At 45.9% G+C, this 143,242-nt stretch overlaps 2 protein-coding genes across 6 annotated transcripts; one reads left to right on the top strand and one right to left on the bottom strand.

The window, feature by feature from the left end:
- The first annotated feature begins 52,335 nt into the window (after window positions 1-52,335).
- On the top strand, window positions 52,336-101,689 carry PKNOX2 (PBX/knotted 1 homeobox 2). Of its 5 annotated transcripts, XM_039721989.1 has the most exons (15): window positions 52,378-52,426; window positions 53,800-53,884; window positions 57,037-57,108; window positions 62,610-62,731; window positions 63,070-63,145; window positions 73,548-73,656; window positions 79,684-79,823; window positions 84,140-84,311; window positions 87,564-87,752; window positions 94,155-94,287; window positions 94,361-94,458; window positions 96,375-96,494; window positions 98,213-98,289; window positions 98,790-98,968; window positions 100,130-101,689. In XM_039721989.1, the coding sequence occupies exons 6-15, from the start codon at window positions 73,573-73,575 to the stop codon at window positions 100,375-100,377; spliced, it is 1,440 nt and encodes a 479-aa protein (XP_039577923.1). In that variant the 5' UTR covers window positions 52,378-52,426; window positions 53,800-53,884; window positions 57,037-57,108; window positions 62,610-62,731; window positions 63,070-63,145; window positions 73,548-73,572; the 3' UTR covers window positions 100,378-101,689. The 5 variants fall into 5 exon arrangements, with proteins under 5 accessions (XP_039577920.1, XP_039577921.1, XP_039577922.1 ...); XM_039721988.1 differs by lacking the exon at window positions 57,037-57,108 and having other exon boundaries at window positions 52,367-52,426; XM_039721990.1 differs by lacking the exon at window positions 57,037-57,108 and having other exon boundaries at window positions 52,388-52,430.
- Window positions 101,690-102,717: 1,028 nt separating this feature from the next.
- FEZ1 (fasciculation and elongation protein zeta 1) lies at window positions 102,718-117,790 on the bottom strand. The gene is made up of 10 exons (XM_039722144.1): window positions 117,653-117,790; window positions 114,311-114,613; window positions 111,268-111,364; window positions 110,333-110,434; window positions 107,527-107,740; window positions 106,106-106,377; window positions 105,479-105,559; window positions 105,011-105,086; window positions 104,453-104,518; window positions 102,718-102,881 (listed from the first exon to the last, which is right to left on the bottom strand). The coding sequence occupies exons 2-10, from the start codon at window positions 114,583-114,585 to the stop codon at window positions 102,865-102,867; spliced, it is 1,200 nt and encodes a 399-aa protein (XP_039578078.1). The 5' UTR covers window positions 114,586-114,613; window positions 117,653-117,790; the 3' UTR covers window positions 102,718-102,864.
- Between the last annotated feature and the right edge of the window lie 25,452 nt (window positions 117,791-143,242).

Here is a 143,242-nt window from a genome sequence, read left to right as displayed (position 1 = left end):
CAAACCCACCACGGCCAGCTCATCCTGGTGGCCAAAATAACCAACGTGGCCTCGGATCAAATGACAATAAATGATCAAAGTCTTGGTGGTGGGGTTGGAAGCGCCGAGGGAGCTGATTTAAAACTGCTTGCACAGTCGTGAGACCTCCAGTGTTACGGCTGGAGCTCCCCGGCGCTCCAATATTAGAATTAAAAAGAAACAGGCGTTGATGCAGGGAAGAAAATATTCTGCTCCTGATTTAAAGACTAGCGAATTGCTAAATATTTTTATTAGTGGCAAATTTGCAGCTTGCTGGAACTAATTTCACGCCCGGCAGATATGGAGCTTAAGCTGGGAATGGCGTTAAATTACTCTCTTGTAAGGGTGCTTGAGCCTTGGGATGGGACCTGTTGGATGGTGGGGACCCCTTTTTTGGGGGGATTCCTCGTGCTTGGGAGTCTGGAGATGGTGGTTGGGGAAAAGGCTCTCAGTACCTGTGTGTCATTTTGTCCTTTGTATGATAGGAACCACCAGTTCCCTCTCATTTGCATAAATTTGATTATGGGGTTTTGCTGCAAACCAGCGTGGTCATGAGGCCCCAAGATCCTTCAGCCTGGAAAGATGCTATTTATATTTTAGGGATATTTTGGAGATTATTCAGGATACCCAGTGTTTAGTTGATTCTGTTAATTTTAAAATTTATTTGATCAAATATAAAAATGTACTGAATTGATTTAAAAATTCATTTTAATAGATTTTTTTATTTAGAATATTCCAGGTTTAGTTGATTTAAGAGGTGGGTAAAGGTTTGAACCGCTGTATCCCTGAGTGCCACTTGCCCTCTGGACTCATTTTTTCCATGTTTTCTTTGTTGGCCAGATGTTTTACAGCTTGCCAACCCAAATTTGGGCTGGTTTTCCAGCCCAAATCCCTCCTTCCTCCTCCTGCAAAGTCTCTGAGTGCACCAGGAGCCCCCCAGCTTAATGCTGGGGAAAAACCCATCCCATTTCAGCTCGCCCAGATACAAACTGGGACAGGTGCAGGTGTGGGGTCAGAGGATGTGGAGCTCGAGACAGCAAAGCAAAGGCACCAGGGGGATCCAATTACCTCTCTAAAAATACTGCCAGGAGGGTGGCAGTGGTAAACAAGAGCTATTTAAATCCCTCAGTCCACTCTCTGTGATGGGAAAAAGGAGGTTAAATTGTTCTTCCCAACTTACCTGGGGGACACACACGGCTGAGAAGCACTGAGCTGTCCTTTTCCAAAGAGACACCCCCCCAAAAAAGAAAGTTAGAATAATAGGAGAGGGTTAGTAATGTCTCCAGTGGGGATAGAGCTCTCTCTCACAGGAACCCACTTCAGATTATCTTTTTCTAGCTGATGGCGGAAATCAATTTTAATCATCCTGACAGGAAATGAGGATGTAAGACTTCAAACAGAATAAATCCTGCAACATTAAAAAAATGATAAAATGGAATATGAAGTCACTTTTCAAAAGGAAAAAAAAAATAAAATCCCATCCCAGCAAGTGGAAATGCCTCTAAAAGGCCCTGGTTGGTGGGAGGAGAGAAAATATTTCCCACTGGGGACGAGGCTGACCTCAATCCAGAAGCATTTGGAGAAGGTGGATGGAGGAGAAGAGGCTGTCCCTGTCATCACACCTCTTGTGGTTCCTCTTATGGCTCACATCACTCCCAAGTGGGAGGAAGTTGGTAATTCTTTGGGTTTGGTGACTTGTTATAGTAAATGCAACTTTATTTCAGTCCAGTAAATGTATAGATTGGTGCAAATAAGGGTTTTGATACTTGGTTCTCGGAAGTTCAAGCAACTGCTGCAATGTCCCTAAAAACCCTACAAAGAGAAAGCTCCTGTAGTTGTCTCCTGGGGATGTTTTAGTGTCATTGTGCCCACATGGGATGACATGTCCCCATGGAGCCAACATGGGATGATATTGTGGCAAAATCTGTTCCAGCCAAGGAGAGGAAGGAGGAGAGAACCTGCCTGAGAGGTGGAATTTGGCTGTGGAGACCTCTGTGAGTGCTGCAAGGGATGGAGGAGGCAACGCTAAAGGAAGGAGGTAAAGATTCTCAATAAGAAAATTGAGGGGAGAAAGAAAGACAAGAACAGGCTCTGGGGAGATGGTAACAATTAAAATTTGCTTTTCTAATGGCATTCCCAAAGGCTCTAAAGCCCACAGTCAAATGTTTTTCCAACAAACTTCTATTTCCCACCCATTTCCCCAAGAAATGCTATTTCCCACCAATCTTACCTCTATAGAGTATCTGTGTGCTCCTCCTTGCATCATCTCTTTGGAATCCTTGCTCCTTTACCTGTGCCAACCTCCTCTTCCTTCCCACCCAAGAGTTCCAGGTGAGAAACCAAGGAGCCATTGGTAAGGAAACCCACACCACTTCATTTTAAGTGGCTCATCATCGTTAGTTCTTTTGGTTTTCTTCGCAGTGACATCAATCACTGGCCACTCATGAGGCTTTAATGTCCCATAATAACCATCCATTTTCATTCCACTGCAATTGAGCAGCCAATAATGTCTCAGACCTGGAGAGGGTCGAGCAATGGCAACGTCTGCCCAGGCTGGGATGCTGGGTGACTGAAAGTGGCCAAAACTGCTGAAATGGCCCAAATTTATGGCTGAGACCCCCAGGACTTTCAGGCAGGTGGATTTTTGGCAGTAAAGCCTGTTTGCAGTTTTCATTTGGGTTTTATTGGCTCCTTGCAACACCTCTGTTCTCATCTTTTTTCATTTGACACATATCGATTTTTTTTTTCTGCTGTTTCCTGGGCTGCAGCTTGGAAATCATGTGAGTTTTTTGTTGTTATTTATTTATTTTTTAAAAAATTTCATTTCCTCCCCTATTTGTGTGTGATGGTGGGGAAGTGAGTCGTGATGGGACCCGGCTGGGCTGAGCTCTGCTAGGCTGAAGCAGTTAACTTCAAAAGTCACAGTGCTAGCCTTAACTTCACCTCTCCCCGACTCCTGAGCACAGGGGATGTTTTTTTACACCCCCAGATTAAATTTTGACTTTTCACACAGCTCAGGGTTGTCGGTAAAAAGGATGTTCCTACCTCTCATTTCTCCTCATCTCCAACCTGATTGTTGCATTGCTGGTGGATGGCAAAAAAAAAAAAAAAAAAAAAAAAAAAAAGGAAAAAAAAAAAAAAAAAAAAAAGAGAGGAATCCTGGAATCCTTCCTCTGCACTGTGACTTTGTGGTCCTCCCAAAACCCCACCCAGCTGCCCTGTGCTCTGCAAGGGCACCCTTTTATCTCAGCCCAGGGGTTTCGGGCTCAGATCTCAGAAGTTTTCCGTCCCAAAGGATGCATAAAACTTATTTTGCTTTCCTTCGCCTGCAGAGGAGATATTATGCAGTGCTTTGGTTTTCTCAGGTCCACTGGCAACTCCCTGAGACAGCTCTGGCAGCCAAGGATATGAATCACCGAGATGGTATTTAAGATCCTTCAGGTAACCTGTACAAGAAAAAAAAATTAAAAGGAGGCTAATCAAATAGCTTTGAGGGCTGTAAAAAAGCAGAATTCAATCCCTGCAAACTTTCCAAGATGTAATTTCAGAAGACATCAAAGATTACATGAACCTAAGAAAGTAAAACTACTCAAAATTCAAAGTTTATAGTCCATCTGTCTCTTTGCTTCAGGGAGCTGGTATTAAATTTATTGCTAAATAAAACAAATAAGCCTAGGAAAAGTCAGCATCGAAATCTGCATACTTGTAAGAGAATTAGCAGAGCTCTCTTGTTATGATGGCTGCTTCTCAATTTGCATCTTTAAAGAGTTGTGACCATCTCTCTGCTTCTCCCTTCGCCAGCTCCTGGGAAGCCAGGCTGGGCTGGCACGGCTCGCTGAGGATGCTGCAGGTGAAGCTGGAACTCCCTCCGTGGGCTGAGCCCAAGAGAGGATGGGAACGAGCACCAGAGCCCAGCCAAGGTGCAGAAACAACTCAGGTGGAGTCAAAAATCTCAACGGGCAGGATCAGCACCTCCACGTCGTGCTTGCCAATTGTCAGGTGCTGCAGGTATCCAGGGGGAACATCAACTGGAGGGGGCTCAGCCTATTGACCAGCCCTGGTTCTGTTTGTGCAGTATTTGCACGGGGTTTAGTTCTACAGTTATTTATAATTTTATCTCTTTTATATTTAAAAGAACATTTATGGTTTTAATACTTTAATATTTTATGTTTATAGTAGATATTTTGATATTGTAAATATTTTAATATTTCTGTAATTGTATCAATTTTTATAATTGTAACAATTTTAATATTTTAAATTTTTACTATTTTTATATTTTTTACCATTTTTACCATTATTTCTAATTTTTGTTTCCCCCCATGGGTATCCCTCCAGGCCATCTCCATCTCAATCAGCTGATATTGCCTCTGGAACACAGACTCCAAAGCTTGCCCAAGTGCTGGAGGTAAGTCACTTGAAACATCCAGAGCCTTCTCTTTTTTATTTATCCCTGGGAATGCTTGGGAAAGGATCAGTCAGTCAGCTGCTTTCAGTAACTTTGCACAGGAGAGCCTGAAGGAGCAGCAAAAACCAGCCGAGGACTTATTATGCCTTGAAATTAAACATTTAAGAGCAGTAAGTTGGCAGCAGGGATTTTCTAATCAAAATATATATAACCTGCCATTTATCCACCACTTGTCCTCTGGAAGGACCCCAAAATGCTTTCCTGGCTCAACAAACCAGCACCAAACCCCTTCAGCCAGTGTGGGGAAGGGAAAAATCCCATTTTTTAAGATGTTTTCCCACTCAATCCAGGCTGCCTGGTAGATTTCCCCCCACTGATGGGGAAAAATCCTTTGTTTTGGCTTCAGCTTTCTTTATTATCGATGCATCAATCTCTCACAAGAAATAAACCTAATCTTATTTAATCTTGCATAGGAAAACCTCTGGGAATATGGAGCCATGCTGGCACTGATCACTAATTCTTAATACATCCTGCTTGTCCCTATGGATTATTGATAAACCCCTTAATTACATTCTCCCATGTATTTATCTATTAGTTCTTGTGAAATTACATGCTTGTTTGTGTGTCTGAGATTGTTTAAAATGCACGCTGGCTTCAAAAATAACACTGTTTTCTTGGTGTTGTAAATCTTATTATTCCCAGGAAAACCATGTGCACAGGTAAAAGGAGGAGTTGTCCTCTGAGTGAAGTTCCAAAAATTGAGGGAAAATCAAGTTATGCAGAAATCTTCCATGAGCTAAACAGTTAAAATGTGGGGAATTCTTTAATTTCATCCCAGTTTTGGCACAAGCATTGGTGGGTTTGGACAGACAACTGTCTGTGTGGATGGTCCCCACGTGGCTTTTAAGGCTGCACTGGTTGATGCCGAATTTTCTTCTCACTCCTTGAAACTTTCTGCTGGAGAGGGCTTGGAAAGGTGTAGGAAAATATGCACGTCCTTAAAATATCTCCTAAAAAATCCAGCACAAATCTTAATGAGTGATTTGCTTTGCACATCACGGCCAGACCCAAGGGTGGTGCCTGAGCCAGGGGGATGAGGGGCTGGTGGGCACCACGGGGACAGTTTGGAGAAAAACCCTGCCTGCAAAAGTCCTAAATTGTCTTTAAGGATTTCTTTGCAGCATCTTTTAACTCCTGAGGGGTTGGACACCCTCCCTGTAATTTGGAAGGGACACTGAGCCCCTCCAGCCTGCTGCAGTGCTGAAGCCAGGCTCAGCCTCAAGGAGATGTCCCAAAACCCTGCCTTGTTTTGAACATCCATCGCTGAATAATTTACTCAGTTTTGCTCTTCTGCATCTTGCAGAGAATCCTGTCACAGTTTTTCTTAGAGAATCTGACACGAGCAATAATACAATCTTGGAAAGAGAATTGAATTATTTATGGAGGAGCAGTGAAATGATGGAGACTAAACCTCTATATTTTATGTAATTTGTTTTCTCCTGAAGCCCGTTATGTAAAAATGTAAATATTGCTGGTTATGTGTGTCGCTGCTCTTGCCAAATGTTTAATATTTTATCAAACCTGCTCTGAGTGCTCGTCTCTTTTGGGAAGGACCCATCCATGGAGTAAGTGCCAGTGAGTTTGTGGCAATTATATATTTACAACACTGACTTCACAGGGGCAAAAAAATCTCCCCGAGGTGGCCACGCTCCAGCCTGGGGCATGGAAATGGCACAACCCCCAGAATTTGGGGGAATTTTAGTGGAGGGGGTTTAATTTCAGGGAGGTTTTCCAGCAATCTGGATTGGGATAGGGATGGGAAAAGGTGTTTGAAGGAGGATTTCCTGGTTTTGGGGTCTGGACCTCCCTTCCAGCTGCAGCCCAGGGTGGGAAGAAGTGAGCTGGTTCCCAAACTTCTCACTAGGAATACAGCCAGGCACTCTGGTCCTGGAGATCTGGGGGCTCAGGGTTTGTGGGATGAGACCTGACAAAAAAAATCACTCAGTAATGACCTGTTGCAACAGAAAAATGCCTTTTTTTTTTTTTTTTTTTTTTTTTTCTTTTTTTTTCTTTCTTTTTTTTTTTTTTTTCTTCCAACAAGCTCCTACGAGATCGAGTGCGAGAGAATTTTAATTTATCACCAAAAAAATTCCAACAAGCTCCCACGGCTGGGTGATGAAGTGGCCAATCCAAATGGGAAATGTATTTTTTTAACCAGGCATAATAATTGATGATAATTAACCTCTGGAAAAAAACTCTCCAGGGAAGAAGCAGCTTTTGCTTTTGTGAAGGAAAAATCTGGGCCTGGATACTTTCCCTGGAGTTTAAAAGTGAGATTCCAAAACCAGTGGAGGAATTGCTTTGGCAATTGGCAGCAAATTGGGGAAGATAAATGAGGGATGCCCAAGGAGTGAATGTGGGATATTCAAGGACCAAATTTGGGATATTCAAGGACTGAATTTGGGATATTCAAGGATCAAATGTGGGATCTTCAAGGATCAAAAGTGGGATATTCGAGGATCAAATTTGGGATATTCGAGGATCAAATTTGGGATATTCAAGGATCAAATTTAGGATATTCAAGGACTGAATTTGGGATATTCAAGGATCAAAAGTGGGATATTCAAGGATCAAATGTGGGATATTCAAGGATCAAAAGTGGGATATTCAATGATCAAATGTGGGATATTCAATGATCAAATGTGGGATATTCAAAGATCAGAAGTGGATGCTTGAGGAATGAACTGGGGATGCTTGAGGAATGGATGTGAGGAGCTCGTTGCTGCTGGCTCCAGAAGAAATATCCCTGCACCACGAGAACCCTAAAATTTTGAGCTCTTGGATATTTTTGGCAATGATGTAGCTTAAAATACGCCCCACATGTGCCTGGTGCTTTACATCCCTGTTTTCCAAGATGAGCCACGAGAAAGATGAGATGCCAAGTGTGGATGATCCAGTGGTCCTTTGATATCACGGTGATGGCTTTTCCATCTGCCTCCCCTTCTCTCTTCCTTTCCACTTCTCCAGCTCCTGCAAAACCCAAAATATTTTCTGTCTGGCATCCCCAGCTGGTTGAAACAACCGGCGACAGCTTTATGGCTCCTCATCTTTGCTCGCTTCTGTGGAATAGTAATAAGGGAGGGGAAAAACGTCCTGCTGGCTGATTTACAAGGCAAGAAATTCCTATAAATCATTCCAGCATCTCCAAAGGACCGGGGGGATGCTCTGAGTTCCTGCTGGTTTTCTCAGTGATGCAATGCAGTGATTTTTTTTTTATTTCTTTTTGGAGGGGTGTGGGTGAGATTCATCCCAACCAGCCACTGCATTCTCTGTTATTTTATTGATGGATTCCAAGAGGGAGCCATCTATTTTCCCTTGCTCTTCCTTGGCCAACCCAAAGGACCGCAGTGTGTGTGAGAGCCTGCTCCCAAGCAGGAAGTACAAACAGTGCAGCAAATATTTTCTGGACAGTTTTTTTTTTTTGAGATAAACTAGAAGGAGGGATTTAGGAATGCTGATTTTTTCAAGAGGCCATTTGTTCTGGAAAACCGTAGAAAAAAAATTAAATTATTTTGAGTTCCTGGCCTTAAATTTAATTTGTTTGTCCACCTTTGCCCTTGCATCCCTGACCCATGGCCATCCCTTACACACCACTTAGTGCTCCTGGCTGGCATCCCTCTGAAACTCTTTGGAGCCAGTTTTAACCTATTCCTTAACCTATTAACTTATTCCAAAGGAATTCTGGGGCTCTTTTGAGTGACTCTGACCTCCACCCCATATCTTTAGGAAATGAGCTGAAATTCAGCACTTCTTGTTAAATCCGTCCTTGATGACATTTTTCATTAGGGAAGGGGATGGAAAATTGGGAGAGAAAAACCATGGCCAGACTGATCCAGAACAATCTGTCCCTGCGGCTTTTGCAATAAAATGTGGGAAAATTTGGCTGTAGGACGCAGTGCTCCCCGTGACTGTGACTCCAGGGAAACCTCATCTTCAGGTCTTTGGGAGAGAGAAGGGCAGCTGATGTCTCATGCAGACCAAAATTCGGATCGGGGGAGCTCTGTCAGAAGCATCCCCCAAATTAACAGTAATTAACAGATATTTCCGAAAGAAGAGTGTTTTGCCTGGGGGGTAATACCACAGGAGGGGCTTGGGGTGGGGTTTCGCTGGGTACCCTGAATGTCACGGTCGTGCTGGGGGATGGAGGGGGTGTCCAGGGTGGTGTCACCAAGGCCACCAAGGCTGGCCTGAATCTGGGGTGGCAAAAGCAGTCGGGGGGAGAGTGGGCACGGAAATATGGAGGGGAGCAGATGCTGCTGGAGGGGCAATACATGTAAAATGTGTTGGGGGGTATAAAATGTGATGGGGCAGTACGTGAGGGGTGCGGGGCGCTATATCTGGGAAATTAACGGGGGGAGGGATGCTGCTGGGGAGGCAGGTGTGGTGCAGGGCCCTGGCTGAGGGCGGCAGGGGCAGGGCTGGCCGGGGGTCCGGGGGTCGGGCGGGCTGGAGCCCCCGGTGCCCCCCGCGCAGGGTGGGTGGGGGGGTTTGCCCGCAGCATCCCGGCCGGGCAGTGCTCGGGGTGGCACCGGGGCACGGCGGAGCCGCCTCGCAGGGCCTCCCGCGGCTCGCCGCCAGTGCCCCGGCGTGGCCCCGGCAGCAGTGCCGCATCCCGCCGGCTCTCCCGGGACGAACCCCCCGTGCAGCCCGGGATCCCCGTGTGCCGCCTTCTCCCGGCGCACCCCATTCCCCCCAGGGAACCCCATTCCCCCCGGGCACCCCATTCCCTCTGCACGGGACCCCTCGGCAGCTCCCCCATCCCACAAGGCTGGATGAATACTCCAGAAATCCCTTTTAGTGCCTCTGCAGCAATGCAGGGAGGGCTTCATCATCATCATCATCATAATAATAATTATGATTTGAAATTTATCCTGGCATTTTTGGTTGCATTTCCGTCTGCGGGAGGGTGGCTCTGCCGGTGGCATTGTGCAACTCGGGAAGTTTTGCCGGGGCTTTGGGGTGTCCCTCCACTTCAGCCCAGTCCTCGCCAGGTGTCCAAGCTCAACTTGGGCTCCGGCTCTTTGTTTGGGCTCTTCCCGGTTTTTCTCCCTCCCAAGGATCTTTTTTCCCACTATCTCGCCGCCCACCGGGTAACGGGAAACCCTAAACCCGGCAGGATATTTTCAAACTCCCAGCCGGGGAGATTAGATGGAGGAAAGGGGGGGGATGGATTATTTTTGGCTGGGATGCGGGACAGCTGTCTGCCGGGGAGAAGCAGAAAATAGAAGAGGAAATGGCTTAATTTGGCTTTTTTCAACTTATTTTGCCTTTAAATCCTGAAAGGTTTTGGGGATGGAGTGGGGAAAAGCAGAGTGTGGCTCAGAGGACCTGGCTTGGGTGAAACTTTTGGACATCATGCCTCCAAAAGCGCTGACTCGGTGTGGCTGGCATCATCCCCTTGTGAAAAAGTGGTGCTTCTTGAAGAAAACCACCCCAAAACCTTTGGGGTCCGATGTTTTGGGGGGCTCTTTCCAGCCTCACGTGGATGGGGAGAGAGGTTTGGGTGAATCAGCTGGATTTTGGGAGATTTGGGTGAAAAAGCAGCGCCTTGTTTTGGGTTTAAGCTGCATGGAGCAGGCGGATGATGGGATCAGGATTCCCCCTTATTTTTTTTTCCCCTCCTCCCTCCTATTTTATTTAACTCCCTGCACTGAGATTCCTTCGTTAGGAGCAAAAGTTAATTGCTTGAGGCTAATTACAGGAGAGGTTAATAGGGGAGCTGGTGGTGTCAGGAAGAGAAGGAGGTGCTGTGTTCCTTAGCATCCCAAAACTAGGTTTTTTAAGGCACTTTGCAGCCCTTGCCCCCCAAAGGCAGCCCATAAGCCCCTTCATTTTAAACTGGGATATTTATAATATTAGATATTTATTTGTAAATAACATTAAACACTCCCTGATATCATGGGACGAGGGAAAAAACAGGGAGGAAAGTGGTGCTGAGCTTACCCACTGAGCTTGCAGGAACATCTTCCATTTTCCCTCCATCGTTTTTGGGAGGGGGAAATAAAGGAAATCTCATTTTTTATGGAAATTTCCCTTTCTTTAAGGAAAATGGCTTTTTTTAGAAGTTACACCTTTTTTAACGAAAACCTTTTTTTTTTTAGAGCAAAGTTTTTTTTTAAAGAAGTTACCTTTTTTAAGGAAGTCTCATATTTTCTCTTAAGTTTTTTTTTTTTTTTAAGGAAATCTCTTTTGGATTAAATGCATGAAGTTGTATTGGGAGAATAGTGTTTTACCCCTTTGGCACATCAGGAATAACTCTTTTTCCAACTCCAGGACAAAACAAGAGAGCAAAGTTTTTTTTTAAAGAAGTTACCTTTTTTAAAGAAGTCTCATATTTTCTCTTAAGTTTTTTTTTTTTTTTAAGGAAATCTCTTTTGGATTAAATGCATGAAGTTGTATTGGGAGAATAGTGTTTTACCCCTTTGGCACATCAGGAATAACTCTTTTTCCAACTCCAGGACAAAACAAGACCCTCATGGGGCACTTTGGATTTCGGGTGATTTTGCCTTTTCCAGGGAACTTCTGAATTACTTCTTGTCTTTTTTCCAAGCTGATGGACAGCACCTCTAAATCTCTGAGTGATAAGAGGTTTTTTTTTTATCCTCACACACAAAAGTTAAGCATTGCCTTGGTGCTGCTGGGAGGAGCATCCTTCAGCCACCCCTCCTCATCCTCAGGGATGCAGGGCTGCCCCTCTGGGTACCACCTGCATCCCGCCTGGCTTTGTGTGGTGGATTCTTGGGACGTTTCCCGAAGACGTGGAGCACATGAACCTGGTTTGGCACTGCTGGTTTTCCTGGGAGCTTGAAGGAGTCTGGGAAGTGAGGCAGGTGATGGGAGGGGAGCAGGAGCACAGCCACGCCTGCTGAGGGCAGGAGGAAACTTCTGCCACTGCTGGGGATAAACTAAGGCAGATTTGGCATCTGCAGTCCTGGTGGGAAAGCCAGACCAAGCATCAGGATCATTTTGTTTCAGGCTGAGGCATCCCAGCACCCTGTCCCCAGCTGTTCCCCATCCTCCTTCACTCCAGCATGGGCAAAGTTGCTTTTTTGGGATGTTTGTGGGATAATTTACTGGATCCAGACAATTCCCACTTCCATTTAATATCCCATGCACTGTCAAATAACTTATATTCCCAAACAATTTTTTGCCACCACCAAAGAGGGTGTTAACAAATGCCCTCTAATTAGCCCCAAAATAAATTAATTCCCAGCATCATTAGTCAGATCATTAAGATGCCAGCTCCAAATAATAATCCGGAAGGATGGGAATTACTCCTCAATTAAATGTAAACTCGGGTTTATCTCTGCCTGCAGCCTAGGAAGGGCTGAGGGGTGCCCCAGGTGATGCCCATGGGCAACACCCCGATGGGATGGATGGATGGAGCCTCGGTCCTGGCGGGATGGAGCCGTGCTCCCGCTGGGATGAGCTTGCCTTTGCCCAGCTGTGGTTTGCAGCTGTATAAATAAGAAGGGAACTTGGCCTCAGTGCTTCCCAACTGCTTGATTAGATCCTGGATTTTTGGCTTTTCCTCTTCCAAGGAGGAGCACAAACCCCGGGTAGTCCCAGCTCTGGTTGTTTGGTGTTTGTGAAATGGTTGAGTTGCAAAAGACCTTCAAGACCATCGGGTCCAGCTGTGAAATCCACCACTAAACCACTTCCCAAAGCATCATGTCTGCAATTCTAAAGAATTGTTATTTACTTATTACTTATTATTTTATTTTTATTAAATTTTAATTTCATTTTTTGTTTGTTTGTTTTCTTTTTATTATTTAATCTTATTTAATTACTTGTTTGTTTTCTTTTTATTCTAGATTAACTGCTTTAGTTTTGTTTTTATTCTTGTTTTATTTTTTTATCTTAATTTTTTAAAATAACTTTTATTTCATTTTTTTTCTGCTTTATCAGTATTTGATTTTTTTACCTTGACTTTCATTTTCCAGGCCATGTTTCAGCATTCTGTGCCACCTGTCCCATCCCTCCCATACAAAGTAAAAACCCAGGTAGCCTCTCCAAAAATCCATAAACCCTCAGGTTTAGGTGTGCAGCACTGCTGATGCTCCCCAAAAATCAGATTATTTTGGTGCAGGTGGAGTAGAGAGAGTGAAACCCAACTTGTTTCGAGGGGAAAAAAATTCCCTCTTGATGTTCAATCCGGAGCTTTTGGCTTTAACAAGGTGTTACAAAAACCATGAAAAATGTTATTTCTGAACCCAGAGGCTTTGGCCAGGTTTTCCCTTCCCTGGCTGTGCCGGCTGCCTGGAGCCCTGCCAGAAATCTCAGAAAGCCAATTAAAAATAATCCCAATTTTGGCCCAGCCATGGGAAGCTTCTATTTTATGTCTTCCCCCCTTTCAGGTTTGTTTGAAGGTGTGTTTGGGAGTGGGGTTTTGAGGGAAATCCTGGGGGGGAGCAGGAGCAGCCTCAGCCTCCCCGGGAGCTCCTTCAGCCTTGGCTCACAGCTTCAACCCCTTGGAATTTTTTCCATGGCAGGAAAAGCTGATTTTGTTTTCCTTTTCCCCCCATTTCCCCCCGTTTCCCCCAATTTTCCTCCTTTCTCCCCTTCCTCCCCCACTTTTTTCCTTTTTTCCCCACGTTTTCCACCTTTTCTCCTTCACTTTTTTACTATTTTCCTTTGTCTTCTTTTTTCCTGCATTTTATTTTTTCCCCTTTTCCCTTTTTCTGTATTTCCTTTTTTGTTTTCTCCTTTATTTTCTTTGTTTTTTTTCCTTCTTTTAAAATACTTTCCTTTTCCTGTTTTATTATTTCCTTGATTGTTGTTATTTTCCTTCTTTTTCTTTTCATTTTTTTCCTCTTTGCTTTGTTTTCCTTTCTTTTTTTTTCCATTTTTCCCTCCTCTAAAAAAAAGGGGAATATTTAATGTTTTTTGCCTTTTCCCCCTCTGCCTTTTTCTCTCTTATTTTTTCCCTTTTCTGCCCTTTTAAATTTTCTTTTTTGACTTCTCCTCTTTCCCTTTTTCTTATTTTTTTTCATCTTCTATTTTTTCCTTTACAATGTTGCCTTTTCCCCCTTTTTTCCCCATCATTTTTGGCAGCCCAGCCCTGTCCAAGCAGCAACCCCAACATTCCCAGCCCAGACTCTCTGATATCCCCCCAGTGCCCCACGCCCTGCCACCAGCAAGGCAAAACTTGGCCAAATAATGAAAAAAAAATCCCAATATTGAATGGTAGCAGCTCCCTTTCCCATCAGCAGCAGTGTGTTATTCCCAGGATTTTTTGGTGGAGCCTCTCCCAGCTCCATCACTCCCAGGTACACGGAGGGCACTTTATGGCTTTATAAAACCCTTCAAATGTTTTTTTTTTCAACACTACTTGAAGCTTCCAAGGCAAGTTTGAGAATAGCAATTACCAGCTCCCGGATCCCTGGGTGAATTCCCATGGTGCTGGTGGATGTAAACCACTTTAGACATTTTTAATGCTCCTGAGCAATAAATTTAAAAGGGAATTTATTGTTCCAAGCTGCTAATTTCTCCATCCCAGTGCCTGTTGCCGAGCTGGGAGCCTGGATGGAGATTTTGATGCTGTCCCAGAAATAAAAGTCTTTTGCCTGCCTGATTTTTCTCCTTTTCCTGCTTGGTTTTTCTCCTTTTTCCCTTATTTTGTATTTTCCCCCTATTTCCACCGCCTTCCTGCTGCCTCTCTCCAAAGGGGGGCTCCTGGTGAGTGAGGCTGATGAGCTGAGCCCTCTCCAGCTCTTGGATTTTATTATCCCCTTCATCAGCTCATAATAAATAATTAGAAATCATTGGCTCAGGCGTGGTGGGTGGGGGTCTCCAGACCATCCTGCATCCCATCTCTCCATCCCACCTCTTGCATCCTGCATCCCCTCCCTGACCTTGCTCTGACTCCCCCAATTTAGGTAGAATTATTCCAAATTCCCCCCAAAATCTGGGTTCTGAGGACGTGAACTTTGCTGGAGGAGTTAAAAAAAAAAAAAAAGAAAGAAATTCTTATTATTTTTGATCTCAATCCCAAGAAAATCCCATTTCTATAAAATGCCTGCAAAGGTCTTTTAATGCATTTATGGGCAGAAATTGGTTTCTTTATATCTTGCTGCCAGATCCAAGGTCTCGTAACTCCTGCAATTAATTAATTGCTCTAAAACAAAAAATAAATGAAGTGGGGCCCTTTGTCAGTGGGATGGTAGAGAACAAACTTAACTGTCATAAAAAATGAACAGTAAAAAATAAGTAATAATACATAATAGCCAATAAAAAGTAAATAGTAAATAATTAAAGATAATAGCATGAATTAAGTACTAAATGGTAGCAGAGGGTTGGTTTCCTATAAGGTGATGCTGTGATTTTTAGATTTAGATTTTTTTTAGATCCCTATCCAACCTCAGGGATGCTGCTGCCAGTTTTGGGAATGCCAGGGCAATCTCCAAAGATGCAGTTTTAGTGATGCTCCTTCAGTTTCACGATGGTGACCCTTTAGGGATGCTCATCTACCTTTAGTGATGCTGATCTAATTTTAATGATCCTGGTGAAATTTTAGGGATGCTGCTGCAATTTCAGGGGTGCAGGTGCATTTTTAGGGCTGCTGGTGCATTTTTAGGGATGCTGATGCAGTTTTAGGGACACTAGTCCAACTTTAGGGGTACTGATGCATTTTTAGGGATGCTGCTGCATTTTTTGGGATGCTGGTGCAATTTTAGGGCTGCTGGTGCATTTTTAGGGATGCTGATGCAGTTTTAGGGACACTAGTCCAACTTTAGGGGTACTGATGCATTTTTAGGGATGCTGCTGCAATTTTAGGGATGCTGGTAAATTTTTTGGGATGCTGTTGCAATTTTAGGGATGCTGGTGCATTTTTTGGGATGCTGGTGAAATTTTAGGGCTGCTGGTGCAGTTTTAGGGCTGCTGGTGCAGTTTTAGGGCTGCTGGTGCAGTTTTAGGGCTGCTGGTGCAGTTTTAGGGCTGCTGGTGCAGTTTTAGGGCTGCTGGTGCATTTTTAGGGATGCTGGTGCAATTTTAGGGCTGCTGGTGCAGTTTTAGGGCTGCTGGTGCAATTTTAGGGCTGCTGGTGCAGTTTTAGGGCTGCTGGTGCAATTTTAGGGCTCCTGGTGCAGTTTTAGGGGTGCTGGTGCAGTTTTAGGGCTGCCTATCCGTTTTTAAGTGTCTCTCATCCGATTTTAGCAATGCTGCTACAATTCTGTGGGTGCTTATCCAAATCTGAGGCTGCTTGTGCAATTCCAGGGATTCTGATGCATTTTTACCAACATTTGTCCATTTTTAGGGATGCTCCTCCAGCTCCTGGCTGTGACTCCCCCAGACCAGGATCCCCCATGGGCATATTCCCCATTCCCACTATTTTCCCCCATACAAACCTGTCTCAACCATCACTTTTTATCGAGTTTTTTTCACTCTTTTTGAGATTTCAGTGTTTTCTCCTCATACCAGGAGCCACCTCTTGCTGTTGGGGAGCTTTTCCTTCTTCTCAACATGACCTTTGCCATCTTAATCCCATCCTGTACCATGCTAAATCATTCCTCCTTGCCTAAACAACCTCCAAAAGGCTTTTTTTATTCCTCCTTTTCTTTTCCTTTTAAATTTAACACCCCAGACAGTGGAGCTGAAGGTCCTGGTGAGAATATTTATGCTAAAACCACTAAATAAAGCGATTTAGTAGCATCTTTAATAGCTGAGTACCTGGCAAGTGGCCAAGGTTATCTCAAGGTAGAGACATCAGGGGGGTTATTTTCCCTGCAACCATTTATCCAGGGATTTGGCTCAACAGGGGAAAAGCCGAGAAATTCCCAGTGCTGTTATCCCTGCAGGAATGACTGGGAGCGTTTTCACCCTGATTTAATTGTGCTTGGAGAGGGGCTGGGGGCAGCAGGGCTGGCATGAGTTGGGAAGGGCTCAGGGGTTGGGAAGTGGTTGAATTGGTGTTGTGGTTTGGGGTAAATCTGGTGTAAATCTGGTGTAAATCTGGTGTAAATCTGGGGTACATCTGGTGTAAATCTGGTGTAAATCTGGGGAGGGATGGGCTGGGACCCCGCTGCAAGGTGGGAGTTCATTCCCTCAGCATTCCCCTGCTGCAGCCATGCACCCACAGCCAGCCCTGCCCTGGGGGGCTGCTCCCCCCTGGCCTGGCCTGGCTGCTTGGGCTGGGGGCACCCCTGGCCCCTGCAGCCCCCCTGAGAGCAGCAGGCAGAACTGCACCCTTTGTTTGCTGCTCCCTGGGGAGTGGAGCGCTCAACAAGCCCCTCTTTGTGCTAATTGAATTAATGACCAGGGCTGAGGGCACTGGGGATGAGCCAGGGAGGCTATAAATACCTGCTGGGGGGGCGTGGGGGGCTCTGAGCCCAGCAGCAACTCAAGCAGCATCGGATTAATGCCAATTAATTGCCTCGGAATAAAATGGATTGATTGGTTTGTGCTCGAAAGCCAAAGGTTGATTGGGTTCTAATAGAAAATCATCGATGGATCAATTTGGAATAGAGAGTCAGGAGTTGGTGTGCTCCTAATAAAAATTTATTGGCTGATTTGGGGTGGGAAATTGTGGGTTGATTGATTTCTAATGGGAAATTTGTTGATTGATTCATAATAGAAAATAGTGGGTTGGTTAATAGTAAAACAATATGGATTGATTTATACTAGGAAATTATTGATGGATTTATAATAGGAAGTAATGGGTTGATCAGGTTGTAACAGGAAATTATTGATTTATAATAAAAATAGTGGTTGATTTATAATAGAAAAGTATCAATCAATTGATTGCTAAGAGGGAATTATTATGCAGGAGAGCAGTGTGAGTGCTGGGCAGCTTTGGGGGAGGAAAATCTTGTCCCCCACAGCAAAGGGCAGCTGGTGCTCAAGCTGGTCATGCATTCCTACAGGAAAAGAACTTTTCTGATGCAAACTAAACATCCCAGAGGTGATTTCCAGGGGAAAACCCCATTTGGATCCACGTGCCCACCCTCCTGGTGCTCCTCCTGCCAGTGCCCGAGCACATGAGCTTGGTGGATTTTCAGTTTCCTGGAAAATTCCTTCTCCTTGTGCTGGATTTTTTTGGTTACAACCTGAATTTCAAACTTTACATTTCATCTGCAGGCAAGGAAGGGGAATAACACGGAGTTGGTTTCTCTAAAGCTGCAGCAGTGGAGTCTAAAAGAAATTTGAGACTTGCTGCTGAGTGAGTTTTAGCTGCCAAAAGTGATGTTGATCTTCCACAGGAGACGGAAAAATGATTTTTGTAGGTGATAAATGATAGTTTTCAATGAAGAGATTGGGATATGTTAGTGAAATTTTATGGTGTAGTATAGTATAATATATACAATATATTTAATATTAGATATATAAATATAATAGATTTTCTATATAATATACAATATACAATATATAATATACTATATATAGTATATATTATACATAAATTATAAATTATATAACATTATATATTATATATTATATATTATATATCTTATATATTATATAATATATATTAATTATATATAATGTATAGAATAAATATATATGTGTACAACATATAATAATAACTATAAATACAGTAAATACAATTAATAGAAACATATGTTTATATAAATAAATAAATAGGTATGTTTATATAAATAAATAAATATAAAAAGTTCTTTTAATGTACAATAAAATTAAGCAGTGACATGGCTGCGAGAGTGGGGATAATCCTAAATCTGAGATTTTTAGCCCCAAACAGCAAGAATCCCCATTCAACTCATTGCACAGTAGAGGAAAAAAACAATCAGTGAATAACAATTTTCTTCCAAATTATTTTCTGCTGCTCTGGGTAAGGAACCCAGTGGGAACTGGCAGGGACCAAGTGCAAAGTTCTTGTTTATTTATTTTTAATGTCCAGGGAAAACTCCCCAAATGCAACATAAACATCCACCAATCCTTCTGTGATCCCAGGCTCTGGATCTCAGCTGCATCTTTGTGTCCACTGGACCATTAATTAACAAGATTTCCAAATACTTGCCGAAATCCAAAGTGCTTTTTGCTCCTGGTTTGCATTTATTCTCCTTCCTAGAAATAAAATCAGGCAAATCATTAACGCCAACGATTTGCCTGTTATTCCTTTCAACATTTCTATTTCCATTCCCTTTAAGACGGGGTGTAGTCCCCGTTTATTTTCGGGATGCTGGCTCCGTGTCACATGAAACGGAGGGGAATTGTTGGTGAAATGCTATCCCCAATCCCAAAATAGCCGCGTGCCCGGTGGCTCCTGCAACCCGAGCCCGGCAGCCTCGGGCAGGCCGGGCAGCGCCTCCCTCGGTGACATCCCTTTATTCACACGAGCTGCTCCTCGCTGTGCTGTCAGGCACTCAGAGCAGCTCTGCCTGCAGCCCTGCTTGAGTGTTCCACGTGAACAGCTTGAATCCTGTGGGAAAAATCGGGGAAGTGAGTATGGCTGTGTTGGGTGCCTTGCTCAATGTGTGTGGGGACCTGGAGCATCCCTGCTCCAGCCTGGGATGATCCTGTATCCTTGTTCCCAGGGAGCTGGAGCATCCCTGGTCCAGCCTGGGATGATGCCTGATCCCTGTATCCTTCCTCACAGGGGGCTGGAGCATCCCTGGTCTGGGCTGGATGATCCTGTGTCCTTGTTCCCAGGGAGCTGGAGTATCCCTGAGCATCCCTAGTCCAGCCTGGGATAATCCCTGTATCCTTGCTCATTGTGTGCACAGGGAGCTGGAGCATCCCTGGTCCAGTCTAGGATGATCCTTGGGATGATCTTGTATCCTTGTTCACAGGGAGCTGGGGTATCCATGAGCATCCCTGGTCCAGCCTGGAATAATCCCTGTATCCTTTCTCACAGGGAGCTGAAGCATTCTTGAGCATCCCTGCTCCAGCCTGGGATAATCCCTGTATCCTTGCTCATTGTGTGCCCAGGGAGCTGGAGCATCCCTGAGCAACCCTGGTCCAGCCAGGATGCTCACAGGGAGCTGGAGTATCCCTGAGCATCCTTAGTCCAGCCTGGGATGATCCTGTATCCTTGTTCCCAGGGAGCTGGAGCATCCCTGGTCCAGCCTGGGATGATCCCTGATCCCTGTATCCTTGTTCCCAGGGAGCTGGGGTATCCCTGGTCCCGCCTGGGATGATCCTGTATCCTTGCTCACTGTGTGCACAGGGAGCTGGAGCATCTCTGAGCATTTCTGGTCTGGCCTGGGATGATCCCTGCATCCTTCCTCACATGGGACTGGAGCATCTGTGGCCCAGCCTGGACAATCCCTATGTCCTTTCCCACAGGGAGCTGCAGCTCCCACAGGGAGCTGGAGCATCCCTGGAGCATCCCTGGTCCCTGATCCCTGCTCACAGGGAGCTGGAGCATCCCTGAGCATCCCTGGTCCCTGATCCCTGCTCACAGGGAGCTGGAGCATCCCTGGTCCAGCCAGGATGATCCCTGTATCCCTGTTCACAGGGAGCTGGAGCATCCCTGGAGTATCCCTGCTCCAGGCTGGGATAATCCATCACTCCCATCCTCCCCAGCCCTAAGTGGCTTCTCAACAATAGGAGCATTTAAAAAAAAAAATTATCCCCCCATGGCATTTTCAGGAAAAAAAGGGGATTTTTGCCGTAGGACAAAGCTGCCCAGCCTCCAGTGGGGTTTGGGGTGTTGGAGGGAGCCATCCCAGCCAGGAGCTGGCAGAGCAGCTGGCCTCTCACTCCCAGAGTGATTTGGGGCATTAATACAAACTACTGGGTTTTACTGGATTTGTTTTTGGCTCCTGGGCAGGGCCATTTGATAGGAAAATGCAGATAATTTGAATTTTTCCAAGTGTTGGTGATGTCCACTCGCATCTGTATTTGCACAACTTCACAGAAATACTCCACATCCACTTCTAATCCCAGTTTTCCTAGAGTAAAGACCTTTACTCCTACCCAAATTTATGGGCAACAGTTTTTTTGTGATGTTTTTGATTTTTGTTTAGTTTATTTTTAGTCCAAAGAGAAAGTTTGGGATGAGTCTTATCTCCATCCCTTTAAGAACAGGAATATTCATACACTGGATTTTTGTTCCAGGGCAAGCAAAAATCATAAAATAATAAAATTTTTACTGGGATGAAGCAGTGCTGGGAAAAAAGTTGGATGGGAGCGAGTGAAAATAGGGATCAGGAATCCCTGGGAGCTGTCCTACACCACATCTCTGTCTTGCTGGGTTAGAGGTTTGGCTCTGTTTTTTCCTGCGTTGTGGTGGGGAAATTGTTTTCTTTTCTCTATGGGAAATAAAAAGAAAATTGGTTTAAAAAAGGAGGTAAAGAAGGAAAAATGGTAACGAAAAACAAAAAAGGGGGAAAAAAAAGAAAATGGAAGTAAAAAGAAAAACTTGGTGAAAAAAAAAGTGGGAAAAAAGGGAAACAATAAAAAGGAAAGGGAAAAATTTAAAAATTGGTTTAAAAGAAGCAATAATTCAAAATTGGAAAAAAGAAAAAAATGGATTAAAAACAAAAGGGAAAAATAATAGAAAAAGGAAATAAAAAGGAAAATTGGTAAGGGAAAATAAAGTGTGAAAAAACAAAATAGGAAAATATTAGAAGAGAAAATTGGAAAAAAGAAAACGGAAATAAGGAAAACTGAAAAAAAAAAAAAATTAAAAGGTGATAAAAGGGAGGTGGAGGTGCAGTCCCTTCCCGGTGGTTTTCAGCAGCATTCCTCTGCACCTCTGCCCTCTCCCCCTGGAGTTATCCCTTCTCCTGCAGCACTGCAGGGCCCTGGGGATGCTCCTGCTGTGACCTGTCCCGTGTCCCTTCCCCTGTGACCTGTCCCGTGTCCCCTCCCCTGTGACCTGTCCTGTGTCCCCTCCCCTGTGACCTGTCCCCTGTCCCCTCCCCAGTGACCTGTCCCGTGTCCCCTCCCCTGTGACCTGTCCTGTGTCCCCTCCCCTGTGACCTGTCCTGTGTCCCCTCCCCAGTGACCTGTCCTGTGTCCCCTCCCCAGTGACCTCGGGACACAGCAGCCCCTGTGACCTGTCCTGTGTCCCCTCCCCAGTGACCTGTCCTGTGTCCCCTCCCCAGTGACCTCGGCACACAGCAGCCCCTGTGACCTGTCCTGTGTCTCCTCCCCTGTCCCCTGTCCCCTCCCCAGTGACCTCGGCACACAGCAGCCCCCCTGGCGCTGCAGCGTTCTGTGGGAGCTCCAGAGCCGGGATTAAGTGGACATGATTTCTTCCCACAGCCCATTAATTTTGCTTTATTGCTGCCCTGATGGCCATTACCCTTTTTTTTCCCCCCGCCAGCTCCTTCCCCCATTAGGTTTGTACAATTAGCAAAATACGAGCCATTAATGCGGCGTGGGGGTGCAGATGGGATTTGGGGATGCTCTGACGGCAGTGAGGCGTCCCAGGAGCTGCCCCACACCCTGCAGGGTGTGCATCACCTGCTCCTGGCAGCGTTTTGGGATGCACTGCCATTCCTGCACCTGCAGCCGTGTCCTGAACCTGCTCCTGGCAGGATTTGGGGATGTAGATAAGCTGAGGGATGGATGAGGCCATGTCCTGAACCCGTTCCTGGCAGGATTTTGGGATCTAAAGCTGTTCTTGAAGGTGGGGGATGGATGCAGCCATGTCCTGAACCAGCTCCTGGCAGGATTTTGGGATCTAAAGCTGTTCTTGAAGGTGAGGGATGGATGCAGCCATGTCCTGAACCTGCTCCTGGCAGAGTTTTGGGATCTAAAGCCATTCCTATAACTAAGGGATGGATGCAGCCATGTCCTGAACCAGCTCCTGGCAGAGTTTTGGGAGGTAGCTGAACTGAGGGTGAATGCAGCCACGTCCTGAATGCGATCCTGGCAGGATTTTTGGATCTAAAGCTGTTCTTGAAGGTGAGGGGTGGATGCAGCCATGTCCTGAACCAGCTCCTGGCAGGATTTTGGGATCTAAAGCCATTCCTATAACTAAGGGATGGATGCAGCCATGTCCTGAACCTGCTCCTGGCAGAGTGTTGGGATGTAGATAAGCTGAGGGATGGATGAAGCCACATCCTGAATGCGCTCCTGGCAGCATTTTGGGATGCAGAGTCATTCCTGTAGCTGTGGGATGGATGTAGCAACGTCCTGAAGGCACTCCTGGCAGGATTTTGGGATGTAGCTGAACTGAGGGATGGATACAGCCATGTCCTCAACCAGCTCCTGGCAGGATTTTGGGATCTAAAGCCATTCCTATAACTGAGGGATGGATGAGGCCATGTCCTGAACCCGTTCCTGGCAGGATTTTGGGATCTGAAGCTGTTCTTGAAGGTGAGGGACGGATGTAGCCACATCCTGAACCTGTTCCTGGCAGAGTGTTGGGATGTAGATAAGCTGAGGGATGGATGCAGCCACATCCTGAATGCGTTCCTGGCAGGATTTTGGGATGCAGAGCCATTCTTGTAACTGAGGGTGAATGCAGCCATGTGCTGAACCTGCTTCTGGCAGGATTTGGGGATGCAAAGCCATCCCTGTACCTCAGGGATGGATGCAGCCATGTCCTGGATGCATTTCTGGCAGGATTTGGGGATGCAAAGCCACCCCTGTACCTCAGGGATGGATGCAGCCATGTCCTGAATGCATTTCTGGCAGGATTTTGGGATCTAAAGCCATCGCTGTACCTCAGGGATGTGATGAAGCCATGTCCTGAACCTGCTCCTGGCAGGATTTTGGGATGTAGCTGAGGGATGGATGAGGCCATGTCCTGAACCTGCTCCTGGCAGGATTTTGGGATGCAGAGCCATTCCTGTAGCTGATGCAGCCATGTCCTGAATGTGCTTCTGGCAGGATTTTGGGATGTAAAGCCATTCCTGTAGCTGTGGGATATGTGCAGCCACGTCCTGCCTGGGCTGGGCATCCCAGAGTGAGGCAGGAGCGGTGTCACCTCTGTCCTGGCTTTTTGTGTCACCTCTGTCCTGTCTTGTGTCACCTGCTGCTCCTGACCTGGAGAGCCAAGTGTGAAAACACCCCCAGCTTTAGGGCAAAAAACATGTAAGAGTTGGAAATAATAACAAAATCTCTTAAAATAACTTAAAAAAATGGCATTTGCATCACTCAGTGCTCAGTGCCTCTGAGAGCCCTTCAGGGAAGGACTTAGCAGGGCACCCAAGGGGGCACAGGCCATGGGATGGCACCTGCTTGGCACAGACCCTTACAGGGCACCCGAGTTAGCAAAGATGCTCGTAGGGCACAAAAAATAAAGATGCCAACCAGGCACCAAATCAGGAAAGCTCACGGCAGGGCCTTTTAATTAGCAGAGAGCCTGGTGTGGCACCTGCATGGCAGAGATGGTGGCGTGGGACCCGAGTTAGCCAAGGAGCTCCCGGGGTGTGAGGATGAGCCAAGGTCCTTGCAGGGTTCCCACATTAATGACCTCATCAGAGTGCCCAAATCAGCAAAGCTCCTTGCAGCACCCTAATTAGCAAAGACCCTGAGCTGGCACCCTAATTAACAAAGACTGAGTTGGTACCCCAGTCATCAAGGATGCTTGCAGGGCACCCAAATTAAAGATTGCAGCCAGGCATCCTAATTAGCAAAGGGGCTTGTAGGGTACCCCAATCAGCCAAGGTCCCAATGGAGCACCCTAATTAGCAAAGGTGCTCGCAGGGCACCTCAATTAAAGCCTCCCCTGCACCAAAGATCCGTGCAGAGCACCCAAATTCCAGACCCATTCTCACTTTTAGGTGGAACTTCCCCAAAACTCACCCAGAAGGAAATTCCCCAAAAACCCCACAAGTGTCAAACATCCTGCACTGCCGGGCCGGGTCACTTCCATCTCATCCCAAAATGGATTTAGCACATCTGATGCCCAAGGGCTGCAATTCCCATCCAATTTTCCTTAAAAACAGAGCTTTTCAGTAAAATCTGACCTTCAGGTGAAAGCAGATTGTAAATAAAACCACATTTTTCAGGGTTTTTTTGGTGTCCTGAGAATGGGATCTGGTAAGGATCTTTAAAGGATAAACTTTTGCCTGACAAAAATTAAGTAGGTTTTGCTCAAAACTCATAGCAAATTTGTGGCAGAAGTTGGACAACAGTAAAATGAGCCCAAGATGTATAAAAATTGATGGATATTGCAAAAAAATTCAAAGAATTGTGTTAATTGCAGCCTCTGAATCAATTTTAAGTTGAGGGCAGTGCAAATAATATTCTATGTATCTGTCTGTCTATCTGTCTATCATCTATCTATCTATCTATCTATCTATCTATCTATCTATCATATATATATATTATATATAACATATATATGTCTATTTATTTATTTATGGGGAATATAAAATATATAATGTTAGGGAATATATTTGGGAGTAGAAAATATTGAGAAATATTGTATGTATTGAAGAAAATTAGATAATATTCCCTGTATACATATTGGGAAATGCAATGTTTTATACATCTATGTGTATATAAATATGGTATATTGGAGAATATAGTGGAAGAACATATTTGGGAATGTAATATATGGGGAATATATATACTGGGTCTTGCCAGTGGGATTTAATTTGTGTTTCTCAATTAGCTGTGTGACATCAGGTGGGTCATTCCTTCAGCATCCATCATCCCACTGCTCCATCCCCTCACTGCACCTGGAACCTGCTGCATCCCTGGCTGGTTTTCAGTGAGCTCATCTTCTCTCTGCATCTAAAACCTCCCAAATTTCCCAGTTTTTTGGGTGGTGCTGGCAATATTCTGTCCTTCCTCCAGACTTGGGAGCTGATGGGGGTGGGAATTATAATTTTAGGGAGCTGGATGGGGTGAGGTCCCTAGGGATTCCTCTTGAACAAGAGCTATGTAAATGTAATTATAGATATAAAACCCATGAGTGTTTGCTGGGCATTGGTTTGATGAGGTTTTGGATTTTTTCCTCCCATTTTTATGGCATCCTGCAGGACTTCCTGGCAAAGGGAAGCCTTCTCTTGCCCTGGATGGATGGTTTTTACAGGAGGCTCTGAGGCATCCTGCTGAAGTGGGAGGTTGAAGAGCAGCGGGTCCCTTCTCACTCCTCTGGCCGTGCCATCGTCCTGTGAATTCTGAAGCAGCCCAGGCTGTGCTCTGAGCTCTTGCAGCTTTCCCTGCAGTTCTGAGCTGCCTCAACAATGCCCTTGGTGTGGAGGTGCTCCAGGCATCATTAGGGACCAGTGTGGCAACACCACAGCTTTGGGGTAAAAAACCCTCCTGTGAGAGCACCCTAATTAGCAAAGGTGCTCTCAGGGCACCTCAATTAAAGCCTCCCATGCACTGAAGGTCCGTGCAGAGCACCCAAATTCCAGACCCATTCTCACTTTTAGGTGGAAATTCCCCAAAAGCCACCCAGAAGGAAATTCCCCAAAACCCCACAAGTGTCAAACATCCTGCGCTGCCGGGCTGGTCACTTCCATCTCATCCCAAAATGGATTTTAGCACGTCTGATGCCCAAGGTCTGTTAATTCCCATCCAATTTTCCTTAAAAACAGAGCCCAAATGGCTCCAAATTACTTTAAAAATGGCATTTGCATCGCTCAGTGCTCAGTGTGGGATGCAGGCACATCATCCCGTGGGTACCACTCACAGATTTTGGGGGTTGCTGCGCCCGCACCTCCAAAATACCTTTTTTTGTTAAAAACAGAGCCCAAATCGCTCCAAATTACTTTAAAAATGGCATTTGCATCGCTCAGTGCTCAGTGTGGGATGCAGGCACATCATCCCGTGGGTACCACTCACAGATTTTGGGGGTTGCTGCGCCCGCACCTCCAAAATACCTTTTTTTTTTTTTCCCCTGTTTTCTGGGGTGATGAAACGAAAAGCTAATTGCAATTTGCATGATGCAATCAAGGTGGGCTGATGAGATGCTCAAGGGCTTTTCGGCAGGCACAGAGGGGTGGGGGCGGGGTGGGGGGCCCTCCCACAGCCCCCCCATCCCGGAGCAGAGCTGCCTGTTGGAGCCCCGCTCTCGATTAATGGCTCTGGTTAATCACCCCCCTGTCCAGAGCAGGATTGTCTTACGGATAATTTCGTTTGCCTAACGAGATTTTCACTAATTAAATCTCCTTTCGGTTGGTGAGGTTCTCCCTGCTGGATAAGGGGAAATGTTTGTGAAGCCAGCGCCGCTCCCGGCTAAATAAACCTTTCCACTTGGCTACTGAAAAATTCCCGCTGGGAATGCGGGATGCAAACACTGCTTTGGCAAATTAATTAATTCTTGCAACCCTGAAAATTATTTTCCACCCCCACCCAAAAAAAAATGTCGAGGAGTTGCTCCCTGCAACCCCTCTGTGGTCACACATTGGGATATTTGTGCATCAAAAAATAAATGGATTTCTGGTGCAAAGTACCAAATTCCAGAGGGGTTTGGCTTACCTGGGATGGTTGATCAGGAAAAGGCAGAGTGGGGTTTTGAGGATCTAAAGTGGCCCCAAAATCATCACTGGTGCCTTGTGGTGTTGCAGCAGAAGTGGATTTGTTGAAGAATCAGTTGGATTTTCTCCAAAGAGCTGCAATGCCAGGATAGCAGAATCCTGCAGAATCGGGAAAATCAGGAAAATGAATTCAGGAAATTCAGGAAGGAAATTCCTGCCAGTTCTGGAAAGTCCCATTCACTCCCAGGTTGTGCCTCTCTGTGTCCAGGTGTTGGTTTTTCTCCTAAAGATTCCTATTTCTGCCAGCCTCCATGGGAACCTCTGAGCAAATTCACTTTGGGTTAATTGGAATCGAATGGACTAGGAGAGATCCTTGGAAATGAGAAATTCCCAAATACCTCAATCCTGTTATTTCTCAGTAGATCTCACCTGAGATCCAGAAAGGAGATGTATTCCACCCCAGGTGTTGTGTTCCACCCCAGGTGTTGTGTTCCACCCCAGGTGTTGTGTTCCACCCCAGGTGTTCTGTTCCACCCCAGGTGTTCTGTTCCACCCCAGGTGTTGTGTTCCATCCCAGATGTTCTGTTCCACCCCAGGTGTTGTGTTCCACTCCAGGTGTTCTGTTCCATCCCAGATGTTCTGTTCCACCCCAGGTGTTCTGTTCCACATTTCTCTCCAACTGAGGAGTGACCCTTCAGGTTTAGGTTTTTTTTTTACTCCACCCCAGGTGTTGTGTTCCACCCCAGGTGTTGTGTTCCACCCCAGGTGTTGTGTTCCACCCCAGGTGTTGTGTTCCACCCCAGGTGTTCTGTTCCACCCCAGGTGTTGTGTTCCACCCCAGGTGTTCTGTTCCACCCCAGATGTTCTGTTCCACCCCAGGTGTTGTGTTCCATCCCAGATGTTCTGTTCCACGCCAGGTGTTCTGTTCCACCCCAGGTGTTGTGTTCCACCCCAGGTGTTGTGTTCCACCCCAGGTGTTGTGTTCCACCCCAGGTGTTCTGTTCCACTCCAGGTGTTCTATTCCAATTTCTCTCCAACTGAGGAGTGACCCTTCAGGTTTAGGTTTTTTTTTTACAGGGTGTTTTTAGGGGCTGAACTGTGGGTTGGGACTTCAAATACATATATTTTATATAAAATAGGGGCTGAACATGGGTTTTTCATAAATTCCATGTCATGCATGTATTTATATAATTCTGTGATGCGATATACAATGTAGTATAAAATATCTGTGATATATGATATCATACATATATGAGATATTGTGGATTATAAAAGATATAAAATATCTAATATAGCTTTAGAATATAATTATGAGAACGACAGTAGTAGGTAATATAGCCTAAAAAAGATAAAATACAAAATATAATAGAGACTATATAAAATATAGATACCTCTGTTATATGTAATACAGTATTATTAGATATAGGATAAGCTATGTTATCTCTGTTATATAATAAATAATACAAATATAAAATCTAAAACTGGAGGCATTCTGTGCTCGCTCCTTGCACACTCCTTGCACTCTTCTTCCACAGCTCCATCTCCCTCTTTTCCTCCCACACCCCTGCCCACACATGCTCTCACCACACTCCCCTACTCCTCCACCAGGAGTATTTTATTTATTTATTTTTTTTATCTAAAAAGCCCCAAAACAGCCCAATCTCCCCCCAGTTTCCCAGAGCTTTGCCCACTGCCTTCCCAGCAGGACTCAGCCTGCTGCTACCCACTGGAGCATCCCAGCTTGGTGGTGAAGGCTAAATATTTGTGCACGTGCCTTTGCAGAACATTTAATAAGACCTGGTAATATTTTATACTATTCAACAACATTTAATGTATTTGAAATAATTTTACATCATTTAAAATAATTTGATATTATTTAATAACACATTATTGTGGCGTGAGCATCACCTGTGGCTTGTGGAAGGCACCGAGGCTAAAAAAGTCACAGGGAGAATTGTAATAATCCCTTTGGGAGCAAAATAATTGGTGACTGAGGAGAAATATGGAAAAGTAAAATAAAGTGAAATAAATTAACAAAAAAACCTATGTATTAACGAAACATTAACTCCCAACATGAGCTGACTTCCACGAGAGCTGGAGTGGGGGATGCTCTGCTAAAAAATCCCACTAGAAGGAAGAGAAAAGAAAATAAAAATGTTTTATCTCTGCTCCCATTCTGTGATAATGATCTTAACGGAGTTGGGAAGTGGCAAGGAAAAAAACGTGTGTGGTTTTTAAATGAAAGTCGCCTTCACTCCAGAGGCTGGGGCAGAGATTTGGACTGTTTGACCATTTGGGGGATATTTTAATAATTATTCAATATATTTTATTATTTGGGGGAGTAATTTAATGTTTTTGAGCTGTAGTTTGTTGTTTATTTGGCGGTTTTGTTATTTACTTAGGGTTATTTGGTCGTTTACTTTGGCTATTATTTTGGGGGTATTTTGTTATTTATTTGGGGTATTTTATTATTTTGGGGGTATTTTGTTACTTATTTTGCGCATTTTCTTTTGGGGGTATTTTATTTTATTGAGGCATTTCATTTTTTTCTGTATTTTATAAGTTATTTGGGGTATTTTTAAATTCAAATTTTAATTATTTAATTTATTTGGAGGTATTTTATAATATTTTGGGATATTTTGATCATTGGAGAGTATGTTTTATGAATTTGTGGGCCTATTTTATTATTTTGCTGGGTATTTTATATTTGGGGTGACCCTGGTCAGGGTTTGGGATTGCTCCCAGCATTGTTGGCTTTTCCCCCCTGCCCCAGCCGAGTAGAACAGAAATTCTAAAGAGAAATGGAATTTGCCTTGTGGAATTTTTCTAGTTTTGGGCAAACCCTTGCTGTGCTGGGATGGGGATCTATTCCAGCCCTTTGGGGCAGGATTTTGCAGCAGATATTGCAGAGGGGAGAGGTCCTGGGGAAGGTTTTTGTGTCAAGCCACCTGGTCTGAGGCCTTTTTTAGCTGCAAGCACCTGCCTGAAAGTCCTTTTTGTCTAGAAACCCTTATTTTAAGTGGCTTTTGGTGCAAAGCTTCTGTTTGAGAGACTTTTTTGGTGCAGACATCCATTGGAAGGGCATTTTATGATGCAAGGACTGGCTTTGATTCAAACCCTCTATTTTAAGGGTGCTTTTCTGGTGCAATCCCTTTTTTGAGGGAGTATTTTTGGGGTACAAACCCCTTTTGGACAGCCTGTATTTCCAACCCCTGTGTGAAGGACTTTATTTCTGCAAAGCTCTGCTTTAAGGACTTCTTTTTTTTTTTTTGCTGAAATCTGCTAAAAGTGCATTTTTGGGTGCAAGCCCCTATTTTAAGGACTTTTTTGGGTATAATTCCCTGCTTGAAGGAGCTTTTTTCTGCAAACCTTTGCTTCAATGGCTTTTTATGGGTGCAAATCCCCAATTTTAATGGCTTTTTTGTCCTACAAACTGTTTTGGAGGAGCTGCTAGAGCACCATTGGGGTGGGATGAGAATGGGAATAGAGTGTGGATGGTTTTGCAGAGGACAGGGATTATTTGGTGGGAAGAGAAAGGATTTTAGGGGCAGAGAAGGAACCCACCAACAGCTGCTTGTGTTGAGTTTTGGATATAATTGATCCCTTTTCCCCTAAATCCATGTCCTTAATGCTTTCTGGTCTTAATGTAAATAATACAGGTTTTGCAAAAATAATTGTGTTTTGCAAAAATAATTGTATTTTGCAAAAATAATTGTATTTCCCCCCCATTCTGAAGAGGAGAAATTCCTGTTACCCAGTGATGCTCCTCCATGACGTCCTGTGAGCAAAACCCTTTCACTTCTAAGCTTTTTTTTGGCTTTAATTCCAGCCTGGACCAGGTGATCAAGCATCCCTGTGAGCAGCATCTCCCTTTCCAGCAATTTTTTACTCCTGATAGCTGCGTACAGGTGGGGGAAATCTTTTCCCTGCTGGTTTTTGAGTAAAAACCCAAAGTTTTCTCCACTTTCCCCCCACTCCTCCATGCCGAGCGCTCGCCACCCCGCTGTCTGTTTTTCCTCACCGAGGTTCAGTTCTAATTATGTTGATTTTCTCCAGCCCACCCCCCTCCTGGCAAGCTTATTAGGGGGAATATTTTTATTTATTATCATTTCGCCCAACTCCTGCCAGCATTTCCAATTACTCTCGCCGCTTCCTTGTAATTGTCTTTCCGTAATGGCTGCGAAACAATTGCGCTAAATGAGGTGGCTCCGGCAAGATGAGGGTTTCACTTCATTAAAGGCTAATGGATTCCCAGCTCCAGCTCTGTGGGCAAAAAAAAAAAAAAAGAGAGAAAAAAAAAAAGATTAAAAAAGAAGAGATTTAAACAAGTTCTTTTATCTTATTGGGGTGACTTGCCCCGGTGTGCTGGGGTTGGCGTTGGGTGTTCACAGCATTGCCCAGATTTTGAGTGGGTTTTACCCAAAATCTTTTGGGGGATTTTTAATTTTTTTTTTCTCTAAATTGCTGCTAATTTGCTAAAAGCTTCCTTCTTTTTTTTCCTGTGTATATACTGATAAGTTATATTTATTGCCGTAAATATTATTATATAAATGTTTGCTACATAACATTGATATATAACCTGTAATGAGTGAATATAACACACAAATATTTATAAATAATTAAATAACTACATGGCACAATCCTACATTACAGCAGTTGATTAGGATCTATTCACATTGATGTATTTATTTATAATGCTTGATATGTAGTAATATATTGATTATAGAATATGTATTAGATTGCTATATAATGCTTGATATAATAAGAAATTATTATCTTGCCATATATTATTTATAATTGCATTAATTAGAAATCCTATATATCCAGCTATGTATATTTCTCAATATCATCTATTTATTGCTATAAAATATCCATTTCTGCTACCAGAAATTGGCCCCACAGGCAGGGGTAGAGACAAAGCTTTTGGGGGTTTTGGCTGCATTTTGGAGTCTCACTGGCTATTAGTTTTGCTCCTCAAGCAGATATCATTTCAGTGTTAATTTTTAGTTCTAAAAACCTTTTGATTTTGAAATTTCTCTCCTTCCTCTTCCTTTTCCCTTCTTTTGTGGGATGTGGATGTGTTTCAGGTGCTGGGATGGACCTGGGGTCCATCATGGTGCCATGTGGAGTGCCACAGCCCAGGGAAATTAGTTTTTAAAATATTAAACAAAAATCAATTCCCTCAAGAATTGGGGGTGTTTATACCTTTACTTTTGGTTTTTTAATTTTTTTTTTTAATTTTGAAAAGGAAATTCAAGCCCCTGGCCATTGGATGGTGCTCAGGGGTGAAACATCCTGGCACAGATGTGGGAGTGGGGCTTCATGGCAAAGGAAATTCAGCTGGTAACCCAGGGAAAACCCTCCAAAAAAGCCAAATTCACAGTGGAGTGAAAGCCTCAGAGCCAGAGCCACCCCCCCAATTTGGAAGAGCAGGTTGGAATGGCCAGTCTGTTTTCTGCAGAGTCCCACTGCTGCATTTCCAGAAGTGGCTGCTTTTGGCAGCACGTGCACCCCAAAATGGAGGGGAAGTGCTTTAGTGGGGGATGCTCTTCATGGAAAGTGTGTGTGGGGGCAGAGAAAGCCAAACACTTGAGAAAAGTTGGTTTTTTGGTGAAAGTTTGACTAAGAAATGAAAAGCAGCAGCAGAAGGGGTTCATGCTTGTGGAACTAAGATATATATATGTAATAAATACACAGTTTTTAGTGCCTCTGTTCCATTGGATCCAGCCATTGGATCCATTCTATTGGATATTATATAAAAATATATATGTTGGACACACATTGAGTGTGTTGGGTGTATTACATTATATCCATCTATTGGATTATGCTGGGTGATTATTTTGAATTATATATAGATAGATATATGGCCAGAAACGGCTGCTTTTGGCAGCACGGTGCACCCCAAAATGGAGGGGAAGTGCTTTAGTGGGGGATGCTCTTCATGGAAAGTGTGTGTGGGGGCAGAGAAAGCCAAACACTTGAGAAAAGTTGGTTTTTTGGTGAAAGTTTGACTAAGAAATGAAAAGCAGCAGCAGAAGGGGTTCATGCTTGTGGAACTAAGATATATATATGTAATAAATACACAGTTTTTAGTGCCTCTGTTCCATTGGATCCAGCCATTGGATCCATTCTATTGGATATTATATAAAAATATATATGTTGGACACACATTGAGTGTGTTGGGTGTATTACATTATATCCATCTATTGGATTATGCTGGGTGATTATTTTGAATTATATATAGATAGATATATACACACACATGGGATATATATGTGGGAGATAGATATAAATACAGATATATAATATACATTGAATATGTTTGATATATTATATCTATCTATTGGATTACGTTGGGTGATTATTTTGAATTATATATAGATAGATATATACACACACATGGGATATATATATATACACACATTGAATATATTGGATATATTACATTATAGCCATCTGTTTATTGGATATATTACATTATTTTGAATTATATGTAGATAGATAGATAGATACACACACACATGGGATATATATATATACACACATTGAATATATTGAATATAATTTTATTATATTCAATACACATTGAATACGTTGGATATATTACATTATAGCCATCTGTTGGATTATGTTGGGTGATTATTTTGAATTATATGTAGATAGATAGATAGATACACACACACATGGGATATATATATATACACACATTGAATATATTGAATATAATTTTATTATATTCAATACACATTGAATATATTGGATATATTACATTATATCCATCTGTTGGATTATGTTGGATGATTATTTTAAATTTTATATATATATATATATATATGCACTTACACGGGATCTATATGTATATATGAATACACATTGAATATATTGAATATACGTTTAATATATTGAATACACAAGGAATATATTGGATATATTACATTATATCCAGCCACTGGAAATATTACATGAATGCACTGCATATATTATATCCTTATAGCCCCATTATTATATAAATTTAATATTATATCCATTGGAAATATAAGATATAATATATCCAATATACTAATCAAATACTAAGCATATTCCTTATATGCTCTTTGTGTCTCCTTTCCCTCCTAATATCCTCTCTATATGTATAGGATGGGTATATAAATGTTCTTTTAATTTATAAATATAAATATAAAACATATAATTATATAATTACACATATATAATATATAAATATATAAAACATAGAATTAATTTTATGTATATATATATATATATGTATATATATATATATATATATATATATATATGTAATGATCCAATTATCTTTATCTTGGACACTGCTCTTTGCATATTCATCATGCTACAACTCCAACTCTTCTGGGTGTTAAACCACTGAAATATGGATTTGCCCACCAAACCAGGGGAGCCAATCTTGTATTATCTCAGGAAAAGCCCTTTTTTTAATTTAAAAAAGCCTCTGAACACCTCCTGACTGGCGCTGCGTCCTTCCCTGATCATTGTATCCCAAATTTCCTATAGCTCTGCCTTGCACACATCCAGTGTCTCCCCCAAAAATTGTCTGTGTCTCATGGAAAAAAAAAATTAAAAAAGAAAATAATAAATTGGGACATAGGAACAAGGGTGTCTCAATGTAAATATATAGTTTTTCTTACAGTAGTGGAAATATTGAACTGCAGGTCCTTCCAGGAGCCCTGGGAAATTCCCACCCATGAGCTGCTCACCCTTGTTCCCCTAAGAGGTAAAAGGAGAGAAAATTCATTTAAAAACCTGAGAAATGTTTCTTTTTAAGACCCTCCCTGACCTCCATCCCTCACCTTCCTGGAGACAGTGTGTGTGTGTGTTTTTCCTGGTTGGAGACAGATAGTTCACACATGAAAATACACTTATTTATCAATCCCCAATGCTAAAAATCCATTTTCTGCATACCTTCGTAGTGTACCTCTTAACAACTGTCCTTATCCCTCACGAGCTTTAAATTGTAAACCAAGAAATCCTATATAAAAGAGTTTATAATATAAACTCTTCAGATAACATTTATACACTCTTACCTCAAGTTACAATGAAACCACAACAAATAAAATTACGAATGTAATTATAAATAGATACTTAGAGAATTTTTAATTACAAGGCATTTTTAGGCACCTTCTGAAGCTGTCTAAAATGAGTGACTACAAAACTGGGGGGACTCCTGATGGGACACCTCAGGTTTGATTTCATGACCTGGAGCTGCCATGGGAGGCTTAGAAAGCAAAAAAATACATAGAAAAAATACCTAAAGGCAGAAAAATACCTAAAAAACACTAAAATTGGGGTGGAAAATGGGGGGCAGTGGTGGCAGACTGGACAATGCTTGGAGCTGTGTGTTTCAGCATCTGAATTGGGGCAAAGAAAAAAAACTTGTGTGGTTTTTAAAGGAAAGTTGCCTTTGCTCCAGAGGGCTGGGGCAGAGATTTGGGCTGTTTGACCATTTGGGGGATATTTTATTAATTATTCAATATATTATATTATTTATTGTTTTTGTTATTGATTATTTACTATTTTTGAGATGTAGTTTGTTGTTTATTTGGGATTTTTGTTATTTACTTAGGGTTATTTTATCATTTACCTTGGCTGATTTGTTATTTTGGGGTATTTTCTTACTTATTTTGATAATTCTGTTATTTTTGGGGAAATATTATTACTTATTTTATTATTTTGGTGGGTATTTTATATTTGGGGTGATCCTGGTCAGGGCTGGGGATCACTCCCAGCATTTTTGGGGTTGCTCCTGGTGTTTCAGCATCTGATTTGGGGCAAAGGAAAAAACCATGTGTGGTTTTTAAATTAAAGTTGGCTTTGCTCCAGAGACTGGGGCAGAGATTTGGACTGTTTGACCATTTGGGGGATATTTTAACAATTAGTCAATATATTTATTATTTAGGGGAGTAATTTATTGTTTTTGAGCTGTAGTTTGTTGTTTATTTGGCGTTTTTGTTATTTACTTAGGGTTATTTTTAGCATTATTTACTTTGGCTATTTTATTATTTTGGGGGAATTTTGTTATTTATTTGGGGTATTTTATTATTTTGAGGAATTTCGTTATAAATTTGGGGTATTTTATTATTTTGGGGAATTTTGTTATTTATTTGGGGTATTTTATTATTTTGAGGAATTTCGTTATTTATTTGGGGTATTTTGTTATTTTGAGGAATTTCGTTATTTATTTGGGGTATTTTGTTATTTTGGGGGTATTTTGTTATTTATTTTGAGCATTCTGTTATTTTGGGAATGCAATATTTTGTTATGTTTTAAAGCATTTTATTTTTTCTGTATTCCAAAATTTATTTGGGATATTTCTTAATTTTAACTTTTTAATTTATTTGGACGTGTTTTATTATATTTTTGGGATTTTTTTTTTTCTTTACAAATTTGGGGGCTTACTTTATTATTATCCTGGATATTTGATATTTGGGGTGATCCTGGGATTGCTCCCAGCATTTCTGGGGCTGCTCCTGGCGTTTCAGCAGCTGATTTGGGGTAAAATTGTGGATTTTTCACCCAAGTGCTGCCAGCTGCTGCTGCAGAGCTCCATTACCCCAGCGCCGGGTGCCACCAGGTCTCCATTCCGTGCCTTGATTGCTCTTACTAATTTCCCCCCTGTCCTTTTGGGGCTCCTCCTCACCTGGCACCCAGCCAGGGTGGATCTGCGCCGTTGCCTTCATCCTTGTTTTTGTAGCATCCTCATCCTCGTTGTGTTTAATGGAACAGCTGGGTGGGGGGGTTGCATCCCTCCCAGCTTCCAGCCGTATTTCTGAAGATTTTGAGTGTCCCTGTCTTTGCTTGTGCCTTCCTTTCTCTAGGAATGCAACAGAATTTTAATAATCAGAATAATTCAGGATATTATTTGGGATTTTTGTGGTGGGGAGCCTTGATGGTGCCAGGCTGGTGCAACCCCATGAGCCAAAATCTTTAATTGTTGCAGGTGTGACCTTGCTGGGATGAGTGACCAGACGGCCAGGGATGCTCATTCCCAAAAAACCCTAGGACAGACTTGATGCAGGGTCTCCTGACGAAGTCAGCGCTTCCCGACTTTAATTAGGCGCCCCTCATTAAGCACAAAGCTCGTAGAACTGTGGCCCAAACTTCTCCAGTGCTGGACTGTGACATTACAGCACTTAAATGCATGGAAAAAGAGGCTGGAGGGGTTGCAGAGCATCACATCTCACCCTGGCAGAGCTGCATCCTTGTTGAAGTAATTAGAAAACCATTTGGAAATGAATTCTTTTTGAGGATGCAGCATCGAATGGGGCTTCATGTTAATTTATCGTCATCCCAGGGCAGAAAAATATTGTAATGTGGCTTCCTTGTGTTGAAAGCTGAGCAGAGGAATTAATTGCTGTCCAGTTTGGACGCTGGGTGTAATTGGGGTGGGTGGTTGGGGACTGGGTTTTTCCTGCAGCTGTTGGGTTTGCAGGAAATCCACGATTTTTTGCAGCTTTCTCTTTCCTAGTGTTACTTCTGAGGCTTAAATCTAGCTCAGGTGTGCCAAGGGAGTGGTGAAAAATTTTATGTTTCCAGGAAAAATCACCTATTTTTTAAAATATGAAAGAATAAAAAAGCAGTGAACTGAATTTCAGAGCATGAAGCTTTTTAAGATTTTTACTTTTGAAGCTGGGTGAAGACAGGATTACTCTCCACTTCAGACGTCTCATTTGCCAATAGAGACAGGTGTCAAAAAAAACCCCCAAGCCCCAAAAAAACCCCAAATCTTCAGGTTTTCTGATGAGCTCAAGAAGTAAATACAGAGTTTTGGGAAGGTTTTGGTTGGTTCAGGGTTGCTGGAAACCTTTGTTGAAAGCTGAATATCCCTTGAAAAGGAGCATAACCATTTAAGAACCAAACCCAGTGCTGGGTGCAGAAGTTCCTAGCAGTGTGTTCTGCAGGAAATTTTCGATAAAAAACACTTTTTGAGCAAAGCATCACTGAATTTATGTGCTCGAGCTGTGTCACGAGTTAAATGGCAGCAAGAGATGATTTTTGCAGAAGAAACACCATGGTTAGAAATAGCCCCTGGGCTTTGGGGGAGTTGAGCTGACTCCAGGCAGGCCTGCACCACGCAGACAGCCCCGGGCTGCCTCAGCTCTGCAGCCAGGAGCTGGACCTTTTGTGATCCACACTGTGCCAGAAAATGTCTCTGTTTTTCCCAGCTAGTTAATAAAAAAAATTCTCAGGTTAATAAAAAAACCCATTGCTGCCTTGCTGGAGGGGTGCAGGACCTTGCCAGGCTGTTGGCAGCCTGGGAGACACCAAGATTAGCATTTTTTAAAAAGTTGGATGAAAATGGAGAGTAGCTGAGCTTTGCTTTAGGCCAGTGTCTTTGCTTTGGTCCTGGCCACATCTTCAGTTTGCTCTGCTGGTGGCCTTGGCTGGTTCCAGGCCAGCATCCCTGGATTGATCCCAGCTGGTTTGGGCCCAGACAGGATTTTGGTTTAATTTTAACTGCCACAGAATCCCAGAATGGTGAGGGTTGGAAGGGAGCTTAAAGCTCATCCTGTTCCACCCTGGGCCAGGGCCTGTCCAGCTCTCCCCCCCTGCACCCCAGGTGCTTCTCTGGTTGTATTTCTCCTTCCCCTCTGGTTGTTTTTGCAATCAGTGCAGATTGTCACTTCTCAATTATGATGGAGAGTGGCTCGACCACTTTCTGTGCCATTTCCCTCAGGAGATACATGCAGGGGGTGCAGCTTACCAGGTTCCATGGGTTCATGCACCTTCAGGTTGCGTAATGGATGCATTGAAAGTTCTTGGATGTTCTTGAACCTGATCTGCAGGTGTGGTCTTAACTTTGGCTCTCGTGGGCCATTTTGTATTTAGCTGGAAATTTTAGTTTGATAAGAGCCAGCATCCATAGATTGATTCTTGTATCCTTGAGCTAATCCTGCCCAGCATCCTTGGTTTGTTCCTTTCCAACCCCCGTTTTGTATTTAGCTGGAAGTTTTAGTTTGATAAGAGCCAGCATCCATAGATTGATTCTTGTATCCTTGAGCTAATCCTGCCCAGCATCCTTGGTTTGTTCCTTTCCAGCATCCCTGGCTTGATACCATTCCCACGCTTTGATTTCAAACATCACTTCTCATCAGCATCCTTAGTTGAAATGACCACAATTTCCAGGTTCTAAATGTACACATATATATGTATAAATGGGCATTTTTTCTTGCCCATTCCCATTTTTTGCAGCAGTTTTTCATGGAAGAGCATCCTGGTGAGAGAGGGGTAGCAGTTCCCCAGCTGCTGTGAAGGCAGGGGGCACAGTGGTCATGCCTGCAGTGAGCCCTGACAAGGTCAAGCCAAGAGTTTATTTTCCTTTAAAAAAACAAGCACAAAATTACCAACAAGCTGTGTTTTACTGAGCTGAGGAAGAAGTCAGGATGAGCATATCAACCCTGTTGTTTTCATCCCTTGACTGAAAATTCAAGCAGAACTTTGCAGCAAGAGCCTTTTCCCTGGATTTTGGGGATGCTGCAGCTCAGCCGGGGATGCCGGCACCTCTCTGCTCCCACATCCGTGGAAAGCTGCGGCAGCCGCTTGCATTCTCGGGCTGTAAAGATAATTAAGTTGCATTTCTGTGCGTTGTTTACTGTTCCTCTGATCCAAGTGTTCCCCCGAGACCCCAGCTCGGGGCTCGTTTTTGTTTTGCAAGCCTCCTCGCGAGTGTGCCCTTCACTCTGCTTCGGGAGCGATTTTCATTTTACTATTATTAAACCATCCCAGACGTTGCCTTATTATGTGCCTCGGAGCTGAAATTCCTGAAGGAGGGGGGGAACACGGCTCACATCTGGGCTTGTTCTGCAGATGTTTGCTCTGCTCGAGGAAGGAGCAGACATTAAAGCCTGACGCTGCAGTGATTTTGCCCCGGGATGGGTTTGCACAGGTCGGCGCGGGATGGAAATGGCTTTGGCACAAAGAGGAACCCCAAAACTTAATTCATCCTAGGCGGGAGATGGGTGTGAAAAGATCTTGTCTTGGCTTCTTCTGAAAGAAATTCATAATTTTTTCTCCTGAAAGAATAATTTCAAAAGAGAAACTTAATTAAAAATTAATTAAATAAGTAGAATGAATAGGAAGGATCTGCACCGCTCACCTGGGGAGCCAAAACCTGAAATTTTGGCTTCATGATCAAACCCTATTTTGCACTTTTAAAACTCAGAATGGGATCCCAGGAGTGCAGCCAGGGCCTGCACAGCTGGGGGTACAGCAGGGATGCATTTTGCTGTGTGGCTGTTGGTGTGTTGGCTCCGGGTCCGTGTGCATTGACAATTTGCATGTGTGTTTGCACATACATGTCCCACATATGTTTGCCTGCGCCTGTGCGTGTTCCTCGGGCGTTGTTGCATTTCTGCGCGTGCTGCCACGTGCCTTGGGCTGCTCACAGATGTGCATTGGCCCCAGGCTGTGTCTGCACGGCTGTGTGCCCGTTTCCACGTGCATTTCCAGCTGCACGTTTGCACGCCGCGCACACCTCCCAGCTCTCCCCGTGCCCTTGCACATTTGCAATGCAATGAATTTGCATATATGCAAACACACACAGGCACATAAATCTGCATAGGAAAACATCCGTTTTTGCCCACTAAGACGTGGGGAAGCAGAGCTGTGTGCACTGAGCTGTCCTCATGCGTGGCCATTCCCACATCCAGCTCTCCTGATTTACACACCCTCAATAACTTTCTTCCCATTATCCCTAACCCACAGACTCTGGGAAGTTTAATTTCTTCTCTCTAGTAATCACCATTAAATAGAAATTGTCTTTTTCTGTGTAAACACGTCATTAGCGAAGCTGCTTTCTGCAGGGTCCAGATTTCATTTTTATTAAAATGAAACATTTTTTCGGCTCCTCACTGTGTCCGGAGATGAAGAGGATAATTTTAACCCGTTGGGTTGGCCACAGATAATTGCACCAGCGTTTGATTGGGGCGATTAGGGAAATATCTTCTTTTCATGCAGAATTTGCATTTTCCCCTCTTCCTTCTCTGGAGCAGAATCGTGCTTTCCTACCCAGCCAGTTTTAATGATTGTTATCAATCCTAATAAATAGCTTTTCATCTTCCCTTTATTGACTTCTTTTTAAGCTGGGATGAGCTAAAAACCAGGTCCAGGTAAAAATTTGGGATGGGGAAAGGCACCAAAATTCAGCTCCTTTTTGCAGGTTGATGCTCAATTAGGGGATTTCTTTTATTTATTTTTTTTTTTTGGCACTGAAATGATGCAATGGAGTTTTGCAGGGGGAGAGAGGTGGGTTCAGTGCCAGGGGTTGCAAACAGCTGTCAGCATCTTCCCTTGTCAGGTGTGCAAGGGTTACAGACCCCCAAATCTGTGCTCTGCAGTGATTTTCCAGTGGTCCCAGGCCCAGCAGGTACCTCTGGGAAAAGACCTTTTCCCCACTAAATACCCAAGAAAATCCTGAAGCTCACACGAATATAAATCCATCTATGTGATACATCTCACATCAGACAAATAATACATGGGTAGGATAGATAATGGACATTAAAATAATACATAATATATGTTATTCCCATCACATCATAGATATATAACCATAAGGAAAGGATACCTATATATCATAGATATATAACCATGTAAGGAAATAATAGAGACTAAATAATTTATTGTCCCCATATTTTATAATAAGTATCTTATGATATAAAATAGATTAATGTAGAGTCTATAATTGGAATATAAATAATAAATATTACTCCAATATTTTATGTAATATATATAACATATAGCATTTACACTGTATATATAGCATATGTAAAAATATAACATGTATGTGTTATATATATAATATACAATATAACATGTATATATAATATATATAACATACAATATAACATGTATATATTATATATATAACATACAATATAACATGTATATATAATATATATAACATACAATATAACATGTATATGTTATATATATAACATACAATATAACATGTATATGTTATATATATATAACATACAACATAACATGTAATTCTAGAGAAATCTAAACTTCTGTAAATGTAATCTATAACATAAAACATGTATAATGTGATATGTGGTATAAAATATATAAGATATATAGTGGCCTCTCCCTCTGCCATAATCATACCTTGAATTTCTGCCTGATTTGGGATAAACCCCCCAAATTAATTCTGAATATACCATATATTTTATATATCCATTCATTCCCTTTGCCTTTGAAAATCAAGTTTGCCCTTCCCGCGCTACCTGGAAAATCACATTTCCACACATGTGGGAGAAGCAGACTCCCCCAAACCCACCTGGAGCATCCTCCAAAGGCAGGTTCCCTGCTGGGACGGGGGTGCAGCTCTCCCCCTGCCCCTGGCTGCTGCTGCTTCCCGTATTTATTTAAAATCCCAGCCCCAGGAGCGTGGCCAGCGCGGCCGCTCCGCTGGTGTTTGCACAAGCCCACTGGGGGCCAGCGAGGGATTCTGGGGCGATGGGAAAGCTGCTCTTTTTCCCAAACTGCACCAACGAGCTTGCCTTTTGCTTGCTTTTTTTCCTCCTTTCCTTGCTTTTCCTTGCTCTGCCCCCGCACCTTTTCCTCGCTTTTTTGTTGTTTTGCTTTTTCTTGCTTTTCTCTCCTTTTTGCTTTTTCACGCTTTTTTAATTTTTTTTTTTTTTTTTAATGTGGAGGCATGCAAGCAGCCAGGCCTCCTCTCCCAGCTAGGAATTCGAGGTGAAAAAACCCCTTTTTGGGCCCACAGGCTTGTTTTTCCCCCAGTTTTTGGGGTTTGGGGGATGTTGCTGCCACAGGAAAGCATCACCTGGGTAAGTAAATCCCCGCGGTTTCTTCTCCACCCGGCGGAGTGTCCCACTACCACCCACAACACCCCAAAACGGAGATTTTCCTCAAAATGCAGCAGGATTGTGCCTTGGTGCTCTAGAGAAATGAAATGATGCAGCGTCCCCGCTGCTCTGGGAGAAAAGACGGTGGCAATTGTTCTTTGTGGCAGCGCCAGGGTGCCACGTTGTGTCTCTGTCACCTCAAGTTCTGCAGTGGGACTGGGGGGAGTCCAAAGCATCAGCCTGAATTGTGTTTTAAGGAAACTTAACCCTTGTTGAACTGGTTGAGGTTGAACTGATTCAGCTCTCCCGAAGCTCCAGACACTTGGGACAGTGTTGGAAAAACATCCAACAAACGCACAGCCCCCCTTGGAAACCCTCCCAGCCCTCAGCACTCCTCTGGTGCTGGCATAAAGTCATTTGATTGTTGTTGCCAATTAATTACTTCTAGTAACTCTGTGTTTTTCTGGTACTGGGAGGGGATTCCCTCTTCCATTTTTCCTTTGGAAACTCAAGTTTAATCATTGTAAGATTCCTCTGTGATGGGAATATTGATGTCCCCTTCTCACTCATGATCCTTTTATTATCACCCAGCTTTGCCCAGCTGACCATTTCCTGTGCTGCTGATCCCAAATTTACTCCTTATTAATGAGTAAAACTTTTATTTTCCTTTGAGTGTGGCTTTTCCCTATTTGGGCTGAGAAATTTCGCTCAACACCAACTCCAAAAGTTGCATTAAACCTTTTTGAAGCTCTTGCTGCCACTGAACAGGGGATTCTCTTCCTGAGCATCATTAGCTCTGGGGCCTGATTATTATTATTATTATTATTATTATTATTATTATTATTATTATTATTGATTTCTTAACAAATTGCATTGTATTTTGAGCAAATAAAATTAATCTCAGAAGCTTTTTAAAAAAAAAAAAGATGCAGAAATGAATTTTGTATCTATTGGCCCTGGGTGATCAATTCCTTGCCCTGATTCCAGGAATTATCCATGGGGCAGATTCCAAGGGTGGATGGTGAGAGGTGATTCCACAAGCCAGGACTAATCCTTGTTTTTAATTTAAAAGTCACTTAGATTATTGAATTAGAGAATAATGGATCTTATTAAAATATAAAATTGTTATTATATTAGAAAATAATTTATATTTTAAAATGAACTATCATTTAAATTTTAAAATTTATAAATGTATTCCTGGCCTGAGGATGCATCCAGCTGGGGGAAAATATCTGTAAGGATGTTAAACCCTGGCAGAGGTCTTGAAATTTAGTTTTTTTTGCTCCAAAACCCTCAAACCCACCAAAACACAGATGCGAAAACAGGGATTTAAGGATCGAAATTAGTGTAAGGTTTAATTCTGGTATTTTCAAACTCCAGAGTTTATGTTCCCATGGCAACCGGTATTTTTATCCTCTTGGTTCAGCGCTTGTGAGATGGATCTGTTGGGAAATATTTTCCCTCTGGGACCCATGAAGATGTTGGGGTTGGGTCAGAAGAAAAACAGAAATAAATCCCCACCAGCCAATAAGAAGAATATGCAGGAATTTGGAGGTTGTACCTTTCTCAACAAGCCAGAAAATGATAATTTTGGGGATGCTTCAACCCAACAGTCAATGGGTCCTTGTGCCACTCTCCAAAAGACACCAAAACTTGTGCTGGAAAAATCTCATTTTTCTTTCTCTGTATTGTTAGATTCTCAGCTTTGGGATGAGCTTTATGGGCTGAGGTAGAACTGCAGGAATTGAAAAAACTGAGGGAAAATACCAAATTTTAAGTGCAGTAACATTATCTAGACCCAAAAGAGTCTTTTTCTCTGGGAAATTATTTATATTGAGCTGCTTTTGCTCAGTCAGATCTCATAACCACTTATTACCTGACATTGTTTGCTGGCTTGGTTCATGTTATAACAATTTCTCAAGCTTTTCAGATCTGTTATGCATTGTAATTTTATTTTTTTTTCCCACTGGAGATGAACTACTTGGTGGAATTCTTCAAAAAACAGTAAAAATGGAAAAAAAAATTGAGATTTTGTGACTTTTCCATAAATGGACTTGTTGGTAGGAATTGTACCTGTGGATTGTGTTGGCAAGATGAGATGGAGCAGGAGAGGGAAATGCAGATTTCAAGATGGAAAAGACCTTAAAACTGTAGGATTTTGCTCCTAAACCCCCAAATGAGGGGAATTACACTGAAAAAAAAAAAAACAATTCCAGAAATTTAGTTAAAATCTAGTTGGGCCACGGTTATTACACTCTTCCCTTCATATTCAAGTCCTAGATATTAATTAATTTGAAATACTATTTTTTTCCTGTGCCGTGTGTTTCTAGCATCAACTGGCTCCTAGCTGTGGGTGAAAACACTGAATTAAGGAAAAATTACAGATTATTGTGCTGTATTTTTTCTCTTGCCTGACTCAAACAATGCTGTTGGCATAGAAACAGCCTTTTGTGGAAAGGTCACCTGTGAGGAGGGTGGTTGAGGTGTAATTCAAGGAGATTACAGGGGATTAGGCTACACTTATATATATATTTTTATAGAGATAGGGTGTGTGCATATCCTGCTGTCCATATATTCATGGACACCTGCATAGCTACATATATATATATTTATATATATATTTTTTTTTTTTAAAGGAAATGTGATAAGGGAGCAATATCCAGGAAGCTTTGATAAATTAAAAAGTCGATGATGAAGGTGGCGGGGTTTTTTTCTTTATTTTTTTCTCTCTATGTGTTTTTTTTCCCCCCATTTTTCCCCCTCTCCCTGCCACATGTGGTGGGGCGATATCAGAACCCAGTGCTGCTCCTCTGTGTTTTTCTCTTGGCTTTAATTAAACCTCAGGCAGAGCTGGAAAAATGTGGCGAGACGAGATAATTGCGCTTATTCCCCGCGCGGGGCTGTAGCCTGGGCTTGGAAAAAAAAAAGAGAAAAATAGAAATTTGGAGGAGATGTAAAGGTGATGGAGGGTGGCCGAGCTGCACCAGCAAGGATGATGGGGCTGGGAGATTTGGAACGAGAAACTCGGCTGCTAAAAATTACCAAATCTACAAGTTTTCATCCCATTTTCCAACTCTGTATGTGTGTGCCCTGCCCCTGGAACCAGAAAAATAAGCAAAATTCTATTTTTTTAATTTATTTTTTTTTTACTGTGACTGCCCTGGATTGCTTGTCTTCTACTTGCTTTCTTTTCCTATTTTTTTCCCATTTGTTTTTTTGGTAACGCATGGGCAAGGCAGGAATTTAAAAGGTTAGATCACTGGGTAATTGCATTTACATTGGATTAAAACCCCCACACCCTGTGCACGTGTTCCCTGCAGTAAAAACCTCCCAGTTCCATCTCCTCCCCAGTTCCCCCAAACTGGGCGTGCAAAATACAGGGAAAATCCCCCCAAAATGCAAATCCCCCCCAATTTCCCCTTTTTTAGAGGAGAAAACCCATCATTTTTTGAGGCTATTTTCCCCACCATTAAGGAGAATCAGTGCCTTGGAAATGGTTCTGTGTGGTGGAAGGAGCTTCCTGCACCCTGGAAATAACTGGCAAAAAAGGGTTCAGAGAGGCTACAATATCAAAAATCTCTTTCTCTTCTCTTGCCATCAAGATATGACAGACTGTGGTAGCAAATATTTGGCTCAGATTGCTTTTTGGTGATTACAGCTTGTCAGAAAATATTGTTTGCATCCTAGAGGAAATATTGTATTTTAACTTTGTTTTCGTTCCAAGAAGTCAAAATATTGATTTATATATATGTATATATATTTTTTTTTAAATTTTTTTTTCCTTGCCGTGGTAAAATTCCAAGAGCGTTTTCTGTTTGGACACATGGAAGCAAAAAACTATCGGCACCGTCTGCAGACGTGAAATGTTTTGACATTTTAAAATGTTAGTTTCCAATTGACATTTCAGCATAAAATAGCATTAAAATGGCACCGAGTGAAGCTGTTGATTCAAACCAAAAATTAAATTTCATTGAGGCATTTCAAAACTGAATGTTTTTCTCCATTCTGAACTAGCACTTTGGGAAAAGGAGCATTTTTTGCTGAAGAAATAAAATGTTTCTCCCCAGTTTTTGGTATTAAATAGTCCTGACCCACTTGGCTGTGGGATGGTGGTCACTGCACTGGGCCACCTGCAGTTGCCCACTGAGGTAGGGATGAGACAGCAGAGAGGGGATTTTTCCATCTAAATGCAGTTTTGGATAAATCACCACATATTCCTTAGCCAAAAAGAAAAAAAATCCTCAAATAATTCACATCAATTGGAAAAAAAACCCCAAAACTTGCATTTATTCCCACATTGGTTGGTGGCCAGCGGCTTGGAGGTGGGATTTGCCTATTCAGCAGGGAGCAGCTGTGTAGGAGATCAGCCAATAATGTCTCATCAGAGAGCTGAAAAGCTGCAGCAGCCCTCAAAATCACTTTTATTTCTCTCAGTCCTTGCAGCTCCCATTTCATGGCAAAGCAATGGGGGCAGACTTGGAGCACTGTGTCTGGTACGGCTCCAGTAGCTCCCAATTTATTCATTAACTCAGTTTCTTGTTTGATTTTGGTTATTTGTTTGGCAGGTCATGATTTTGAGCAGGTTTTGGACATCTTGGAGGATCCTCTGGGGAAAGCAGGCACTGGGGAGGGGAAGGCAGGGAGGGATTTGCAAGGTGGTGTGATTTTGGTGTTTTCTCTGATGCTGGTGGAAAGGTTGGAGGAGGAAGGGGCTCTCCTTTCACTCCTCTGTCTTGAAAGTGGTGGGGAAGATCTTCCAGTGAGAGTTTTGTTGCAGAAACAACATTTCTGAATGCTCAAAAGGTGGTGACCTGCAGCTGGAGAAGGTGTTACTCCATCTCATGGTTCTTCTTTCATCACCCCAACAAACCAAAACAAACCCCTCCTGGTTTTGGGTTTGGGTCCTCTGGCGGTGCCAGTCAGCACCTCGAGTGGAAATCCTCACTTTTCTTCCCTGAGATGTTTTTACCCTCTGACATTTTCTCACAGACTGCTCCTCCTGGAATAGACCTCACAGCCTCTTTCCACAAGTTAGAACTGAGGAATATTGAATAAAGAGGCGATTTAGGCTTTGGGGAAAATTCCATGTGAAAAATTGCCATTTCCACTGGGTCACACAATGGCTCTTTAGAAAGATCTCAAGTTTGACCAGAATTGATAGTCAAGGCTACAACTGCAGGGTGTGCTTTCCACCCAAATTGCCAAACGAGGTTATAATTAGTCTCTGGAGATTTCTTTCAATATCTGAAATCACTTAATAGTGGCATTTGATTTTTATGGCAGCCTTTAGGCAGTTGGCTTGAGTCCTGCTTCTGCACAGCCAAGTCATCAATGCAGGGCTGGGTCTTTGTAGGATCAACAGTTTACTCATTGCCTTTGTAGTCATTATCTCAGGGCTGGGTCTTTGAAGGGTTAATTATGTGTTACCTGCTGCTGTTGTAGTCATCAATACAGAGCTGGGTCTTCTCTGAAGCGTCAATACTCAAAATGTGTCAGTAAAGCCACAGTTTCTGGGGGAAGTAGAGCATCTATTCTCAAAGTCTTTCCACAGTTTGCCCTTTTCTTTCTTGGAATTTGACTAAAAATAAGGAAATTCTTAAATTGCTTTGGGAAGAAAGTATTGCAAAATGATGATCTGGGAATGTCTTAATGGTGAATTCTTGGGCATGGACGTTACGGCTTCTGTTTGTTTTCTTTCAGTATTAATCAACATGAATTAATGTGTCAGTGCTGTGGGTTGATACCACACCTGACACCCCACAGAGGAAATGCCACATCCACTCTTGCTCTTCCACTGCCAGCTTTCATTTTGATGGGAAAAATCCCCCAAACACACATCTTTCCATGAGAAATGTCTGATTTCCTGGAACTTCCCTTTTCATGGAAGACCTCTGATTTTTTCGCTGTGCACCGAGCATGGACATTGGCAGTAACAACTTGTACCAAGGGGTACTGATCACATGCAGCTGAAATCCATCACAGCCTTACTGCAGCCTATTAATACTTTATTAACTCCATTTAAACTCTGCCTTAATGCTCCTGGTGTGACAAGTGGCTCTGCGTAGAAATTATTAAGAAAAGACGATTTTTAATCGAATTATGGAGTGGTGCTGGGACATGTATGCAACCCACACTCTGCCCTGCTTAGCCACATTTCTGCAGATATTCTGTGTACATTTGCATGCAATAGAATATTGGATCTGGGGGGATATGCTCCCAAATTATCACTGGAAAAGGAGTGCTTCTTAGGAGGTTGTTTCCAGCTGAGCCAGCCCAAGCCTGGGGTTTTGAGTGAGCAACCAAAAGAGGACTGAATTTTGCAGGGGTGAATATTTGAATCCGAATGTCTTAGAGTAACTCTGGTCAGGGGAAGACCCTGAGTTTTAGAAATCTATTCCCATCACAGGAAGAGAAGAGTTTTTCTGGCCTGTTCCTACCTGTGGGGAAATTCAAAGTTTGGATGGTGAAAAATTTTGTACTGCTGGAAGATTTATGCCGCAGAGATGGGAACTTACATTTGCTCTTATTGCCGCTCCCCTTATTTAATCTCAAGCACTCCCTTCCTGCCCAAACACAGAAAAATTCTTCTAAAATTCATTTTCTGCTCCTCTTTTCACTTTGCTCTGATGGTTTTTTTTTGTCTCTCATTGGTCCTTGTGTATGGAGAGTCAAGGCAGGACATTAATATTGATGCTGACCTCGGTTATTAGGAGCTGCATTTCCGAGTGTGCCGGCAGCATATAAATACTATTACTGGGTAATTAGTGAGCCTCAAGCTGAGGTTGGGTTGAGCAGGCCTCCGTGTCCTACTTTTGGGATTGGGCTTGGGTTTTTTTGTATTGGGCTGTTGGGGTTTTGCCCCAAGAAAAATCCAAACATTTTGGAAATGGAAATCCCAAACTCAGAAGCACCTGGATGCTCAATGAAAGAGAAAGAAGCAAAACAGAGAGGTAAAAATGGGAAGAAAAGTATCTTCCAAGGCTTTTCCTTTTTTTGAAAACCTCCTGTATTTGAAATACAAAATAATAATTTTTGAGTTTCCTATATTTTTTAGTTGTTTTTATCCTTTCTTGCTGGATTTCTTGGTTTGCAATTTCTCTTCTCATGCCCCACTTGAATTTTACTCCTCTGGTGCTATAAAACTTTGGAAAAGCTTCAGTGTTGCCAAAGGGCAAATGCAGCCAGGATTCTCTGCTTGGATGCACCTGAAAAATGGATACTCCTTGCATTCCTCACTCTCCAGCCCCTTCTGGATACAGAAAACCCTTTTACTTTATCATCCTCCCCATTCAATTCTCCCCAATAAATAGAAGGGTTTTCCCATCTAGAAGAGATGGGGAGACATCCCCAGGGTCACCAGATCCTTCCCTTCACCCCATAGTGTGGCTTTGATTGAAACACCATGTGAATAATTTAGGGGTGTTTTGCATCTTTTATACCTCTGAACTTCCACTAAAAGGGGTTTTGAGTTGCTGCTGCTGGCGAAATTGCGTCTGAAGGTGAACAACCCCTGAATTTTGCATGAGCTAAAAGGGCTGGGAATGGGGAGTTGGGCTTTGCCTCTGAAGTCAGGTAGGTTTAATGCATGAATTTCATGAATTGGCACGGGAGGAAGCAGTGGCTCCCTGCTCTGGGGGTAAAATCCCTGCAGCTCACTGCACCTCTGGGGATCACTGCAGGTTTTGGCATCCCTGCACCTCACTGCACTCAGGGTTGCAACCTTAACTTCTTGTCCTGTTATTGTCCCCCCTTTCTTTCTTAGTTGCAGCTCAGTTGCCAGCGTTCCCTCTGCATGGAGATGCTTTGGGTCAAATCATCCCATTTTCAGACCTCGCTGGCCAGGGCTTTGAGTAGTTTTTCTAGGAGGTGCAGCCTCGTGAGTGGCTCCCCAGCAGGAGCATTCCTGTACCCCCCTGCTGCTGGAGGCTCACAGAGCACTTCAGTGGCACTGAACTGAAAGAGGGGAGCTTTAGATATCAGAAGGAAATTGTTCCCTGTAGGGTGCTGAGGCCCTGGCACAGCTGTGGCTGCCCCTGGATCCCTGGCAGTGCCCAAGGCTGGGCTGGACAGGGCTTGGAGCAGCCTGGGACAGTGGAAGGGATCTTTGCCAATCGCAGGGAATTGGAAGAATCTTTAAGGTCCCTTCCAACCCAAACCATTCTGGGATTTTCTGTTTCTCTCACTTTCAGAGCTGACTGGCTCCCAGGGCTGCATGAGTAACAATATGTGGGCTTGACAGGGTGCCTGTGTCAAGCTGCTGGAAAAGATTTTAAATTCCCCAATAATTTCTTTTCCACAAAACAAATGAATCTTCAGAAGGGCCTTTCCTCACAGTTGCTAAGCCATTTAATTTATCTGAGTCATTTACAATTTGTGATGGGCCTGTTAATAGCTTGATGTGGGGATCAACATCACTTAGACGTGGGGGTTGTTTTCTTTCATTTTTCCTTTTTCTTTCTTTTTATTTTTTTTCTTTTTTTGGCCTTTTGGGTTTTAATTTCTTGCTGGATTTGCCCCCAGAGGCACAAAGCTGTGTTTGGAAAACGTCAGCTCTGTCTCCCCAGCCCCTTTGTCATGCCGGTGCAGCTCGGGCTGAAAGCACAAACCACAGCCCACCCATGGGGACGTGCTGCCCTGCTACTACTTAACTGCTTCAAAGTACCTGTCTGTGATATGAAACATGCCATAAAATGAATATATTCCAGATGTCCCAGCACATTTCCCCTCAGCTCGGCAATCCACCTGAAGGCAGTGCACGCAGCGAGGCTCCTTGGTCCCTGCTGCCTCTCTCGCTGCAAGAGGAGCACGGTGCTGGCTCGTTTGGGGCTGCACTTTGGGAGGTGGCCCTTGCCACACCAGGGTGATGACCCCAGGTTCTGCTCCGGGCAGTGTGGGGTGAAGATTTCAGCCACTGATGTCCCAGGGGGTGATTGCCCTCCGTGGGATTGGGGGAGATGGGGTTTGCATACTTAGGTTTGGGGTTCTTTGTCCTGGAGGGGATTTCTCTCTCCATTCTTGGGTGGGGGGATCACCATCCTCGGAGCCTGCAGAATCTCTGTCCTCAGGGTTGTGAGGGTCCTTGGGTTTGGAGGCTCTGCATTGTCAGGGTTGGTGGATCCCCATACTCAGGGTTAGGAGCTCTGTCCTTGAAGTTTGTGAGTCTCCATCCTTGGGTTTTGGAGATCTCCATCTGCAGGGTTGGGAGATCCCTTTCCTTGTGGCTGGGGGAATTTCCAGCCTTGGGGTTAGGTGGATTCTTCCTTCTGTTTTGTGGAGCTCCATCCCTGAGCATCTTCACCTTCAGAATTGGGAGCGTATCTCCATTTTTGGGATATGAGTATCTTCCTTGGCTTTGGAGGAAAATATTCAACCTTGGGGCTGGCAGATGCATCTGGGGTTGGAAGACCTTCATCCCTGAAGGTTCTTCATCTCCAGGTCTGGGTGATCTCCACCTGAGTCTGTCCATGGTGGGAGGACTTCTGTCCTCCATCCTGGGTGAATCCATGACCCACAGCCTCCTGCACACCACAACACCCACGTTGCTCAGGGACTACCTTGGACAGGCAGCTGCTGTTTTGGGATGATGGGCACCTCTGTGAGCAGAGCAGGCTCTCATCCTTCCAGCCAGCTCAGCAAATATGACCCTAATTTATTTAAAAGCTTCAGAGAGACCACGTTGGGGTGTGTGTTTGCTGTTGAATTGGGTATTTCCAGGAGACACAGCCAATAATCTTGGTATGCTCTGTGTAGGTCCTGGTTGGCTGGGAGGACCATGGAAAAGCTGGAATAACAACCATGTAGAAGGCAATGAAGTAGGTACAAAACCTAAATTACTGTTCATCGCTAATACGTTGCATGGCACTAATTAATTTTTAAACAGCCTCGCTGGGGACCTCATTGCTAAAACATGATGTTTTCTTCTCCGGAACTGTAACTGTTAACTGCAAACAACGCAGAAGAAAGTCAGGAAGGATGAGGAACCGCAGGCCCATTAGGCTGCATCTGAGTTGCCTGCCCTGATGGCCACTGTGCCTGGGGGTTGCTCTGTCACACCCCTCTGGAGGGATTTCTTTGGGCTGGGGAGTCAAATTCAGCTTCCTGGGAGTGCAGAATTGTTGTCTGAGCTGCAAGCATGCTGGGAGGAAAGGGAAAACTATTTTTGATTCTGCTCTCACCTGTCTCACTTTCCCCGAGTGTGGCTTTCCCTGAATATTTTTAACCATATTTTATTACTGGTCTCACAAGCCTCAAACTGGGGGATTGCTGTCATTGCACTCACATGTAAGTTATTTAATTCAGTCTTTGTGAGAGTTGAGAAAAGATTTTCCTCAACGTTTTCATTGCTGCTGACATCTAGATCAACACCCAAATTTATTTATTTGACATTTCCCATTTCCAATTAATCTGTGAAGTATTCCTCCTAGAATGGTCTGAGCTGGTAATGCTTTATCTTCCATTTAATGTTTAATTATTCTTTAATTATTTGGACACTTTTCTTATCACCACTTTGTGTCCACCTATTAATTCTATCCTTTTAAATTTCATCTTTTCCAAAAGAAGGGAAACTCAGCAAGCTTCTGCTAAGTTTATTTTGAAAAACTTGTCAAGTTCAGTAGTCTTACTCACACCTCTCTGTTTACTTCTTTATTTTAAAATTAGGAAATGTGGTGGCTTGGGGTGAATAATTTTTGATGTCCTCTGGGTCTGATGGTACCAGAATCCAGCTTGAGCCAGGCTGAGTGTAAAAAATCACAATTACTCCATTGAAATAGTGGTTTTTTTGCTGTTGGAGGGAGCCTTTGCTGTGTGCCAGTAGCAGCCCTGGGGTCAGGGAGGGCTGGGACTGAGGGGAGCACACGGCCCCCCCAGACGGGGCCATTTCTGTTTCCATATGGAAAAGGGATGTGGCATCTGGTTTCACTCCCAGCAGCTGGCAGCTTGAAGCCTGTGTTTTGCATGGTGTGGAGTAAAGAGAAAATAAAGTGTCGAATTGTTTGGCATTATCAAGGATTTCTGCTCCCCAGGACTCCTGCATAAAGAGATGGAAATTTTAGCTGCTGGAGCCAAGAAACACACAGAAGTATATGAATTTATTACATTTTATCTCATTCCCTTGCAAACAGCGCTGGAAATGTCAAAAGATCATCTATTGTTTCATCGTTTAGAAAGAATTTTTGTTTTCTAGTTGTAATTTCCTTGATGCCTGGCTGTGGGGAAGGAAGAGAAATTGGAGCAGGAGCTGGCAGGGCTGCGGCAGGTTGAACATGCAGGTTTGTCTGGCCATGGAGCTACATGCATTTAAATTTCTCACATCCCAGGTTTTTAATTTAACAAATGTAATTAAGGCTGGGGTAGGTACTCGGATTATTCATTTACTCCAGATGGAAAAAATTAAATTGAATGCAAATTCCGTAATCAGACGTGAAGTTGAGGATGTCGGACGTGATGGGGAAGTGTCAGCACATTAATCGGACTGCTTTCCCTAAACAGCCCCCAAATCTAAGAGCCAGGGATTATTTGAATAATTGAGGTGGCATTTGATAAGATATCTGATTGCTGATATCTCCTTAAGACGAAGCCCTAATTGTAATTCTCCATCAAGGAGGATTAATCTGTGCAACAGAATGCGCTGGGAATGGTGTGGTGTCAGACTCCCTCCCCCGAGTTTTGGTTTTTTATCAAGGGCTGCCATGCCCAGGGAAGGTGCCAAAGTGATTTATCGCTTCTCCTGTTACTTTATCCATGTGCCAGGAGGTCGTCAGGTAGCACAGCTTGGCACTGGGGATCTGGGCATCCGAGGCTGCCTGAGTGCCACAGAGCTGGGTCTGTGTTTTGGAGGTGCCTCCTTGTTGGAGAAGGATGCATCCTTGCATCCTAATGTCCCTTCTTCATGTCCTCAGGGCACGGTTAGACCTTTTTTTCTCTGGGAAAAGGAGACACAATGGAGACAAACTTCAGCAGAAGACAGTGTTGGAGGTGCATGACCTCATCCATGACCCCAGTCATCTGACAGGACCCAATCCTGGAAGACTTTTGGGGGTTGATGGACGTTGACTCCCAGCTCAGTCTTGGCTGGGGTAGAGTCATGGTTTAGGAATTGTCCCCCCAATTTAGTGCCACTACTGAGATTTGCAAACCACACTGCCACTCACTGGATCCCCTTTCCCCTCCCCTTCTCCTCCTGGAAAAGAGAATTAGAGGCATGAAAGGCAAAAATCATCATCAAAAAGATGGGTTGAAATAAGAACAATTTACTGGAAACTGGAATGAGAAAACAAACAGTAACAGCCACAATATTAATAACAAAAGGGTACCAAAAATGAGTGATTCACATAGAAAAATGCTCACCTTCAGCTAGAGCTGCTCCGGCTGGGAAGGGAGTCCCTTTCCTGCCCTTCCCCCCAAAAAACGAAGTGGAGTGGTATAGAATAACCAGGTCCTGGCCATGCCCCTCCAGCTACTGCAGAAATTAACCCTCTCCTGGCTGGAGCCAGGACAGGCAGCAAGAGTCACCACTCAGTCTGGCAACAGACACTTGGTCATAATCACAGAAATCTTTTCTTGTGGCTTCTGTTTCGCTGCCAGCACTGTTGGCTCCTCTTAAAACCAGGCAGGGAAGGGTGGGGAGAGAGGGGTGGAATTTCCTCCTTGAATCTCACACCCTGAGTGAGATTAGAAAGGATTTAAATTGCTGAAATGACAATTAAAAAAAATTAATTGAAGATCCAGTCTTGTAAACAAATAATCATCATGATCTTTCCTTCTCCCTTCCTCTATATAGCAGCAAATGAAAAAAAGCAAAAAGGAAAAAAAATTAAAGAGGGCAAAGGGATAAAGCTTAAAATAGTTTGCTGTTGGGTTTTTTTTGTTTTGTTTTTTGAGAGCTTGAATATTTGAAAATTCCATGAATTCAATATTCCTTGAATATTGAAATTTTCATTCACAGCTTGTGAAACAAGCTGTAAATGGAAATTCTTCTCTGTGAGGGTGGTGAGGCCCTGGCACAGGTTTCCCCTTCTGTGGAAATGTCCAAGGCCAGGCTGGATGGGGATTTAGACCAGCCTGGGCTAGTGGAAGGTGTCCCTGCCTGTGGCAGGGAGTTGGAAGAAGAGGAGTTTTAAGGTCCCTTCCAACCCAAACCATTCTGGGATTCCCTGCTTCTGTGTAATAGAAAATAAAAAGTGCTGGGGAGAAAATAATCCTTAGCTCTTCTGCAGTCACTGGTTTGCCCAGAAGTGATGAGGATATATGACTATTTACAGCTTGTTGTGAAACAATCTGTAAATGGAAATTCTTCTCTGTGAGGGTGGTGAGGCCCTGGCACAGGTTTCCCCTTCTGTGGAAATGTCCAAGGCCAGGCTGGATGGGGATTTAGACCAGCCTGGGCTAGTGGAAGGTGTCCCTGCCTGTGGCAGGGAGTTGGAAGAAGAGGAGTTTTAAGGTCCCTTCCAACCCAAACCATTCTGGGATTCCCTGCTTCTGTGTAATAGAAAATAAAAAGTGCTGGGGAGAAAATAATCCTTAGCTCTTCTGCAGTCACTGGTTTGCCCAGAAGTGATGAGGATATATGAGATTTTTCTGTGTCTGAAACAAAGTGAAATGAAGAGATTTTACATTTTTTCTCTTTGTCCTACCATCCCACCTCCTCCTGTGACCACGTGCCAATGGCCACTCCTGGTGGATTGGGTGCACTAAGTGATTTTAGCCAGGCTCTGGACAGTGTATTCACAACCAGAAAGGCATTATATCCCCTCAAAAAAACCCAAATCCAAACCCAAAAAAATCACTAACCACCCCTCCCCCCAAAAAAAAACCAACCAAAAAATCCCAACTTAAATCACTTGAGATAAGTTGGGTGTTATCTTAAGTTGCAAATTGCTTGTTTGCTTCTCCAGCTGGAGCTGTTAATTCAGAACAATTAACACACCGTTTAAAACCCAGACAAAGCATATGGAGGCAGTCCTTGGGAAAAGAGCCTGTTTGGGATGGAGTGCCTCGACGTGAAATGGGAAGGATAACTCCAGTTTGTCCCTCCCCTCAGATCCTGGCAGGTGTTGTGGCAAATGACACAAACACCAGATAAACTCTCAGAGCCCCTGCTGGATGCCAGGTTGAGTGATGCTCAAAGCAAGACCCAGCTGGGTCTCTAGGCCCAAAAAGAAATCCAGTGTTGACATTCATTGTTGGGATGAATTTACCACTGGTTCAGTGCCTTCACCCTCCTGCTCGTCCTTCAGATATTTCTTCTTGATGAAGAAATAACGAATCCTAGAGCGACTCCTAAAATAATGCCTGAATTTTTTATTGGCCCCTTTGCAATCCCATGGAACACCTCCCCGGCTCTGTCCTTCAGGCCTTTTGTGGCATCATTTTGGACACCCACCATTTATTTTCTCAGGTTCCCTTTTGATTTTTGATGCAGGTGAAGAGCAAAAGCCTAAATCTGGACAGAAACCCCCGAAATACAGCAGTTCAACCTTCTTAAAATACTGAGGTGAGCTCAACCTGCTTAAAATATCTCTGGGTCAAGGAGCACGGAGGTGAGCTCACTGCTTTTTTGCAAGGATGTAAATAAACCACTATCAGACTGTTATGGGATGCTGTAGGAAATTCTGCAGCAGTTTTTGCATTTTTGCAGCCCAGTGGTGGCTTATGGGGTGAGCCATCCTTTCTTCCAGCCTTTCCTCCCTGTATCCATGTGTCTTTTCAGCATGTGTGTTCATCCATGCGTCTGTGCAGCCCTGCACCTGTGAATCCATGCATCCTTGCATCTTTCCATCCATCATTTTTGGTCTTATACTTCTGACCAGAACTGCACACAAATTTTATTAAGGGCACCCAATATTTTTTTTTTCCTCGGATAAAAAAAAAATCCCACAAATCCAAATGTTTTCTTCAGAAACTTTAGAGGAATTGGCATGGCTGAACGTGCAGCAGCTTCCCCTACAAATGATGGGAAAATAAAGTTTTCCATCTCCAAGTTGGCACTAGGATTTTGGGGTTGGGGACCCCTGTAATGTGAGCCCCCCAAAAGCTCCATCCCCCTGGGCTGGGAAAGCCAAGCAGGTCATCTTTAAGAGCTTTCTCTGCAAACCCTTTCCTGCTACTCCCCCATCCGAGGATGGATGTAGGCAGCATCGGCAAATCTGAATAACTAATCAGAGTCCTCATTAACCCCCCACTGAGATGCTCAAACATTCACTTTGCTGTTTGTGAAGCAGGGAGAAAAAAAAAAAGAAAAGGAAAAGGGAAAAAACCGCACAAGCCACCCTGCATTAAAATTGATGTGTTATTAATCCCACTGTTCCAGACCTCATGGGTACCGAATTTTCCTCCGTCTCGCCCGAGGCCGAACAGTATGGTGCTGCTTCTGCAGGGCACTTTGCCTTTCCATTATTTATCAGCGCAGTGGAGAGAGGCTGCTTTTGTTCCCTGGATCCAGATGTGTTCACATGCACATGGCTGGGGTGGGGATGCCCAATATTTCTGTACATGCCCCGTCTGGGTAAATGTGAGCCCCCTACAGCAGGGCTCTGCCAACAGATACATCTCTCCCAACTGTGTTTAGCCTCAAAGCAGCTTTGCTTTTGCAGAAATACAAAAATATTTGGGCGTATGGGCATGTCTCAAATCTTTCACTCTCTCTGAGGAAGGGTGGGGTTTGTGCATCACCAGTTTAACTTCTGAAATGAAAATATTATATCCTTCTTTGCCCCAGCATCGCCAACACCTGGCCCCAGCCCTTATCCAGAGGCTGGAGAGAAATTGCACTGTGTGGGGAAAAGCCCAGCACACCAAAGGTTTTTATCACAAAAGTCCTCCTTGGAGGAGGATGTGGATGGCAGCAGGTGTTGCCAAGGTGTTTGGAGAGTCATGATCATCCCTTCTAGCTCCTTAAAGGGTTAACTAAAACTTGAGCTTTGATTTCTGCATTTGTACTGTTTTTCACACCTGCAGGGTTTCTTTGGTTGTCCCCATGGGTGTGGAGTTTGGGGCCAGTAGAGCTTGCTGCTGGGCATAGTGTGGGGTATAAAAATAATTCAACAAAACCCAGCATTACTGGGGATTTCACCATTTGTGGTTTCCTTCTAAGTCAGAGGAGCTGGCATTAAATTTATTAAAACATGCTAGTCACAATTAAACAGCACTGACATGATGAGGCTGGAAGCACCACGGTCTGCTCACACTGGAAGAAACAACGTGACATGCTGGGAAAAAACCCTTCCTGCTTTAAAATCCTACACTTTTTACAAAAAATCCTGAATTTTCTTTTGCTAAATGTCAGCTTTATTAGCATTCCTTTACATTTCATTAAAACTTGTGAACAGGGATGCCCTTGGCTTTTTGCAGCCAGGGTAGAGGCTGCTGTCCCAGGGCGCTGGGCTCCCGTCTCTGCTGGTGGATGCTGTTCAGGCCAGCAAATCAGGATTTAGGGCATTGTGGGGATTGATGACTTGTCAGAAATGGTGTCTCATTTATGACCCTGGGGCAGCTGCTGAGCACAGCCATGACAGCCATGGGACACCCTGGATCTTGCTGCCTTGCATTGCCTGTGGTGGAGCATCCTGAAGGAGGCATCTCCTCCGTTCCCCTTCGCACGGGGAGGACTTCAAAGGCCTTTGCTAAACTTCAAAGGATGCCTTTTGAAGTTGCTAAAAGTGTGTGGCAGCTCAAAAAGACTTCTCTCTCTCTGCAAGGGTGTTCAGGGAGATGTCCCTGGTGGGGTTGGCTCTTTGTGTTCCTCGTGATGGGGACTAAACCGGCATCGTTTCTGCAGAAGTGGCACAATGGTTTTGTCCTAAATGCATGCAGCACCAAGGCCTCAGGCCTGGCCACCTCCAAGGATGAAAATCAGTCTGCCAGTCTGTCAGAGCTCTTTTAACATGGACAGAGCCTTATTTCTGCTCCTTTTCCTCCAGCCCTCATGTTTTGTTCACACAGCAAGCCCAGATAGCAAAAGTCTTTCCTGTGGGGTAGAAAAAAGTCTTTATAGGATTGAGGACTGGTGCAAAACATGAGCTTTACCATCATGATGTCAGGATAAATCCAATGAAAATCAAGTCTCTGTATTTGGCATCAGCCCATTCATGCTCCTCCAAAGCATGAACATTAATTCTTTACCCTAAATAACCTTAATATTTCACCTGTTGTTGTAGTGGAAGAGTTTTGGACTCAGGCCCTTCTGAGCAGATCAGGTCCCTACATCTCTTGGCAGGACCTACATTGGCCTGAGGAGTCAAGAGGAACCTTGACCTTTTGTCTCTTCCACCATATTTTCCACGTTTGTTGGTTTCTGCTGTGTTTTGCCCTGGAATGTTCCTGGAACATTTTGGAAATGTTCCAGTTGTTTCCAGATCTCTCCTTGGGCAATGACCTTAGGCCAGGTTGGCAGGAACGCAAGCTTCCCCATGTAACTCCTTTGGACCCATGTTCCTGAGGGAGATGATGGACACCTGCCCTGAAGGCACAAAACTGCACCTCTTGTCATTGCCATGGAGTTAAAACCAGGAGAATGGAATTAAAACCAGGGAAAAGAGTTCTCATGGATCTCCTGTCTGGCCTCACCACACCAGACACGGCTCTCTGCTGGTGATGTGTAGCAGAGATGCATCCCTGGGGTGTGTGGTGGGCATCTGAGGAGCTCTTCAGAGGTTCTGTGCAGGCTGGGAGGTATCTCAGGTGTATATTGTATCTGAGAAGCTCTTTGGAGGTTCTGTGCAGACATCTCAGGTGTATTTTGGGTATCTGAGGAGCTCTTTGGAGGTTGTGTGCATGTTGGGAGGTACTTCAAGTGTATTTTGGGCAGCTGAGGAGCTCTCCAGAGGTTCTGTGCAGGTATCTCAGTTGTATATTTGGCATCTGAGGAGCTCTTTTAACATGGACAGAGCCTTATTTCTGCTCCTTTTCCTCCAGCCCTCATGTTTTGTTCACACAGCAAGCCCAGATAGCAAAAGTCTTTCCTGTGGGGTAGAAAAAAGTCTTTATAGGATTGAGGACTGGTGCAAAACATGAGCTTTACCATCATGATGTCAGGATAAATCCAATGAAAATCAAGTCTCTGTATTTGGCATCAGCCCATTCATGCTCCTCCAAAGCATGAACATTAATTCTTTACCCTAAATAACCTTAATATTTCACCTGTTGTTGTAGTGGAAGAGTTTTGGACTCAGGCCCTTCTGAGCAGATCAGGTCCCTACATCTCTTGGCAGGACCTACATTGGCCTGAGGAGTCAAGAGGAACCTTGACCTTTTGTCTCTTCCACCATATTTTCCACGTTTGTTGGTTTCTGCTGTGTTTTGCCCTGGAATGTTCCTGGAACATTTTGGAAATGTTCCAGTTGTTTCCAGATCTCTCCTTGGGCAATGACCTTAGGCCAGGTTTGCAGGAACGCAGGCTTCCCCCTTTGGACCCATGTTCCTGGGGGAGATGATGGACACCTGCCCTGAAGGCACAAAACTGCACCTCTTGTCATTGCCATGGAGTTAAAACCAGGAGAATGGAATTAAAACCAGGGAAAAGAGTTCTCATGGATCTCCTGTCTGGCCTCACCACACCAAACACGGCTCTCTGCTGGTGATGTGTAGCAGAGATGCATCCCTGGGGTGTGTGGTGGGCATCTGAGGAGCTCTTCAGAGGTTCTGTGCAGGCTGGGAGGTATCTCAGGTGTATATTGTATCTGAGAAGCTCTTTGGAGGTTCTGTGCAGACATCTCAGGTGTATTTTGGGTATCTGAGGAGCTCTTTGGAGGTTGTGTGCATGTTGGGAGGTACTTCAAGTGTATTTTGGGCAGCTGAGGAGCTCTCCAGAGGTTCTGTGCAGGTATCTCAGTTGTATATTTGGCATCTGAGGAGCTCTTTGGAGGTTGTGTGCATGTTGGGAGGTATCTCAGGTGTATATTCTATCTGAGAAGGTCTTAGGAGGTTCTGTGCAGATATCTCAGGTGTATAGTGGGTATCTGAGGAGCTCTTTGAAGGTGGTGGCATATATCAGATGTCCATTCAAATCAGCAGCTCAGAGCATGGAGGTGAACATACATCTCTGTGTTAGACATTTATCAGCAATCTGAGCAGCTCTGAACGGGTTACGTGCACCAGGGTGGGTGTTCTGGATGTGTATTGAAATCTGAGGGGCTCTCTGGAGGTGACACATCTGTCAGAGCTCTGAGGAGCTCCCTGGAGATGACGTGTGCCATGCTGGATGTGCTGGATGTGTAACAGAGGTGTGAGGAGCCCCAGCCAGGTGCTGTTTATCGAGGTGTCCCTGCCAGCTGTGCACTGGGGAGGAGCTGGCGAGGGCAGCTTTGCACCAAGGTGATACATCAGGGCTGGGCTGAGAGCAGCTTGGCACAGCCTGTGTGTATCAAGGGACATATATTGCACTATTTGTAGATATAAAATAAGGGATTTATACTGGGGATCTGAGGAGCTCTTTACCAGGAGATGTATATCAAGGCAGATGCATCACACATATATTGGAGATCTCAGGTGATGTTTATAGACACAGGGGTGATGTATATTGAGGGACATTCATCAGATGGATATTGAAGGTCTGAGGGGCTCACTAGAGGTGTTATATATGGAGAGATCAGGTGGTATTTTATCTCTTGTATTCCTTTTTTTTTTTTTGCAGTCAAACACAAAACACCTCTGTGTGGGTGGCTGTGCTGGTCCTTGCTCAGCCCATCATTGTTTTTCCACTGAAACTGCTGAGATGGACCTAGAAATCCCAGTCCCATAAAGGCCAAATTCTTGGGGCTGCAGAATCACCTCTAGCATGTGGATGGACTTTTTCCTTATTCAGTAGTGTCTGGGAGCTCCCCCATTTTGGAGGTAGTGGCTATTCCCCATTTCACTCTGAGCCCAAGTATGACAACACATTTACACCCAAGAAAATATTATAATTAACCAGGGAAATGGCAACTACCAGCATGAACTGGGGGCACAGCCAGCATCAGTGCTGTTTCATTCCTTTTTTTCCTTTTTTCTCCTTTTCAGACCTGGATTGTAGCAGCAACCCTCAGTGTGATCCCGTGAGGAGCTTTCAGCACCCACCAGGAGTGGAGAAGGAGGGGACAGGACGGCCTTGGCTCCATCCTCTGTGCACACACCAACGAGAGGCACGCCACAAATCTCGGTTCAACCTCTACAAATCTGATTTGTTTTTGTGTCCTTTTTTGGAGATGTTCAAACCTGATGGGGAAAACCCCTGACCTAGCTCAGACATCAGTCCTGCTTTCATCTCCAGGGGATATTCCCACCCACATTTTCCTTGATTTCTCCTATTTTCCCCATTATCCTCCAGAAAAAAAACCCAAAAACATTAAGAGAGACTTGCCATCCATGGCTCCACTGCCACTGCACTTTCCTAGTGCAGAAATTTATACTTTGCTTAATATTCCACTTTCTTCTTTTATAATTTCTCTCAATATTAAAATATTAAATTTTGTTTTCCCAGGTTGTGATCCCTACCCAGTTTTCGGGGCAGTGGGAGGACACTTCCAGGGCAGTGGCTCCCTGAGCACCCCCTAACAGTAAGTCTGCTTTGCTTTATGTTATTTAAGCAATTATATGTATTAATTGTGCAATTATGCATATTAATTGAGCAGGATGTGGTGAGTAATCACCTTGGTGTGGCTTTATTTGCAGGAATTTCTGCTGTTTTTTGTTGATATAATTTAAATTGTATCAACCCTTCCCTAAATGCAGTGAGTATTTCAGAGGAGAATTACACTTTTTTTTAATTTTAAAGAAATCAGTCTGTGCAGGGAGTCTTGTTTTAAAGCTCAAGTGTAGATAACATATTGCTAAGAGCCATACAAGGCAGCTTGGAGGAAAACACAGATATATTTTTGTGAAAATATTCTGAAATATAGGTTGTTATCACTGCAAAATTTTGGCACAGTGGGCAGTAGGGTGCAAAGAAATGGTCACCAACTAAAAATAAATGAAATGCAGAGCTTAAAATAAGATGTACATGAAACCAAGGGTTTCACAGTCCTTTAGTCAACCCTGATCACTAAAATTAGGTCTTGACAGAGTGACAAATGTGCTTGATCTGTGCCAAACCAGGGCACCCGGCAGGTGACACAGAAAATAAAACCCTGCTGGCTACAACTTCCCTCCTGTAGCAGCAAAGAGAAATCTTTGGTCACTGGAAATGGGAGTGGCATCTTCAATTTGTATAAATATTCTTCATAAGTGCCTGGTTTCACCTTAAATATTTAGGTGGGGACTTCTCAGGAAAAATCCCAAACCCTTCATTTGGTCCATGGCCCAGCAGAACATCTTCTCTTTGAGTCCTTTGAGTCTTGCCTCCTCTGAAGGTCCCCTCTTAGTAAGAAGCAGCCAGCAGGGACAGGATTATTTCCTCTAGGCTGCCCTTTGATTCTTGCTGGTGACCCTGCTTCAGCCAAAACAAAAAACACATGATGAAGGAAGTGATGAAAATCTCCTTAGCCTGATTTTACCCCTTTCTGGTAAAGGCACAGGTCGGGTTCATGTTGAAATTACTTTTCTGGTGAGTGTGGGGGGGATTGGGGTCACCACAATGAGCACTTTTTGGGGGATCCTCCCTGCTTGGTGCCCTCCTTCCAACCTGTATTTCAAAGGGAGTGAAAGTGATGCCTTGGAGTGGCAGCCTGGAACAGAGGCCAGACAGAGTCAGGAGAATAAAGTGGGGATTCATTAAAGGCCTTTAACAGATCCACCTTGGGCAGTCAGAGCCTCCCAGAGGCTGCACCCAGGCTGGACAGGCTCACGAGTTTTTCAGGCAGATTTGAGTTTGGTCCATTTACATATCAGGGGTTAATCCTCCAATTCCAGCTTCAGGCAATGAGCTCCCATTCCCCCAGTTTGCTCCTCCCCAGTTTATTTTTGTTTATCATTTTCTGGGCCTGAGGCTGTTGGGTGTCCTTGGCTTCCAGGCCCAGAGGAATTGTTTTGTCTGACCAAGATGTGAAGGCAGGAGCTGACACTTCACATGGAGTTGGAGTTATGCACTAATGCAGCACAGGATGTGGAAAATATAAAAGCTAAAATCTTTAAGGCATCAGAAGTACTCTGCACCCTGCCATGTGTTTTGTGTGTGTTGGGTTGTTCTCTTTGGAGGAGCTGTGGCTGTGGAGGACACAAAGAGCAACCTGGCCTGGAAGCATCTCCAGCAAGGAGACCAAACCCAAACTGCTCAGCAAATTGTGCCAACAGGGTCCAGACACCTTCCTTGAGAGATGTGATGGTGGTGGGTGTCCATTTAATTACCTTCTGGAACACTGGGCTGGCATCACTCTGAGTGGTTACTGATAGAAATTACCTGAAGGCTTCTGAGAAACCACTTGGTTTCCCTTGGCTTTCTGCACTGTGTGTTAGTCCCTGCAGTTTCCAGGCACCAAACTATTTCAGCTTTCCCCCTCCTGAAGCCCCTATGAGCACAAGATTCACCTCTGAGGCCAGGCCATACCTTTTGTCATTGTGCAAAAAATGTTGTGAAAAAAATTTAGCATTTCTGTCTCACACCATAAACACTTTCCAGTCCTTTTTTGATCCCAATTTCTTCATCATGTTGAGTTCAGACGAGGTTGAGATTTACTCCCATTTGGAGTAAATGGAGAAGACAGTCTAATAAGCATTACTAAAGGAGTTTGAAACCCATTGTAACTCCCTATAAATCACCATGTCATATTTCAAACTTCCCTTTCATCACTGAGGCTGGAAATATGGCCAAAAAATTGCTTTCAAATGGGCAAATGAAAAATGTTTCAATTGTGGTGATTAATCAAGGTGTTCCCATTTCAATCTTTAGTGCCTTGGCTCAGGGTTTGGATAGGGACAACTCCCTGTAGGTGCCAGAAAGCCTGACGTGCCTCAAGGAAAACAATGTTTTTGTTTTCTGGTCAGCAGAGTCATTTTTCATAGGGAATTTTACATTTTACATAGGAAATTCAGGGGAAGGCAAGACCAGGCAAGACCAGGAGGAGCCAGAGAGCTGCAAGAGAGGGACATGAAATGAAAACTCAGGGAGTCAAGAACCCTGGTTTATCTGCCTTATGGGGCTCCAGAGGGAGTTTTTCCCCCTCCCAAGGGGAAAATTTCCAAGTGTGATAGCAGGAAACAGCAGGAAATGAGGCAGATTTAGGAGAGGATTTTATTTGGTGTACTGTGGTATTGCTGTTTTCCTGATTTTTCCAGTCAGGGAAGTTTTTGCACTCACACACCTCACCTGTGTTTCTGCACTTGGGTTCACTCTGTTGTTTTTAGCAAGTCCACTAAAAGGCAGGTGTATGTCCACATTTACTTCTGGAGGTTTTGGGAGATTTGCATAAAAACTGTGAGATTTGAGTTGCAAAGCAAACACCCCAGGAAGGCATTAAATTGAAACTGTATCTAAAAATATGGAAAATTGCAGTATGGATTGTGGGGTGTTCATGGACTGCAGCAACATTTACAAAAAGTCCTTGGTTTGTGGTGGGATCTGTGCCAGAACTGTTGGCAGGGTTGAGGTTGCAGGTGGGTCTTGCACTGGCATTGGTCTGTTTTGCACTTTGTGATATTTGCAGTGGCAGAGAAATTGGTTTTTGTTATTTAATAGCAGTGTTCCCCAAATTAGTGCCCCCTCCCCAAGTCTCCAAAACTCCATGCAGCTCACTTGCTTCCCTTCTCCTGCCCCTGTAGAAAAAAGATTGGAGGCACAAAAGGCAAAGATTGTGGGTTGGGACAAGAACAATTTACTGCAAACAGCAATGAGATAAGAAAATGAATTTGTAACAGCAGCAATACATATAACAAAAATGCACAAAAGAGAGCACAGAGCTTTACCTGACCACAGCCATGCCCCCAAAGAGCTCCTTCTGGTCAGGACCAGCATTAACCCACTGATAATGATACCCTTTCCCCTGCCCCTGACAATGGTATTAAAAAAAAAAAAAAAAAAAAAAAAAAAAAGTATAAAATAATATAAGGGTCTGGTGAAGCCCCCGTCCAAGCTATTGTAAAAATTCACTCTGTCCTGTTTGAAACCAGGACATGGGTGAAGGACTGGAAGGACTGCGAGTGTCAGTTTGGAATGGAAAAACTTGGATAATGGTTTAATTTTTGCACAGCAAGACAGTTTTTGAGTGTGTTTCTTCTCAGCTACACAAGCAACAGCACTGATGTCACCTTTGGTCTTGGGACAGAAGTTTGTAGAATTCACAAATATTACAGTTTCCCATGACCTTGTTCACCTCAGACCCACACTTAAACCTCTTCTTCCAGCTCATGTTTCCAAAACTCATCACATTTTTTGCCATTACAATTTTTGTCCTCTGAGAAGCTCTTTTTAACCTGGCAGGGCCCTGGGGATGGAGCCCTGTGCACCTGTCACAGCATCCCCTGCACAAAGTGTCCCCGGCTGGGTCAGTGGGGGACACCAAGGGTGGCAGTGGCTGGGTGACAGCAGACTTGCAGCCTGGCACTGGTGGGGTCCTGCAGGGCTCCATCCTCCACCCGTGCACTTCAGCATGAATTAGATGCAGGACTGGAAGGGATATGAAGCAAGTTTGCAGAGGATACAAGACTGGGATGCTCTGTTGACTGCCTTGAAGGCAGGGAGGCCCTGCAGAGAGACTCTGAGGGCTGGGCCACCACCATGAGGGCTGGGCCACCACCATGAGGGCTGGGCCCTCACCGTGAGGGGCTGGGACATCACCGTGAGGGCTGGGACATCACCGTGAGGGCCGGGCCACCACCGTGAGGACTGGGACATCACCGTGAGGGCTGGGACATCACCATGAGGGCTGGGCCATCACCATGGAGCTCAGGGAAAGTGTTGGATTCTGCACCTGGAGGTACAGACAGACAAAGGAATGAGATGCTGGAAAGCAGCTCTGCAGAAAGGGGCCTGGTGGTTGATGGAAGGTTGAATTTGAGTCAGGAGTGCCCTGCCAGCCAAGAGGGACATCCCTGTCCTGGGGGGATTCAGGCCCAGCACCCAGCTGGGTGAGGGAGGGGATTGTCCTTCTCTGCTCAGCCCTGGGGTGGCCTCACCTGGAGTCCCTGGGCAGCTTTGGGCATGAGAACGACTTTGGACTATGAGAGAGCATCCTAAGGAGGGCAGCAGAGATGGGGAAGGGGCTTGAGGGAAGCTCAAGGAGGAGCAACTTAGGGCACTTGGTCTTGGAGGAGATTGGAAGACCCATCACAGTCTGCAACTTCCTTGTGAAGGGAGAGGAGGGGCAAACACTGATTGCTGCTCTGTGTGCCCAGTGCCAGGACCCAAAGGAATGGACTGAAGTTGTGTCAGGGCAGGTTCAGGTTGGATATTAAAGAAAGGTTCTTCACCCAGAGGTTTCCTGGGCACAGGAACAGGCTCCCAGGGCACTGGGCATGGCTCAAGGCTAGCAGAGCCCAAGAAGCATTTGGGCAATCCTCTCAGGTGTGTGGTGTGACTCTTGGGGATGGTCCTGGGCAGGGCCAGGAGCTGCACTCGAGGATCCTTGTGGGTCCCTTCCAGCTCAGATCATTCTGTGATTCTGTGGCCTTCTCATTGCCAGGGTGGGTTTGGGATTTGGTGTTTGCAGGATGGAAATGTGGGTGCTCAGTGATTCTGGCTCACCTCTCTCCATGCGATGGAGAATGAAGAGCACAAGCCAAGGTTTGAAAGCATAGGGCAAGACTTTAGCCTTTGGACATTAATTACTTTCAGAGAAGATCTGTTAAAACATTCATCTGCTCCCGATTTTTCACATGGCAACCAGATTGTTGTTTTTTTTTTTTTTTTTACATTTCATGCCCAGCAAGAGGAAGTTTCTACATTTTTGGGGTTCCTCAGCTACACTTCACTTCAAAGCTTTTTGATTTGCTGAAAAAAAATCACAACTCGCTCTTTTGGGAACTTTTCTTGGGCAGAGGGCTGGGTTGCACAAAATTCAAGTATTCTCAGGTTACTTTGAAGAAGCTTCTTTGATGTTTCCCTGTGCCAGTTTGTTTTGGAAGGTGCTTTAATGGTCTTCCCCTATAAAAATAACACTTAAAAATGTATGTAGGTATCTCAGCTCTCCACTTAAAAAAATGAGCAAAGTTGTTTAATGCTGCCGTTCAAGGTACATTAACCTTGTCTGCTGAAGCTCTGACTGGCTCTTGCAGGTTTTATTCTCATGTTTATGTTGCAGAGATATCCCTGGAGCCTTTCAGAGATGGGTATCTTTGGAGAGGAGGGAAATATTTAGCAGTAATTGTTGTTCTCATCAGAAATCCACTGAAGCAGCTCCATCCTTTCTATGGAGCTGAAGGTGGGAGGAGGATTGAGACATATTAATTAAATAAACACAAATAACAAATAAATACTAAACAAAAAAATTAAATGCCTAGGTGAAAATATTAAATAAATAAATACTCCTTTCCATGGACATTCCAAACCAGCATTTGGCAACAGTTTTTTTTTGGCATTGTCCAACATGGTGTTTCCCTCTCCCTTTTATCCCAGTGCTTATGTGTTGACCAACTGCTTCTTTAGGAGAAAAACAGAAAAGGTATTTGCTCTGGTCTAGACTTTGTTCTACAGAAATATCAAGTCACTATCTGCTTTAACCCATGCTTGTAGCAGAAACACAGAGTCAATTTCTCCTTTTTTTGCCAGGCAATAACAGGATACTGGGAGGGTATGGAGGTCAGCATTTAGTAAAACCAGCATCTTGGCCAAGAGCAAAAGATGCTCCCAGTGCAAGAAAACCTCCTGGGATTGGATTGAGGAAATTTGGCTATGATCTATTCTTAAAAAAAAAATTAAAATTACTTGATGGCACAGTGGTATCTTTGCACAAATGTTCCCAATCTGCCCAGATGACATTTTACATGAGCCTCTTTGGAAGCAACCTTAAATGTGGAGGAATGGCCAGGAATGGGTAATGTCTTGAAAAATTGGATTCTTTTCTGATTTTGACCATTTAATAGCACTTGGTTTATTTTTAACAAGCTCAGGGTGTCATAAAGGACTTCTGTAATGACATGAAAACCTGCTATTCATCTTTCAGAGTAATTTTGGTAAAAACAGGCAAAAAAGGTGGGGATTTGTTGGTAGAAATGAGACATTCAAGAGGAGAGGGTCACTCTTAATTCACTTTATGGCCAGTCAAGAGTTGGCATCACCCCTCGAGGGCGAGCCTGTCCTGGTGGCTCTGAGTGAGATGTATCGTCCTCTGGAGGACCCTCTCCATCCCTCCTCTGCTGTATTTCTTCATTTTTACTTGGCTGAGTGCATATATCATAAACTTCAGCCTGCACCAGCCCTCTGTGAAGAGGGTGGCATAAAAAACTGGCAGCCTGCTGCGGACAGAGCGTGACTGACACGGCAGCATTGCCAATCCCACAGCATCCCCTCTTCAAAAAATCCCCTTCAGAAAAGGCAACCTTCCCTTAATTCAGAAAAATACCTTCCATGGCTGGTAAAAAAAAATCCTTAAGTATCTCTAATTATTTTAATGCTTCAGGTGGAGAAGAAAAGCCTGAAAAGTTGATTTTCTGATTTTTGCTGTTGAATCCTCCATTATCAGTTGGATTTGTTGCTGTGGGGCAGAAGCCTCTCAATAAGCTGGAAAAAGAGATCTTCATTTTCCCATTGGTTCAGAAACATGAGTTGTGCTTTACAGATTGAATATTAACATTTTGCTTTGAAAACAGTGATGTAGAGTCCATAAAAGGGATTTTTAATTTTTTTTTCATTCAGCCCCAATTCTGACCAGCCCTAACCATTCTAATATGGGTTTATGGCTGTTTTATTAATCAAGGAGGTCATGTTCACCTGGAGGGTGACTGACAATACTTTGGTATTTTAAGTGTTGTAAGGCAACATGGAAAAAACCTCCAACTTTTCAACTTAGTCTTTAATTATTTTTACTTGAAAAAGGATGTAATATATTGCTGGTAAAAAACCTCAGCCCATAAATCTGAGAGTCTTTTAGATAGGCACAAGCTCTTTGGGAAATACATTTCCAACGTAATGGCAACATTTCAGTGATAGCTGAAATAATTTTATTTCATAAGGAAGTTTAGGATACTTTGATCTCAAGTCACTGCCAAAATGTGAAGTACTGCTGCTTCCGGAAATGAAAGAGCCTTTATGGGTTTTTATTGCTCACCATTTCTTTCCTCTGTGCAAATCCCCCAGGAGCTGGCTGCAATTCCTGCCCTCCCTGATCTCCAGATCCCCAGAATTCACTCCTCACCCAGGATTTGGGCATTCCTTGAGGTGGGCTGGAAGGGGGAGCAGGGGTTGGCAGGGGTTTCTTTGGTGATACTCTGCTCCTCCAGTATCTGGATGCCCACAGTCAAGAGTCAAAAATTAATTTAAGTGGGGGAAAGAAGGAAAGGAGAGGGGATGAATGTATAAAACAAACATACAAACAATGAGAAAGGGTTAAGGCACGTAATGGCAGCTTTCAACCCTTCCCTGAGCTGGCTGCTGATAAATCCATGGGGCTGACAGCTCTGCCCAGTTATCCTGAGATTCATGGCTGGGGCTTCCACGTGAAGCACCTGTCCAGCTTTTCCTGTGGCCACCAGACACTTTTCTGGATATTTACAGTGTCTGAGTGCATTTGTTTCCCCCAAGATAAATAAATGTACTGCTATTGGCAACAGCTCTCTCCCACTTTTATCCCTATTTCCACCCCCTCCACATTTAGCTGTCAGTCCTATTCTCCAAACAAATCAGCACCCATAAAGCTCAATGAACAGCTTGATTTGAGCAGCTTAGATATTATTCAGCAATTAAATTGGGCTCTGGGCTGCCACCTTCTGGGAATAGACTCACCCAAAAAGCTCACACCCCCAGCAAATCACCACGTGCTGGTTGTAGGATCTCTCTTGGCAGGAACAATAGATGCCAAGCAGGGTATTTTTCCCAAAATAGCAATGTCTTTTTTTTTTAGCTTCCCACACAGATGTCCAGACTGTCACAGTGCTAAATTCTGCTTTTCCCCAGCTGAAACTGTTTCTGCTGGGGAGGTTTTTCCCTGGGTGTTGCCCCCCAAGGACATGGATATTTGTGTGCCTGCAGCTGCGAGCTGAGGTTTGACATTGGACATCAAAGGTTTTAAGCTGTGAGTTCACTCAGGAGCAGATAATTTTGCCTCCTGCTATTTTGCTGTTGGGAGGAAAAAGATGAAAAGCATCATTTTAATCCCATAAATGCAATATCCTCACTGCTAGAGGTCTGTGTCATGCAAGAACCCTGATCTACCTTCACAATGCACGGGATTTCGGGTGTGATTTCGCAGTATTCAATTCATGGGTTATCCATATTTGTGCAAAGTATAAGAAAGAATAACCTCATTTATTCATGCACAATAAAGAAGAGTTGTTGATGCTCATCCCATGCACACAGCACTTGGCTTTCCATTTGGATGTGGTGCATTTGTGAACTTAGTTCCTGGCAAAACCTGAAACCTCGAGAAAATCAGAATATTGCACCTCTTCCCCCAGACAACCTCACAGAGAGGACTAAATTTCTCACAAACATTCCCAAATGTGCCTCAGTTTTGACTGAGCTCATCAGTGCCTCTGCTCCTGTTCTTTGCACCTTCCTGCCTGTCACCATTTCGTGGTGACAGCAGTGCTGACACTCTTTTTGGTAATATTCCCTGACAGTATCTGGGGACTTTACACAACTTTCTGCATTTCCTCAGGGGGTGGTGCCAAGGCTCTTCTCCAGATGAGAAGCCAGGAGGAAAGCCAGTGCATCACACCAGGGAGATCCTTGGGGAGATGTTATCTCTTGCAGAAAGGAGGCATTGCAAGAAGAAAGGAGGTCCCAGGAAGATTTTCTGGGTGACTTTGTGAGTTGGCCCAAAACAGAGCTCTGAGCCAGAGAGAGAACAAGAGTTTTTTGAGAATTCAGGCAAGATTATTGGCTTTTCTTTCTAAAGCAACCACACAGCTGCAGTGAAATAGTGGGAGAGGAGGTGTTTTAGGGCCAAGAATTGCTTTTGGGTCACATCTACCACCAGGTCTGTTTGTTGGGGACTTTTCCCAGCCAAGTGCTCCACTACAAATTTGTCCCTTCCTGGTGCCCTCTTTTTTCTCCATCTCCTTTGGACCTGAAGATACAAAAAAATATATATATTTTGTTTTCCTCCCAGATAACTGCATTTTAGAGAAAGCAGCAGCTTCCAGAGAGGTTGGAGGTGGTGTGAGGACCAGTTTATAGGGTGTGCAAAATCCAGGTTTGCCCCCTGGCTCAAATCAAGCAAAAGCTTCCACATTTCTGTGCATTCAATCATCATGGGGTCAGTACCTCAACATAGGAGACAGCTGGGTTGGAGTGCACAGCATAGGAATATGTTAAATAAAATAACAAACAAATAAATAAATAAATAAATAAAATATGTTGGTGAATCTCCACACTGGATTCTCAATGTCCCTTCTGAACTGAGCATGAGGATGTGACTCTGTGGTGACTAAAGGCAAAGAGACACATCATTTTGGGATGGTACAGTGTATAATTTAAAAAATGGCAAGTTTTGCCTTTATCGTTTGTCTTTCTGCTTCCAGAAAAGAGGACTAGCTGGAAAGGGAATGGAAATCCCCATTTAGGCAGTGTGGTTAGGCAGGAAGGGTGGAAAGAAAATGCCCTGGTGTGCCAGGGTTCACAGGGGAGAAGATATCATGAGTTTCACTGATGGCACCATCCTCTCCACGAGCTCTCCAGTGAAGATCTCCCTGCAGTGACCTGCTTCTCTTCCCCCCAGTGCATTCCTTATCCAAAATCACAAATCTCAGAAAATCATCAAATCACAATAAGGCTCATCAAACCATCTTGAGTTTCTTCCAGAGACTGTGGCAGAGGGCAGTGTGAGCAATGTCACCTCTCCTTTCTGCCTTTTATTTTTCCTTCCCTCCCTGTGGGATTTTTCTGGTGGGGGGATCCCTGCTGATGCAGCAGCTCTGTTCTCCTGCCCGCAGGTTCTCGATGTGACTCCCAAGCAGGATGCACCATGTCTCCCCTGCACCAGCTCTGACCATGATGGCCACCCAGACAGTGCCTCCTCCTCCCTACCAAGACACCCCACAGGTGAGTGTCCTCCAGACCCCCCCAGCTCCTGCATTAATTGCCTTGATTTCCCAAACAATGGCCATTACAAAATATTTCACCCCAGAGCATTCATCTCAGAGACTGGCAGAATTAAAACCTCTTCTGTCAGTCTGCAAGATGGAAAGATTTTGGGTTAAACTGTGATTTTTTCCCCATTTTCCTTATGTCTTAAGCTGTGCCAAGGGAAATTTAGGTTGGATGTTAGAAAAAAGTTTTTTTACTGAAAGAGTGATCAGGTACTGGAATTATCTGCCCAGGGAGGTGGTGCAGTCACCATCCCTGGGTGTGTTTAACAAAGCCTAGATGTGGCACTGGGGGCCAGGGTTGAGTTGAGGTGTTGGGGCTGGGTTGGACTCAATGATCTTGAAGGTCTCTTCCAACCTGAGAATTCTGTGATTCTGTGAATTCTGTGATTTTGGGTCTTTGGGCATTCTTGGAAAGCCAACACAGTGGCATGATTGCAACCAGCAGCTTAATTAGCTGGGAAGATGAAACATTTAACTAAACCAGGACAGGTTTAGTCATAGGAGTGGCCTTTGATTTATTTCAATGGCATTTTTTAATAACCTGTGGCAGGGGAGAAAAAACCAATTCATCTCCAATGGTGCTCTAAGCAGTCAAATAATGTTTTCAAGCATCATTATGGAGTCAAGTTATTATAAGAAGAGGAGTTTGTCCAAGAGAAACTCTTCTGGAGCACCCCAGTGGGCTGGACTTGGGAGTTGAGGATGAATTTCAGAGATGGTCATGCACCTTGAAGCCCATCCTGAGATTTTTTAGGGGTAAATTTATGTCACATTTCTGTTTTTCCAGCTGCAATGACTGAACAGGGGTGATCTGTATTGTGCACTGAGCCAGCTCCACATTCAAAGCAGCTTTTTTTTTGTGTTTGTGTGGAAGATTTCAAGATTTTCCTCATTTGCTGCATTCATCATCTGCAAAAGCAGAAAAATCTCCCCTCCCAATAAAAAAAAACCCAAAACACAAAACACAAAAACCTCAAGCCCCCAAGCCCGTCCTCTGCAAGCTAAAATAAATAAATTGACTTTTCCACCCCCCCTTGGAGCCACCCGTGTCTCCTTTCTCCTCATTTCCTGTGGTGGGAAAAGGTCACTTCTCACAAACGACACCTCAGTGGGGTTTTATGGCTCCTCAACTTCTGTGTCATCATTTACTCGCTTCGCTGCTCTGCCTAGAGTAGGGCTTTTTTTTTTTTTTATCCCAAATTTTTTTTTCCCTTTCTCGCTTACACAGCGGGGGAGCCACGGCACCGTTTGAGTCCTAATGGGCAATTTAAGGGACTTTTAAAATAGCGACATTTTCGTGGCATCCTTTGGAGACGTCCCCTCTCCCTTCTCCCTCCCTGTCCCTTATCTGCCCCCTCTTTGAATACATTGAATTTTGGGGACCCTCAGGAGCATTGCTGACCAAATCCTTCCTTTTTTACCTTATCAAGGCGGTTGCTCAAGCGTTTAGTGGGTTTGGAGGAAAAGCTGCAGCCAAGAATTGATTTTTTTTTATTTTTTTGATTCGTCTGCGACTGCTGTGAACTTTTCACCTGAAAATTTGGGATTTCTAGGGATTAGAAAAGCAAATTACACAAATTTCTTCCCTCCAGAAGTGGGGAAGAAATGGAGAGGACTGGATAAATGGAAAAATTATTGATGATCAGAGCTACAATGGGCTCCTCCTCATCAAGGGAAGCACTTTGGGGAGAAGAATGCTAAAAAAAGGGATTTGGGGAGCTTTGCAGTCATGTTTTGCAGCAGAGGCTGTGCAAGCTGTCACCCTCACTGTCAGAAAAAGGCAAAAACGAAGCAGAAATGATGGGAAAAGCTGCCTTTTGGAAGGAAAAATGCTTCATTAATCCCTGGAATCTGTTCAGGGGGTGGAACATGGAGCATCTTTTACACCAAGTGTGGTCTCATGCCTTGAGTTCTCTACCTGTTGAAAATCAAAATCTGCATTAAAATAAATTTTCTGTAATAAATGAAAACCAAAAGCTGAGGAAGAGTCTTCAGCCATTTCTTTGGTAAAAAGAGGTATTTTTTTAATGGGTATTTTTAGCATCAAAAGTGCTGAAAGCAGCTTTGCCCTGCCAAAAAAATGCGTCTTAGGTGGTCACAAGAGGGACAAAAAAGGGAGGAAGGGACATTTATTTATTCATTTATTCTAAAAATATATTTAAGAAAAAGTGTTATTAAAAATTGGGTTAATTTTTCATCAATTTCAGCACAGAAAATAATAAAAACCATCCTCCTCCCAAGTGGTTACGATAGGGACAAAAATGACCAATAAAAAAATAAATAAATAACTTAGCCTAGAAATTTATTTTGAAAAAAAATGTAAAAATCAGATGAAGAAGTTGATTTTTCATAATTTTCAACACAGAAAGTGATAGAAGTATCTCTCCTCCTCCCCATAAAAAGTGCTTTTTTTGGTGATTATAACAGGGAAAAAACCAAAATATCCTGAACACATTTCTATTTTCTTATTTACAAATATATTTTCTAAGAAGTCACAGGTTAAGAATTGGGTGGGGATTGGGATTTTTCAGTAGGAGCCACAAAAACCCCCCAATTCCTGGTGTCCTCAGCAGATTTTTGGGCTCAAAACTGCTGCTTTCAACATCCCACTAAGGAGGAGATGATTTAGGGGATTTCCTCTCTGGACTTGAATGTCTTTGTCCAGTCTTCAAATAAAATCTAAAAATGGGGAATTATTTAATTGAAACCAGTGGGAAGCCCCCCAGAGCTCAGGAGCAGCCACCAACACCAGGAGAGGATTTCCTTCCAAAAGAGGAAAAAACCCCAGAAATATCATCCCTGAACCCCAGAAATTTGTAATTCCAACCCCAAAAATGTCATCCCTGAACCCCAGAAATTTATAATTCCAAATCCAAAAATATCATCCCTGAACCCCAGAAATTTGTAATTCCCAAACCCAGAAATATCACCCACAGCTCAGGCAGCATTGAGCAAACAGCATCTCAAAAATATTTGCTTTACCCAAGAGCCTTGTGAAAAATCAGGGATTTTAAAATGTTATTTTACTATTTCATTACTGTTTTAAAAATTTCATTATTGCTTCTTTTAAAAAAATCTAGTTTTTTACATCTTTATAGCCCTTTGTCATTTCTTTGCATGTTCTATATTTAAAACTTATTTTTAAGGATATTTTGAGCATAATTTAGATTTTTTTCCCAACACTTTAACATCTCATTATATTTTCTACATTTTAAAGTGTTTTGGATTTTTACATAATTGCAAATGTATTTTTTTACATTTTTCTGTATTTTAAATAAATTTTTACATATTTGTAAAACATTTTTTGATTTTCACATCTTTGAACATTATAACATTGTAAAACTTTACTTTTCCAATATATTTGTAAACACATTTTGAACATATTTGAAACATACTTTAACAAATTTTTAACAGTTTGCATAATTATTATTATGATTTTTTTCTTCACTTTTTTGGGCTGCTTTTCAAACACAACTTTTTGTGCATTTTATTTTCCTTTTTCAATTACCTTTTTCCCCCCTCCTGCAACTATTTTTGGCCATTTTCCATGGGAAAAAGACACCAAACCAAGCCCCACCTGCGTTTTTTATCAAAATTTACAACTTTTACACCCAAATATTTCCTCCTATTTCCATTTTCCCACTATCAGGAACCTGCTGCCTTTTCCCTCCCCACCTGCTCCCCCAAATGCCATTTTTGGCTCCATTTTTTTCCCTCCTCCCTATTCAGCTGCAAATCCCCCCCACCTCAGCATCCTCTCCCCTCTTTTTCCATAGACTTGGAATTATTTTTACTGATTTTTTGTTCTTTTCTTTAGTCCAAGGTGAGGTAATGGCTTCGGAGCAGCCCCAAAGGAGGCTTTTTTTTTTTTTGGGTAATAGCTCAATTAGCTGCAGACTTGGCTGGAAATATTCAACTTGGCAGGATGCAAAAAGGGCTTTGGAATCCTGGTAAATAAGTGTGATGAAGGATGGGGGGAAAAAAGGGAAAAGGTTGAGGGGAAAAGCCATTTTTCCATGCATAAGTGTAATTTTCCACAGAGATAATAGGGAGAAAAAAGGGGGAAAAGGGAAAAAGGATGAAGAGATATTCAGTGATGGGGCTGGATTATCCCAAAATCTGCTGCATTTTGGTTTTAAATGGAAAATGGGGGGGGAAAAAAGAAAAAATCCCAACTGCTGGGATCAGGAGGGGAAGTGAAGCCCAAATTTCACTCATTTCTTCAGCACCAGGGAGGGGAAGAGGGACAGAAATTGAACCTGTTGGGAGAGTTGGAAATTAAATAGAGCCGAGTGAATTTGCAGGTGCTGGAGCCCAACTTTGGAGTTATGAACAATAAAGGAGATTGAAAAGGGAAAAAAAAAAGTGGGAAAAAAAAGCCACAGCAAAAGGTCAGGCAGGAGATATTAAAGGCAAACATTTTAAAAGCAAAAGGTGTCATGATTTTGGTCCAGCTTGGGTTTATAAAGTTTTACATATTTTTGTATAAATATATATATATATATATATATACATTTACACTAATTAATGACACAATTTATGTATATGAACATTTTTATATATTAGCAATCACAAATAAATTTAAAGGCATATTAGACAAATAAATAAAAAATACATATAAGTCCATTTCTGTATAAATACAGAAATAAATATAGAAATGTATCAGACAAATTAATATATATTATTTATATCAAAACACAGACAGGAAGAAATAAACGTATTAGACAAATAAATAAATTATATTTATTGTGTTTAGCAAGAACCAGAGTTTCCTTTTGCTCTGTACCTCGAGGGAGGACTGAACATTTACAGGTAAAAATAGGCAAATACTACATTTTTCACAAATTTCAGCACCAACCACTTTGCAACAGTTTTCCACTGGGATTTTAGGATGAAACCTCTGGATTTGGGTGCTGCTGGTGCCTTGGAGCCTCAGTTGTTTCAAATTCTCCCTGAAGTTTTTTTTGTAATGGAATCTTGTGACTATAAAGCAAAGACTGTGTTGGACCTGTCTGAAGTCTGACAATGAGTAATTCAGACTTTTTTTTAAGTGAAAACTGCCCTTAAAGAGGTGTTGCCCTGTTCCAGAGGGTGGCACTTTTGGGGTGATGCTGGAAGGATGCTCAGGGATTCACAGGAGCACATCTCCCATCTTAAAGACTCATTTTTGCCTAAAATCATTGCAATGTAAAAAAATAAAATAAAAAATAAAAAAAAAGAATTTAATAAGGAAATAATTAAATTTTATAAAATTAAAAATAAGCACCATGCTTGCTGTCAGGGTGATTTATTGCACAACACACACTCATTTTTGCCTAAAATCATTGCAATTTAAAAAAATAAAAAAAAATAAATTAATAAGGTAATAATTAAATTTAATAAAATTAAAAATAAGCACCATGCTTGCTGTCAGGGTGATTTATTGCACAACACATTCCCATGATGGCAGCATCAGGGCTAAAGTCGGGTGATTTGGGCATGGGCACCAAAAACATTGGAATTTTTTTGGCTGTCTTCTCACAGCTCCGAGGTGACTCATTGCTGGGCTTGGCGGGCTGGAAGAGGCTCACCTAATTTTGGGCTAAAATTGAAAATGACTGTCTAGACAGTAATACCTGCTTTGAAGGAGCTCTTGGCAAACCACGGTGTTGCAGCTGATTTAATGTGGGACTTCTGTGAAACGTCCCTGCCTAAATTACCCCACACAACAAAGATGGTGGCAGCTTTTTCCTGTATTTCCCCCAGTGAAAAGTGGGGGGAAATGTGGTAAAAACCTAAACCTTCTCTTTCCAGGCAAAGGTGAAATGCCTGGGTATGTTTATGTGCATCCTGAACTCCCCAAACTCCGCGCAGAACGCCGCGAATCCCGTCGGGAACGCACAACAAACCTCGTTTTCGTTTTATTTCATTTTATGTCATTTTATTTCATTTTACTTCACATCCTTTTCCCCCTCTCTCCTTTATTCCCTGCCCTCCCCAGATGACAGCCACAGCCCAGCAGCCCACCAAAGCCCAGCCCGTGCACCTCACCACGCCGGCGGCGGCTGCCAACGCGCCGGTGCCGGCCGCGGGCGGCGACCCCCAGGCGCAGCTGGAGGCCGACAAGAGGGCTGTCTACAGGTGAGGCAAGAGAATTGCGTTCATTAATGCCTTTTAATTAATGGCTTCGCTGTTGTAATGCATCGGTTGTTGCATTGTTATGGGTTATTGCGTCAGCTCGGCGATGCATTAATTAATGCAGCGGTTGGCGGGTTGGTTGGTCGATGCATTCGTTATTATTATGCATTATTAATTTGCTGTTCTTCTAATGCATTAATTAACACACGGGAAGGGGGGAATTAGCAATTAGGTCCTTTTTAGCAATGATAAGCATTGATTGTAACGCGCGGTGATGGAGCTCCTTCGTGGACTTTGTTCTGCAGCATCTCTGCCTCTTCAAAATATTTTAAAAAAACCCCAAATTTACCTTTTGGGGGCAAAGCCATGTGATCTGGGGCTGAACAAGGAGTGAAGTCACACGTTAACCTGAAATGTGCAGTTCCTGCATCTCTGCAGGATGTGGGCAGTGATGGGCAAGGGATGGGTGGCTCCTCCAGTCCATTTTTTGTCAATTTGGGCATAATAATATTTTATATCTTAATAGGTGCAGTAATGTTATTGTATAACTACTATAAATAATGTTTTAATTATGTAAATAGTATAATTATATAAGTAATATGCAATTATAGAAGTGATATGTGATAATTTACAATATTAGAACATAGAGCAACGATGTAAGAGTAACAATATTCTAATACAATTAGGATTGAAGTTTAGGATTAATCTATCAATGACCAGGGCAGTGGGGGCTTGTGAACCAAAAAATTGCAGGTTAGACTTGAAGGAAATAAAATATTTGTCCTCCAGATATTCACATATTACAAGGCTGAAAGGTCTGAAAAGATGGATGAAAGTATGGAATAAACTCACTCTTTCCCAGGAAAAATCCAAGGATTATTCACTGCAGGTCTCCCAGTGATGGAAATCATTTCCTCAAAGCAAAAGAAGCCATTTGAGGACAAAAATAGCTTCTTTTTGCCCTTCCTTGAGGAGTTCTGCAGCATTTGTGGGATAAAGGAAGAAAACAAACCCCACCCTTGGAATTTTCACAGCCTTTATTGGAAGGTCAAAGACATGGAAAAAACACCTTGGGGGAGGTATTCCCCCTGGGAAAGTGGGGGGAAATTGTTGTCCAGTTCCATGTGTGCACTTATTGCCCAAATCTGGATGCTTATTTTTGGGGACTAGCCAAAACAATCCCACAAATATATATTTTATATAAAACAAGTATATCCTCCTATATATTTATGCAGTACATTATATATATACATAAAATTACCCATTTTTTGCTGAATATCTCCTCTCCAGTGGTTCAAATGGATGGCCTATATGTCATTAGGTATCAAATGCACACAAGGATTTTTCTTAGCCCTAATAGGTCCATTTCCCTCCACCCAAAACAATGGATTTTTGTTAATTTTCAATAATTGCACCAAGGCAGAAGGCATTGGCTGTAAGCATCGGTCGATCAAGCTGGAGGGAAATTGCTGGGAAAATGTGATGGGAAATATAAAAAGCCATGGACAAGTCACCCCGCCGGGTTTTATGCCCTAGCAGGAGGTTTATCACCCGTTAAAAAATAGAAAAAAGGGAAAAAAATAAATCCTTCCCCACCCTTGTTGGTGTGGGAGCAGCTTGGCAGGGACTGGTCCAGCAGTGCCACTTCTCAGCTGCAATTTTCTCCCAGCTAAAATGTTTTCTTGACTTTATGCAACAGCGGGGCTGGGACTTCCCAATGGATTTTGGACCAGAAAAGATGATGCTCCTGAAGGGAAATGATGCTTAAACCACCCGAGCACCACAAATTGGATTTTTCCAAGTGGGAAATGCCTGGGTTTCTTTGCATTAAGTTTGGTGGGGGGTGCTTTTTTGTGTTTTTTTTTCCTTGTTTGGGCTTTTTTTGGTTTGGGTTGTTTGAGGTTTTTTTAGGGGAAAAGGAGTGAAAAAAAAAAAATACAATTCCTGTTGTGACGTGCCCGCTGTGCTGCTGGCTCGGCTGAAGGTGGGAAATTAGGCCATTAGAGGAATTCATTCCTCTTTATTAGCCCGTGTCGAATCCTTTTTATTAGTGGCTGCAAACGACCTCTCTCCTGCAGGAAAATGTCAGGGCTGGTTCAGCCCTTTCATTTGGAGGATTCCCTGGCAGAAAAAAAAAAACAACCCAACTAAACAAACAATTTTTTTTTTTTTTGCAAAACCATAATCAGCAAAAGCAGATTTTTCTACCCAAAACTCTCCTTTGTGCCATAGGGGTGGTTTTCCACCTCTGTAACACCCACAGTGGGGAAAATCCTCCTGATTCCCGTGAGCATCCTGGATATCCATCTATTCCCACACTGCAAATTTCATGGCAAAAAGGGGCTCCAGCTCTTAATTTTTATGCCACAACCTCCACCTGCCATGGTGTGGCCATGGAAAGGCTGGAAATGGAGAAAACAGTGGTTTGGGTTATTTTTTCTCATGCAAAAATGAAAAAAAATTAAATTTTACACTAACTCGGCATAAAGTTCATGGCAACCCTCAAATTCCAGCACTCCTCGAGATTGCTCTCAGAGGATGCCCTTGATGTTCCTTTAACCCATCCCTGGGGGTCTGGCCACGTGATTTCTCCTTGTATTTGTTTGTTTGTTGTTTTTTTTCTAAATATAGATATTGTAAATTTTGATAATTTTTGTTTGTTTAATGTTGTTTTGTTTGGTGTTTATTTTATTGTTTTGTTTCATTTAATTTTATTTTTATTTATTGATGGATTTGTTCGGATTGGATTCCACTCTGGTTTTTTATTTTTATTTTATCTTAGGTTTTAAATTTTTTATTCAACTTTATTTTTGGCTGAAAAGCAAACCATTCTCCCCTCAGCCATGTTCCTTCCTCCTCCTCCTCCCTGCCAGCCCCAAAACCTTCCTGGGGACCCAGGGCAGCACTTCCCCCATTATCAATACTGAGGAGCACGGGGTGATGCTGACCTTAATCCTCCCTTGGCCAAAGCAACCCCTCAAAGAAAAGGGGCTCAAATTGCTCAGGGGCTGCAACCCCCTGCTCCCCTCCCCAAACCCCCATCCTTGGGGTAATTCCATACCTCCACTCCTAATTGTTGGAGCAGCTCTGGAAATGGCACCTGCTGCGGTGCCACCACCTCATAAGTCCCAATAATTCAACCTTCCGCCTGGAATTTGCCTTTCATATCCCTTGGCTGAGCTCCAGCGGGGCTACTGGAATTATGAAATGATTTCCCCCCCTTGCCACTCTCTGCTCCAGCCTCGGTGAATCTTGCATTAAACCAGGATCAGGACAGATTAAACTATAATATGCTGTGGTATTAGCGGCTGCAAATGAAGACTTAGCCAAGGGCTTTAACCCCTTCGCCTGACTCCGACTCAAAAAGGCTGTCAGGAAGTGATTTGTAATCATCTTTTGGGCCATCTTTTGGAGATAAAATGGTGGAGCCAATCCCATTGTGCTTGGATAACTGGAGTGCTGTGGGAGACCATTCCTGCAGGAGCATTTTGCATTTCTGCCTGGAAAGACTCCATAAAACATTTTTGGTTTGAATTTGCACAGCTGGAGAAGCTCATTGAGGCTTGCCCTAAGCCGTGGTCTTCACCCCCGTATTGTCCACGTGCTTTGGTGCTGTTTGTGTATTTGCATTTTATATTGCCTCAACTTGGCATCATCATCGGAGAGATTTGGATGTCAAGAAGAACTATAGATCTTTGTTTTCAAGATCATCTCATGGTAAGAAAGAAGTGGGATTTGACCCATCTTTGTGGACTTGTCAGAGGTGCAATGACACCTCTTGGTGGCAGAGCAGCCCATAACAAGGTTGCTCCATAGGATGCTGCAGGCAGAAGTCCCCATCCATCATCTCCAACCAACAGAGACATTTTGAGGTGAAATATTACCATCAACAAGCAGGTACTGATGCCCATCCTTGAAAGGAAAAGCCACTTGGACAGCAGATGGCTCCAGGACATCTTGACTATGTCCAGACTTAGCCTTTTTGCCTATTTAGGAAATGCTGCCTTGGTGCAATGATGGAAAACACCAAGACATTGGAACAAGTCATTGCCTGATGGAGGAGATAGTGAATTTTACAATTTTTAAGCTTTTCTCTTTTTTTTGTTGTTGCTGAAAGAGATCTGGAGGGACCACTTCCAGTGTGACTTGGGAGTGAGGTTTGCACCACCAGGTTCTTACAGAGTGGGATGGATGGATGGATGATGGATGGGGATGGATGGATGGATGGATGGATGGATGGATGGATGGATGGATGGATAAAGATGGACATGGAACCCAAACCAGTGGTCATCATGGGTGCTCTCCTTTGTCCTCTGCAGGCACCCGCTGTTCCCTCTGCTGACGCTGCTCTTTGAGAAGTGTGAGCAGGCGACGCAGGGCTCTGAGTGCATCACCTCGGCCAGCTTCGATGTCGACATCGAGAACTTTGTCCACCAGCAGGAGCAGGAACACAAGCCCTTCTTCAGTGACGACCCCGAGCTGGACAACCTGGTATAGGCAGCTGGGGCTTGGCAGATGATTTCTGGGGGGTGTTGAAAAGGTAGGGGGTGAGGAACAAATGAAGATTGACCACCATGTCTCTGGGCTCTGTAGTGCTGGTCATCTTGGCAATGTTTTCCACAGACCTTTTGAGACCTTCTTCAGGACCTTCTCTGTGACATTTTCCAGAAAGTCCCCTGTAAGGGCAGCCCCCCTGCCCCCTTTTGGCTCGTTGTCCCACACGACCTCCATGGGGTCAACGAGGTTCCTGAATACAGCTGAGGTTGCTGGCTGGTTTGTGCCCCAAAACTTGCAGTCTCTGTAGGAATTACTGCTCCTCAGTGCAACGTGCAGTAGTGTCAGCATTCTCGTCTGGCACCATCTGGTTTGAAGTGTCATGGCCAGCTCATGTCCTAGAAGCAGGGCAGAACAAATACTTTATGGAAAAAGTTATGGAAAAGGTCCTGGATCACAACAGTTTGGAACACTTGGACAGGTTCTGGTGGATTCCCTGCCACATCAACTCAAATTTCCTACTGGATCTATTGCTGCTGGATGGTGCCTCAGAAGACTCTGCTTTGGATTTCTCTTGTGTGGACCTCAGGAAATATCTCCAAATCCCATTAATTTGTCCAGAAAGCATCAAAATGTGGTCTCCGTGGCAGACATCTCGGTAGACAAGTTCGTGGCACTGTTCTGATGTTCCACAAGGAGATTTTCAAGGTCTGAAGAGGGAATTCTGGAGAACTCTGATGATGCAAACAGCAAAACACCTCCCCTGAGGGGTTATGTGTCCCCTGGAACTTGTAGTAGAGGGATTTCCATCCCAAAAAAGAAGAAAATCAGGCAATTCACAGGCTCCTTTCTCCAAGTATAGCAGATATCAAGGAGGTGATTTTGAATGATGATGTATCACAAAGGGAAGAACTAGCAAAACTCATCTAGCTTCAAGAACTACTGTATTTTTTTAAAAAACAAGAGAGGCTTTCAAGGTGAAGTAAAATCCCACATGTTTGTGCCTGACTTCAGCTTGTGGACAAGAGTATTTTACCATCCCTAAACCAAGAGTCTGCAGAATGCCCTCCAAAAGAATTTGAAGGCCGGGCAAAGCCCCTTTTGCATATTGTTAAACCCATTTTGCAATAACTTGTAGTAAAGAACAGAAATTGCTCAGAAACGAGCAATCAAAAAAAAATACAACCCACAAAATCCCAATAACCCAACCAATGTTTGGGATTATTTCAGTTTTTGGACTGAACATATGCTGACGTGCACCAACAAACCCCTATTGCATTAAATTGCATAAAAATGGGTGTAATGGTCTAGCAGGAGGAGAAAAATGGAGCCAAGTGAAGAAACAAATCTAAAATTTTGGGAAAGGAAAACTGTATCTGTACGTATAAAGATGAAACAACACCAGCAAATAGTCAATCCAGGAAATGTATCCACACTCTCACAATGTATCCACTATTTTCAGGTTTTGTGAGCTTTCTAAAAAAAACCCACAACACACCAATTATGGTTTTTAAGCATATTCTGAAGCAACTCTTGCTGCCAAAGTAAATTTGGCCATGGGCAGTTGGATTGATCCCATGTATAACCTTACAGCACTTGATACATTCATATTCATATATTTCTATATCTGTTGCTATGTCTTTCTGTTTATCCATATCTCTGTTTATTTGGGTTTTCCCTAGTTCCAGTACATAGCTGGATGTATATTTTATATTCAATGCCCAGAACTCCACCAAAAAAGGAGGAGCCATGCACACCAGTGTGAGTAACCTGCATCAGGACAGAGGAGATGGCTGATGTGATGCTGGAGAAGCACATTCCTGTTGTTGGCAGCACTGGTTGAAAGGAATTTTGGGTTAAAAAGACTTGCAGTGCTCAAAACTCAACATTTCAGCCTGCTCTTGAGCTGACACTTTTCCCCTATTTATATTATCCTTTTCTCTATTGTTGCTATTTTTTGGGTTTTGTTTTTTCTTTTTTATTAACGCCACCCATTTGCCAGAAATTGGTGATGGCACAGCAGGGCTGAAAAGGCCGGTGGCATTAGCTATCATTAGAATAAGAGTCATGTATTCCTCGCTGCCAAGATGCACATAATTAGAAATTAGAAAAAGGTCAGATCTCACCATTATCAACTCAATCAGCTGCCGAGTGCCACACAGTCAATTAATTCAGCATCTGTATTTTTTACAACCCCGCGCACGTACGCCATCGGACTGTAACTCTTTATCCGGACAGATATACGACGCAGCGGAGCAGGGACATAAAATGAGACCCTAAGCAAATGAGCTGAGATAATTGAGAGATTTATTTTTTTACATATATGTGTCAGGTCTTCTTGCCTTTGCCCTTGAATATTGACTTTCATGGCCGGTGAGCCCTGGGAGGATGCGGAAATCCTGGGCACGACACCTCCACCTTGTGCTTCGCCTGTGTCAACTGGGGAGGAGGGAAAAAAAAACCAGAAAAAAAAAGAAAAAATAAAAAAGAAAAAAAAGAAGCCAAATAAAGGATTTTTCCAGCCTCAACCTATCATCCATGTTGTTCACCAACCAAAAACTCACTTTCTCTGTCGTGGATCTGCCACTGGAGTTTGGCCCTGGATTTTTCAGGATGTTTCCCAGCTATGGCAACTTGCAGTTTGTAAAGATGACCACTAAAATTTGCAAGTTAAAAGCACTCTTTGAAATGCAAAGACGCTTTGTTACATAAAACCGGATTTATTGCCCCGGAGTGAATAGCTGAAATTTTATATATTATGCAAGATTTCAAACCGCGGCTGTAAAACTTAAGGTTTCAGCTCGGTGAGAGGAATGTTTTATGTGTAAATTTTTTAAGGTTTATGGGGTACGTTTTAATGAGGCCCAGGCTTTGCACCAGCAACAGCTCACGGCTGAGTTGCAGCCCCGTAATCTTGTTAGAAGAAGTGGGCTCCAGAGAATAACCAAACACTTTTCAACAACGAGGGGTTTGGCTTGTACTCTTTTTCTGGGGCACGGGGAGAAATTCCCATGAAGGCAATGGTGAATTTGGTGAATTTCTTCCTCTTGGATCTCAGGGTTTTGATTGATGGGCAAGGAAAAGGAATGCAGATATGCAGAGGGATGGGCTCTGGGATGGGTTTTGGGCAAGAATATTCATTTCTTGTGCATGTTGAGAGAGGAAATTAATTTCATTCTGCTGTTGGTGATCAGTTCTATGGTAGATTTGGGGGGAGAATATTGATTTTGACTTTGTGCTCTTGCATAGATGGTGAAGGCCATCCAGGTGCTGCGCATCCACCTCCTGGAGCTGGAGAAGGTCAATGAGTTGTGCAAGGACTTTTGCAACCGTTACATCACCTGCCTCAAAACCAAGATGCACAGTGACAACCTACTCAGGAACGACCTGGGGGGGCCCTACTCCCCCAACCCCTCCTCCATCAGCCTCCACCCCCAGGTAATGCCCTAAAATTCCTCTCTGATAACCCTTGTGGCACTTGGGCCAACAGGGAGCTGCCAACGAGGTTTCAGACTTGCTCTGCAAGAGCTGTGGCCTCCTGAAAAGTCATCCTCAAGAATTAAAAAAAAAAATCCTGTGCCTTGCTCATAGAGTGCAATAAATGATGTTGTGGTGACTTTTTTCCCTTTATTTAAAAAATTTTTATGTCCTTTTTTGCGTGTGTTGGCAGAGCTGCAACCCCAATGTTTGTGGCTCTGCGAGAGAGAGTGAAAGAATCCTAAACTCAAATGTTGCAGCAATTAAATGTGAGGGCAAGGGAGCTGTGCAGGTGTGTGGGAATATAAACAAGAAAGTTGCATTTTTAAATGAAAAAATGCTATTTATTGGCAGAAAGGAGAGAAACATCAGGATTTTCTCTACTGCTTTTCTCTCACTTTTTGTTTTAAGGCAGCACAAAGGATTTTTGGGTCTCAGGTAACCCTTTCTGGCTTCACTGCTCCCTTTTGTGTCTGAGCAGATCTTACAGTTCTCCTCCAGCATGATCAACATTCCCTTTGCTTCTTCTTTTGTATAATTTGGATTTTATCAAGGAAAAGACAAGGAGTCTCAAGGATGGTGGAAGAGTACAAGGAAATGCCTGAGAACTGCAGAAATATCACCTGAAGTAGCCAAAAGAAGTTGAACCTTGGTGGCTTTTGGGGCAAAAGAAGGGACTGTAACTCAATATTCAGAAAAGAAGCTGCCCATGGGTTGGGATCTTCATGTGCATCTGCAGTGCAGGGAATAAATCTTGGCTGGTTTCATCCCAAAAACTTGATGCTAGATTGTGTTCCCCTAGGGCATTTCTCTCTCTCAGGCGCTTGGTTTTGGGGTAGAAAAATGGAATTTAGGGTTGCACAATCCCACCAGAAATAACTGCAGTGAACCCAAAATAACCTGGGCAGCTCCTGGAGCTCTCCCTAAAAAGGAGGCAGGTGGTGGGGCCTTCTTAGGGCTTTTGGGGCATTTTTAAGGTGGTGGAAAGGAAAAAAATAATTTTTTTCATCATTTTTAGCAGCTCAGCTCCAGGTGCTGCAGAGTTTGAAGCTCCCAACACGATGAGGGAAAAGCCCCCCAGAAAAGTTCAGTTTCTTATTTAGGTTCCCTGAAAGCACCAAACCACTTAATCATTGATCTAAGAAACCCCATCCTCACTCTATATTCTAATAATCTCTAGAAATAGACTTATTATCCCTTCGCTGCTTTATGGAAGCATTCCTTATGATCAAAATTAGCAAGACACTTGCATAAAAGAGAACAATAATTGCTCAACGAGCATCTCGTTTGTAATTTATTAGTTTCTATTATTGTGCATTGCCATGGCAACAGCTCACATCCCGGGTGATGAGAGAGATGTTAGATATGAGCCGACAAAGCTCCCGGTCCCAGCAAATGGAGATGCACGTTTTTTATCAGTAATTTTCATGAAAATAATAAGTGAGGGAGTTAATGAGATGGAAAGCCGTCCTGTGGCTATTGTGAATTTTTTTCCCCCTCCTTCCTTTTTTTTTTTTTTTTTTTTAAGTGTTGATCTAATTAGAATGCATCGGTCAGGAAAAGTAATGAGGATTTAGTGTCTCACAAAGAGGTGGGGATCATATCAGAAAATTAGCACAAGTCTTTGGAAAATAATCAGGCCCATGGAGAGGTACCAAGCGCTTCTGATTCCTGGAAACCCAGAGCTGCTGCCATTTCCCTGCTGGGCCAGACCGGAAAGTTGAGGAATTCAAGTGAGGATTTGGAGGCAGTTGTGAAAGAAATGGGAACACACCCAGGAACGACCCAGCTGGAGGGGAAATGTTGGCTCAGCCCCTGAGGGATTTGCAGCAGGTGGAGGTGAAATGTTCAGAGAGGTGGCCCACGACAGAGCCACCATCTCATCTGGCCATGGGATAAGGATGACAGGGAAGTGACAACACAATGGCAAATATTTTCCAACTACACCATGTCAAGTGTTTGAGTGCTTCAACTCATTGAGTATACTTGAGTTTGCATGGATAAAAAAGGGTGGAAATACTCCATATCCGTCAGTTGAGTTTAAGAGGCTAAGGATGCTCCAGAGAGCTGAAAAATCACTGGATTGGTGTTTAAAAAATGGCAAGTGGGGTCGTTTCTCTAATTTTCAGCCTGTTGATTTCATGTTGAGGGGACATGCAAGAGCAAATAGGCCATTCATTCAGGATTTAAAAAATCTAAATAATGAAATGTAATTAGTATCAATGAAGGAGGTTTCTCAGCAAATAAGTTTTCTTAGGGTTTGGAAGGAGCATCAATCATTTTGTGTTGAGATACACCAAGCTTGTAATGAAAGTGAAATATTTCAGGTTTTGGCTAAGTTTTTTACCACAGGACATGTTTAAAAATTCTGGACACAGAATAACAAGGATATCCAACAAAACTGGGAAAACAATGTCTGGACCTCTCAAAGTGTCATCTCAGGACAATCTGTTGGATTTCCCTGGTGTACCCAAAAAGGATGGTCCTTCTCCTGCTGCTATTTCTGCTTTCTAAGATGGAAAATGCAAGAATTTTTGGAGATGCAAAATGCCTGAGATGATGGGAAGATGAGAGAACACTCAGACAAGGTGTTTTGAGTGTTGCTGAAATCTTCTCATGTCGCCAGGTCCGGAGATGATTCCTGTGTTGGCCAAGTTTGGGTGACAAGTTTGGGGCTTTCCCGTGTGATGAGTCTTCCCTGAACTTTCATTACCTTACAAAGATTTTTGTGCCCTCTTTTCTCCATTGCTTCCTTGTTTTGTGCTTTGCTTTGTCTTGTGGTGGAGTCGTTGCCTCTTTGTCCTGCAAGTCCACCAAGCAATCAGTTCCTCTTCTGTTTTTGTTGGTTGCTTTTCACTTGGCTTCATTCTTCTACCTCAGGCCCTCACCGGGCCCTTTTAGCTCCCACCTTTTATTTAATAAGTATTTTTTTAGCTTTTTCTGACCAGGATGGGAAAGGTGACGTTCTTCTTTTGTGGAAGAGGGAGGAAACCAATTTAAATCAATGTTTAATTTCAACTTTCCTTCTACGTCAAAGGGGTCCTCATTGTTCTCCACTTGCAAGAAAAAAACAGTTGCAAGACCAATCACACTGGGAAGCACAGCACTGCCAGGGACGTTTAAATGGAATCAGATTTGGGGTTTTTGAGCTCTCATTTCAGATTGGCAGTGTTTGAATGGGCATTTTCAGGACAGCATTTCTTCTTCTCAGATAACTTCTCCACAGAATCACAGAATGGGGTGGGCTGGAAGGGACCTTGAAGCCCATCTTGTTCCAACACCCTGCCAAGGGCAGGGACACCTTCCAGTGGCCCAAGCTGCTGGTGGCTGGAGGTTGGCACTTGGTTTGGTGGGACTCAATGCAGTGCTCCTCTACACAGATCTTAATTTATCCAAGTTTGCCCTGTGATCAGCCCTGGGTTTCCCTTTATTGAAAGCCAACTTTTTTCTCATCTCCATGCACCCATCCATTCACGAAGGAGCCTCATGAATTATCTTACATGGCTTTGAGTTTGGCCAGCTCTTTCTTGGCAAGCCCATGGGTTTCTTTTCTTTCCTCCAACTAATCCCAGTTTCCCCCAGCACAAGTAGTTTTCAGAGTTGGGATGAGACAGACATTTTGACACATGGTGTACCACCCAAAAATTAATATCTGTGTTATAAAGCACAAGGGCAAGGACAGCAGCTCAAGTAGCACTGAATTTTAGCACTTCCTTACAATTTGGCACTTGGACATTTTCCTTATTGTAAGAAAGGGGTTTTTTGTCTCATGTCCCAGATCTTTTTCTTCATTGAATTGATTTTTAATTGGGAGAAATCTTGTTTTGCTGTTGATCAGTGCTGAGATGTGGGTCTGCAGAGACACCTAGTGATGCATTTGTTTCCATGCTCAGATTTCAAAATTGCCAGAAGCATTTCAGCCTGAGGGTGGTGCAGCACCAGCACAGGTGGTGGCTGCCCTGGATCCCTGGAATGTCCAAGGCCAGGTTGGACAGGTCTTGGAGCACCCTGGGATAGGGGAAGGTGTCCCTGCCATGGCAGGGGGTGGAACAAGATGACCTTTAAGCTCTCTTCCAACCCAAACCATTCTGTGAGTCTATGAATTTCCTTGAGTCTCAAAATATAAAATACATAAAGTATTTTCCACTGCAGCAAAACTGCCAAGCCTAACAGAATTTGGCTGACATTTGCAATCTGAGGCAATCGGTATGCAAAATATATTTTTTTAAATCTTCTTGGAGATATCTCTCTATATTTATTTGAAGGTGGAGCCTCCACTTCCATTGGGTCACTTTGGTTTCACAGTTCTGTTGCAGAAAGACCATTAATTCCTTTACTAGCTCTTTCTAATAATTACCAATATTCTCCCTTTTTGGACACCAGTGAGATGGTGTTTTTGAGGGAGTTTTCCTCTACACCACAAAAACAAAGGTAAATTTTTTCATCACAAAATACTGTTGAAAATGGCTTTGACCAGTGTATCTGAAAACAGCAGTTCCTTGTTCCTGTTTTCTGATATTCCAAATGGCTTCTTCCCAATGCTGGACACCTTCTTTAGGAAGAATCATGGAAAAACAAGGCAGGGGAGGAAAGCTAGAGGTCTTCAAGTTGCTCCAAACTTCTGGTTGCACCTGGCCATATCCAGCTCCTTTCTGGTGTTCTCCTGGACCACATTTGGTTTTTTATTAATATTTCCACCCTGTTTATCAGCCAAATTCTTTGCCAGGGGCAAATCCAAGAGTGTGCAAAAGAGACTGATTTTTGCTCTCTATTTCCTGAGAGATATTCATTTCTCAAACTGAAAACTACATCCCTCAGAAGACTGGAGGTGGGGAAGGAGCACTAAAAAAAGTACAAGTATTTTACAGTCATATTTGCATTTTTAAAATTAATTCAGCTGTGGAAAGGAATGTCTGGGAAGCAAATGAAAAAATCACAGCAATTGCAGCAAAATTTCCAGATAAGAAAAATAGCAAAAGTAACTTGTGGCAGAGGCATTGGGTCCAACATTTTGGAATTGGCATCACAGGAAGGGAAAGTGCCATAAGGGGGTTTTTAATAGCAAAAGCATGACATTTATTGAGAATGATGGCACAGGCAAAGCTGTGGTGATTGATGGGGGAAAAGTTACATGAATGTGATGGGGAGAAGGGGGGAAAAAAGGAACAGACCTCAGGTTTTCCCCCCAGCAATGGGAAATGCATTGAAGGGGACACAGAGCACCCCAGCTCCCCACAGGACAGCAGAGCCAGGTCTTGGTGTGACATGGGTGGATTTGGTGCACTCAGAGTCCTGCTCTGAGTTCTGTCACCTGCAGAAAGGGGCATGCAGCTTTTCCCACCCTGATCACATTTTCTTGGTTGCCTTTTCCAGTGTCATTGCACATTAGGAATCCAGGGAAGTTGTCTTTTCTTAACCCAAATGATAGGATTCTTGAAGAAATGCATCAAAATGTAGGGAAAAGGAATTAAAATGTGAAAAAATCCCCTTTGTTGACGTTATGTTCAACACTTTGAGAACCAGCTGGACACCAGGGAAGTGATGCAGAATGGGAATGTCAGTAGAAAAGGGACAAAAAAAAGTGCAGTTTTATTTCCATTCCATTTGGGTGAATTAGAGAGATTTAACTATCTTTGGTTTGTTTGAAAATTATAATTTTATCAGTATTACCAATATTATTTGCAAAATCCTGCCCATGTGGAAGCTTGGAGGGCACTGCCCTGTATTCCCCCTGCAGCCTCAATTGTGGGACTCCTCCCTTCCCAAAATGTCACATTAAATACTCAAATAGTCACTTAAATACTAAAATAAATAATTAAATAATCATCCTGTTTGGGGTCTTTTGGTGTAGCTCCAGAGATGGACCTTAAAGTAAAATTACAGCTTTTGCCTCAAAAAAATGCCAATTTTTGCAAGAAATTAGCTTGAAGCTGCAAGGAATTATATCAATGGGGTTATATTATTATTAACTCTATTATTTTACTCTAAGGTAAAGTGTGGTGCTCACCCTGAATTTGAGCAAAGGTTGCATCATCCAGTCCCAGTCAAAGCACCGAAAAAAGATAAATGTTTAGAAAGAAAAAGATAAAATTTGGTCCCTCATGGTCTTTTTTTTCCCTTAATTATTTTTTAACAGAAAAGAGTGACTGCACAAAGAAGACAAGTTTGGTGAAGGTGCTAAATGGGAGCTTTGCAGAGCATAAATCCTTATTTTTCCATCTTTTTTTTAATTTTTGCACTTGCAACAGGCCGACAAATTTCCCGCGAGTTTTCCCTGTCGAACCAGCAAAATTAAAAAAAAAAGAAATTTAGGGAAGACAAAAAAAAGAAAACCTTTATGCTAAAATGTTTCCTTTTGTGCAGGAGATGCTGCAGAGCTCCCCGGCAGCGCTGCCGCCGGCCGCCAACCCCCCGGCGGGCATCGTGGTGCCCGCGGCCACGCTGCCCCCGGGCAACCTGGCCATGGGCACCGGCAGCAGCTCGCCCGCCGTGCCAGGTAGGCAGCGGGGCAGGGGCTGGGCAGGGGGCAGCGGGGGGTTTGGTGCCCCCACTCGTGTTCTTTGCCGCAGGTGGAGCCCTGTACCAGCCCGTGACCATGGTGACGTCGCAGGGCCAGGTGCTCGCCCAGGCCATCACCCCCGGAGCCCTGCAGATCCCCAGCGCCCAGGTAAGGCCTGCCCTGCTCCAGCTCTGCCCTGCACCTGGAACCCCCCCACTTCTCCAGCAGTTCAGCCCTTGGAGTGTCTTAAATTTTTAATTAGCAAGAAACGTTGATTAAAGCCATCTGCCGGGTGCCTTTGGGGTGCCTGACAAATTATAGCAGTGACCTGAGAAGTTATAACAATGCTTATATTGCTGTTATAAAATATTACAGCATACAATAATAATGTACATAATGTTATTTAGTGCAATATATAACATGTAACAATTTCTGCTATTTGAAATGTGTGATAGAACATGGTATTTTATTCTGTATCTTTTATTATATGTGTATATATATATACTGTGCATTGTACATATTGCATTTTCTATATTCTATATTAATAATTATATATAGGATAGAATAGGATATTATACAGGATATTATATAGGAGATATATCTATCTATATCTATATCTATATCATCTATATCATCTATATCTATATCTATATCTATATCTATATCTATATCGATATCGATATCTATATCTAATCTATATCTATATCTATATCTATATCTATATCTATATCTATATCCATATCTATATCTATATCTATATCTAATCTATATCTATATCTATCTGATATTGCTGATATTATTGCTGATATATGTATTAATAGATATGCTGATATATTATAGATCTGGGATCACTGGCATTGCCTGTCCAGCACTTGTGGGAAAGGCTCATTTTTAGGTCTTCCTTTCTGAATTTGGGGATATTTTTCAGCCATTTGCTCTGGTTTTATTCCTTTTTTTTTTTCCTGACATTGCAATGAGTTATGCAATGATCCCTGAATTCTTGCAGTGAGACAATGATTTGGAGCAGAGCTGGATTTATTAGCACAGCTTGTCCATGAGCTCTTCCCAACCCCAGGAATTTGTTAAAAAAACAACCCATCCATTTCTGTAACACTGCTTCCTGGGGGCAGAGCAGCAGAAATTCACCCCGTTATTCTTAAAATGCCCCATTTTAATTGCAGGACCCTCTTATCAAACGAAATAAGCAGCATTTTTAAAAGAAGTGGCATCTCCCTGGCAGGTTTTTTTTTCACCTGTGCAATGCTTAAAAATTTCCTTTCTATAATATCTCTCAGTTGCAGGTTTAAATCTTGCAGCAAAACCCTCTGTGGTGGGAAAAACATGTGCACAGGGAATATTGGGGCAGGGAGAGAGCCTGGACAAGCACCTTCGGATGCTCTTCCTGTGCCACTGGCATGATTTATTCAGCTGCAGCCCAGGGGAATCACAGGGACCCGCTGGCCTGATGTTTAATTCATCCAGGAGAAGTGTTTTGATGAAGACTTGGGGAAAAAAAATCCCTTTTAAACTCAAGTGCTTAGATTTCAGTTTGGTTCCTGAATCCTCATTAAAACTTCTCTTGCAGCAAGATGTTTCTTTTTCATTTCTGGGGGGCAAAAAAGCAAATTTTGGCTCAATGGGCATCTCCCTCCTTGTGGTGGAAATCAGCTGGGTGTGGAATATGAGTTTGCAAGGGACTGGTGAGTGGTAGGGTTTTTTTTAACTTTCAGTTGAGAAAATAATCTTTTTATGAGGTTTGGGGTTTTTTTACTTTATTTTTTCAGGTAAAAGTGTTTTCTTCCTAAAGTACACATTGAAATTGGCCATGGTGTCATCAATACACTCCCCAGCAGAGCCATTACCCCTTGTAAAACATTGACCAAAAAAAAAAAAAAATACAGATTCTGGGGGGAAATCTGCATTTATGCAGATTTGGTGGAGCAGGAAATGGGTTTTGGACGCTCCTATAAGTGCCAGTTTTTTTTCACTCATCCCACTCCCATTTTGGGTTGGTTTTGCTCATTTTTTGGGTTGCCCATCACCATTTTCATGCAATTGTCTCCCCATTCCTTTTGCCCTGGCAGGTGAACCTGGATCTCACCTCCCTCCTTGATGGTGAGGACAAGAAGTCCAAGAACAAGCGGGGCGTCCTGCCCAAGCACGCCACCAACATCATGCGCTCATGGCTCTTCCAGCATCTCATGGTGAGCCCCTCAGCCACCAAAACACCCTGAAACATGGGGGGAAAAGGACAAAAAGTCCAGAAATTCCCAAATCCAGGTGGTGGTTTGTCTGAATTTGTGCTTGGAGGTGCAAAGTGGTTTGTATTTTGGGAGTATTTTGGGAATTACCATTGTCACTGCAGGTGGGAAAAAAATATTCCCTTAAGGCAAGAAGAAGCACACAAATCTGGAAGGGGACTCCTGTGATTTTTTAGAAGATGGATAATTGAGGTTTTTTTGCAGTTAACAGCTTCAAAACATCCTTTTCTAGCAAGCTGGAATGTGAGAGCTGCTCACAGGTAGGGCTGTAGCACAGCAGCCACCTGTCAAAACAGAACTGCAAAGTCACCCTGTTTTGGGGGACTGGAGATGGAAGATGGAGGGAGCTTAGATGCAAACTGGATATTTTTGTGCATGAAGAGTTCTCTTTCATCAGCAGGGCTGGGAGAAGGGCAAAAAGCCAAAAATCCCACATTTTTTCCTGCATAATTCAGCCAAGAAATCACTTGGAAACTGGTTGCAAAGGCTGGCTCTCCAGGAAGCCAGTGGTGGGAGATCCCCAAGGCATCAGTAATGCAGAAGGTAACAGCTCCAAGAAGAAACTTGTGCAAAAATCAGCCAGGACATGAAGCAGCAGCAGGCTGGGAACTTCCCAGCCTTTTTTTTTTAATGGAAAATTCTGGATTTATTGCAATGAGGACAAGAGAGTTGCTGTGTCATGCATCTCCTGTGTTTCTGGAGGGCACAGCTGCAGATTTGAGGGCACAAAAAGGACTTTAAAGACCAGAAACTGCAAAGCAATTTTCTGCCAAGTGCTAGGAGAACCCCAGTTAGTTTAAGATTTCCAAAACAGACCTGAAAAATTGAAAAAAATTCTTCTGCTGGATGGTTGGACCTTTGTTCACAGCCTGGTCCTTGTGGTCAGAAGAAATTTGGGCTTCCCTGTGAGATTTCTCCATCTGGTGTCAGAGATTATGTGGTTTTTAACCAAAAATGCTCATCATTTTACTGGAAGTTTTGGAGCACCAGCAGGAGGAAAGAATGCTGGAAATAATACACCAAAAAAGGGATATTTCTGCCCAAAAATTGCCATTTTTAACCACTGAGGCCCCAGTGGGAAGTGAATCTTCAATGTGCACTGACTTTGGGTGGTGTTGTCAAGGAAATCACAGTTTTGGGGACTAACAGCTGAAAAACAAGTCATGATAATTGTCACTGGTTTGGGGCTCCAAAACGTGGCTTTATTAATAATTTAATTTCTGGGGTGGGAAAAGAGCATTTTAGCACAGTTGGAAGGAGGTTGCTGAAGCTTTCTGTGCTGGTGGTTCCCAGTGCAGATGTTTCAGGGTGTTTCATTGGTGCCTCTGAAAATAAAGCAGCAAAAAGCTGCTTTTGAAGCACAAATCTCATGTTTACCAACAACCATCACTGGAAAATTGCTAGAGTTAAAAAAACCCCAAGAACATTTTTTCTTCAAGGAAAGCATTTGATGGAAAGCCTTGGAAAAGCCCCACGTGCACCCAAGGAAATCTTGATGCTCTTGGATGCCACCCTTCAATCTTGCATTCAGCAAATGCAAGAAGCCACCAAATTTAGGGTGAGGGGGAAAAAAAAAAGGAGGTTTTCATTATTTTTCACTCAGGGGTGACACCTTGCATACAGGGATGCAGTCTTGCTACCCCATCTCTCTTTTTTTCCAGCACCCCTACCCCACAGAGGATGAGAAGAGGCAAATTGCTGCCCAAACCAACCTGACCCTCTTGCAAGTCAACAACTGGTGAGCAGATGCTGGTGGCCCACTCAGTCATTTTGCTGCCTTTAGGACCTTTTCCACCCCGTTTTGGTGCTGTATATTGCTTTTTTGGGGTTAACTTGGGTGGTTAAGGCTGATTCTTGGGGTGTCTGCACAGGGCCAGGAGCTGGACTCAATGATCGTGGTGAGTCCTTCCAACTCAGCATATCCTGTGATTTTGGGATTTTGGGGAGATGAGCTCAGTGGTGTTTAGAGTCAGCACTGGTTTGCAAGGTCTCAGTGCCCTCTCCTGGCAAATCCAATGTGCAGCATTCTCCCAACTCAGCAGCAAAAATAATGCAGAGCTATAAAGGGCCACAGGCAAATAAAAAAAACCAAACCAACCAGCTTTTTGAACCATGAAGCTGCTTTCTTAAATTATTATTATTATATTGCAACCCACTGATTTGCCGTAACGTTGTTTGAACTCTGTGTTGGTGTAACAACTCTTACTCACTCCAGTGCTCTCTCCTTCCCATGGAAAGGTTCATAAACGCCCGGCGGCGCATCCTGCAGCCCATGCTGGACGCCAGCAACCCGGACCCAGCCCCCAAAGCCAAGAAAATCAAATCCCAGCACCGGCCCACGCAGCGGTTCTGGCCCAACTCCATCGCCGCCGGCGTCCTGCAGCAGCAGGGGGGCAATGCAGGGACAAACCCTGATGGTAAGGACAAGCCCAGTGGGCTTCCAGGAAGGAGCGGCCGTGCATTAATTATGGCCTTAATTGGTAATTTCTAGAGGCCTTTATTGAGCTGTGGGGAAACACAAGAGGTGGCCCCCACAAGAAGGTCCTTGCAGTTGGGCAGATGATGATCACCCACTGTGGGGCACGGCTTGGGTCATCTGAGGAGCCGGGGAAGGGAGGGAGGGAGGGAGGGGAGACTTGTAAAGATGGAGATGGGAAGACAGATTGAGACAAAATGGGAAGAGAGAAGATGAAGAGAAAATAGATGATGAAACTGAAGAGAAGAATAGAGAAGGTGATGACAATGAGAGAGAAGATGAACAAAGAACAGATGAGGAAGAGAGAAGATGAGGAGAAGGTGAAGAGAACAGAAATGAACATACACCAGAGATGAAGAGAAGGAAGGGTAGGACTTGAGTGAAGATGAAGAGAAGATCTGCCCAACCAATCTGGTCATCTACAGAATCACAGAATCACTGGGTTGGAAGAGACCTTCAAGACCATTGACTCCAACTTTTTCCCTGACACCTCAGCTAAACCCTGGCACCCAGTGCCACACCCAGGGATGGTGACTCCACCACTTCCCCGGGCAGACCATTCCATATTTTATCACACTTTCTGTGAAAACATTTTCCTAGTATCCAACCTATATTTCCCTTCATGCAGCTTGAGACTGTGACCTCTTGTTCTGCCAGTTGCTGCCTGGAAAAAGAGACCAACCCCCACCTGACTACAACCACCCTTCAAGAAGTTGTAGAGCATGATAAGGTCACCCCTGAGTCTCCTTTTCTCCAGGCTGATCACCCCCAGCTCCCTCAGCTGTTCCTCACAGGGTTTGTGTTCCCAGCCCCTCACCAGCCTCGTTGCCTCCTCTGGACTCCCTCAAGTGTCTCAATGTCTTTCCTAAACTGGGGGGCCCAGAACTGGACACAGCACTTGCTCAGAACTAAGATTTCGTGTTATTTAACAATGCATTAACTAAAAACATTAAGAATTGCGCCTTGGGGTGTGACTGGGGTAGGTGGGACACCCTATGGGTGAAGCTCCAAGCTTTTCACTTGAGTTTTTCTTGCTTTATGCACTTCCTTTGTCCTTTCTGTGTTAGCTGGGGAGTCCTCATTTCTGTGCTTTTAATTCCAGGCTCGCTCAGCATGGACAACCTCCAGCCCCTCTCATCAGCCACTGCCACCATGGCCATGCAGCAGGCGATGCTGGCAGCCCACGACGACTCCCTGGATGGCACTGAGGAAGAGGAGGAGGATGAGGAGGACGAGGACGAGATGGAGGAGGAGGAGGAAGAGGAGGAAGAGCTGGAGGAAGAGCCTGGTGGCCTCCCAGCAGCACCTGGTGCTGACCTTGGTTTGGACCACAGTGACTCACTGGAATAGCTCCTCCTGCACCCTCCCAAATCATTGACAGCACCAGATACAAAATTTCCCCCGAAATGCAAAAAAAAAATAAAGGCAAGGAGAAGAAATTAGTGAGGAAAAAGCAAACTGGCAGCGCTGGCAGAGGCCCTGGCTGCCCCCAGGAGCGCGGGGACCACCAAGGCAGCGCACGGAGTGAAGGACATGCGTTTACAAGGCACATATTGTGGCCAGATTAATCTTTTATTTCAGGTTTTATTTTTCTTTCTCCCTTCATTTTTTGGTAAGCAAAAGCATTTTTAGGGAAAGTTGTTTTCCCCACGTGACGCTCGGATGCTGGTGGGCAGTGGTGGGTGGGCCACTGCGCCCATCCCTTGGATTTCTTGGTGCAAAGAAAAGCCAAACCAACCCCAGGACTTGATGCTTTTTGGATTTTTCCCCCAGAAAGGTCATTCACAGGCATAAATACTGGCATGGAGGGGGAAGAAAAACAATCAGCGAGTGCAAATTCTGCTATGTCCAAGGAGGGTTTGGTGCTCAACTCATGGGATTGCCCAAACCTCCCAACTTTGGCCCCGATGCTGAGGCTGCTTGGTGACTCTGGACACAACTTTCTGGAAAAGGGAGGAAATTCCTCCAAATCCTTTAATTTATGTGCTGAAACCTCTGCTGAATCTGGAAAAAAGTCCAGCTCACCCCATTCTCGTCCTCAAGGGCTGAGATTGGAGGCAGAGTTGGGGCAAAGGCTGCCAGAAGTAAAACTTTTCCAAAGGCATTTTGGCACAGAGTTAGTTAAAAATGGGGAAAAATTGGTTTAAAAAATGCAGGATTTCACCCAAAACTGAATGGCAATATGCAAGACTCGCCTGGGTGGAAGGAAACTAAGTATTGTTGCTTAAAAGATGATTTCTCCCTGGTATTGTCCCTCCACGTGGCAAAATGGTGGAGCTTTAGCCCCATGGGGATGGGCAGCTGCCAAAAACCCTGTATTTTGGGTTTTTTTATTTTAAATGCTAGCAAAAAGGTGTATTCACCTTAAAATATGGCATGGGAGGAAATACAAAAGCAAACCAGGGTAAAAATAAAGGAATTGTCTTCTGCAGGTTCCTGCTCTAAATGTGAGATTCTAGGAGAAGGATCATTTTCTTGGAGGCTTTTTGCCCATATTGTGCTTTTTTTTCCTGGCTCTTGAAGAGTTAACAAAAGAACCTGAACAAGAGCTGGGATAAAAAAACCAAGTGATGCAATGGGCAGAAATGCCTATTTTTGGATACTGATCTGGCGTGAATGTAATCTGTAATTTCATAAAGGATTCATTGTAATTTAGTATTAATTCCTGGCCATTTATTATAAAGTGCTACAAGATGAGGGGTCGCACCTGTATTTTCTTGGCAGCTTCTTCCTTTGAGTGGAGAAGACCCAAAATGCAGGAATAACCCCCCAAAAGGGGCAAAACTCCCCTCATAAAATTAATTTACCCCCCAAATGGGTGGATGGACCCAAATTGGTAATTGAGTGATGTGGAGAAAATTTGATTTATACTTCCAAAACTGATGGTCCACCAAAAATGAAAATTTTCCCCCTCAGACAAGCTCCAATGAGATTTTGCCCATTAATGAAGGATGCACACCCCAAAATGAGCTGTTCTCTCCAAAAATGAGTGATTCTCCCCCAGAAGCTCCCTCGAAGTGTTCCAGACAACCCCAAAATGAGTGATGGTCTCCAGAAATGAGGGATGCTCCTCAGAACCAAATGATGACCCAAAAGGGGCTAATATCTCCCTGAAATGAGTGATTCTCCCCCAGAATGGGTGCTCACTCCAAAAGGAGTTGTGTTCTGCAAAAATCCTCCCCCAAAATGAGTGACATGCTCCCAGAGGATGCTGTCCCAAACTGGTCCTTCTGGAAATGAGTGACTTCTCCCAAAATGACTGAATTTGTCCCAAAATGGACAACACTCTCCAAAAATGAGCAACACCCCCCAAATTAGGCACTCTTCCCCAAAATGAGTGACAAACCCCAAATCAGAGCAATTCTCCACCAAATGGAAGTGATGGAAGCCCCCCTGTCCCTTAATGAGCCATTCCTTAATACTGGGTTGATTTTCTGGGTGATGTTTGCACCTGGGCCACGGAAAAGTGAAAAAAAATGGGAAAAATCCCTGAGAATGGAATTTAATCTGAATTTTGCCCCTCCAATTGTGGCAGCTGCAGCCAGCAGCTCATTAGCCAGAAGTTTGTGTTTTTTAGAGATCCCAGAATATTCGTGAGCTAAGTCTATGTTGGGATTTTTTTTGCTTAAAACCATCATTTTCCTATGAAAAAGTTGCAGAGCAAGGGGAGACACAGACACTGGACAGCAGTTGCCTAATTAATGTCAGGAATTCTTTATTCCCAGCTGTGCAAAGGGGGGAGTGCAGGGTGGGGCAGCCACGGGTGCGTGACCCTTTTTCCTGGGGTTTGGCCCCGATTTGGAGGCGCCGGGGTGGGAGTGTGGGGGCAGCACTGCGTCAGGTCGGGCAGAGCACTGCAGAGAGAGACACAGAGAGAGAGAAATAGGGAGAGAGAAACACAGAGAGAGAAATAGAGAGGGGAGGGCTGGGGGCACTGCACGGGGCACCGAGGGTGCAGCGAGGCAGGAGCGTGCACAGGGATGCAGGAGGATGCATGGGGATGGATAGAGATGCAGGAGGATGCAGAGGGATGCAGGAAGATGCACAAGGATGCAGGAGGATACACAAATGTGCAGGAAGATGCACAGGGATGCACAAGGATGCAGGAGGTTGCATTGGAATGCAGGAGGATGCACAGGGGTGTGTGGGGAAGCATGGAGGTGCATTGGAATGCATGAGCAAGCACAGGGATGCACAAGTGTGCATGGGGATGCATTGGAATGCATGAAGATGCACTGTGATCCATAAGCAAGCACAGAGATGCACAGGGATGCAGGAGGATGCACTTGAATGCACGAGGATGCACAAGGATGCAGGAGGATACACTGGAATGCATGAGGATGCACTGTGATTCACAAGGACAAACAGGGATGTAGAAGGATGCATTGGAATGCAGAAGGATGCACTGGAATGCATGAGGATGCATTGTCATCCAGGAAGATGCACAGGCATGCACAAGGATGTAGGAGGATGCACTGGAATGCATGAGGATGCACTGTGATCCATGAGCATGCACAGGGATGTAGAAGGATGCAGGAGGATGCACAAGTGTGCATGGGGATGTGCAAGAATGCACAATGCAATGCTGCACGGGGGTGCACAGTGACACACAAGGATGCACAAGTGTGCACAGGGACAGCCAGGAGGGCACCAGGACACACACAGGGACAGCCAGGAGGGCACCAGGACACAGGAGTGTGCCCCACATGCACAAGGGTTCAGGAGCAGAAAGGCTGCACGAGTGTGAATGAGGCACCTGGGCACATGAGGAGGCAGAAAAGCTGCAGGAGGCTGCACGTGGGAGGCAGGAGGAGCATGCAAGGGATGCACAGGGAATGCACACACACAGCAGTGCACAGGGGGAGCATGAAGGACACACGAGGACTCAGGAGGATGCACAAGAGGGGTGTGGGAGATGCACAGGGATGCACAGGGATGCCCAGGAGGTGCAAGAAGATGGATGGGATGCCCAAGGGAGGCAGAGGAGGGTGCCTGATGGGCAGGGGGGTGAGGGAGGGTGCACAGAGGATGATGAGGCTGTGTGGATGAAGCAGATGGGCCCCAGGATGGGGCAGGAAGCTGCACAGGCACCTCCAGAGACAGAGAGCTGCCTCAGGACAGGAGAGCTGTACAGAGAATGCCTGAGGGATGTGCAGGAGATGCATCCAGGATTCCTGAAGGACGTGTGGAGGATGCAGCAGAGATGCAGGAGGAATGCACAGGATTTATCTGGGATTCCTCGAGGACGCAAAGGAGATGCAAAAGGGATGAAGGAGGTTGCAAGAGGGATGGGCAAAGGATTCACAAAAGATGCAGTGGAGAGGCAGGAGGATGCAGAGGGATCTGTGGTGGAGGCACAGAGCTGCAGAGGAGCTGAGTGAAGATGCACGAGGGCTGCCCAGGGCAGGCAGGGGGGAGCAGGTACCTTTGAGGATGTAATCCGTGAGCAGAGTGGGCACCTTCTCATTCCCCTCCTTCATGGCAAACAGAACTATGAGGGAGAGCAAAGCTGTGAGCCTGGCCCTGCTGCCCCCCAAATGTCCCTTTTCCCCCCGAAACCAGCCCCACAGTTGCCATACAATTTCCCCATACAATTTATGCAGCAGGCCTGGGAACACCCACACAAAAATGACTTTAATCCCTAATTAGCCAATCTGTGGCAGTGCAGAATGGGTGATTTACCCCCAAACCAACCCTGGTATGAGGAGAATAAACTGGGGGGAGGTGCTGGCTGCCAACCAGCTGTGCTGCAGTGATGCAAACCAGGGATTTTCCCCACCAGGTGGGTTTGTTGCAATTATGATGCAACGTGGGTGGTAGCACTTTAAATTGCCCATGCTGCAATGATGTAAAAAAAATTCCCCAAATTGGTTGTGCTGCAATGATACCCCAAACTGCAGCCACTGAAGCAAAGCAGAATGTGCTTTTGTGTCCCCAAAACATGTGCTGCTGACCCAAACCAGCAGCTTGAATGAATACTCACTGTTGGTGAGCATCTGCAGGTCCTCAACGGAGGGTGGTGAGCCCTTCTTCTCGTAGGGAATCACCGTGTTCAGGTACTGCAAAAACAAAAGCCACCCCAAAAAACCACCCAGATGGCACAAAACTGCCTGGTTTTTGCATCGTCTTGAGACAGATTTGTGCAAAAATAGAGTATTTCTGCAAAATTCCTGCAATTGCATTTAATCTGCAGATATTTTGGGGAGTGCTGAACTAACTGGGTGCTGCAAACTCCACCCAAATCCATCCCTCCTCAGGGAGGACTTCTTGGGGTGAAAACAGTTAATTTTTTCAAGAGGGATTAGCAGGGTGTAGGGGATAGATCAGTGTTGTAAAATGAAGAAAGATTTTAACAGGGGCTGGGGGATGCAGGGGAATGGAGAGCACAGGGAGGAGGAGTGACAACAAACAGATTTGGGTAATTTTTTTGGGGGGGTCGGGAAAAGGGCACCTGCTTCTCGTTGGTGGTAGGACCAAAAGTCTGGCGCAGGCCGGAGTGCAGGATGCTGGAGATGCCCTCCATGCTGAAGCGCTGGGGGGACAGCGTGTCACCCTGTCACCTCCCGTGGCACCACAGCAGCATCACCCGCGGCACCGCCTCTGCCACCGGCATCCCCCACAACTCCCAGCTCTCTGCTCCACACCCATCCCACATCCCTCTGTGTCCCTGCTCCAAGTCCCCCTGTCCCTGCATTCCCTGGTCCCTGTGCTGTGTCCTTCCCATGCCCCTCTGCCCCATCCTGTCGCTATTCCCATCCCATCTAGTCCCGTTCCATCCCATCTCTCATCACCTTGCCCCCACGTCCCTCTGTCTCACCCTGCCACTATTGCCATGCCATGCCATGCCATGCCATGCCATCTTGCCTCGCCCCCATGTCCCTCTGCCTCACCTTGTCACTATTCCCATCCCATCCCATCCCAACCCATCCCATCCCATCCCATCCCATCCCGCCCCATCCCATCCCATCCCATCTTGCCTCGCCCCCACGTCCCTCTGCCTCACCCTGTCACTATCCCCACCCCATCCCTCCTCCCTCGCCCCATGCCGTGCCCGCACGCCGCGGTGCCCCGTGCCCACCTTGCGGGGCATGCTGCCGCCGCGCTCGGGGCGCGCTCCCTGCGGGCCCGGGCCCTTGTCCCTGCGGCGGCGCCGGGCCGCCTCGCGCTGCTCGCGCTGCTCGCCCTGCACGGCCAGCAGCGCCCCGATGAACGCCGTCTTCACCTCCTTCTCGAAGGCCAGCTCGTCCCGCCGCGCCAGCTGCGCCACCAGCTCGGCCGAGAGCGCCCGGCTCGCCGCCTCGGCCCGGCCCGCGGCCGCCAGCAGCTCCCGCGCCGACAGCCGGCCCAGCCCTGCCCGAGAGAGCGCCTGTGTCCCGGGACAGCCCCAGCACGGCTCGGAGGGCACTTAGAGCCCGTGCCGCCCCGCCTTCCCCTGGCTCGGGCTGCTCCGAGCCTGGCCCTGGGCACTGCCAGGGATCCAGGGGCAGCCACAGCTGCTCTGGGCACCCTGTGCCAGGGCCTGCCCACCCTCACAGGGAACAATTCCTTCCCAATATCCCATCCATCCCTGCCCTCTGGCAGTGGGAGCCATTCCCTGTGTCCTGTCCCTCCACCCCTTGTCCCCAGTCCCTCTCCAGCTCCCCTTTAGGCCCTGGAGGGGCTCTGAGCTCTCCCCGGAGCCTTCTCTTCCCCAGCTGTCACCCCAGCACAGGTGCTGCTGCCTTTGGGACATCTCCGTGGCCTCCTCTGGACTCTGCAGCAGTGCCATGCATGGGGAAAGGAGGAAATGCCTGCTGCAGTCAGGGACACCCCGGTGCAGTCAGTGAAACACACACTGCAGCCATTAAAATGCATCTCGTGCTGAGCGAGATGGGCTCTGCATTTTCTGAGACACAAGAGATAAACCCGTTGTGCAATTACTGATATGCTCAGCGCCATAAACGACGTGCCCAGAGCAATTAGTGAACTTCCTGGCACCATTAGTGACATGCAAGGTGCACTCAGTGATATCCACAGTGCAATTAGTGACAGGCAGGGTGTGATTAGTGACATGTATGGAGCAATTAGTGACATGTATGGTGCAATTTTTGACATGCATCGTGCAACCGGTGACATGTATGGTGTGATTATGGACATGCACGGTGCAGTTAGTGACATGCATGGTGCAATTAGTGACATGGTGTGATTAGTAACCTGCACAGTGAGATAAAGAGCAGAGCAACGAGTGAAGTGCCTGGGCTTGCTGGTGACACAGCCCACACCACCAGTGACAAATCTCACGTGCGTGGAGCGCCCCATGCAGAACACAAAGGCTCCTGGTGAGCCCCACGTGCCTTTCCACACCAAAAGCCAGGTCCCTGGGTTCTTCACAGTTTCTGCCAAGAGCCCTTCTGGCCAAGTCCCAGAGCAAGCCAGCACTGAGGCCTGGAGAGACTCAGTTGTCCAGTTGGGTTGGAATTGTCCCCAGAAAGTGACTGGCCTGGGCTTTGCTGGCCATACCTTCGTGGGAGCAGTTGTTGTTGAAGGCAGGGGAGAAAGCATGCAGCTCCCGCAGCAGGATGGGCTCCGTGCCCCCACCACCACCTTTGCCTTCAGCATCAGCCTTGGTTTCTTCCTCCTCCTCCTCATCCTCCTCCTCCTCTTCCTCTTCACCCTCGGGGTCAGCCTCGGGGTCAGGTGAACTCTGCATGAGCTCCTCCAGCTCCTCAATGACCTGTGGGGCACCATGTGCACCTGCATCCTACCTGCACCTTGCACCCCACACACCCTGCACCCACACCTGCAACTGTCCTGCATTCCTGCCCTGCACCCACACCTGCAACTGTCCTGCACCTGCTCCCTTCATCCTGCACCTGCATCCTGTCTTCAGCCCCCATCTGCAGCCTGCTCCCTCTATCCTCCATCCTTATCAGCATTCTGCATCCTCCCCTCCATCCTGCATCTGCATTCTGCTCCCTTCATCCTGCATCAGCACCTGCATTTACATCCATCTGTACCCTGGGTCCTCTATTTGCATCCTGCATCTGCATCCCCCATTCCATGGACACTGAGGACCTGCATCCACAGCTAAATCTGCATCCTGCACCTGTCTGCATCCTGCCCTCTGCACCCACCTCCTCCTCCTGCATCCTGTACTTGCACCTGCATTCTCTATCCTGCATCCACAGCCTGCTGCTGCCTCCACATCCCCCTCCCCACATCTGCATCCTGCACTGCACATCTGCATCCTGCACCCCACATCTGTACCCTGCACTCCACAATTGCACCCAGCATCCCACAACTGCACCCAGCATCCTGCACCCCACATCTGTACCCTGCATCCTAGCACCTGCATCCTGCACTGCACATCTGCATCCTGCATCTGGCACCTGCATCTGGCACCTGCATCCTGCACCCCACATCTGCATCCTGCCTCCACACCAGCACCTGCAGCTGCATTCCCCCTCTGCCCCCCACACTTCTATCCTTCCCCCCATGCCCCCATTTTGTACAGCAGCACCCTCAGCCCACCTTCCCACATGCAGCCAAATCCCACATCAGCCCCACAGCCCACACTTCTGTCTACAGCCACATCCCAGGTCCTGCATGCCACACCCCAAGGATCAGGATTTGCCTTTTCCTTTTGCTTTCAGCTCGTGGTCATGGCCAGGCCTGGCTTTTGGAGGACATGCAGGGCTCCAGAGGCCCAGGGGTACCTGCTCAGCTGTCAGCAGCGGCTCCTCGTTGATCCCAGAGTCCTGCTCACTCCTCTCAGTGAGCTCCTCCTCCTCTTCCTCCTCCTCCTCCTTGCCACCGAGCTGCAGGAGACACGGGCTGGGCAGCCTTGGTGGCACCACAGGCCCAGCCCGGGCACGGGGACAGCCACCCCCCTGCTCAGGGGACATGGGGGTGGCATGGGGACATTGAATGGGGACATCAAGATGGGACGTGCTGGATTGAGGGTATTTCATGGAGATGCTGATGGGGCTTTGGGCAGGGACACTGCAGACAATGGACAGAAGGTGGATGGAGATGTTGGACAGGCAGTGCTGGATGGGGAGCTGTAGAATGGAGCCATGGAGTGGGAAGAAGACAGGGAGAAGAGCAGGTGTGCTGGATGGAGGTGTTGGATGGAGAGTGGGGTTGGACACGCTCGGTGGAGACACGGGGGATGCTGGATGGAGAGATGAGGGCTGGTGGAGCTGAATGGGAGAGCTCTGATGGAGACACGGTGGGGACATGGCAGAGGGGCACACCACCAGGGAACAGATGGATGGAGATGTTGGATGAGGAGGCAGCTTCTTTTTTCCCACCTTTCACCAACTTTTTTCACCTTTTTAGCAGAAAATAACCCAAGGAAGTTATCTTCTCTTCAGCAACACATCCAAACGGGTTCAATTCCATGGATATTGGGACATTTTTACAACCCCAAAAGCAGCTATTGACAGCACAAACTCACTACTAATGAAAACCCATTTTCTACCCCCAAAAACGCCCACCCCACCGTGGCATGAGGGCAAACTGGCAAAGACCAGGTGCCAAAACAACCCTTTTTGGGTGGTTTGCAGGGCATGATGGTCGCTGAGCCTCGGGGCTGACTGACAGCTGTCAATCACACTCAGGGAGTCACGTGGGGAGGTCACAGCCGTACCTGGGGGTCGGTGCCATCGAGGGGCTCAGTCCCAGGGAGCTGCCACGGCCGGGGGGAGCCCCGGGGGGCAAAGCCATCAGTCAGAGCATCCCAGACCCTGCAGGGAGGCGGGTGGTGAGCGCTGATCCCAAAATGTTACATCTCAGAGACACATCCCAAAAACGGCACGCCAAGGTGCTGCAAAACATCCCGAAATGCAGATCCTGCATCTGGCACCTGCATCTGGCACCTGCATCCTGCACCCCACATCTGCATCCTGCCTCCACACCAGCACCTGCAGCTGCATTCCCCCTCTGCCCCCCCCCCTTCTCCTACACCCATCTGCATCCTACACCCCACATCTGCGTCCTACACCCCGCATGTGCGTCCTGCACCCCACATCTGCATCCTGCCTCCACACCAGCACCTGCAGCTGCATTCCCCCTCTGCCCCCCACACTTCTATCCTTCCCCCCATGCCCCCATTTTGTACAGCAGCACCCTCAGCCCACCTTCCCACATGCAGCCAAATCCCACATCAGCCCCACAGCCCACACTTCTGTCTACAGCCACATCCCAGGTCCTGCGTGCCACACCCCAAGGATTAGGATTTGCCTTTTCCTTTTGCTTTCAGCTCGTGGTCATGGCCAGGCCTGGCTTTTGGAGGACATGCAGGGCTCCAGAGGCCCAGGGGTACCTGCTCAGCTGTCAGCAGCGGCTCCTCGTTGATCCCAGAGTCCTGCTCACTCCTCTCAGTGAGCTCCTCCTCCTCTTCCTCCTCCTCCTCCTTGCCACCGAGCTGCAGGAGACACGGGCTGGGCAGCCTTGGTGGCACCACAGGCCCAGCCCGGGCACGGGGACAGCCACCCCCCTGCTCAGGGGACATGGGGGTGGCATGGGGACATTGAATGGGGACATCAAGATGGGACGTGCTGGATTGAGGGTATTTCATGGAGATGCTGATGGGGCTTTGGGCAGGGACACTGCAGACAATGGACAGAAGGTGGATGGAGATGTTGGACAGGCAGTGCTGGATGGGGAGCTGTAGAATGGAGCCATGGAGTGGGAAGAAGACAGGGAGAAGAGCAGGTGTGCTGGATGGAGGTGTTGGATGGAGAGTGGGGTTGGGCACACTCGGTGGAGACACGAGGGATGCTGGATGGGGAGATGAGGGCTGGTGGAGCTGAATGGGAGAGCTCTGATGGAGACACGGTGGGGACATGGCAGAGGGGCACACCACCAGGGAACAGATGGATGGAGATGTTGGATGAGGAGGCAGCTTCTTTTTTCCCACCTTTCACCAACTTTTTTCACCTTTTTAGCAGAAAATAACCCAAGGAAGTTATCTTCTCTTCAGCAACACATCCAAACGGGTTCAATTCCATGGATATTGGGACATTTTTACAACCCCAAAAGCAGCTATTGACAGCACAAACTCACTACTAATGAAAACCCATTTTCTACCCCCAAAAACGCCCACCCCACCGTGGCATGGGGGCAAACTGGCAAAGACCAGGTGCCAAAACAACCCTTTTTGGGTGGTTTGCAGGGCATGATGGTCGCTGAGCCTCGGGGCTGACTGACAGCTGTCAATCACACTCAGGGAGTCACGTGGGGAGGTCACAGCCGTACCTGGGGGTCGGTGCCATCGAGGGGCTCAGTCCCAGGGAGCTGCCACGGCCGGGGGGAGCCCCGGGGGGCAAAGCCATCAGTCAGAGCATCCCAGACCCTGCAGGGAGGCGGGTGGTGAGCGCTGATCCCAAAATGTTACATCTCAGAGACACATCCCAAAAACGGCACGCCAAGGTGCTGCAAAACATCCCGAAATGCAGCCCAGAAATATCCCAAAATGACCTCCAAAAATCCCCAAACACCACCGAGATGCCTGAAACATCCCAAAACACCCCAAATGATATCCTAGAAAACCCCAAATGCTGTCCTAGAAGACCCCAAAGCTTTTCAAAATAGCATCATGAAATCCTGCCCTGAAATACCCCAAAGTACCCAAAAATGCTGCTCCAGCACCTGAGATGCCCCCTAAATGTCATTTTGAAATGCTGCTGTCAAAACACTCCAAAAGGCCACAGCAATGTCCCAAAATATCTCTAGATGTCCCCAAATGCCACTCAAAACCAGCACCATCATGCCCTGAAGTGGCACAAAACATTATCTCAAAGCAGCCCCAAAGCCCCAGGGCTCTCTGAAAGGCCCCAAAACACCCCAAAATGCAGCCCTGGAACACCCCAAACTGTCCCCAAATGTTCTTCTGAAACACCCCCAAAATGCTACTCTGTCATGTTCCAACCACCCAACCCCCTCAGTGAAATACCCCAGAGATCCCAAAATGTCACTTTTTAACACCTAGAAATACCCTAAAATTCTTTCTTGAAGTAGTGACCAAAAGAGGAGAAAATAGAGAAGGAAAAGAGGGGGAAGAAGGGAAAAAAGGAAAGGGGGAAAACAGGAGAAAAGAGAAAAAAGGGGTAAAGAGAAGATGGAAAAAAGGGCAAAAAGGGGTGAAAGGGGGAAAAGTGGAGAGAGGAAAATTTGGGTGAAAGGGGAGGAACTGAAGAAAAAATGAGAAAGAGGGAAAAGAAAAATGGTGGGAGATGGAGAAAGAGGAACAAAAGGGAAGAAAGGGAAAGAGGTGATAATAGGGAATTAGGTGAGGGAAAAAGGAAAAATCAGGAGAAAAGGGAAATGGGGAAAAGGTGAAAATGTAAGAAAAAAGGGAGAATGAGGGGGAAAATGGAGAAAAGGGCAGGGAAAGTAGAGAAAAGGGAAAAAATGGAGGAGAAAGACAGAAAATGGGAAAAAAGAGCCGAGAAGTGGCAGCATTCCAAAAATGGGAGGAAAATGTCAAAAACTGAGGAAAGGCACAGAAAGAGATTAGACATTTTCTCCCCATCTCAGGCAAGCACCCCCATTTTCCCACCAGAAATGGGGGGTTCAGTCCAATTGGTGCCACATCCGAATCCTGACAATCACCCCCAAACCATTTGCCCCTTTTCCAACCCCAAAACTGCTCATTTTTGAGATTTATTGTATTTCCCTTCTCACCAGGGCTGATTTCCCCTTGAATTACAGATTTCACAAATTAACATACAAAAATGCGGATGCCAAATCTTAAATACTTATTTTTTTAACAAAGCACATCAAGTTAGTAATTATCCCCACAAATTTGCTTTTTTTTTTTTCTTCTCTGCTCTTAAAGGACCAGCACCTCACAGGAGCAGGCCAAGACCAGCAGTGATTTCTGAGTTAATTATGGCAAGAAATGGTTAAAAACTCTGGAAATGCAGTGCCTGTGAGGCCGTGGCCCCTCCCCCGGCCTGCACACAGGGCTCATTCAAAGAAGACTAAAAAAAAAAGCCCTGTTTTGCCCAAAGTGACCCAAAAAAGACACAATAAGTGGCACAAAGCGGCGACAGCGCGGCAGCCCCGGCGCGCAGCCAAGCTGCATTTTGCTCTGAAAAACCATGGATTCGAGCAATTGCAAAAATCATTTCAGCCTCAGTGGGTTTGGGGGGAAAAACCTAAACACAAACCGACAAAACCAACAGATTTGGGGCTTTTTGGGTTGAATGCAACCCCTTTGCTTGGTGAGAATGAGGGTTAGCGATTTTGGAATAATTCGAATTAAACAGACAAAAAATCCACAGGAAAAACAGACAACAAATCCAAAGAAATGCCATAGTGTGGGATCATCAGGAGCAGGAAGCCCAAGGATTTGCAGGAAAAAATGACATTTTGTAACAAAACAGGGCTTTTAATGGAACTGCAGAATTGAACACAAAAGGCACAATAATAACTGGGGAGCCTTGGGGGGAATTTGACCTGAGGGAATTTGGCCATCCCCTAGCATGGCACAGAGGGGGTGGCTGAACTCTACTCACACCTTACTCAAGGTTTATGTTTAACCCCTGGAGCTTTCCTTGCACAGACAGAGCTGTGACCCCCTGCATGGGACACACTGCTCTTCCTCCTCATAGGCTGCTACTCCAGGGACCTCACGCAGCTACTCCAAGGATCCTACACAGCTACTCCAGAGACCTCACACAGCTACTCCAAGGATCCTACACAGCTGCTCCAGGGACCTCACACAGCTACTCCAAGGATCCTACACAGCTACTCCAGAGACCTCACGCAGCTACTCCAAGGATCCTACACAGCTACTCCAAGGTGCTGTATGCTCACAGCACAGTCCACGTGCTGATTTGCATGTTATGGGCTCATAGAAGAGCACAGTGAGGTGCAACAGGCCAGGGGGGTATTACTCATAAGATACTACACCACTACTCTGCAGTGCTGCACAGTCATGCTGTGTGCATGCTCTGGGAAAGGGGAGTGGTTGATGACCATGACAGGATGCATGCAGGCCTGCTTATAGGATGCTACACAGCTACTCAAGAGATGCTACACAGCTACTCAAGAGATACTACACAGCTACTCAGAAGATACTACACAGCTGCTCCACGCTGCTGCATGACTGTGCAGTGATGCAGGGCCCGAGCTGCACGCGGGCTGTACCTTGCCAGCATGCAAGGCAGCACGCAGACCCTTACTCACAGGATACTCCACGGAGTATGGCCGTGCTGCAGTGCTGGGAGGCAGCCTGCCCTGTGGGGGGGCTCGGGGTGGGAAGTGGCCCCAGGAGCAGGGGGGCCTTACTCACTCCTCATCCTGCAGGCGCTCCTCCTCCTCCTGCGCCTGCAGCCGGCCCCGCACGGGCGCCAGGCCCTCGGTGGCGGCGTCGTAGTTGCGGAAGCACACGGTGAGCTTCTCGTCGAACTCCTGCACCAGGTCCTCCATGGACTTGAAGCTCATCATCTCGGCGGAGAAGCTCTCCAGCTCGGCCAGCGCGGGGTCGGCGGCGCGCGGCGGGGACCCGCCATCGTCCGCGGGCCCCTCCTCGAACTCCTCCTCCAGGCTGACCAGCGGCGCCTCCATCCTCCTCAACAGCCCTGTGCTGCCTTAGCTGCAGGGACAGCTGCCCGTCAGGCACCAGCCTACTCACAGGTTACACCAGCCAGCCCCCCGTTCCCTCACCAGGCTACTCACAGGTTACAACACCCAGGTTACACCAGCCAGCCCCCCGTTCCCTCACCAGGCTACTCACAGGTTACAACACCCAGGTTACAACAGCCAGCTCCCCATTCCTTCACCAGGCTACTCGCAGGTTACAACAGCCAGCCCCCCGTTTCCTCACCAGGCTGCTAACAGGTTACAACAGCCAGCTCCCTGTTCCTTCACCAGGCTACTCACAGGTTACAACACCCAGGTTACAGCAGCCAACCCCCCGTTCCTTCACCAGGCTACTCGCAGGTTACAACAGCCAGCCCCCCGTTTCCTCACCAGGCTACTCACAGGTTACAACAGCCAGGTTACAGCACCCAGCTCCCCGTTCCCTCACCAGACTACAACAACCAGCTTCCTGTTCCCTCACCAGGCTACTAACAGGTTACAAACCCAGCTCCCCGTTGCCTTTGCTGCTGCTGTGCTCACTGAAACCCTGCTGCCAGGGTTGTTACAACCAACAGTATCTCTGTAGTATCCTGGCAGTATCCCAACAGGATGTGCTACCTTCAGAAGAAATATTCTGATATTGTGGCATTATTCTAGTAGCAACAAAGTGCTGATGGTGGTCCAAGCAGCTCAGTGCTACCCTGATAGTATGTAAAAAATGCCATACCATTATCCATTTCCTGAACTGGTAGTATCTTAGTTGTATCCTTATACTATAGTGTCAGATTATGGCCTTTTCTGACCCAGAGATGGGGTAACTGAGAGGTGTTTCAAAAACTTTTATTCCATTTTCAGTCTCATGAGAAGGGTGAGACAATACAGACGTTACAATTCACGCCATCACAATCAGAAGCTTGGACACGCTCAGCCACAACACACTGGAAGTGTTTCTTGGCCTATCAGATTTGCCACCTCTCAGTTCCCCATCTCTGAGTCAGAAAAGGGCTTAATCTGACACCATGTCACTACTAAACAGTAAATACTGAGGCTGAAAGTATCAGTAATGTGCTGCCAGTACCCCAAAAACGTGAGTGTTGCCTTGATGGCATCCCAGAATTATCTTGCCACGATCCTTTCTGGTGCCCTTGCAGCACCTTGGGAGTACCCTACAAATAACTGCCCTCTTATCCTGAGGGCATCCTGCTGAGAACTGCCCCTGTCCTGACAGCACCTTGGGAGCTTTGTGTTAACGTCCTGCTACTACCATAGTAGTGCCAGCAATGTGGTATCCTAGCAATGACCCTGTAGTATCTTAGTAGTGCCCCATTAGTAATACTCATCAGCATTAGCAATACATTTACAATTAGCCAAGTGGAACTTTGGAGTGTTATCCTGGTAAAATCTTAGCAACACCCTGACAGTACCTTTGTGCTACACTGAGAGTATCCTGGTAGCAGCTCAGCACTGAGTAGCTCAGCATTGTCCTGATGTTGTACTAGCACAGGCAGGAATACCCTGATTCTGTCAGGAGCATCCCAGGAGCATCTGACGCCCTGATAGTATCCTTGATAGTATCCTGATAGTATCCCAGTAGTAGATAAGGAGTGTGCTGAGGATCCTAGCAGTGGTGCAGTGGGACACAGTCATCCTCAGGGTGTTGGTGGCACTGTGGCAGTGCAAAGTGTTACCTGGGTATTTTCTTACTGCCCTGTGACTACACTGAAAACCACCTGAACGTATCTTGAGAGGAACCCTGTGTGAGCTGCTCCAGGGGCACCTTCACATGAGTACCTCACTATCAGCTCTGCAGGTATCTTAGGAGCAGCCTGGTAGTACCTTACTGGAGCTTTTGCAGCACCCCAGTAGCACCCACAGAGTATCCTGAGAGTAGCTTAGTGCCACTCTGCCAGTGCTGTGTGCAGAGCAGCCTGTCCACATCCTAGTAAACTGATAGCATCTCAGCAGCACCCTGAGCACCTCAGCTGTGCCCTGAGCATTTCACTACTCCCTCAGGGGATTACTGACAGAATCCCAGGAGCATCCCAGCAGCAGCCCCAGAGGAAGCAAGCAGGAACTCCGGAGTAAGCCAGGAGTAAGCCAGGAGCAGCCCAGTACAGGGGTCAGCACCCAGCTCACTCCCCAGCCCTGGCCACGCTTCCAGGGGAGGGGAGCACAAACATCAGGGCTTTGGGGCAAACCTGCCCGGAAAGGGTTTGGAACCACGGGCACACCCCATGCACGTGTGCCCCACTGGTGCCCCGGGCCCTGCAGCCCTGTGCATGCACACCCTGCACGTGTGCCTCACTGCAGGTGAGCCCAGCCCTGCACACAGCTGCAGCACTCACACACACACACACTTGGACACGCTCAGCCCTTGCACACACGCTCAGACCTTGCACACACACACATCCCTTGCACAAACACACACACACACACACACACACACATTTGGACACACTCAACCCTCGCACACATGCTCAACCCTTGCACACACGCACATCCCTCTCACACTCGCGCATCCCTCGCACACACGCACATCCCTCGCACACACATGCACATCCCTCGCACACTCGCACATCCCTCTCACACTCGCGCATCCCTCGCACACTCGCGCATCCCTCGCACACTCGCGCATCCCTCGCGCACTCGCGCATCCCTCGCGCACTCGCGCATCCCTCGCACACTCGCGCATCCCTCGCACGCACATCCCTCTCACAAACGCACATCCCTCTCACACACGCGCATCCCTCGCACACTCGCGCATCCCTCGCGCACTTGCGCATCCCTCTCACACTCGCGCATCCCTCGCGCACTCCTCGCACACTCGCGCATCCCTCGCGCACTCGCGCATCCCTCGCACGCCCGCCCAGCCCTGCGCGCACACGCACACACACACGCGCACACGGACCCGCCCTCGCTGCGCTCGCCGCCCCTCCCCGCAGGCGCACACCCCGCGTCCCCCCGACCCCCAGCGCGCCCCCGCGGGCTGCGAGCGCGGCCCGCCCCCTGCAGCCCCCCTGCAGCCCCCTGCAGCCCCCGGCCCCGCACCCACCTGCAGCCCCGCATCCTCCGCGCCGCGCCGGGGGTGCTGCGCCCGCACTGCGCAGGCGCGGGGGAGGACCGGTGACGTCACCGGGAAGGGGGATGCGGGTGGTGGTCAAGGGAGCCGTGACGTCACCGCTGATCCCGGGGGGCTCCGTCCTTCCAGCGATCCCTAAAATCCCCCGGAGCCCCGCCGTGCCCGGCCGTTCGTGCACGCGCGCGGGGCTACGCGGGTCGCTGACACCGAGGGAGAAAGGGAAAAAAATCACTGAAACCATGGAAATGACAATAGAAATTCATAGATAGGAAATATAAAAAAAGATTATATAAAGGTCAAGTCATATATCCGGAGACTTTTCTTTTCTAAAATAAAACAATTAAATATTATGAAATAAAAATAAAGGTAATTAGAAAATAAAAATCCTTTTTCCTCTCAAAAACTAAAATAGTAATCAAAAAAAAAAGAGCAGCTTTTGATAGTAATTTTCTTTCAGCTTTAAGTTTTCAAATTTTACTAATAAATTAAATTTGGTAATATTTAACAATTGCTTAAATTAATGTTGTCATATATGCTGGGTCTTTTTTTTTTCTTTTTCTTTTTGAAATCTGGGTTTAGTTCACAGCCAAGTGGAATATCTGGGCTTAAGCTCAGTTTCCCAGATCTCAATAGCTCTGCTGCCTGCAGCTGCCTGCTCCCTCTCCACGTTGGTTTTCCATGCAGCGGGGCAGGAGAAAGGTTTCTCCTCTGGCACATGGCTTCAAGTTGTTCATATTAAGGAAAAAATCCTCAAAAGAGTCTGTGAAATGATTGTTGTTAAGTTTAATGAAATGTTGCCAAGTCCTGGCTGCAGCACCGCGTGCTTTGGCTCAGTGCCGAAGAATCCTGGAATGCCAGGATGGTTTGGGCTGGGAAGGACAAGGACCCTAAAGCTCATTTTGTTCTCAGGGCTTGGACCAAGTTGCTCCAAGCCCCACCAAAGCTGGCCCTGAACACTTGAAGGGATGGAGAAGCTTCTGTGGGATGCGTGTGCCAGGCCTGCCCACCCTCACAGGGTGCATTTCTTCCCAAAGTCCCATCCAGCCCTGCCCTCAGCACTTACGGGAATGAAATATTCACATTCCTGACTCAGCAGGGCAAGGACCGAGGCAGGAGGGTGGAAAATGGGGAGAGGAGAGGAGAGGAGAGGAGAGAAGAGAAGAGAAGAGAAGAGAAGAGAAGAGAAGAGAAGAGAAGAGAAGAGAAGAGAAGAGAAGAGAAGAGAAGAGAAGAGAAGAGAAGAGCCCCAGTGTGGAACTCATGTCAGAAGAATAATAAAGCGTAAAGAATAATAAATTTAAAGAATAAAGAATAATATAGTTAAACCAACTGTTTAACTTGCTGCTCTCTAGGACCAGCCACCCCACCTGCAGGGGCACCAGCACCACTCACACTTCTGTTATTTTTCATTTATATTCTCACATTCATCTCTCCTTCCTGGTGAGAGTGGAGTGGTTAAAACTGAAGGGGATGGAGCTCATTTTGGAGTCTCTGCCCTGTACCAGTGTCTCAAACTCAGCCAACACTGCAGCTGGGGCTTTGGGAGGATTCTGCAACTCATCCTGCCCAGCTCCTCCCCAGCAGCTGCCTCCCCACCTTGCCCACTGCCTGCCTGGGCACCAGGGAGTGCAGGAGCTCCTGGAGCTTGTCCCAGAGCTGCAGCCCAGTGTCACAGCCACCGCTGGGGTGCACTGCCTGTGCCTCTGCCCTGCTCACTCTGCTCTGGATTTGTAGAAAATCGTGGCTAAAGCTGATAGGCCAAAAAATGCTTATAGTGTTTTGTAATTAGGAAATAGTTGGCTTCTGATTGTGATGGTGTGAATTATAACATCTGCATTGTCTCACCCTTCTCATGAGAGTGAAAATAGCACAAAAGTTTTTTAAACACCTCTCAGTTGCCCCATCTGTGGGTCAGAAAAGGGCTTGGTCCAACACTCCTCCACAGCGGGAGGGCACAAAGGATCAGCTCCAAGACGGCATGGACACAGCCAAGAGAAGGTGCCAGGGGGGCTGCACGGCCCCAGCCAGCTGGGGAATGTGCCCGGGGACTCTGCCAGGAGCAGCCACTGAGCCGCTGGGGGAATGCTCCCCCAGACTCACCTGCTCCGTCCCCCGTGTCCCCACTGTGTCCCCTCCGTGTCCCGCCTGTGTGTCCTCCGTGTCCCCTGTGTCCCCGCCGTGTGTATCCTCCCTGTGTGTGTCCCCCTGTGTCCCCTCTGAGTCCACCGCTGTGTATCCCCCCATGTCCCTCCCGTGTCTCCCCGTGTCCCCCCGTGTCCCCCCGTGTCCTCACTGTGTGTAATCCCCCCCGTGTCCCCCGTGTCCCTCCCGTGTCCTCACTGTGTGTAATCCCCCCTGTGTCCCCCCGTGTCCCCTCCTGTCCCCGCCCTCCCGGGGCGCTCCCGCCGCGTCCCCGAGCGCCGGGCAGTTCCCACGCTCGCGGCTGCCACCGAGCGGCCAAAGCGCGGAACTGCAGCTCGGTGTGCCCGCGGTGCTCCCGCAGCAGCGGCCGAGAAGCGGGAGCGGCCGAGAACCGGGAACGGCCGAGCCCCGGGAGCGGCCTGGCGGAGTACCCAGGACACCCTGGCCGAGCACCATGCACAGCCTGGCCGAGCACCGGGAACGGCGCCCCTCGGCTCCCGGCACCGGCGGGGCTGGAGGAGGCGGACACTCCCCGGGGCTGGCGGTGAGCGCTCTCCCGTCTCGCCGGAGCTCTGTCCGCCCCCCGTGGGACACCGGCGTGCTCTCGGGGCACCGGCACCGCCGGGCGCCGGGAGAAGCGAGCGCCTGGGCTCCTTACGGCTCCCGGGAGCACCAAACCACGGGCTGCGGGCAGTGACGGGCCCGCAGGGCGCTGCTGCCTTTGCTCTCCCCTTTCCCGTTTGATTTTCTTCTCTCTCCCCTTTCCCGTTTTATTTTCTTTTTTTTCCTCCCCTGTACCTGCTTTTTCCATTTCGCCCTGACCTCGTCCCCGTCTTTTCAGTCCTCCCTCGCTCTGCCCGTGGCTGTTCTCTCATTTGCCGTGTTTTTCTGTCCAGCTCTCAGATACCATTTTTGCATTCTGTGTGTCCTGTAGCCCCGTGGTATTTCTGCTCTCTGTCTGGTATCTTGTCGCTGTTGATCCAGGTGCTCCTTCTGGACCCTGTGGCATGCCACAAGGGTATTTCTTTCACCATCTTTATCCTCTACCGTCTCTCAGTTTGAATTCCTCCTCTGCTCCATCACCTGTAGCTGTTGCCTGTGCAAAGAGAAGTCCCAGGATTTCTCCTGGGCTTTCACATGGAAAAAAACCTTGAAAATGAAGAGAAAAATTGTGGAAATAAAAGGGAGAATGTTGGAAAGGGGGCAGAAAACTTAGAGACAAAGTAGAGAAATGTGGAAAGGAAGGGGGAGAACTTGAAAGAGAAAAAATGGAAATAAAAGGAAACTTGGAGATAAAAAGTGGAAAATCTTGGAAATAAAGTGGAGGACTTGGAAGTAAAAAGGGGAAAGCTGAGAAAGTGGAACACTAAAAAATAAGGGGTAAAGTTGGGAAAGAAGGTGTAAAATTTGCATATATAGGGAAAAATAGGAATTAGAGGAAAAGAAATGGAAAATTAAGGACAAAACTGGGAAAGAGGAGAAAATGGGACAACTTTATTGGGAAAATAAAGTAGAAAACCTTGGGAACAAAGTGGAAAAACTCAGAAACAAAGAACACTGCCAGGAAAGGCAGCTCCTCACCTGAAGGGGCTGCTGGATGGCACGGGGACCCCCCGACTTCCCAGCAGAAACAGGGACAGAAACTCTGGAGAAGGTTTTCTTCTCCTCAGGGACCAGGGTGATGATATCTTGCAAACATGAAACAAGCTTTGGATGTGTTTAAAATCAAGCCTTAACACTAAATAATCTCACTGTGGATTCTTACAGCACTTTCCATCAAGAGTTTTATTAAAAATACGAAACAAAAGAGTCCAGTTTGCCCCATTTTGGCTGCAGGCCCCAGAAGCTTTCTGCATGCCACAGCTCCACTCCCACAGCCTTGGGCGTGGCGATGCTGCTGGGCTGGGGGGCAGCTGCTCCAGGGTGGCCACAGGGTGACAGGGTGGCAGCACGGGGGTGGCCTGTGGGTTGGTGGGCTGGTGGCCCCAGCCCCTGGCCACTGGCCAGGACACAGGGGGCTGGGCTGGGGAGCAGGGCGAGCGTGGTGGGGCACGGCTGCTTCACCTGCAGGATGATCCTCTGCGGCACCTGGAGAGGGTGAAAAATAACAGAGAAAAATGAAAAAACACCCTAAATCTGCTGCTTTTTAACCCACAAACTGCTTGAGGTTGGTGTGAATGAATGAGGAGGAAGGGATTATCTGGCCTTGCCACCAGAGGGTGCAAGGAAGGACAAGAAGGGTCAGATTTGAGGATCTGCAAAGGTTTTCCAAACTTAAGGACTCCAGGATTTGAAGAATGTGCTGCAGAGCTGCCCCTCTCAGGGTCTGAACCCCAGAAATGGGGGTGCCACAAATCAAGGGTCTCTGGAGTGAGGTGAAGATTGAGCCAAATAAAAGCTCAAGTATTGGGATCTTTGTCCCTGTACTTCTTCCCCCTTACCAGAAGAAAGAGCTAAATAAACAGGACTAAAAGAAATAAGAATAAAAGATATTGAATTAAAATAATTAGCAAAATTAAAATCCAGAGGAATTGAAAGAAACAGAAACAAGACTAAAAGAACTAAAACAAAAAACAAAAAAAACCCCAAACCAACCTGAAAACCAGAACTTCAAACCACAGAACTACAAAAGCGTGTTGGGAGAGGGTGGAAGTGACCCTGGAGAGGGTGGAAGTGACCCTGGAGAGGGTGGAAGGGGCCCTGAAGAAGATGGAAGTGGCTTTGGAGAGGGTGGAAGTGACCCTGGAGAGGGAGAAGTGATTTGGAGTGGATGGAAGTGACCCTGGAGAGGGTGGAAGTGGCCTTGGAGAGGGTGGAAGTGGCCTTGGAGAGGATGGAAGTGGCCTCAGAGGGGATGGAAGTGGCCCTGGAAAGGGTGGAAATGGCCTTGGAAAGGATGGAGGTGGCCTTGGAGAGGATGGAAGTGACACTCGAGAGGTGGAAGTGGCCTTGGAGTGCATGGAAGTGGTTTTGGAGAGGGTGGAGGTGGCCTTGGAGAGGGTGGAAGTGGCCCCGGAGAGGGTGGAGGTGGCTTTGGAAAGGGTGGAAGTGGACTTGGAGAGGGTGGAAGTGGCTTTGGAGAGGGGGAAGTGATTTGGAGTGGATGGAAGTGGCTTTGGAGAGGGTGGAAGTGGCCCCGGAGAGGGTGGAGGTGGCTTTGGAAAGGGCGGAGGTGGCCCTGGAGAGGGCGGAGGTGGCCCTGGGGAGGGTGGCAGTGACCCTGGAGAGGTGGAAGTGGCCTTGGAGTGCATGGAAGTGGCTTTGGAGAGGGTGGAGGTGGCCTTGGAGAGGGTGGAAGTGGCTTTGGAAAGGGTGGAGGTGGCCCTGGAGAGGGTGGCAGTGGCCCCGGCACGGCTCGCCACGCCAGGGGCTGCACTTGCCTGCTGCAGGAGCACGACCTGCGGCGCTGGCAGGGCAGCGGCCGTCACCGGCTGTCCCCGCGGCGGAGCGGGCCCCAGGCCCAGCTGCAGCCCGGAGAAGGGCCCCAGGTGCTGCACGAAGGGCTGCAGGAGCAGCTGCTGGCCCAGGGCCGGCTGGGCGCCGCCGGGGGCGATCTGCGGGACACCGCGGGAGGGCACGGAGGGCTGGAAGCCGCCCGGGTCCCGCCTGGCCTCGGCCTCCAGCAGCTGCTCGGTGATGCCCGCGGCCCACAGGCACTGCTGCAGCAGGTCCCGCGGGCAGCCCGCGCCGGGCCCCTCGGGCACCGGCACCGCCGGCACCGGCACCGCCGGCACGGAGCGCGGGCACGGCTCCCGGACCTGCGGAACGGAGGAAACACAGCGGGGCGGCTGAGGAGAAATACTGAGGGAACACAGGGAGGGGACTGAGGGAAAACAATGAGGAAAAACAGAGCGAGGGAACTGAGAGGAAACACTGAGGAAATTGAGGAAAACCACTGAGGAAATGGAGGAAAAACACTGAGGAAATGGAGGAAAAACACACCGAGGGAATTGAGGGGAAACACTGAATAAAACACAGCGAGGGAACTGAGGAGAAACATTGAGGGAAACAGCGAGGGAATTGAGGGGAAACAATGAGGGAAACACAGTGAGGGGACTGAGGGAAAATAATGAGGAAATTGAGGAAAAACACACTGAGGGAATTGAGGGGAAACATTGAGGGAAACACAGCAAGAGAACTGAGGGGAAACATTGAAGGAAACACAGTGAGGGGACTGAGGAGAAACATTGAGGGCAACACATCGAGGGAATTGAGGGGAAACGCTGAGGAAAAACACAGCGAGGGAATTGAGGGGAAACATTGAGGGAAAACAGCGAGGGGACTGAGGAGAAGCAATGAGGGAAACACATCGAGGGAATTGAGGGGAAATTCTGAGGAAAAACAAAGCAAGGCAACAGGAGAAACATTGAGGAAATTGAGGAAAAACACACTGAGGGAACTGAGGGGAAACATTAAGGGAAACACGGTGAGGGGACTGAGAGGAAACATTGAGGGAAACACAGTGAGAGAACTGAGGAGGAACAGGAAAAACACACTGGGGGAACTGAGGAGAAACATTGAGGGAAAACAACAAGGGGACTGAGGTGAAACAATGAGGAAATTGAGGAAAAACACAGCGAGGGAATTGAGGGGAAACATTGAGGACAACACAGTGAGGGGACTGAGGAGAAACATTGAGGGAAAACACAGCGAGGGGACTGAGGAGAAACATCGAGGGAAAACACAGTGAGGGAATTGAGGGAAGACATTGAGGAAACTGAGGAAGAACACACCAAAGGAGTTGAGGGCAAAAACTGTGGAAAAACACACCGAGTGAATTGATTTGCAGAAATTGAGTAAAAACACACCGAGGGAATTGAGGACAAAAATTGAGGAAAAACACACTGAGGGAACTGAGGACAAAAATGGAGGAAACTGAGGACAAAAATGGAGGAAATTGAGGAAAAACAAACCAGGGGAATTTAATTCCCCTTTCAAGGGAATGAAAGGCTCTCCAAGGAGTAATTTAGAAAAGGCCTACCCAAGCACCTTCAAAAAATTCACTGGGTGTGATACCTTTTGGGGACTACCTAAAAACAGAGGCCAGACAAAATTAAGAGAATAAAAAGCAGTTCTATGTATTGAAGAGCCTTCAGGTACATTTTGGGCAGACAAACCCCCCCCCAGGGGCTACACTTAAAAATGGACTCATGGGTTTCACACTTTTATAAGTTTGGTCCATTTGCATATTGGGGTTGAATCTTCCAATTCCAGCTTCAGCCAATGAAGTCATTGACCCCAAGTTTGCTGCCCCAACTCCCTTTTGTTTCCATCTCTCAGCCTGAGGCAGTGAGGTGTCCTTGATTTCCAGGCCTGGAGAGGAATTGTTGTGTCTGCCCCAAATGGGGAAGCAGCAGCTCCCACTGTGTGTGGAGTTGAGAGTTCTGCACTAAAGAACTGCAGGGTTACAAACAGATGAAAAATATAAGACCTAAAATCCTAAGGGACCAACTGCATCCTCTGTGCTGAGAGGGCAGCAAGATCAGTCTGGAATTACAAACTTTTTGGTGCAGTTTCCATCTCTCAGGCCTGAGGCAGTGAGGTGTCCTTGATTTCCAGGCCTGGAGAGGAATTGTTGTGTCTGCCCCAAATGGGGAAGCAGCAGCTCCCACTGTGTGTGGAGTTTAAGAGTTCTACACTAAAGAACTGCAGGGTTACAAACAGATGAAAAATATAAGACCTAAAATCCTAAGGGACCAACTGCATCCTCTGTGCTGAGAGGGCAGCAAGATCAGTCTGGAATTACAAACTTTTTGGTGCAGAATTAAAAAAAATCCTAAGGGACCAGCTGCATCCTCTGTGCTGAGAGGGCAGCACGATCAGTCTGGAATTACAAACTTTTTGGTGCAGAATTAAAAAAAATGGGGGAATATAAAGAGGGTGCAGCAGTGAGGGGCAGCCCCAGAAAGTGCCAAGCTCTCGCAAGCAATTGGGCAGAAGCTCTGCCTGTTCCCGGTTTTGGCTCAAAACACCCCAAAATCCCTGTTGGCTGTACTGCATGAGCAGCAGTAGGAACTCAGACCTAAAAGAAATCATGATCTTTTGGGAGGTTTGATCTAAAAATCCACTTTTTCTTTAAAGAAAATGCTTGTGTTATGGAAGTTTTGTGGGTTTGGGCAGGGAGCTGAGTTGTCACTCACCTTTCTGGATCCAGGGAAAAAATCCTTCAAGGCCTGAGGATCGCTGCAAAAACCAGAAAAAGGTTTAAGGAGGCAGTGCCAACACCTAATTAACAAATTAATGTTAATAAATGCTGCAGTTAATGATGGACAGACATTTATGGCCCAAAAATTATGTTCTATGACCAATTTAAAGGATCAAATGGGTTTTCAGAGGCCAGTTTTTGCCTCCTATATCACTCACACCCCTTTTTCTCCTTTCCTCCATAATGGTACAAATCAGCAATTATCGACACTTTCATGATCAGAACAAGAAATTAACCATTTGTCAAAGTACTGTGTGGGCAACAAACGGAGCCCTAAATGCCACAGCTCTGGGTTTAATGGGGTTTAATCCCATTCCATCATTATTCTCATTATTGGGGTGTTTCTAGACCTTTGGAGGATATTTTCCACCAATTTCAGGACTTTTCAGCCCTTTTGGAGAACACCTCAGGGGGGTTTTGGCTCTGGGAGACCCAGCCCAGCACCAGTGGACCCCTAAATGCCACAGCTCTGGGTAAAATAACTGAAAAATGGGGTTTATTCCCATTCCATCGTTATTCTCAGTACTATTGAGGTATTTCCAGACCTTTGGAGGATATTTTCCACCAATTTCAGGACTTTTCAGCCCTTTTGGAGAACACCTCAGGGGGGTTTTGGCTCTGGGAGACCCAGCCCAGCACCAGAGAAGCCCTGATGGAGATGAGGGTGGTGGAATCCCCTTTCCCACCCCAACCTTGTGGGACTTACTAAAACGCATCTGGCACGCCCCAGCTGTCGTTGGCATCTCTGTCAACTGCAAAGAACAGAGAGAATGTTGTGTCAGGAGAGCAGGGGGCTGCTGGGGATGAGGATGATGATGATGATGATGATGATGCTGGTGACCAGACCAGCAGACACCTCAAGAAGAGGCTCCACTACCCCCAAGGGCATCAACCCACAACCAGGAACCTGGAGAAGTTCCAGGGTGATTCCTCATCTGTCCATTGGATGGAATTCACTCAAGTTCTCCCAGCAGGAGCTCACATTTCACTCTGAAACCCAAACCAGCAGGTTTTTGGCTCATTTTCAGCTCTCCAAGGGGCACTGGTACCTTCCTAGGGGTACCTGGCGTGGGATGGTCCTGAGGATCCTAAACGTTGGGAGCGTCTGGAGCTGGATGCTGGCAAAGCTTGGCAAGAACTCACCTTTAACATCACTAATTTATGCACCTTGATCCCTAAAATTCCACTGTGGTAAAATGGATTTGGAAGGATTTGAGGATTTTCTGATGATAACCTGGAATCGGCACCAGGCCACCTCCTCCCAAACCCCTTTTGATGAGCAGATCTGAGAAACCCTGGTTTTGGGGTTTTCCCTCTTTTCCTTAGATCTGAGCTGGATTTGGAGGTGCAGCAATATGAAACTGCTAATAAAAATCAAGAAAAACAAGAAAGCAAACTTCCATTAAAACAATAAACTCTACAGATAAAAAAAATGTTCTGCTGTCATCCCCCAAAAGGATGTTTATGAGGATTTCCCCCCTTGTCATTCCCCAGTGGGGGGATATGTGCATTAAGGTGTTTTGCAGCTACCTCAGTCTCTGTGAGAGGAGTTGAGTGAGTTAAAGCCAGTGATCCCACATCAGGGATGGCAGCCCCTGACCTCGGGCTGCTCCATGGGGGCTCGGGAATCACATTAGACCCAAAATATTCCATATTATTTTCACTGATTCCAAAGGAGCACAGATCTCACGGATTAAGGTGCAGGAGTGAACACCAAGGCCTGAAAATAACCTTGAAAATAACCATTAAATAAGGCCTTGGAGGGGTCAGAGTTCTCCCTGTAAATATAAATACCTGGCATTCCTTAAATCAAAGTGCTTACTTTGATCTGGGGGGTTCAGGGAAAAAAGCAAACTCCATGGGCGGCACCTGGCCATGGCTGAGGGCAAAATTCCCTCGCTGGCACGTTGTTATTTCCGAGGGCCACCTGGTTATGTCATAGGGCTGCATTAGCTGCTCTGAGGGCCACGTTCTGTTGTTGGCAACCACCCCAGGACTGAGGTGAACGTTCCGTGGTGGCCACCCTGTCACGTCTGGGGGCCAGGTTCCGTTGCCATGGGCGACGAGCAGCAGCGATGCCGTGTGCCCCAGCTGCACTCATAACATGATTTCCACCCTGGAGCCCTGTCCAAGGGGGATATTTTGGAGTATTTGGTTGTGAGATGAGGAAGCAAGGGGGTCACGTGAGAATGATGCCAAAATCCAGGATTTATTTCCACAGCTGGCCTTCCACGGCACTTCACACCTTGTTAAAGTAAAACCTGGTCACTGGAGCAGTGGGAAACACATTGGGATCCACAGGGAGACATCCTTGGAGAAACCATCTTAATGCAGCTAATGGTTAATCACCACCATTAAATCCATATCCGTACATATAAATACATGCTTTATATACATATAATGCATTACAGTGTTGTTTAATTAATTAATTGCAATAAAAATTCAGAAGTTTTGAGCCTGCTGGGGTGTTTTGAACAAATCCTGCCCCGATTCTTGTCCCCAGATTTATTTGCAGTCTTTGATGTCATTGATTTGAAGGACTGGGGCCATCTCAACCTATCTGAGGTGACTCCAGGTAGATTTAGGATATTCCATAGTTCTGAACACAGGAAGGGAAAGGCAGGGGGGAAAAAAAGGAAGGAGAAAAGGGAATGGGTGGAGCAAAAGGGAGAGGAAGGGGGCAGGAAGGGAAGGACGGAAAAAGCAAAGGGGGAAAATGGAAGGGGAAGAAAAGCAAAGTGGGGGTCAGTGTAGATGTTTATATTGATGATTTCTTTTTGCTTGTTGCTTTTCTTCCATTTTGGTCTTTTGGGAGTGATGTTGAAGAACTGTGGAGTTACTTGTTCAGTTTTACCTTTTTCATGCAAAGGTTGTTGACAACTTACAAAAGAGGAAAAAGAAAAAGAAATAGAGAAATAACCTCTTTTGCCTTCTTGTTTCACTCCAGCACTGCCGGGTTCCGCTGAGCCTCTGCCCTGGAGTGGGGGTGATCTCCCCATGCCAGCCTTGCTGGTGCACCCAGCTTCAGGACATGAGAGTTCTCACTTTTCCCAGCCCCTGGGCATCTCCAGGGATAAAGATCTCCCTCCACAACCTGCCTGGGGCTGCTCCAGCTTAGTGCTTTTCCTCCACTTTCCTCCCCAGCCCATGGCCTTCATGCCTGCTCACAGCTCCCTTGGCAGGGAGTAGGTCCCTCCCTGAACTCAGTTAAAGCCCTTGGGGTGGTGGGGGTGGGAATGGGGATGTAAACTTTGGAGTGAAATAAAGGCAGAACCCATCCTTTAATTTAGAGCTCTGCCAGCCCCCCTTCAGCTTTGCCCTCCTCTCTGTAGGGCCAGAAGTGGAATGAGGACATGGGTAGGAGAAGAAAGGCTGGGGAGGAAAAATGGACGATTAAAACCCCTTTTGCTCATCAGCCTGTCTCCATCCCACTGCCATCTGCTCGTTCCTGGAGAGGTCATTCCCTCCGTTGTCCTCACCCAGCTGATGGCCAGCCTGGCAGCTGGCACTGTGGGCATTCATCCTCTGCTGCCAGAGCTCACACTCAGCACAAGGTACCAACACCAGAGATAGCAAGAAATCCAGCACAAGTTCTCTCTTGCTGACTTCATTGACTTTTTTTGAAGCATTGCTTTTTGATCAAACATGCCTCAGATTTTACAGAATTGAGGCCACGCTGAGGTGATGCCACAGGGATGCATTTCCTTGTGAACCAGGTGTCACAGACCCCTCCAGAACAGCTCCCGCTCTGCTCCACAGAAGTTATTTATGGTGTTGTCACAGAAATGGACGTGGAAAGCAGCCACTGGCACTGAGAGGGACAGACCAGCACGGTCTGGCTTGGGATGAGAGCTGAGCTCACAAACAGACAGCTCTGCTCTGTGCAAACCCCAGAGCTCAGGCATGGGGAGTCCCTGATCCACAGCACGTGGGTGGCTCTTGCCTTTTCAGCAGCAACTGGAATAGATGGCTTCTAGAGAAGCAAAATCTCTCCATTCACCATCATTTCATCACGAGAAGGTCCCAGTGTGCTATGATGAGGGTGAGAGTGCTTGCCCCTCCTCCTCTGTGATGGTGTGGGTGCTGCCTTTCTTTTAACCTGGAAATGCAACTCAGCATCATTTTACTAAGGAGAAATATAAAAGTGGATCTTTATTTGAAGGCCTTCAGGGGCAGGTATGGAAAGATGTCCACCAAAGCCCACCCCCACAAGGGTGATGACATTTTAAAAGGTTTTAGAAAATTAGTGTAGCTGGTAAAAATCACCAATTAGGAGGACAAGGGGTGCTGCAGTTCCCTCCCAGGTGAAGCTCTTTCTCTAGAGTCTCCCTATTGCACTGGCTGTGCTCTGTCCATGAAGTGTATCTCAAGAGTTGTTCTCAACTTTGGTAGCGTGGAAGAACCAAGATAGCACAGGGGCCTTGTACCCCTGGGGTTAGGAGCTCTGGAATTTGTCTTTGTGCCTTGGGAAAGGCCATGGAAAAGTACTGGGAAAACTAGCCACTAACACAATAGGTGACAGAGCTCCAAATGTGAAAAATACAGAGTACATAGAAAAGAAAAAAAGGGAAACCTAAAATGGCATCATGAGTGCCCGTGTTACACTGAGAAGCACGGCAGCCCCATCAGTCCAGCTCTATGGCTCCACTTCAACAGCTTCTCGGGCAAGCTGATGTATTTCCTCCTCCCAGATGGGAGCCTTGAGACATGGAGCTGCAGGTTTAATGTTCTGCAGCACAGCTCTGTCATGGTTTTTAGTGTTCTCCAATTTAGTATTTCTGCCGCTTCCCCTCGTCCTCTGCCTCCAGCTGGAGGCACAAAAGGCAGAGATCATGGGTTGAGAAAAGAACAATTTACTGGAAACAGCAATGAGATAAGAAAACTAACGCTAACAGCAACATTATTAATAGTAAAAGGTATGAGAAAAGAAGGATTTGCATGGAAAGCCTGTCACAATAATCAATACCAGCTACCCTGACACTTTTTCTCGACCAGAAGGAACCCCTTGTCCCTGGAAGATTCCCTTCACCCTTGTCCCAGCAATGATGTTCAGCCACTGTTGACCAGCACCCCCAGGTCCTTCTCACCTGGGCCACTTTCCAAGCACTCTGCCCATCCTGGAGTGCTCTGTGGGGTGACTGAAGTGCAGGACCTGGCATTGGTCTTGTTGAACCTCGTACTGCTGGTCTCGTTCCATCGATCCAGCCTGCCCAGAGCCCTCTGCAGAGCCTTGCTACCCTCCAGCAGATGGACACACCAAATTTGGTGTGGTTGTGAATTTACTGAGGCTCCACTTGATCAACTCATCCAGATCGTCAGTAAAGACATTAAACAGGAACTGGGCCCCACACTAATCCCTGGGAGACACTCCTAGTGGCCAGATGGCAGCTGGATGCAGCACCATTCACCACCACTCTCTGGGCCCTGCCTGGCCATTACCCAGGGAAAAGTGCAATAAATAATCTCTGGGTTAACAAACCCAGACAACCTCTGGGTACAACAAAAATGATCCCCTGTCCTGGCCAGAAGCAGGACTGGCTGTCACAGTGAGGGGCAACGCACCAGTGTGAGGCCAACCAAGACTTCTGGAACAGGATGGATCCCACCTTTCTGATGCCCAACATCACCCCAGGAGATGCAGAGCACCCACAGCTACGACAGGACTGTAGCCAGGACCCACCGGGGCAGTGTGGAGGGGCCAAGACTCAGCACTGCAGCCTTTTCTGGGTGTGTCTATCCAGGGCTGGGGACAGCAAGGACACACCTGCCACTGACCCACAGTCCAGGGGGGTTGGAGACTTGAGAGCTGGCAGACACAAGGTTTAAAACCCAAGTCCTTCTTTGGAGGGCCCAAAGCCATGTTTTACTGCTTGAAGCTTTCATTCCAAAGCTCAGTCACAGCCCTTAGCAGGCTTTGACTGCTCTGGCTGCTGCAGGTCCTGGCAGCAGCAGGAGCTCTGCTGGCCCATCATCAGCCCTTCAGCATCAGCACCTGGGTGGTTCAGTGACCTCCAGCTGCCAGGATGTGATGGCCACAGGGCCAGCAATGTGTGCTGCCCTGTGTCACAAAAGTGGCAGAGATGTGGAACTGTGACTGGTGATTGTGAGCTCACCTGTCCAGTGCTTGGTATCCTGAGGAGTGGGCCAGTAAAAAACCTTTTGGACTGGGCTGGCATTGGGATAACTTGCCTCTTTCCCCTGCTCCTTGTATGCCTGCCTTTTCCCAAGTATTCTTTGTCACTGGCAGCAGTCACAAGCACCAACAAAATGCTTCTGACAGCTGAAGGTGCTTTTGGGTAACATTTGGGGTTTAAAAAATCCGTTTATTGAGCTGTAAATATTTCCTTTCCCAACAGGTGATCTTTCTGGAGGAGGTTCTGATATCCTTTGTCATCCATAGCTTTTCACTCTGTACCTGAGAGGAGCAATGGCTACAACAAGGAATTACTTCTTTGAGTAACATTTTCACCAGCTGGGTTGGATTTCGTGAATGCCCACAGACCACGGACATGGCCACTGCTGCATCCCCAAGTGTTGATGTGCTGACAGCCTGGAGTAAATTCTGGGGCATTCCCTAAGAGCAGCCAACCCAGGTGCTGCTTGTTTTCATCACATTACAACCAGGAAAAGTGAAGATCTGATAATTGGAGGCTCTAGAGGGAAAGGAAGGCAGCCTGAGGCCCAGAAATCAGTGTGGATTTGTTGGATTTTGTCAGATTAAGCAGGGGAAAAGCCTGTTTTCCAGAAGTGCTTCCCTATCAGTAGATGGCAGTAGGGTGTTAGGCTTCCCCTGATGTTTCTGGGTTGGGGGTTAGAGCTGTCGTCCTTGGTGTCACATAGTGAACTCAGCATTTAAATATTCACCTATGGAATCACAGAGTCAATTAGGTTGGAAAAGACCTCTAAGGCATTGAGTCCAACCTTTGACCAAAACCACCATGGTAAGCTCCATATCCAGCCTTTTCTTCAACACCTCAGGGATGGTGACTCCATCACCTCCCTGGGCAGCCCATTCCAGTATCTAATCACTCTTTCTGTGAAGAAATTCCTCCTGATGTTCAAGCTGAAAAAAGACATTAAACAGGAACTGGGCCCCACACTAATCCCTGGGGGACACTCCTAGTGGCCAGATGGCAGCTGGATGCAGCACCATTCATCACCACTCTCTGGGCCCTGCCTGACCATTACCCAGGGAAAAGTGCACCTCTCCTCCATTGTCCCCCACTGTCCCCCATTTTCCCCTGCTGCCCCTGGCCCCAGCTCACTGTCTCCCTCGCCTATTGTCTGATCTCTTTTCAAATGTTGTTTGCCCGCAGTCATTGGCAAGGGAATGACTCCACCACAAAAGACCCTTGTTCCCCCGGAGAAGATTTGCATGGACTGGCGGCAAAAACGGAGACCTGGAGCAGGACTTTACAACCTTGGTAGTACTTGCTACCTCAATGTCATCCTGCAGTGCCTGACATACACTCCCCCTCTGGCTAATTACCTGCTCTCTCGTCAGCACAGCAGGTTCTGTGAGTACTTTCAGAAATATCTCCTTTTAAATCTCTTGGGCTCATCCCAAGGATTCCCAGAAAGTGCAGGTGGGTTTAGGAGAACACCAGCCCTTCTTTGTTAGCCTCAGGAGCTTAGGTTCCTCAAACACCCAAACTAAAAGCCACTTGTCCTATGAAGGTGCATTCATTCTCACTTCTTCTTAGCCCGACACCTCTGTCCCTTGGAGCTGAACCCTCTTGGTTTATTGCACAGAAAACTTGTGCCAGTTTAGCCTCCCTGTGAAGAACATTTTCTATGCACTAAAATGTCCTGGGCTTCTCAGGACATTGGCACTTCAGGAGAAGAGGAGTAGAGAGTCTTTACAATTTCAAGACCTCCACTAGGTTTTCCACCTGGGGATGGTTTTGCTAAGCTGAGCGGATTCCCTCCTCCCTCAGGTAGTCAGCAGGGTTTCTGCATGATGTGCATCATGGAAGATCATGTTCGGAAGGTCCTGTATTCCTCAGCCAGTGCCATCCGGCCGAGGGCTGTCATCAGGGACCTCAAATGTAAGCAATTTCAGGTGCTTCAACAGGTTTTCTTTCCTTCTGTGAGGGGAGAACTACTAACTTCTTTCTTAGTCATAGGAGAATTTAAGCCTGACATCCCAGGAGACGCCTACGAGTTCTTACGCTGTACTCTCAATGCCATGCACAGTGCTTGTCTGAATGGAAGCAGCGAGTAAGCACAGAAAAATTCCCTTTTCAATGTTCCTGAATCTGTTGGACTCCTTGAAGTGCTCCCATCAAGGAAAACCTACACCCAGGGCTTTCAATGCTAAACTCTTGGAGGAGGTAACTCTCTGCCTTGCCATTTATTTCCAGCTTGGACGTCTCTTCCCAAGAAACTACCATCATCCATCAAATATTTGGGGGCTTTCTGAGATCCAGAGGTATGCTTCCACAGCTACTGCCCTTCTTGGCATTCTCTGTGCCCTTATGTGCCTGTGACACGCAGCTGGTCCTGTAGGACTGGCCTAGGAGCACCCAAGAGCATAAACTGACATCAATTAACTTCCCTCAGCATTTTGATTTTCCTTCCAGTCACATGCCTGAGCTGCAAAACAGTTTTTGATTTCTTCAAGGTCTTCCTGGATGTCCTTCTGAAAATCAAGGTGAGAGGTTTGCCACTGTGCTTCAAGAGGTCCCAAGGCCCCTGTAGCTTTCCAGAACCAAAGTATTTGTCTCAAAAACCTCTTTTGTGAGCACAGGGGATCTTGGTGGTGAGTGGGAAGGAGAATGGACAGTGTCCTTCTGCAGAGGCGGTGGCACTGGTCTCTCTGTGGTGCTGGGTTTAAGTAGCATTATCCCCTCTGCACCCTTGGTGTACCCTCCTCCCTCTTCCCTTCGCCCTCCCTCAACACCCGTCTGACATAGGATGTCAGAACCTCCTCCAGAAAGATCACCTGTTGGGAAAGGAAATATTTGTAGCTCAATAAAATTATTTTAAAAAACCCAAATATTACCCAAAAAAGCACCTTCAGCTGCCAGAAGTGTTTTGTTGGTGCTTGTGGCTGCTGCCAATGACAAAGAATACCTGGGAAAAGGCAGGCATACAAGGAGCAGGCTGATGGGTTGGATCAGTTTTCACTTCTGATGCCCCTGCATGCCATCAGTAGCTGAACTGAGCAGTGGCAATGAGAGGGAGCTCTTGATGGCCCCAGGAACCCCTGGAACACAGGGAAATGTTCAGTATCACACCCTCTTTCTGTCTCCTTACAAACTGCAGGGTCATGGTGGGTCTCCTCAGCATCAGCTGCCTGGGCCTTCCTGTCAGCTCTGGGAAATGTTTGGGTGAGGGCATTTCCCACAGCTCAGCAGCTCCTTTCTCACTCCTCCAGGGAGCTTCATCCCTCACCACAGCTCTGGAGGACTTTGTTAAACCCAAGGACATGGACGGGAAAAAGTTCTTCAAATGTAGCAAGTAAGAGGATTTCTTACAATACATTAACCCCAGATTCTGCAGGAGGGGCTGTGTGAAATCAAGCAGAATCAGTTTCTCAGATTTCATGCACAATAATGGGATGCAGCTTTTAAAATTATGGCCTCACAGACTGGAATAGCCTTAAAGCTAGTGCCAGGGTGTGAGAAAGGACCGGGGGTCTGGCACTCTTGAGGCAAGGCTGGCTTCATTTCAGCACTCAGCTCTGTGCTTGGGTTCAAGGTGCAAGAGGAAGGTTGCAGCCTCCAAGGTGGTCACAGTCCATCAGGCACCCAGGGTCCTGACGGTGTGTCTGGGAAGGGCTGATCATCGGAGCAGCAGGAAGCTCAGCCAGGTCTGTATGCAGCCAGGGCAGCTTCCTCTTTGGAGAGAAGATTCCCCAAGGCTCTGTCACAGGCTGCTCATGTTGGGCTTTCCATGTTCCCTCCCAGGGACAGGAGACTTCCCATGGGAAGCCCAGCCTGGACTCTGCTCTGGCAGAGAACAGTTTCCTCCCACCCAACCATTACACGTCAAAGGCTGTTTCATGTGGTACCTCAGGAACATTCCTGAGCCATCTTGGTTTCTCCATAGGTTGTGGAGTATCCTGAGTACTTGGATCTTCGGCCATACATGTCTGACCCAGCTGGAGAGCCCATCCTCTACTCCTTATATGCTGTTGTGGTGCACACTGGTCACACCTGTCTGGGTGGACACTTCTTCTGCTACACAAAGGTGAAGAGTGACTTCCCTCCTGGCAGGGAAGAATGTGTGCTGGGAAGTCAGACTATCCTGGCAGTGTTACTGGCAGCCAAGGCTTTGGGGAATTCCTGCTTTGGGGCCGGATTGGACTTGTTTTGGAGTGCTCTTGGTTTGGCAGTTTTCTGTGCAGAAACACTGCCCTTCCCTCCAGAGATGGATGCCTTCCTTTGCAGGCCAGCAATGGGCAGTGGTACAAGATGAACGATGTGTCTGTGGATAGCTGTGGCATCCACACAGTTCTGGGCCAGCAAGCCTATTTGCTGTTCTATGCCAGGTAATCCAGCGTGACGTGTCCACAATTTGTTTCCTTCTCCTGGCTTTGCTCTTTGTGTCTCATCCTCCTGAGTGTTTCTGCCATAGGAGACAATTCCTCCCTGCATCCTTCAGTGCTGTCAGTTCTGAACTATCCCACACCAGTTCTTCTCTTCCCTTGCTGGGCTTCAGGCTGCTGTCCTGTGTAAGCTGCTCCTTGTCTGCTCTCTGAAGCTGCCTAATGCAGGGAAGAGGACTTAAAGGGGCCTCCAGGAAAGATGGGGAGGGCACTTCCTCAGGGACTGTTGTGACAGGACAAGGGCTAGCAATTTCAAAGTGAAAGAGGGAAGATTTAGGTTAGATATAAGGAAGAAATTCTTCCCTGTGAGGGAGGTGAGTCCCTGGCTCAGGTTGCCCAAAGCAACTGCTGTGGCTGCCCCATCCCTGGCAGTGTCCAAGGCCAGGTTGGAGAGGGCTTAGAGCAACCTGGGACAGTGGAAGGTGTCCCTGTGCATGCCAGGGGGTTGAATGGGATGAACTTAAAGGTTCCTTCCAACCCAACCCTGTTGTTCTGTGAATCTGTGAGATGGAGGCTGTAGGGGCTATAAAGACAAAGACTTCCTAGCACAGGGACAGACCTGGTAAGAAGGCCCCAGGTGTCTGAATTTACCATTGGTGACTTTGGTTCTCTGTCATAGAAACCACTCCAAAAAAATGGCTGAATCCCAGATAAGTCTGCAAGAAATGCCCTAAACAGAGATCCCTTTTTTGTTCTTCAGGTGCTCCAATTCACAAATGGAAGAAATGGCATCTTCTTCATCGGTCCCTTCCTTCCTCAGTCAGGGGGAGAGCAGCAGCCAGGCAGGTCCTGCAGGACCACAGGCTCTGCCTGGTAGGGTTAGGGTGACAAACAGCCACAGGAACAGTGTCAGAGAGAGGAGCAGATCCCCACAGTGGGGCAGTGAACGCCGCAGAAGTTTCATGAACACCACCAACCGCAACAACTCAGCAGGGAAGAGGAGGAAGAGAATGAGTCCTTCAGATCACAACAACACTGAGAGCGATGCCACAGCTCCAGAGCCCTCCAAGAAGAGCTTCCAATCTTCTCCAGAACACAGGACTGCTGGGGAACAACCCCTGCCAAGAGAGAGACGGCAGAGCAGACCCTCACAGCAGGGCTACGAGTTCTACAGAAGGTTTGTGAAGCTCAGGGAGTACCACCAGTCAGAATGTAAAAGGAGGAAACACTCATTTGGAACCTACAAGCATAAGAGCCAAAACTGTAATTAAAACCCTTTCTTGGCCTCTCATGAATATTTTACAGGGTGTTTCCCTCTCTTTAGGTTTTGGGGCAATCGGTGCAAACATGCAGTGAGGGATGTGGGTGTGATGGGATTTTGAAAGCTTGCATGAGCCCACCTGGCAATTTCATTTTTTTTAATATGAAGCTCAAGTCACTCAAAGGAACATGGGCTGCATGAACCAACAGTGACCAGGACTGAAAAGGGCTGGACAGCTGGGCACCAGGGCTGCTGCTCAGGAGCACCAAGTCTAGTGTGGAACCAGGAACAAGCAGTGCCTCCCAGGAACCAGCACTGGGACCTCTCCTGTTTAACATTTTCCTTAACTAATGGTCTGGAAGCTGGGGCAGAGGGCACCCTCAGCAGGCTGGCAGATAACACCAAAATGGTGGTGCGTAGGCCAGGTGCTATGTGCACCTTTACATTTGTGCTCTCTCACTGAATCCAGCTCAGTAATATTCATCTGGAAACAAAAAAAGGAGGAAACAGTTTCACATTGACTTCAAAGATAGCAACAACATCATGCAAACCAAGGTTATGAGCTTCCCTTTCAAACTCAATGTCCTATCACATTTTTTCAACCTTGCAGAGCTGCTGAAACTAAACTAACTGTATCAAATGTAAATATTGGTCACAAAAGGTTCCAGCTCAGCAAGCTGTTACTGTCTCTACATTTAACTTGCATCCTGGGAAAAGCAACACATGTTCTGGAGTTTGGCACACTTCTGGAGTTTGTCACTGTCCTCACCTCAGGTGCAGGTCCCATCACAATCTTCCACTCCTGCAGAGCCTAGCTGCAGAAATTAGTATGTCCAGCAACTGCTCCCACACCAGAGATCCTAGAATAAAAAGCAAGTGCTGCCTTCACTTTCCCCTTGCAGCCTCTGAAGTGCAGCACACCCAGCTCTGTGCGCTCGGCTCAGTGGACCCCCAGGCACTTTCACAGGGTCCAGTTCCAAAGCTAAGAACATCCAGGAGCTGAAAATGTGCAGCACAGAAAAGGTTCTGGAAGAAAGAGGCAGTGCTGGAATTGACTTTTGCAGCCTGTAAACTGCACAGTCAACAATGAGAGAATTCATCTTCCTTCCCAGGAATGTCAGCATCACATTCTGTCAGTCTCCAAGAGCCAGGCCCCACAGGGGAACCCCAACATGATCCTCACTGCTGCCACACCAACAGTGCCAGGGCACAAAAGCTCTTGGCTTTCACCTGGCAAAGGTCAGCGCTCATAAAAGCACCACACAACGGCGCTGTGGACTTGCAAAAGAAGCCAATGGTCCTTGCCTGTCTCTAAAGCACCAAAGGGCAGACCTGAGCTGAAAACGTCACTGCTCTCAGATAAACTGTCAGGACAAAAAGATTTCACGGACCTTCCCCTTCCAAGTACAAAATCTTGTTTGCACCACACTCAAACAAAACACTCAAAGCACGAAATTCTTTGCGCTAATAACTTGTCACTATCACAGGGTTCAGCTACAAACCCAAAACCATCCAGACAAAGCAGAGCTCACCAAAGTGCCAGCTGAGAGAGCAGTTGCTGGCTATAACCTGAACTGCACCACACCCCCTGGCATCTGCACCTTCCCTCAGCTCTGGGCACCATCAGAATCCTTCACGTGGCACAGTCAGGAACCAAACTGAGCAGCACCAGGGACTGCCACATGCTAAAGGACAAAGTTCTCACCAGCGTGGCTTCTGCATTCCCCTGTAACGGTTCAAGAGCTCTGACAGACAGAAATGTACACTAGAAAGAGCAATTAAATTCACCAAGAGCACCTAATGTGTGGATCCAAGACTGGTTTCTTTGCCAAAGAGAGGAACCATGACCCCATCTCAAAAGAAAGGGGATCCCCTCCTCCAAACCAGCAAGCCCCCAGGGACTGATCCCATATGAAGGCCCCAGAGCCCTGTTACTGGGTGTCACCTGCCCTGGGCACTGCACCAGCTGCACACCAACACTGAGCTGCTTACCTTGCTGAAAATAAACGTACTGCCAGGAATTTCAGATCACCACCTCTGAAAGGTGGAAATGATTTGCCAAACTGAACCTTTCGTGATGCCACCTTCAAAATATGGATACCAACCCCATAACTGTACAAGCTGGGGGAATGCTCCCACACCAAATATGCCAGGACAGAAACTTGCTGCTGCCCTAAACCTCCACCAGGCAGCTTCTTATCTGCACCTCAAACACTGGGGCTGTGTGCTTTCCTTCCCATGGAAAAGCACTGCCACCCTCCCTCAGGAACCTGCCAGCTGCAGGTTGGGCACCACCTCCAGTACCGAGTACACCCAAGAACTGCTCCCACACAAGAGGTGTCAGGGCAAAAATGTCCCAATGGAATTTAACTCCTCATGGTGTCTTCCAGTGTGATCCACCAACACTGGGACTACACCCTTTGCTTCCCAGGCAAAGGCACTCTGAGTCACTTGGGTTGCCCAGCTTTGCCTAGGCTACCATTGCTGGGTCTGTCCTTGCCCACAACTCCCCTGCCTTGCCTTGCCTTCCATGCAGGAGAAGCAAGAAAACTGAAGTGCAGACAACTCTGGGCAAGTCAAGGGAGATGCAGGGAAGGCAAGGCAAGAGCTGTGAGGGGAAAGCAGAGGGAAGAGAAATGCCCAGGGCAAGGCTGAGGCAGAGGAAGGTCAGTCCCATGATGGGTAGGCCAGACAAGAGTTGATACAGTTGGTTTAATTTCAGGGAGAGGCAGGCAAGGAAATTCCAGGCAGGAAAGGGGAGCAGGCCAAGGGAGGAAATGGTTATACAAGGCAATGCCAGGCAAGAACACAGAGGGGTTGGACAGGCAAGGCAGGGCAAAGGAGAGGAAGGGAAGGCATGGCAAGGCCTGGGGAGAAAGGAGTGAGGCTAAGGCAGGGGATGGGTATGAAAGGCTGTGCAAGGCAAGGGAGGGGCAGGAAGGGCAGGGGAGGGACACAGAGGTGCCCATAAGGCAATGCAAGGCTGGGCTGGCAGACCAGGGCAGGTCAGAGGAACAGGCAAGGCAAGGGTTAACGTTTGGGATTAGGATGCTATGGTTAGGGCAAGGTAAAGGTTATATTTAGAGTTATGGTTTGTGTGTTAGGGTTAGGGTTAAACTTAGGGTGTTAGGGTAATTAGGATTAAGGTTCAAGGTAGGGTTTTGTATGGGTTAGGTTAAGGTTCAGGTTTAGTATTATGGTTTTGCCTTAATGTTTAGGGTTTTGGTTTTTTTTTGGTGGTAGGGATGATGTTAGGGTTGGGGCTGGTGGCTGTTACTGGTGCTTAGGCTAAGGTTTATGTCTGGGGTTTATTGTGAGTTATAGGGTTAGGGCTTGTGGCCTTTAGAAGTACCTAGTGTTAGTGTTAGCATTTAGGGGTTTTGGTTAAATTAGCAGTTAGGGTTAGGTTACCTTCAGGGTTGGAGTTTGGTTATAGTTAGTGTTAGAATTCGTGCTAAGGTTGACCTAATGTTTAGGGTTAGGATTAGTTTTAGGGATAGGGTTATGGTTATATTTAGTATTAAATTTTAAGTTTGGAGTTATTGGCATTCCAATATCCTGGAGTGCCCTGCCAGAGCAGAACAAGGTACAGTAGCAAGTTGCACACAAGAGACTCAGGCTTGCTGAAGTTCCATCTCACATCACACCCAGAAATACCAGAATATTCTCTGTACTCAGCATCAGGCCAGGCAGTGCTCAGTGCATCACCAAACACCCAGAGACACCGCTAACCTGTTTACTATCTCTTCTTTCTCAAACTTCAAGAGGTTCCAGATTCTTCCCAAAGCTTCCCACGAGATCCTCTTTCTGCTGCTGAGGAGGATTGTTCAGCAGACACATTTTGAACAGGATCCATCCAGGAGAGGTTATTTCCTGAATGGAAATGCAACTCCTTTATACAGGCTGGATTAGGGAGCCAGTGGCCAAACTGTTCCCTTCAGACCTTATTTTCTTTGGGCTTTAAGCATACCCCACATGAGACATCTGGCAGAGTTTGCAGGATACAGTTTGCTTTGGCACTCGCCAGATTTTGGAGCTCACAGTGTTTAAAAAGGATTTTATGAATTGAAGATCTCACTCTCTTCTGTAATGCTTCAAATTAAGGTTTCCACATATGCCTTTAATAGAGATTCATTAAGACACTTATTGTATGTTAAATAAACATCACTCAGTGAAATAGAACTCCCTCACCGAGGATTAACAAACACACAGCTCAGTCAGGGTCCTGCAGCAGTTAAACCTCCAATACAGCTTCAGTGTCACTACCATCTTTTCATTAAGATAATACTTGCCCTATTAATGCTAATTCAAAGAATAATGCCTTCCCACTCGTGTGGCACTGGTCACACCAAGGCCCAGAGCACCAATTCCCTCCCCATCTCCAGGGGGCCAGGTCAGTTCTCAGGACAACCAGGGCTGCTCACTGCCCACTGCTCCAGGTCAGCTCCCAGACAGGTGTTAGAGAGTGGATTTCAGGAGATTGGAGGGGTGTGTGCAAAACCCCTGACGTGTCCTGGGAAATGCTGGGCAGGTTAGCTACCCCTGGCTTTCCCAGGTGAGCAGGGCAGAGCTCAAGTCCTGGACCCCTCCCAGCACAGAGCCACCGGAGCAGGAAGGGATTGCTGCCCGACACAACACCTCCTTCCACTCACATCCTGCCAAGAACACCTCTCCAGGACCCTGCTGGGAGGGCTGGGGAAGGCCAGCCCTCTGCTGGGAGCCACTCCAGCCATGCAGGAGCCAGGAGGGAACGGAGCAGCCTGGATCCCTGCCTGCACACCCTCACAGGCTGGCGTGTTTCTGCAGGAGCACCTCAAGGCACAGACTCCAGCTCTAGCCACAGCTGCCCAGCCCCAAGAGCCCAGGCCCTGGTGCAGCACTCAGGACCAGATTCCTCTGTCCAGGCTGACCTTCCAGCAGGAGATGGAGCAGATGTTCCAGCCCAGGCTCCAAGGGGGCTCAGCAGCCCGAGCCAGAGCTGTGTTGTAACACTTGGCTGTCCATGCACAGAGATTCCCCTGCCCCTCATTCCTGGGGTTTTGGTAATGATTATTACTATAAAAGTTGAACAGAAAGAAAGCAACAGTGGATTCCTTGCACCCTGATAATTTTAATTGGATTTGTCTTCCTTAAATGGTGAATATAATTGACCTCATTTCAAAAGAAGCCTGGAGGAGCAAGTTCTCCTTCCCCATGGGACAGTCACCTTCCCTGCAGCTCAGGGGTTCAGCCTGTTAACATGGCTCCCAGTTGTTAGTCTGTAAATAACCCATCACCAAGCCCTACAGCAGACTACACAATTAGATATTGATCAATTGTTAAAGCATCTCTGAAATGTACTCTGTAAAAAGGGAAATGACCTTATCCTTCCTTTGAGACTCTTCACCTTCCTCCTCCAAGAATTCCTACAGCATGACTTGCTGCATTCCCTGCCATCCCCTTGCTGCGTGGGACTCCTGCATG

The sequence above is a fragment of the Passer montanus genome, unplaced genomic scaffold, assembly GCF_014805655.1.
Source record: "Passer montanus isolate IOZ18808 unplaced genomic scaffold, ASM1480565v1 scaffold47, whole genome shotgun sequence".
Taxonomy (NCBI): Eukaryota; Metazoa; Chordata; class Aves; order Passeriformes; family Passeridae; genus Passer; species Passer montanus.
The sequence above is the reverse complement of the archived record's forward strand: the minus strand, read 5'-3'. Positions and strand labels throughout refer to the sequence as shown.

What these genes read in the sequence shown, in the direction of transcription:
- PKNOX2 (XM_039721986.1), top strand. Translation starts at nt 73,573, where the DNA reads ATGCACCATGTCTCCCCTGCACCAGCTCTGACCATGATGGCCACCCAG. An exon ending in ACCCCGAGCTGGACAACCTG is followed by an intron (nt 84,312 to 87,563) that starts GTATAGGCAGCT and finishes GCTCTTGCATAG; the next exon opens with ATGGTGAAGGCCATCCAGGT. An exon ending in GGCTCTTCCAGCATCTCATG is followed by an intron (nt 96,495 to 98,212) that starts GTGAGCCCCTCA and finishes CTTTTTTTCCAG; the next exon opens with CACCCCTACCCCACAGAGGA.
- FEZ1 (XM_039722144.1), bottom strand. Translation starts at nt 114,585, where the DNA reads ATGGAGGCGCCGCTGGTCAGCCTGGAGGAGGAGTTCGAGGAGGGGCCC. An exon ending in GCGGCAGCATGCCCCGCAAG is followed by an intron (nt 105,560 to 106,105) that starts GTGGGCACGGGG and finishes CTGTCCCCCCAG; the next exon opens with CGCTTCAGCATGGAGGGCAT. An exon ending in CCTGCAGATGCTCACCAACA is followed by an intron (nt 104,519 to 105,010) that starts GTGAGTATTCAT and finishes TCTCCCTCATAG; the next exon opens with TTCTGTTTGCCATGAAGGAG.